The sequence below is a fragment of the Rhipicephalus microplus genome, chromosome 3 (genome assembly GCF_043290135.1).
Source record: "Rhipicephalus microplus isolate Deutch F79 chromosome 3, USDA_Rmic, whole genome shotgun sequence".
NCBI lineage: Eukaryota > Metazoa > Arthropoda > Arachnida > Ixodida > Ixodidae > Rhipicephalus > Rhipicephalus microplus.
Genome location: NC_134702.1, coordinates 106,023,529 through 106,167,707, shown reverse-complemented (window position 1 = coordinate 106,167,707; position 144,179 = coordinate 106,023,529). Strand labels below are relative to the sequence as shown.

The 144,179-nt window shown below is 46.1% G+C and overlaps 3 protein-coding genes across 3 annotated transcripts; 1 reads left to right on the top strand and 2 right to left on the bottom strand.

Moving 5' to 3' along the window:
• Positions 1-50,973: 50,973 nt before the first annotated feature.
• On the bottom strand, positions 50,974-70,752 carry LOC142802893 (E3 ubiquitin-protein ligase MARCHF3-like). Its single transcript, XM_075887973.1, has 5 exons — positions 70,572-70,752; positions 67,071-67,180; positions 55,578-55,792; positions 53,290-53,377; positions 50,974-50,991 (listed from the first exon to the last, which is right to left on the bottom strand). The coding sequence occupies exons 1-5, from the start codon at positions 70,750-70,752 to the stop codon at positions 50,974-50,976; spliced, it is 612 nt and encodes a 203-aa protein (XP_075744088.1).
• A 9,740-nt stretch (positions 70,753-80,492) lies between these two features.
• Positions 80,493-87,278, bottom strand: LOC142803279 (E3 ubiquitin-protein ligase MARCHF2-like). The gene is made up of 4 exons (XM_075888406.1): positions 86,758-87,278; positions 85,348-85,457; positions 83,207-83,430; positions 80,493-80,702 (listed from the first exon to the last, which is right to left on the bottom strand). Exons 1-4 carry the CDS (start codon positions 87,176-87,178, stop codon positions 80,543-80,545), a joined length of 915 nt encoding a protein of 304 aa, XP_075744521.1. The 5' UTR covers positions 87,179-87,278; the 3' UTR covers positions 80,493-80,542.
• An 11,372-nt stretch (positions 87,279-98,650) lies between these two features.
• On the top strand, positions 98,651-109,986 carry LOC142802892 (BPTI/Kunitz domain-containing protein-like). Its single transcript, XM_075887972.1, has 4 exons — positions 98,651-98,849; positions 104,678-104,845; positions 107,929-108,114; positions 109,865-109,986. Exons 1-4 carry the CDS (start codon positions 98,651-98,653, stop codon positions 109,939-109,941), a joined length of 630 nt encoding a protein of 209 aa, XP_075744087.1. The 3' UTR covers positions 109,942-109,986.
• Positions 109,987-144,179: the final 34,193 nt, after the last annotated feature.

Sequence of the window (144,179 nt, the reverse complement as noted above, 5' to 3'; positions counted from 1 at the left end):
CAGACGCGAGCGCAGCGCGCGCTGTGTTAAGAGGAGGAAGGGATGCACAGATGGCTGGCGGAGGAGGAGGAGTGACTGCGGACGGCGACGGCGCATGACCAGCACCTAGTATAACATGCTCCGCATCTAAAAGGAACGCTACAGTTGCTTTTGCCACGTGATATTTCATTCCCGGTTGTCCAGTGTTGTGGGTTGATGAGCTCTCCTCCTCTTGACCATCATGTGCTTTCTTTTTGCCTGCTAGTGTAATAAAGATATGTTAAGTGACTAGAAGTATTAGTAAGTGCACAAGGCAAAACAAAAGTTAGTTACGTAATAGAGAATAAAGTGTCAAAAATAATCAACACTGAATTAAATATTAAAAAATAAGGGTGAATGACAGTTGAAAGAAACGTAAGCTAAACTAAGTAGAGTTTTCAACGCGGAAGCTTATTTTACAGACGATAATTATGTCCCTGCGTGTAAAAAGAATACTAACTTCCTGGGAGCAGGAAGAGATGAATGAACTGAGTAAATTGAATTGTGATTTACCGAGTATATTGAAGTAGCATGATGGGGTCCTCAAGCACCTCTCCGAATAAACATAGAATGACGTCAGCATCTAAGTCTATTGCTCTACGAAGTGACTGGCGCATAAATTTTCTTGAATCCTTCAAAAACGAAGAGAGATTCAGGGCCATGCAGCACTTAGCTGCTTTACCTTTTTTTTTTCATACTGACGAGCGCGCTGGATAATCTGGACCCACAGAGAAATGGCACAGGGGAAAATTAATTACGTCAGCAAGCATGGTGACGGCTTTTTGTCGACTCTCCTGGGGTAACGTTTACAAGTACAGTCGCAAGGTACCCAATACGTTCTGAAGAGAAGGATAAATATAAGGGCTCGTTTTGTTCGTTAGACACAATATAATTGAGAGCTGAATGACAATTATTCCAAGAAAATATGGGGGGCGTAATCAGAAGTAATAGTTATGTAATTGTGAAGAAACAAGAGTGGATGAAAAGGTAACTTGTCGCGGGCAGGGACTGAACCTACAACATTCGAATGTACGTGACAGCTATTTTTGGATGTCGCAAGGTACCACTACGCCATTATTTGTCATTATACGGGGAAACAAGCTACCTTTCACCGCGTTTCTGAGATATTACATGCCGCTTCTCGTTGTGGCTGACGATCAGTAGTTATAGCTTTATTCTTGGGTAATTGGTGGAAACCTGTTCCCCAGATATGTTGCATTGCATGACGTCTGGTGGTCATTTTGCTCTGCTATCCCGCCCTAATACAAGTGGGACTGGGAGAGCTCATTGTGACTTGCCCTAGAAAAACAAACAGCTTCAATCTGCTGAGCGCGTTCTTCGTTTTGACGAGTGCCACCTGATTGATTTTCTGGGGTATTGCAGCAGAATCGTAGTTTATATCGGCTGCAGAGCGGCGTTTTGTCGATGGACTGAATCCATCACAGAAAGCATATGGTCATGTATTTTTTCCTTTGAGAAACCTCAATGTGAGCATGCCATTGTTTGTTGGGGGAGACCGCATCTGGGGCGTAGCCAGAAATGTTTTTAAGGAGGGGTTCACACCCACCCGACTTCTGGAGGGGGTGGAGACATCAGCGTCTCATTGTGACGAGACTATCAGCGGTAGTTTCAGCAAATTGTGTACATGCACTCGTATAATAAAGTCATGACTCATGTGACCCCCCCTCCCCATCTCCCCATGGGTATGATTGTGAAGAGAGTAAGTATATATAAAAGTAAAGTAATCGCGGTAAAGTAAACGACAGGTAATTGATTCATTGATATGTGAGGTTTAACGTCCCATAACTACTATATGAATGTCAGGGACGCCGTAGTGGAGGGCTCCGGAAATTTCGACTACCTGGGCTTTTTTAACGCGCTACCAAATCTGAGAACATGAGCCTATAGCATTTTTGCCTTCATCGAAATTGCAGCCGCTGCAGCCAGGATTCGATCCCGCGACATGCGGGTCAGCAGCCGAGTATTTCACTGCTGTACCACTGCGGCAGGTGTAAACGACAGGTGGAGTGACCGTTTGGAGCAATGGCCTCTCGTCGCACCACTGAATAGACCAGTCTTTGAAAACGCATTATTGCGATGACAAGCCCGATCTGAAAGATATCGTTAATCTTATGGCGAATTCCATCGATAGAACAGGAGCGGAGGGGCAGGGCAGTGATGAGTTGGGGGCATAGCACTAAGAGCAGGGCCACTCAACCTACCACTGGAATGCGGCATGGTTCCAGAGGGCAGGTGGAGGGGGTGATAAGGGGGGAGACGTGATAGAAACGTCATTCCAAGCCCCAGCCTATTTTCTAAGGGGAACCAGCAAAATACGTGTGCAATCGGTCAGCCACATGTTCTTCATTATCCTAAGACCTAGTTATGTTTGTGCAACGACACATTCGGCAGACTTCCAGATCTCAACGAAGTTATCTGTACAAAATAGGGGTGTCAAACAACGTTGTTGTCAAACTACACATGGTTGCTAGCAATGCCGCCGCACTCGCCGGCTGAAGAAAAGTTCAGAGGCTGTGATTTTCACGGGCCACGTGACTCGTCGTACCGCGCCCAGTCCGCTTTTTAGGCGAGAGCACTAGTAACTGCTCCTGACTTCTCTTGGCGCAGCAAAAGCACTGTCGCTTTACCAATTGATGACAGTGCACCTGCACCTGTTCGACCACTTAAACACGCCGGCTCTGAAGAGAGCACTTTCAGCGTGCTTTTGAGTGCTCCTGATGTCCCAATGAAATTCGCCATTAATCACTGTTGAGCGTAGATGGCGTAGTCCTCGTCGTGGCGAAGTGCGTTTCATATGTCGAGGACGGCCCCGCATAGAACGAGGAATGAGAGGTATTCGGTGATTCCAGCGACGCAGGCGGCACCATGTAGCCGGAATCCGAAGCTGTCACACGGTGATAAAACAGCGACGCAGTTCGGTCTCTCATATTCATAAACCGATGAGCACGTCTTCACGCTCTACGACGCTGACGTAAACGCTCGCGACATCACCGTCTCGTCCGCCATTTCGACCTTCCGCTGCGCCGCCTATATTCGCCGGAAGGATCGAATACGCAGCATGTTTTTGTACATTCATACTTACATTACGGGTTTGCTTACTTTGTTGAGCGAATCATTTGTTACTGTCGATGTTTGTGACTGCATGCCCATGCGAATGAATTTTATCTCAAGCAGCCCTGACGCAGTGATAGTTTTTAGTTAACATTTTTTTTATTTTACTGCACACATCCAAGCATGCTTGCGATTCTCAATAAGTAATTTTTTGTAAGTGACGCTGAGCGTTGGCAACACAATTTCACACACGTTATATTTCGGGCAGTCTTTCTCGCAACCTTGGTTAGCATTAAAGTTACACTGTGAATTTTGATAGCAATGAAGTACTCCAATCGCAGAGGTTTTATTGTGAAATCTGCAAGGACAAGGTATTCATTGTTGAAAAATGTTCTGTTGGTCTCAATCAAAAATGTACCTGGTACGAGACTATACCTACTCACACAGAAATAGCTTGTTCACTGCGTATAAGCGCTATGAAACTCAAGTAAACCGCCTAATGTTCTCGTTTTTATTTTTTCGTAGATTTCGTCCGTTGGCTCTCTGAAACAATAGCGTCGAGGCAAGGTGTCTTTCGTGGTTTGCAAGCTTGCAGCTGACATTTTCTTTCACGTGAACAGATTCAGAGCTGTACGCAATATTTCACCGCGCAGCATAGATATGTCATCATTCCAACTAGTACGTGCATTCATGTTTGCAGCACTTACGCCAGCGCGAACAAGAGCAGCCTCGTATCGCACGAAATCCCGAGTGATTAATTCGCTAGTGATAAAGGAATCAACTCTGGTCATCTTCAGGGCATAGTGCAACATAATCATTTTCTCAGGCTCCACCGCTGAGGTCTAAGGTTCTCGGCTGCTGACCCGCAGGTCGCGGGATCGAATCGCAGCTGCGGCGGCTGCATTTCCGATGGATGCGGAAAAGTTGTAGGCCCATGTGCTCAGATTTGGGTGCACGTTAAAGAACCACTGGTGGTCGAAATTTCCGGAGCCCCCCACTACGGCGTCTCGCATAATCATATGGTGGTTTTGGGACGTTAAACCCCACGAATCAATCAATCAATCAATCAATCAATCAATCAATCAATCAATCAATCAATCAATCAATCAATCAATCAATCAATCAATCAGTTTCTCAGAATGTGTGAGCTCCAACGAGATTGGCCAGCGCATGCAACACGAATTTACTTACGCTGTACTGTGCACCATCCGTGCCTGTAGGTTGTCTGTTTCAGACACTCTGATGCGAGTCGGTAAAACTTCACTGATGGCATCAACACCTTCGCATTTTTTCACGTTTGTGGTATGGCATTACAACGCAACAGAACCTACTGCAGCCTTCTGTAGGGGCGCAATCACAAACGCGATACGTTTCACGCACAGAGTAAGAAATTATAGAAGATCGTGACCTTACCGCCACCTGAACGGAAGCAAAGGAATTGTATGCTGGCGAACCTTTCCGTCAGGGGAGAAACGAGCGCTAGTGTTTAAGGTGGAACATTACCAGACGACATGTATCCTCGCTAAATTTCTTCGTTCTCGCATTCAGTAGCACTGCCTGAACTTGCGAAACAATGCGAAATCACCCCTTTCACATACGCTGCATATTAGTGGGTTGTTCGTGTTCTGTGTCAATCAGCCCCCTTATATGAGACTCGATGGCCGCGCCAAAACACCGTAAGGTAACGCTTGGTGATTATTTCTCGAAAGGTAACGCTTGACTCGGTGCACACTTGACAACTGGCGAAAAGGCTACAGCAGCCGAAGAAGCGGTTCCCAGCTGTAGTCTGCACTGCCTGAATACGACTAGCGGGCCGAATGAACTCCTTAAAACCGATCATAGTATGATTCATGCACGGAAAGCGCGATTCCCGACAACCACATTGGTCTTTACGTGCTACAGGCCTAAACGCCAGGAGTTGCAGGACGACGAGACTACGTTTGCTAATGACGCCGTAAAAACCAGGCGCTACATCTTTCCCTCAGTTAGTAAGCGCTAACTGAAGTTCCCACCTCTCTGGCTGGAAATGTTTGCCTGGATGGTGTATTCCAAATATCAAGAGGGACCAATCTGCTCTTTTTGGAAAAGAAATTTCAGGCAAGGGGACTCACCAACTTTTCGGTGCCTTGGTCCTCTTTCCGTTTACCCGTTGGAAGAACGCGCTCGAAAGTTCCACAACGAGTGTGACTACCACAAGACTACTGCTCTATACGTGTGTCTGTCTTCGTGTTAATTGAAAAAGATAATCAACACTATTCCAGTTTGTTATAAGGCTCTTTGCTCTGTGAAATGCTGTTTGCACGAAGTCTATTTCATTTCTTGCGAAAATATTATGGTCACTTTGTATGTTGTTCTTAATTTTACGTGGCGACATGTTCAGCCATGCTCTTTTTCATTCCGTGCATTCCTTACTGTGCGTTATGTCGTTAGTTGCACAAATTGCTCAGTGTGCCTTTCTAGTCTTGTCGATGTGAATGGACAAACAAATGATATATATATATATATATATATATATATATATATATATATATATATATATTGTACATGTTATCAGCATTATGTTCCTTATTCTAGGGCTGTAGGCCCGTGTGCTCAGATATTAACGCACGTAAAAAACCCAAGTGGTCGAAATTTCTGGACCCCTTCACTATGCTGTCTCTCATGATGATATGGTGGTTTTGGGACTTTAAACCATACATGTCAATAAATCAATCAGGTTTATGGTTACCGTACTTGTATTTATCAGCTTAAGTTTCATGATGAGTATGTCAGCAGGCCACGTATGAAGAGTGACACTGTAATATGCTTGAACGTGGCCTATCAGACGTTGGAACTGTGTCTGACTTTTACCAATAGAAGAAATCTCTGCCTAGTGCAACCTATTGAAGTGATGAACCACGGTGAAATCTGTTCCGGCGGGTATACGTGTGGCCACCGCTGAGTACACTCTAACCACTGCAGCATTAATCCAGTCACTCGCTGCTGAGTTTCCAGCCCGAAAACCCCCACAGAGTGCCAAATCCTTGATGAACACCGCGACACATTTTTCCGCATGCAGGCATTATCCACGGTAAAAGCGCCCAGGAATGATATAGTTATAGTACCACCACTTACTTTGTAAATGATGTCAGCGCGTAGTGACGAAAAAAAAAGGTGGGTAAGTGGCGAGGGGCACACTCAAAAAATTTCGGGGGGAGGATTTGAACCCCCAACCTGGCTACGCCGTTGAACCACATAATATATATGTCAATCATGATGCAAAGCTTGAGACATAGATGCAACACCGCATATTTTGCCGCGAGATTAACCGTGGCTGCGACGGAAGAAGGAAAAAGGTAAGGAGAGGGCATGCCCAGCCGGCGCAGGGCGTAAAAAATGTGGCGGAAATGACATTATGGCGGCCGTATTCACTAGGCACAATGGCGGCGTTGCTATGGTTACGTGTTGCGCAGTGAAGCTGGTCTAGCAGTGAGCAGCCGCGGCTGGCGGCGGAATGTGTGCCTCCCCAGGTCTCGTGCTGAGCCGTGGCGGACAATATCTGTGCTCTGCGCCGCGTTATTAGTTACGCAGTGTTCGTCTGGCTGTTACATTACTCTTAGCAACGTTTACAAATCTCTTTGTCCATTACGGGGTTTCGACAGTGCGTAGAACAAGTGCATATCCATGTGTCGTGCGGCGGATGACGCGGATGAAGCAGTTAGTGTTCAGCGAAATGGCGTTGGGCACCATGACGAAGCTGAATGACGACGAACGCCTTGCAGGTCAGTGACGGTTGAGCAGTGCTCCTGCTTGTGACAACGGACGACGCTGTTGAGCCCAGCAAGACGCTGTGAGGACCATGTGCACATACGTAGTTTCGTGTTGTGTGTGTACAGTAACAACTTGCATGTGCGTATTAAAACACCTTTTCTGTTCTGCTTGGTACACTCTCCACCAGCATTGCATGTAATCTCAACGTAACAGCAACCACGTTCAACTGTCACTAGCACCGTGCTCAAAGTCACCATGGTCGCAGAATGCTGACGCAGGTGAGTTTCACGCGGAACACGGACACAGTGGCAGGACGCTGCGCCAGTCGCGTGGCGGAATGCAACCGTATAAGGCGCACGATCGATCGTGTTGTCTGTACAGTCGCTGAATTAATGACGTGAAGCACTCGCCGTTGTCAGTGCATCTAGCGCGCGTTCTCTCGTAGTTGCTTCGTTGTCGGCGAGCTGTTACTCTTTGTTATTACTCGGACGAAGCGATTTCGCTGAAGGTGTCCCGCTGGCTCTGAGTGATGAGCCCAGTTCCATTAGTTTCGGATCGTCACGACACACGCGCTGCACAGCCCACGTGCTTTCCGAGCCGGAGAGGGAGTCGCGCCTTCTGCTTCGCATTCATATGTAAACAAGAGAGGAGAATTTGCCTACTCAATATGGCCGACTTCCGGCTTCATCGCGGCTTCACAACAAGTGACGTCAGGGCCTCTCCTTACCTTTTCCTTCCTTCGTGGTGGCTGCAGAGCTACTATTCGCAATGTTTATAGACTGTCGTGCCACGTAGCGGAATTCAGGGGCGTCCTCTCAAAGATGATCAGTAGGCAGACGCTCCCAATGATCCCTTGTTCGGCGGTGCTAGCTGCAGTGTTAACGCGTTAGCAAGACGCGAACACAAGCCACTTTGTATATTTCGTGAATCAGTGAATATACCGCACCATCCACGAAACGATAAATCTGATCCGTTCTTGCGAGACGCGAAGCTTTCGTGAAGATACGTGGCTACCCCCGACTTTGATTACAGCCCGCAGAGTACACATATCAGCTTCGCGAGATTACTGCAGCCGCTTTTGAACATTGAATATTATCGTCTGACCATTCCAGTTAAAACTCGCCTTCTTTTAGGTGCGTATAGCATTCGTCAGTGCTTTTATAGTGCACGAATGCCATAATAATCCTTCTGCGTGGAATGTAGCGCAGGCTCGCGATATGTGCTAAACCTTGGGCTACGACGTGCCACTTGTTTTTTACGTTTGTCGACAGATGGCAGCACACTGCAAGTTATTATTCTTTTGCCGGGAATTGGAGTGAAATGATCTCCGAACCCTCACATAAACGTGATGAGTGACGCCGTGTGAATGTTGTGTGTGGTGAATGATGCGTTGTCAAGTAGAGACGAAGAAGAAACAGAGAGGAGATCAGCACGTTGCCTGGAATGATGTTCCGCAGGTATCTTCGACTTCGGGGTGCGCGGTGGCCGCCGCGTCGCTACAAGTAGTTTGGCGGAGAGAATTTCTCAGATTGTTTTCAGCAGTGATGTTCAATGAAACCGTCCTGACGGCAAAGATTTTTCCCTGGGCATCGATGGGTGTCAACGTGTTGAGAGTGACAGCACCGATGAACGATCAGCTGCAAGCTCACGAGCCGAGAGTTGCACTTCACGTCCCGTCGTGCGTTATTGTTTTTTCACGCTCGTATATCTCTTTGCTTGTATTTATTGCATAATATCCTTCAGCAAGCTCAAAATAAAAGCCTGCTTTTTCCTTTGCATTGAATGTACCGCAACTACAGTGGATATTACAAAGCGTCGCATATGCCGCCAACACGCTCGAGCTTGACCAGTGAAGTGAAATAGTTGGAGCAATGAAATATGCAGTTACGACTACAGTCCACGCTAACTTCTCCTGCACTTCACCGGTGCTGTCCAAACGACGTTGTTGTTCGAGTTTCGCAATTTAGACGTTGCAAAGTGCGTACACGTGTATTCGTTTCGATATCCTTGTCTCTATCACGCTGATGGAACCTGCAACATCCGAGGGCAGGGAATTGCGCACTGTTAGTCTGATCATGGCTGTGACAAAAGCGCTACTAATGGGAAATTAAACACTTGCGTTCCGTTGGAGAAGTAGCTGCATGATGCTAACAACGCAAGGAATGACGACAGCGTTATGTGTTTGCAAACCATCGCTACGTTCAACATTCGGTCCTGTGCAGCCGCGATGGTGTGGTATTCGCTACTGGATCACTACTGCGGCAAATTCATCAGGCAGGCTCGGCACCAATTATCTTGCAGTGCCATTCAGTTTATACGTGAATTCTAGTTCACGCGGTTTTTGCACCACGCACAGGATTACGCAAAGCATCGTTGGTACGCGGTCGATCAGCTGACACCACCACCCTTTGCGCTGCGGCAAGAGGTAGCGAACATTCAGCAGCTCCTATCGGTTGGTAAAGTACTTTGGTTAGATATACATTCATTTGGCGTTAAAGAGGTCTTACGGTAAAGCAGCACGGGGAGTGCGTCCGTGCGTCCTATCTTTTCCTATGAAAGTTGACTGGTTGATCATCTTTCCGCAGCCATCTTGGATTGCACGGCACGCCACCTATGGGCCGGGGGCATTGCAAATTTTCACCCGATCAATGTACTGTTTTTCGACACGCGGCGTGTTTTCAGTAGCGGTGCTCTGCATTCCGCATTCAATGAATAATCAATGATGTGCCTCCGTGAGTCACGCTGGAAATATTTGAACGTAGACGAAGATTTCGTGAGCATGCGTGGAAACGCGGCTGGTCGAAGAGTGGGCTCTCCGTTCGGCATAAATAAATCAGGAAAACTGTAACACTTGGCACGATCCATGTGAGCATAATGCGCACCCAAGTTTTTATGTTCTTGCACGTAACACAAAATTGTCACATTTTGGGCAGCCTTGTCGCCTTGCTGCCAAAAAAGTGCTATAGTTATTCTGCGGTGGTGACCAAGTCGGGTAGAATGCCAGTCCGCCGGCTACTTCCTAACACGTGGCAAGATACACTTCGCAAAGAAAAAATCTGGCAGATTCCACGCTTTGCGGAAGTCGATGTGGTGCGGATCTTTTCCACATTCACGTAAAAAAGCAGCAATTTGTCGATTGATGTGTGGCCGTGGGAATATAAAACTGTCACAAGGCTGAGATAAAAAATCAGCTTGATCTGCATCGCCAATACCAAGAAAAAAATAGCAGAGCTTGTCGCATGCCCTTCGTCAAGATAATGCATTTATATGTTTTTTGTATCACTGCTCTATAAAAAATACACTTTGTTATGCTTTGAAGTGGTAGCGTAGTTTTATTCCATCTTGACACGTATACCAGCCATGAAACGATAAACCAAAAACAGATTCGCTGTTAACATTAACCGTTTATTTGGGAACGCAGTGTCGTAAGTTACAGTTTGTACCACACACCATTGTAAAGTATGCTTTGTTCACATGTATAGAAATGAACGAAACAGCGATTTCACTTTTAAATAGTAAAATTTTTATCTGCGCAAACAACAAGGCAGGGCGAACATTGTTCACTTCTGAGCACGTAGTTACAGGATTTCAGTGGGCTCACCTCTTCTCAACAATTCCTTCAGCTCACACAACTGCTAGAAGAGCTGGCGTTGGGGCTAGTTGGTTCAAGAGGCCTGGTACTGGCGATGTGCTGAATTGCACAGGAAAAAAAAAGACGCATGTAAGGCACAGGTAGGACACACACACGAGTGAGAACTAATGACAGTTTATTCGAAAGAAGCATAACAAATATGTATAGGGTGAGAGGGAAAAGAAAAAAAAGCGTGAACCTGCGCACTGCCCCCGACAAGACAGCAACCATCCGCATTACATGCACTGTCAATTCTGGCCATGTCAACTATCTAAAATTTTCATGTAAAAAAGAAAATTCATCGTCGAGCGAATGTATAGACGACGCACTAACACACCTGTCTTCACTAAGCATGCGCATCGCGAAAGCGTAAGTAATTTTTATTTCCTTCGTATCTTTATATTTCAATACGATAATGGTGTTTTCGAAATCTGGTTGATAGTGGCACCTCCTGCAACGGTCCACTAACTTACACGGGTGACTAATGCGCTTATAGTTGTCGCGTAAAGGGAAATAAATACACCTACCAGTTTGTCTAATGTACCAATTCCCGCATGACAAAGGAATACCATATAGATCTTTTTCGCATGGTAAGTGCTTGTTAACATGCTTAACAGAACATGTATAGGTTTTTTCTGAATGTGGCCGTTTACTTGGTGACCCTGTGAAATTAGTTTGTGAGGCACCGTAAAGGTCACGGGAGGTCTAAAGATACGAAGAAAAGAGAAATTATTGAAGCTTTCATAATGTGCATGCTTGGCGAAGACAGGTGTGTTAGTGCGCCGTCTATACATTTGACCGACGATGAATTCTTTTTTACATGGACTTTTTAAACGTCACGTGCCATGTTGGCCGGAAGAGGGCGCACGTGCAGGGCATATCTCCAGCCTTTTGGATTCTTCCGTCTTTGTTGGGTGGTGGATGTGTGGTCGTTATAATAGGCGGCAACCCAACGTATCCTTTGAAATCCTCGTGAATTGTTTGGTCAAGTGTGCTTCCCTGAGCTTTAAAAAAGTGTTTACCACGCCTGGGTCCATTAGGCGCTGGTTGGATGTGGTTATTAGTAGCTCGAGGACACACTTGTGCATCTTGTGCACCAGACTTGTGCACCACGCCCTGTGGGGTACTTCACGCCTACTTGGTTGGGTCCAAGTTCTTCATCTTGTATCCGGATATATGACTGTCCATGAGAAAGGAATCGCCTAACGAATCGACATGTGTTGTGTCCACAGTTGGTTTGGCAAAAGTGCGTCTGTATTATGCCATGTGTGACGTTGTCGATAGCCCTCTTAAATCAAGGGCGAGTACAGCGTTGCCACTAAGGAGGTATTCGATGGATTTATAATTTCACTGTCTAATTGAAGCAGGACATCCTGTGCGGACCAGTACTGGCTGAACGCGCACATTGTGTCGGCAAATACGTGTTGGTTTTGCAAAAACTAGGACAGCCGATCTCCCACAACAGCCTCCACCAGCTTTTGCTTGTGACAAATGTGAGGGAAGATAGGGAACGCAGCTTCCTGTGATCAGTGGTTAGTGTTGTGTTTAGAACAAAGTATTATCACACGCATCAATAAAGTGTGAACGATGATTTTTTTGTTAGGCATACGTTAACGATGATGGCAAAACAGACTTCGTTTACGTAAATATGAATGTGAAATGCTACGGAAAAAACATCTACTACTACTGCAAAGTGAAGCTTCAATAAATATTGAATTTTCAGAATAAAGCATTACGTTATATACCTTCTTAAAAACTCTGCTGCAACAGTGCAAACTCACACTAAAGCTAGCACATTATTGTGGTTTACATTACGCTTCACTAGCCACGTGCAACCAACACAGAGACATGTAAACAGAACTAGCACTTACTTTTCTGGAGTTACAACAGTGCAATTGCGACATAAATACTTTGAAATTATGTTATACGTCGGATCTGCAGAGGAACAACAACGCGCCGACTGTGTCCAGCTAACTACGACGAAGAGCAAGTACATACGTTCTCCCAGCACGTGTGAAAGTTTTCGTGGCTGTGCGAAATTACGCCAATGAAGCTAAACGTGTATTTAGCTAATCTATTCGCAACTTTCAAGGCCTATTGGTGGCGCGACAATACATTCAACATGGCGTTTGTTGAGGAGATCGTCCTGAAATAGACGATACCGGAAAGTACATTTTTGGCGAAGACTGCCATTGTTTGCGCTTTTGGTGGCCTTTGGATTAATATTTTTGAAAAAAATAGCGGGAGGACTAACATATTATATTAGGTATATAAATGCTGGGTAGCATGTTGAAAAGATAAATATGCGCAAAATTGTGTTGTATCGAGCAGAGAAACTAAGAGTGAAAACTGCAAACCTGGAAGTCGCCGTACTCGTGCAGAAAATGGGCGCTGCATACATTCACGGGCCTTAGTTACTTGCCTGCTAAATGTAACGCTCTTTATCCTTAATGGCTTTCTGGTGCGCTAATTTGAACGAGACGCTGAATTTTCCTCCCGGTGTATATAGGCTGTTATCATTGAGGCTTGAGGTGAAATCAATCGGCTTTTTCTTTCTACTTTCCATTTGACTTGAGGAACTCAAAGGGTTACGACGATATCGAAACCGCTTTCAAAGTTGAAAAAAAAAATGGCAGTATATCCACGGAGTGAATGATGGAGAGTGGGGCGAAGCATTCGTTCTTGCTTTCGTCTGTCCATGCGTCCGTCTGTGTGACCGTTCATCCGCCCGTCCGTGCGTGCGTTCGTCCATGCATCCGCCCCCGCGTCTGTTCATGCGTCCATCCATGCATCTGCCTGTGTGTCTGTTCGTACATCTATTCAACACCCAAAGTACCGCCATCTCGCATCTTCTCATCATATATTCCTCACATAGAAGCACCGCCATCCAGCGGACATTCCAAGGACTACAGGAGAGGTGGCACACGCACACTTTCTTACGGCTTGCGCTTCGGGTCTACTTCCCATCTTAAAGGCAAATTTTATAACAGTGACGCCTGTACACTGTAACACACAAGAATACGTAGCATTTTCTACCCTGTAATAAAGAAAACAATGCAGACAAGGAGATGACCTTTTGAATTGACATCACGTCGTTTTCTGCCTTACCGTTCACATAACCATACAGTGTGATTGTCATATTAGGTTTGTTTATGACTATGCGGTATATATGGGGTATATATGTAGTTACATATACATGAAATTCGCCAAAAGGTGGTTTGTGGGATGCGAGCTGACGTAGCCCAGTTAGTATAGCATCGTACGCAGTATCGGAAGGTTGCAGGTTTGTACTGAAATAGCTCCTAATAACATTACGTATACAATTTCCTCGGTTTCATTGTCTGTAAGTTCTCTTTATATTGTGAAAATGTTAAAACAACTCGTAACACGGAGCAGTAAGCATTAAAAAAACATGCATTTGGCGCATGGGGAAGTTCTAGGTTCAGCTCCTTTTCTTGGATGGTTATTCACAGCAAAACACGAAAAAAAGAAAGAAATAAAAAGAAAGAAAGAACGAAGGAAAGAAAGAAAAAAAGAAAGATTGACTGCAGCTTATATCGTGAAAACGTTGAAAGTACTCGTAACACAGAGCGGTAAGTATTGAATAATTTTCGAAACACATCAACACGAAACATGAGCGCTGAAATTACCAAGTGTGTCAAAGTAGACGCGACAATATCTCGCATATTATTGAAGTCAAAAAGTGCCTTAATTTCGAATAGTTCAGCACAAAGAATGGATAGAAATGGTGGTTACACAAGTCATTCATATCGCCTCTGTTTATGTCCCTATTTTTTTTATCCTTGCGGCTGCACCTCAGAAAACGTTGTTTCGCTTTTTCGGCTTCCTTAATCAAGCACTGCATGCAAGGTGAGGATGCATCTCATTCGACACCCTTCGCCTTCTTTGCTCTGCGACCAGGGTGCCCCGAACTAGCGCGGCTCTTGGACACCGTCGATTTTTGAGATGCGACAGACGACTTGCGCGAGTCCATAGTCCGCTCCCGTTGCTCGGTGACCACGCCGAATACTTTGTTTGGTGCCTTTGATTGGGCCTGAGAGTCATCTGACCGAGGCTTCTCCTTTGTCAAGGCTTCTGTCGGAGCGTGGCTCAGAGATGATTGTGGCTTCTTGGCGTCTAAATCCTGCGATTGGGTGAGATCTGACGAGCGTCTGTCTGGCATCGAGTTTTTTGTCGAGGACCTCTGCGGCTGAGCGACGGCCATTGAGATGGTGGGCCACACTGAACCCGGTGGCGCAAAGACCTTTCCTTTGTGCGTTGATTTTATCTTCGTTCTGCGAGCCTGTAAACAAAATTACTAATAAACAGTTGCACAGTACCTGTGCAGAAGTTAGGCGAGTTCGTTTTGGCTTATCACGGCATATTTCACAGAGCTCGAACATATAAAAAAAAGTGCAGGGTAGAAAAAGAGTGGCGCGCACTGTGCCTCTCTTTTCCTGTGTTCGCGAATATTCACATACGCCTTAACGCGCAGTAGGTCTGGGTAACATAGGCATAGCAAGCGATTGCATAGGTGCGCTCATGCCACCCGCTTTTTTTTATCATATTCAACCATATCAAAAGCCCTGAAGATATGAAGCCCACGGATGCACATCGAATGAACACAGAAGGGGTTATTGGCTGTAATTTTTAACAACGGAGCTATTTAAGCTAGCCTTATTCGGTGCAGCATAAAAAAAAAATTCCGCGCCGCGATCATGCCGGAGCGCATTGCTAGCTACCGGTTGCAAAGATGTGCCCCTGCTTTGTTAGACGCTGATCCGCCTCCAGCCTGCCTGTCTGTACATCGCGCGGAACGTCGCGCCAGACGTAGTATGTAGTGCCACGGCGAACTGCGCATGCGCTGATTCATTCGGTATAAAGCCGGCATGTGGCCACGGCGCGAGACGCAGACATGGGAGAACCAAACACGGTGCGCACTGCCGGCGAGGAAGTTGCTTAGCGGGAATCGAGGTGCAGCTGGACGGCTGCACTCCAAGTACGGCCCAAAACGGCGAGGGGCGACGATGCTGGACTCGGCTGGAACTTGGCATGATTTGGTACTACTTCGTATATCTTACCATGATCAGTTTCCTTTGTTTCGTATCTTTGTTTGTTTATCTTTCCTTTGTTTCGTATCTGTTTCGTAGCTTGACATCACTTTGTATGCCCGGTACCTGCTAGAAATCAATTAGCTCCGCCTTGCGCCGCTAGTGCAAGCTACACAAGAAATTCTCCAACATAAACGTTTTTGGTACCGTGGTTCACGAAGACTTCAGTGATGGATTTGCGCCAAGAAAATAACTCCGAAAAAAAATTCACACGATCAGATGGCAAAGAAACGTGGCTGACCCCAATAGCTGGCAATCGGTAAACATGAAGGTGAAGCATGTCTTCATAGAGGTAGCTGAGCGTTAATTGGGCATTGGTTCACCTCAAGGGCGAATCGATGAATCCTACGGGAACCAATTCTTATGCAACGCGAAGAACGGCAAGCAGATTTAGCACCATTTAAAGTGGATGCAGTCACGTTGTCGTTTCGGGGGACATCGCGATTCCGACAACTGATGTCCGTGATCAATATTCCTTGATTCGACTCATCTGCCTTCTTGTGCTCTGTGCAATGCGCCAGGGGCAAACCTAATCCAAGCTCTACTTGTCTGTCCACCTTCACCTCCTATCAGTGAGCCGGTGCCGCTACAATGCTCAGAGGCTGAAAGATGTCGCTACGCTGCACGGAGACGGCAAAGCAGATGGTCGCCGCCAGCCGGGCTGCCAGTTTTTGGGCTTATTACGAAATAACGTTTTAGTGTGAAAGGGTCAAGCGTGCACCCACGATGCCTAGAAGTCCCCAAATTTTTTTGCAGTAAAGTTTTTTTTTCTGGAGGGGAGGGGGGGGGGGGCTTGACTAAATTTGAAGGTCACTTCACGGCTTTTAACTTAAAGCAGGTTTGAAGCGATCAAGATACGAAGGTGGTGAGTATGAATAACCAGCGCTAATGGTTGGAATCTGTTAGTGTATTTGCGCCAATACTTATAAATAGGCTTCACCATGAACTTGAGTGCATACGGTCTGATGCCCACGAAGCTCTGTACCTTTGGTGTGTGTACAACATTTCGCTTTCGTTTACAAGCCACTAATCCGTTATATTGAACCGTAAACAAGAGTGGGTGTCTACACATGGAAGCTAACACCATAACAAAAGAGGAGAAACGGGCTGACACAATGGAAACACAATTGCTACATTTACCACACCACCCACCCATTACCTTAAAAACTATCCAAACTTAAGTAAATGGAGCGTTTGCTCCGTACCTTTATGCTTACTATTTCTGTGGCGGCCGATATCTTATGGTCGTTGGTGACAAGAAATATGACAGTAATCAGAGAAACTTAATGAACTGAATTTTACACTAATGAAGAGGAGGTTGGAGTTGTACGGGCGAATCGGAGCCATCCTGCAAACAGCCTTTAGTTTTCGTGGTGTGATTGAATGTGGCGAATTATGGTGGTGAAATCAATAACAAAACGTAACACACGTCTAAAATGAGCGACCGTAGTTATATCAGCCATTGATCAACATTGCTTCATGGGTGTGGAGGCTTGGCTGGTGTCATGGAATGCATGGAGAAAGTGTATTAACGAGTGCAGAAAAACTAACACTGCTGCAGTCAATGTCATTACCAGTCACACTATTGTGGCCATTGCTAGACTTGTGCTAACCTGAGCTTCAGTTCAGGTTTTGCCAGTAAGATCAGAGAAATAGGATTACTTAGCAGTAATTGCCAGAGCCCATATTGAATATCAAATTCTCAAAGTGGCCATGGACTCTTCGTGAAAAGGACCTCAATTCTCCCATTTGACACGGCCGCCTGTTGCTAACTTTTTAAAACATAACTAATCTTGTTTGTTTATTGTCAGCTGTTATCGATGTCACTATTACTTACAAGGTATATCTTCCACTAACTGCATTAAATCAGCAATTGAAAAGTAACTGGGATTGCAGCAAGTAAATAATTCGTTTCCGTAATCTTTAAGTATTTTCAGATATATCTCATGAAACACCTTGCATATATCGTTACAGGCACGTAACGACATAAAGTTCATTTACAATTTCACTTGTATGATGTCTTCATACGCTCGTCTTCATGGAGCGAATGTCATCAGAACTAAAAGTAGGTGAGACCTATAGTCTCATTAGTCACGTAGCTTAACTCTTCAGCAGCGTATGACATAGCATATCCCAAGGAGGATCTCTTACTCTCTCGTCAGGGTGGATAAGGAGTATGTCTTCGATGGACATACAATCCGTGTCCGGTAATAGGGCGAAGCTGATCAGCCCTCCGGTGATAGCAATGAAGCCGTACAACAAGAGGGACACGGCGATCATCCGGGAAGTGGTAGCAGTGGTGACAAAGTTGGCCGTAACGAAAGAACCAGCCCAGTTGGCTGCACACACGCTTCCAAACTCAAGCCCTGTGCCTCGTAGAGGAACGAGCTCCGCAGCAAGGACCCACGGAACGGGTCCGAGACCGACAGAGAAGCCGACGACAAACAGCACCTGTACAGCGCAAAAAAAAAAAAAGAAGGCGTGGTGCATTGGGATGTAAACCTTCTAGTCATGGGTGCCAGCAGAATTTCGTCTTCGGAAAGAGTGGGTCGGGGCTGGGGTGCAGGGCTGTGCTTCATGGCGATGCGGTTAGCGAGGAAGAACTCTGGTGCAGCTCAGGAGAAAGGGGGACTAGATTTATTTTCGTACCTCCACTCCGAAGGCCAAGCCTCTGGCATTTCCAATATTTGTGCATGTGCGCCGTTGTTTATATAAATATGATGTATGGTACAAATTCCCTGTGAGACCCCCTCCCTCCACAGTAATGTCAAAATGACACTGTGGGTATCAGAGTAAATAAAGCTGATTTACCTGTGGCTGTGGCGTATTTTGTCCCTTCATCGAACGACTGGGTACGTTCTTACGTCCCTGTATTTGTCTATTAGTGTATTCACTGGGCTAAACTACAACCGAAAACGGCGAATGTCTGATCTCGTGAGATGGGTACTTACAACTGTCAACGCTAAGCGTTGAAGCCGTACCAAAAACCAAAAATATGGCGTTCCTCTGTCCATTTGCCTAAGACAACTGACTCTATTCAAAAGCAATATTTCTTCTCAGTACATCGTATGATCTTCATTTCGCCCCGGATCTTTCTGCACTCATTATGGCTTGTCACTACTTCCAGGATAGACCCACCTATGACGACGTGGTGATGTCATGTGATGATGCCATCACGTGAAATCAGGCTACCGGCTTCATGGTCACGTGATTATTTCACTCTTCACGTTAGATGGGGCACATAAAGCTTTCGTCGTAATATACGTACACACAGCCAAACAAGAACCCATGCAGCAATGCATTACTTTTTCTAACGTATCAATATGTGCCGCGAATTAAATTTGCAATGATCACAAAGTGAAGGATTATGATGGCACTTCAAACCATTTAAAAGGTGACATGGTCAACATTTCATCAAATAATAATTCGAGCCCGAGTGGAACGAAGCAGCGCAATTTTTTTACTATACGTAGCTAAACAAGGAACCAACATACATTCTAAGTCAGTATAGGTCTACTTCAAGGAAATTTTGTATGCACAGGAACAGCAGTATTTCAGAAGCTATGAGTACATGTCTTGATGAATCTATGTACTTCAAAGCCAGCGTAATCTGATGCACGCCGGTACCGAAGCCTTATTTTAGCACTGCAGTAGAGTGCTACATACAGTGTAATGGTGACCTTCGCTTGGGACCTTGATCGTTGTGGCTGCATGCGGTAGGAATAACACGACCGATCATGCTTACAGCTTCTGCAACTGACTAAAGTTCACTGATGAAACAAAGCTCCCTAATGAAAGATCAGAGTGATGTTACGATTCAGTTCTCCGTGCCATATCAGGTGCGTTCATTGCGTGGTTGAGCAACACTACCACCACATTGTCGAAACTAATATTCCGAGGCTAATTGTAATCACCATGATTACATCAGTGAAATATTCATAGAAACCATTGCAAATAAACGCTATCACTAGAACGCATTAAAAAGCTGCAAAAAGTAAGGGCAGCTGCTTGGGGTAATAACTAGTATTTGGGAACTAAAGAGCGGCTGTCTCTAGCATAATTAAGTAAAAATGCAAAGGCATGAAATGCCACAGGCAAAACAGATTAGTTGCGTAGTATACTACCCACAATCTTGAGTATGTTCGCTAAGGCAACCACACCAAACCATACCACACTACGCTGAGAAGACGTACATATGGAAAACTCTGTTTCCTGTCATTGAAATACAAGTTATGGGATTTGCGTAGCGTATTCAGGTGACGTGGCTTTGACGCGACAGGCGGATGATGTGCCCCAGGCACAGTGGTGCCATGTCTCGTAGAGGGCTGCAACCCATGCCGCAAATTCATTGCCTCCATGATTACCTTTGGTAGCACCTCGTTTACTAGTCCTCAAAAACCCTGGCGTATAAATGCCCACTGGCTTTTAAAATGCTCACTGGCATTTAAAAGAAGTGTATGACGCGTTGTCTCCTCTTGGAACGTAGCTGTTGTAAATAGTTAAGCATACAATAAGTTAGAGGTTTAGTGACAGCGTGAACGAGTGGTCAGGATTCTGAAGCCTTATATTTTGTAATTTCTTCTGACCATAGCTAGAGTAGGTACGTGGCCCTGCATAATAATAATAATAATAATAATAATAATAATAATAATAATAATAATAATAATAATAATAATAATAATAATAATAATAATAATAATAATAATAATAATAATAATAATAATAATAATAATAATAATAATAATAATAATAATAATAATAATAATAATAATAATAATAATCACCCAACTTTCTGCTTCCTCTTCGTGCGTTTGCGTTTTCTGAGAATCCAGTTAGTTACCCTTAATGACGAGCGGTTGTCCTGCCTACGTGCTATGTGGGCCGGGCTGATGTCCTTTTCTTCTTCTTGATTTCAACTATGATGTTTTTTTGCTCCATAGGCAAGTACCGGCAAGATGCAGCTGTTATATACTTTCCACTTGACGGTTAGAGGCAGATTACCGTTCATGACTTGAGAATGCTTGCCGAGTGTGATCCACCCCATCCTTATTCTTCTTGTTATTTCACTCTCATGGTTAGGCTCATCGATTACTACCTGTCCTAAGGAATCATCATCATCATCATATTCATCATCATCATCCTGACTACGCCTACTGCAGGGCAAAGGCCTCTCACATGACCCGCCAATCAACCCGGTCTTGTGGTTTCTGCCGCCACGTGCGAAACCAGCGAACTTTTCAATCTCATAGACCCACACAACTTTCTGTCTCCCCTTCGTGCGTTGGTGTTTTCTGGGAATCCAGTCAGTTACCCTTTAATGACGAGCGATTATCCTGCGCACGTGCTACGTGCCGGGCTCATGTCCTTTCCTTCTTAATTTCAACTATGATAAAATTTAAGCCCCGGTTTAATCCCTGACCCACTCTGCTATCTTATTGCCTCGTAAGGTTACACATCATTTTTATTTCCATTGCTCACTGCATCACCCTGAATTTAATAGGCCTCTATGTTTTTTTTTGCTCCGTAGATAAGTACCGGCAAGATGCAGCTGTTATATACCTTCCTCTTGAGGGTTAGTGGCAGATTACCATTCGTGATTTGAGAATGCTTGCCGAGTGTGATCCACCCCATCGTTATTCTTCTGGTTATTTCACTCTTATGGTTTGGCTCTACCTGTCATAAGGAGAGTTAATTTTTTACAAGTTCTATTGTCTCTATCGCAAAGTGACGTTTTCTGCCGAGACTGCTGCGCATTACTTTAGTTTGGTGTATATTATTTTCAGACGTACTGTTCTGCTTTCCATGTCCAGTTCAGTAATCATGAGTTGCAAATAATCCCCAGAGTTACTCATAAAGGCAATGTCATAAGCGAATTGCAGGTTGCTAAGATACTACTCATTAACTCTTATCCCTAACTGTTCCCAATCTAGGACCCAGAAAACCTCCTGTAAACACGTGGTGAAAAGCATCGGATATATCTTGTCTCCCTGCCTTACACTCTTCTTTATTAGGATTCTGTCGCTTTCTTTATGGAAAAGTACGGTGGCTGTGGACCCACTGTAGATTTGTTCCAGTATGTTTATGTAGGGTTCGTCGATACCCTAATTCCATAGTGCCGGCCCTACTGCTGATGTTTCAACTATGCGGCCGTGCAAAAGTCGGTAATTGCCCAAGTCCAAACTTTTTAAAGCTTTTGAGCTGATTGCCCGTTTGCATAGTTTTTTTTTGGCTTTTTTTTAGGCGCGATGCACAGATGCTGTCCTATGCGTTCGCCGATAGTAGCGGTAGTATTCAGCTAAAATTATGAGTGGAAGGCCGCCAAACAAACATTGCGTACAAATAAAGAGTGAAATCACGCATGCTCCGAGATTGTCATTTTCGTATTCTAAGGTTCGCGCACTCTTAATAACGGATCTGTTGATTGATTGATATGTGAGATTTAACGTCCCAAAACCACTATATGATTATGAGAGACGCCGTAGTGGAGGGCTCTGGAAATTTAGACCACCTGGGGTTCTTTAACGTGCACCCAAATCTGAGCACGCGGGCCTACAACATTTCCGCCTGCATCGGAAATGCAGCCGCCGCAGTCTGGATCCGAACCCGCGCCCTGTGGGTCAGCAGCCGAGTACCTTAGCCACTAGACCACCGCGGCGGGGTAATAACGGATCTGTTGCTCAGTCATTTCGGCCGTACAAAGAGAGGCATGCACCAACAGACGGTCATTTTATTTTCTTGAGCTCACAAGCGGTAGAGGGTTGCTAATCGATGCATTTTCGCTAGCCCCATTCAGGGTATGAACTATGTATCACTATCTGACCACAGTAATTTCAAGCTCTAGCCCTAGTTCCAGCGCACTGCTGACAAGCAATCGGGCATGGGCGCATGTGTTGTAGTTCAAGCGACACGTATTTAATAAGCGTTATTTTGCAATAACATGCCTTTGTCTCGCGTTGCAGTGTCGTCTCTCGTATTCTGCTTTCTTATGACCATGATTCTACGTAACCCTGTCAAATTTACACGTTCAATCTGAAGAATTACCATTCCCATAATAAACGACGCGTTGAGGTAGTGTTTCTTTGCGATAGCCAGACGTGCCGTTCTTGGCTGCTCTGCGCCAAAGTGAATACTTTTCGATCTGTTTGGCGACAAAAATTTCCAGTTGGTGCCAAGGGCACATTCACTGACCACTTTCTAATTTCTCATTTTACTTCTTCAATATGCTTTCGTTTGATCATAAACAGTAAATACTCTGTTAATAATATTACTCCGGCTCTTTATAACTGCAAGTTTTGCGATAATCTTAAAAAAACATAACTACTTTGCTAACATTTGGCTTGAGTTCTGGCCCCTTTTGCATTTCCACATAACGGCAACACCGACGATGTCCACGAACACCGCGACTATTTAAAAAAAAATGACTCGAGACAGTTACCAGTCACGTGGGTGAAAGGCAGGTTTCTGGAGATGAAGCCTGTGCATCGTTCGCGCCTTATCTTATACCTTTAAGGCGAACTTGAGTGTTCCGTATGTGTCGGTGGTGGCGTCCGGAGTAGCCAGCTCTTCATACGCATAGTCAGGAGGCGTCTTTGTCCTTTCGTGAATCACCACTGGTCTATTAGGCCCGTAGGTATAGTAAATAATACCCAAGTACGTCATGCTACCCCAGCATACAGCCACGGAAACCACGAGCAACTTTCGGCGTCCTAGTGTGTCCACGAAAGGCAGGACCACCAGTACCGTCGCAGCCTGAAATGCAGTGATGATAGTACACAATACGTTATGTTACACCATATCTTTTCACCAGCTCCAACAAACATAAGATAAAGTGTGCGAGGCAGTGTGTTCAGTACAGTTACCTATGCGAACTAATAATTGAATGCTAACTTTAAGAAATAAAATATTTTAAAGCACTTTAAAAATGTTTATGTTGTTCGTGTATAGAGGCATTCATGCACAACTCTATATTTTTAGTACAAGCGGAGGCACCAGCGATACCGTCCGGTATCGGTAGTTTCTTTACACGAAAGCTTCAAAAACGCACGGCAATTACCACTCGTATAAAGCAACACATAATGAAAGTCTGGACATGTACGCGTGACTTTTCAATGTGACCTTTGATAAGGAGACCTCGGATGCCCCGAAAGTACCAGGTAGAGGTACATTGTACCTTGACGACGCTATTTAGTTACGATTGAAAACACTATGAAATTTGAAAAGAATCAAGTTTCGCCTGAAGGGCAATACAGTGAATGGTACAGCAGCTGGAATGCTACAAGAAATAAAGTATGCACGGACTGCTTGACCAAGTAAGGTGGCAACCTCGATAATGCGCAGGCGTAAGAAAACGCAGCCACCGCTGCTGCGAAACAAGTGACCTTCGTGCTGCGTGTCGCTTCAAAGTAATGTAAGAGGTAAGAACATAGCATGTCCAGTCAACCTCAAAAGTTTACGGACACCGGCAGCGAAAAGCCTCTTCACGGCACTTGCACTGCGTAAGCGGTGATCAACAGCAGCGCTACGTCCAATAGGCATTGTCCCCATAATCAATGGCACGTCTATTTTTCCACCGCGTACGAGTATTTACCAATTCATACGTTTTAACGAGACGCGCTATTCAGAAGCCGTGGCGTGTTTCTGTCTCGGCAGCAGTCTATCAGGACAACTGCTTTTATTCGCACTCTTACTCTCAAGGTCATGTCTACCCAACGGCACATCATTGAAAGCGTACCACAGTAGTTTGATTCTGCTACCAAAGTAGAAGTGTCAAGCTCGCACCGAAGCTCAGCGGTTCTAAACAGTGAACAAGCAGTGTTCTGCGTTGAAGTAGAAAACCGATATACCAGTGAATAATAAGGATCCCCTGTTCCAACCCGGCACTGCACCAATCAGTCAAGGGCTGTGCTCCTTCTAAGCGGCCGCAATGTTACGAGCACGCACCTGCTTGCTGATGCATTACCTTTATAAACTTGAATGCAGAGGTACGATTCTTGTTGCAACAGGTTATAAATAATCAGCAGAAATTTTTTTCTGGTGTTAGATGACATCACCCACTGGTGGGTCATGGCGCATATGGAAGATATGTCGAGTGGCCCATCAGTGGGTCAGTTCACACATCAAGCAGGACTTCAAGACAGCTTGCTGCAGCGAACGGGTTAATCTACACTTGAACCTACAGCCAAACTAAAGTGAAAGCAGTACCTATACAATGTTATTAGTACTGCATCTATATACACGCCAACGGTGCATACTATAAATTATGCATCATCACTATCCTGATGCTGCTAATTACGAAATGTGTGAGCTCTGAAAATTTTATATACATCTTCCTGCTTAATATTACCTAAATATTACCTCCACAACACACTATGCATGTAATAAACATAACTATGAAGTTTATACGATTTACAAAATATTCCGAACCGTGAGAACTTAATTTACGAGGTGCATGCTGCCAATAATTTTAACTGTTTTCCTCTGTTCAGCTTATTTACAGGTGTGTAATGTCTAAGAAACCTCCACATGCTGGGTCCACCTTGCAATTTCAATATTGCATTGCAGAGCAATGAGATAGTGCATCACCTTTCTTAAGACAATGTTTTGAATAAGCCAGATTGCCAAAAACATACCCCAACATAAATTAGAACGCACACCTAAGTTTTCTAGTTCAGAGCTCAAGTACAATTTTAAGCAGTCGTGGCAGGACAAACGTGCCTTTCAAAAGTTTCGGAACATTTTGCAAGCACCAAACACGAAAATTAGGTTAAAATTCACACTCTAAAAAGGTATTATGCTCATATCTCGCATATCAAGAGTAGAAGCTGCGAGGCAACCTAGTTTAATAATGACCAACTTGCACATATTTCCACAGAACATGCCTTTTTAAGTGAGAGGGTTGTTTCATAACTCCTGTTGTCACGATTCGATGTTCAATATCTAAAACCTTCCTGATGGCGTTATGTAGAGCCTGCAAGAACACCCATCTGGGTGGTCAACTTTTAGGTCTGGTACGTGTGGGAGTTATTCAGCGCACAAAACTTCTATGCAGGTAACGCACCTGCAGCAGAGCAAGAAGGATGGCGCTATCATTAGATGGGACGCTCACGTCTAGCTCAGGGTCCGGGCTGACTGTGGTGATGATGACGCTGTTGATGCCACTCAGCTGCTGTGTCACCATCAGCAGTATGGCGAGCAAGTAGTGCGCCACGGGCGTCCTGTACTTTGGCAACACTGCCTGGATGGCATCGAGCTCGATGTCGGCCTGAAGTGCAATGTAACATAGTAATTGCTGCGACAAACCGATACCGTCCCATTCCCAGAAAACAGCGTGGACCCAAACATTTCAGCAACGTAAGATACTACAAAGACTACAACTCTTTTCATGCATACTCTTTAGCGCCATAGACGCCAGCACAACAATTGTATGTATACGTCCTCAAAAATAAACGTGGCTGATGCCCCTATATAAGAATCAGAATGACTTGAAAGGGAAACATGTTCTTACAGAGGTAGTTGAGCATTTATCATGCATTGTTTTAGCAACCGCTAGAAATTGCAAAGTAACCTTAGGAAGGGCAAGCAGCTCGTAACTTGCAGCGCATACCTCAAGCAGACGACACGCACAAGATTAGCATACACAGGACGAGCGTGAACTAACAACTGTCACAGCTCGACACTTAAAACGCGTTGTTCGAACAGAACGAAAGACGCATGAACCTAGCGCACGAGTATACACAGGACAAGCGCAAACAACTGTCACAAATCTTCCTGCGTCATGCGTCAGCAGCGCGCTCATTTCGTAAGCGCGGCCATGGCAGCGTCCGAAGTGACCTTCGTTCCCTCCCGGAATATGAGTCTCATAAGCGCGCGTGCATCAGAGACCACTCTCCGGGCAGGTGGCGCTTCGGGGAGGCGACGACTTTTAGAGCGCACCCAACGCGAGCCCGTCGCGTCATCTCGTCGTTGACAACGAAAACGCGTAAAAATTTTGAAACTTTGGGGACTGCTAAATGGGTATTCTTGTATATATATGGCTTGCAGTTAGCATTGAAGGCAACGTACGCTTTGTGGCGTAGTGGTTAGCACCGTGCGCTGAGAATCGAGAGGTTCCATGTTCGATTCCGGGGGACAGATTCTTGCCTTTTGTTTTTATTGTGGAGCAATTATATGGACACTTTCGGCTGGTTTTTGTGGCCGGCATCGATGTCGGCGTCGCTGTCATTAACCGTGTATATATATATATATATATATATATATATATATATATATATATATATATATATATATATATATATATAAGAGAACGCAAAAAACATTTCTGGAAAAGACTCCGGCGCGCGGAATCGAGCGTGTGACTTCTCGTTTGTGAGCGTGAAGTATGAACCACGAGACAACACGTCCTTCGACGTTGAAACGGCACGCTATTTTTTTCTGCCACTTACCACTCACGCGGCCGATCTCGGAGGAAATGGCGTGTGTTCAGCCTTACCAGTGGCATGGCGCTATAAGCACGCTCAGCGTAAATTCCCCGAATATTTTTAGGAAAGTACGGCCTGTCCTTTAACCGAACCGCTGCGCCCCACAGCCTCCTCTCTTGCCTCTCATCTCTCGGCTGCTACTCGAGAAAGGTCACAAAATGCGCGTGTATTATGAGCGTAACATAGCATCCTTGAAAGGAAAGTGGCACGAGCCGAGTTATAGAGCAGACGCCTGCAGTCTGGCCGCTTGGGAGAGGATATAGATAAGATTTCGACACTTAGGAGAGGAGAGTTACACAGTTTGAAGTGGATTTGGAGGAGAGCATCCCTTCTTTCTCTGTAATTAGCGATTTTAGCTCGGCGTAGCTTAGCGCCCACATCGTCGCGATGCGCCGATGCGTGTTTATCCCCCACGCGCACTTTGCTACGTAGAGGGGGCGGAGAGTATAGATAAGTGTGCTCAAGCGCTTATCCATCGGCGGGGAAAAATCGTGCGTTTTAGGTCACTGCACTCGCTGCACAGGCCCCGTTTGCGAAAACAGCGCGTTTTTCATACACAGGGAAGTAAAAACTGGAACATTTGTCAGTTTGCACTCACCTGTACCTGTAATTACGTTTCGTGCGTCGTTTTCGTTTGAACAAGTCGTTAAGTGTCGAGCTGTAAGCGTTCTTATTGCACTTTAATCCTGTTTGTGTTGTTTTTATGCGTCATTTGTGCGTGAGTAGCGTGCTGCACGTTTTGATCTGCTTTCCATTCTCAGCGCTACATCCAAAGTTGTTGCTATCTCAATAATTGCTTCACCCCTGCGGCGAAACTGTGCCTTTTTTCCTTTGCAATTTCTTAGTACATATTTTAACGTCACGTCCGTGTCAGACATACGTCAGCGGAGCTGTGGTTGTCGCCTGCATAAAGCACTTTCATGTTAAGAAATGTTGTTTATGGCAGTTATGACCTTAAGTTTTTTTATGAAGTGCTCAGCGGCTGTATTGGCATTCACCTTCTCTATTGCACGCATGTTAAACGCGTGGCTACCTTGATGTTTACGCTGCCGCCATCGATGGTGACGCTACGAGTGAGTCTGTAATACTGATGCCCGGTGCGTGTTGTTGCGTGAATTATACAAAGATCCGCAACAAAACGAAGCTGGACTGGTCATCACCAGACTGACGTGCTTGAAACTAGAAAGTTTTCGTCCACGAATATAAGCTCAACGAACCACACTTGCGCTTCTACAATTAATGTTTATAATGACCAGTATGCTGGAATGTTCCGATGTTGCTCTGCCTCTTACTCTATTTACATTTACTATAAGCAGATTCACGGAACATATAATTTCTTCAGTGATTTTTAACTTTCTTATAACATGACCACCAAGCAAAAAGAGAAAATGGATGCTCTTATTGCTAATTCATTGCTATACTCCTTGTTTATAAATGTATACGCTCGATAACATCACTTTTATGGCATTTGGCTACAAATAGGACACAAAAAATAAAGGGCTTGGTTGCTTTGGCAGCCTTTAGATTGAGTTCTGGCTCCTTTTCGAATCTACCCAAGGGTATCCCTGTGGCTAATGTAAATAATTAGGTTTAGGTTCATTGTTACTACAAAAGACTTTGCGCTTAACTAAGCAGTGACGTCAAGATTTCTGGCGAAGTGTGTCAATATGTTCAAGTTTATGACCGAAACCCAGTAACGAAAATGTATCCTTGTATGGCAAAATCAACTATCTGAAATACCAGAGACGTGTTGGATGTCACGAAAATGAGCAAACATAATTAAAACGATCATATTTTTTCATTTATGCCGGACGGTCGTTGTGTGGCGAAAGCTTGATGCTCGCCCTGGTAGCGAGGGTATAGTGCTTTAAAGAGTACACGTTTTATTCTAAAACCCACAACCACCATTTAGGCAAATTTTTCATGGGGAGGGTAAGTGATATCTACAGACAGAGCTGCCATTTTTTTTTTGTTACGTTGTAACCGAGTATAGTGTTTGGTGGATTTCGGCAAGAATGTAACGAGTAATGACGAAAAAGGACGGTAGCAAGTCCCACCTGAGACCTCGAACCTCGCACAGCAGTGAGCGCGTTCAACGCAGCCAGGCTGTCGCCCATCTGCAGAAACCAGCGGGGAGATTCGATCACGAAAGCTCGGGTGAGGAGAAACAACGCAGCGGCAGGTGGCGCGCACAGCACAGCCAGCCAATCCCAGTCCAGGAATCGACCAACGCAGTACGCGTAAAGGATGCCCAATGCAACGGCCAGCTGGTGCACGGCGCCCTGTGGTTAGGGTTTGCATGTCTCACTCGTCACGCACTGTGTGTAAAAAGCCCACTACGAAATATAGGGACAGCAACAAGATCAGTGTAGAAAACCACCCAGTTTCACTGTTGCAAGGCTTCCACGGCTCTGCACAAGCTTCGCCTATTTTGGTTTATATATCGCCTTGTAACTTCGCGGGTTAATGAGGCTTGCGGCCAGCACACCTATAATGTGGTTGCCACAATGAATGCGTTATGTAGGCGTGTCCTTTAGCGCGTAAAATTTGAAGAAAAACAAAAAAGCACAAGACAGATGAAAGGTAGAGAAATGAGAGAAAAGAAAAGTAATGAGAAAGAGAAACAGAGAAGTACTAAGCGAGGAAACTTTGCTGAGAACATGGTAGAGGGTATCATGCCATTTATGGTCACGCTACCTAATACAACGTTAATTACAATTTTTCAGATATGGTCCATTTGTACCATCTAATTAATGCTGCGCTAAATAACATTATGCTAATTCAGACCTTTATTGTGTGGCCCCAATCTCCGCTTATCCCAGCTTCGCTCCACTAAATCAAGCTGCCGCCATCGGTTTGAATTTATTTCTTGCGATTCAGTGGGAGTTCGTACCACTACTTCATTCGGTTACATGTCATAAACGCCAGACTCACAAGCATTCCTCGGTGCGTTACCGGGGCAATCTCTGCCACGTGTGCAGGCACGACGATTGAGACTACTCCGGTCAAGAAGCCGCAGAAGAAGCGTGCGCCGCAGTAATAGTACATACTCCGCGACAAGCCAATCACGATCCAGGATGCCAGCAGGCCTACTGCTGCGATATGGAGGCTCCAGCGGCGACCGCTCAGCTGCGTCATCAGCGCCCCAGCTAGAGAGCCGAACACAGCACCCAGGCTAAGCATTGAGCCGAACCTGTGTGGAGTGCAATGAAACACGTTGGCATTCTACGCCTCATTATAAGGCTGAGAATGACTGAAGAAGATGTTGGCACTGTTACAGCTGATATTTATACTAATAGGACAAATATTTGGTGTTATCCATTGTTTACCAGTATGAGTTAGCACTTAGCAACATTACTGAAAGTAAACCACCATTACGTCATTTGTAGCCAATACTGTATCAACACACACACAGCTTGAACAGCCAATTAGTTCGGTAAACGAGTATTAGGCGCTGCTATTGTGTGGAAGAAAATACGTAGGTCGAAGTGACCCTGATTTTATGCTTGGCCTGTGTTTTACGTCAGCCATCGGACACAATGACACCCTAGACTGACCATTCGGTGAGATGTAACTTGTTGCGTTTCTCGATGTGTACCAGCCTAAGAGTCGGCTGAATTCGCCTGAGCGATAGTGAAGTCACCGCAAATATATTTTCTCGTTCGACCATATTGGTCCTCCTGTCGTCAGGATGTTTAGTCGTTCCACGAAACGAAGCAGTTACATAAATCAACAGGATGCTTTTTGGTGATCAGGTAGAAAAAGGCCTCAATAATGAACAGCATATTGCCATAATACCTCCTATTCACAAACTCACAGTGACTTTGCGTAACCGTTGCGCGGTGATTTTCTCGCACCTGTCAAACATTTAACGGTCAGTCACAAATAAAAATGCCCTTGATTGCTTTGGCGTGAAGAGACCGTGAACTGCTTTGCGAGATGCCACAGAGTCCGCAGGCTCATATTTAGCCCAGAGACAGCTTCACACTTTAAGTAAAGTAAACTATTTTGGTACGGATAATTAAGCAATGGTCACAGAATTAAGGGAAGTGACCTAGCTTTTTACAGGAATGCGGGAGAACCGAGAATCCTGAAACAGGGCTACTTCGTTCAAGGTAAAGGGGGGGGAGGCATGGTATGCTAATTAAATGACTGCAAAGGCACCAAACACAGTCAATGTCATTTTACGGAATATGTCAAGGATGTGCGCATTTGTTTCACATTAGTTTTCATTCTATTTTTTGTACGTTTTGCACATATAAACGTTTTTTTTACTTTTTACTTGACTGACACATGCATCATGCATGAGCCTAAGCTGGTGCTTTTTCGTACCATACTATCTGCCTGTGAGGAACTTCGAGAATGCCTCGGTGTGCGGCGGCGTCCAGAGTGCGGCCAGCGGGCAGAGCGTAGCCAAGGGCTGTGCCCACACACAGTGATCCTGCCCAGCAAGGAACCAGTGACCTGTACCGCTTGAGACCTTTCCTGCCGTGTCCTTCCGTCAGGCCCAAGATTGCAGTGACGTCACGTGCAGCCGCCGATGCAGCGAGCTGGTTTTCTAGCGCGCGGACATTATCCACCTTGCTGCCCCGGGGTAACTTCTCGGCGTACTCGGACAGCCTGGACTTGGTTCCCTGGAGGCTCGTGACGGTGGTTTCGCCGCTCAAGTGTGATCGCTGCATCTCGATCGCTCTCAAGCGTCTTCCAGGAGCGAAGGACACTTGCTTTCTTGGCCGAGCAGGCAATGGGAAGTGGCGTTACAACAGTTTTCTTCGGGGGTTGGCCCAGGAGACGTAGTAGCACCAGTCGCTCTTCTTCTTCTTTCTCTTCTTCTACATAGTTGTTCTTATTGATGGTGACGCAGGCGCAGTGCTGGAATCAAGCATAAGCCCGTGGCATTATCACCACCACCACCATCAACAGCATGAGTTGTGATAGTATAGTGAAAGTTATATGCACTTTTAATAAAACAAAAGTTGTGACTAGCCCGTTATTTAGTTCACGATGTGTCAGCCGCTCATGCTGTGCCAGGCATCCAAAGAGTAATCTGTACTAACATTTTAACCCCACAGCTGTTTAAGCTGCTGTAGTGTGCATGCCAGATCACTATCCATAGAAGAGTCATCATCATCATCAGCCTGACTACGTTCACTGCAGGACAAAGGCCTCTCTCATGTTCTGCCAGTCAATTCGGTCTTGTGCTTGCTGCTGTTAATTTATACCCGCAAACTTCTTAATCTCATCTGCCCACCTAACCTTGTGTCTCCCCCTAACTCACTTCCCTTCTATGGGAATAGAAGAGTATGTGCCACTGAAATTTTGTAAATATTGCTACTAAGTAAGCATCCAAAGAGCATCATCATCAAAATCATGATCATTATAGATTGATATGGGGGGTTTAACGTTCCAAAGCCGGCATATGATCATGAGAGACGCCGTAGTGGAGCCGCTCCCGAAATTTTGACCACCTGGGGTTGTTTAACGTGCACCCAAATCTGAGCACATGGGCCTACAACATTTCCGCCTTCACCAGAAATGCAGCCGCTGCTGCCGGGATTCCATCATCATTATTACTCATCAGAAAGGAAGAAAGCGATAGTTCTGGAAGAAGGCAATTCTCCAACTCTTGGCCAATCCCCCAGACACTCTATAACCCAGCATGGATGAATGCCACAGATTGAATAATCTACTCCAAAAATCTACAAGAGTTCCTAGCAGCACACTGCGAAGGTTGTGGGTGCTTCCCTGATGTGTACAGTTTCATCGTTATTGGTGGGTCTCGCAAATCAGCTGATACGTGAAAAAAAGAAGCCGAAGCTATATCAGACATGGGTAACTTGTGTGTGGGATTGCCATCAATTGTACTGATGTATAAAAAATGAGGTATCTTAGAATGAACATGCGAGATGAATAAGATGCATGTGAAGGGCATGAAATAAATCACTGGAAGTTTGATTGATTGATATCTGAGGTTTAACGTCCCAAAACCACTATATGATTATGAGAGACGCCGTAGTGGGGGGCTCCGGAAATTTAGACCACCTGGGGTTCTTTAACGTGCACCCAAATCTGAGCACACGGGCCTACAACATTTCCGCCTCCATCGGAAATGCAGCCGCCGCAGCCGGGATTCGAACCCGCACCCTGCGGGTCAGCAGCCGAGTACCTTAGCCACTAGACCACCGCGGCGGGGCAAAAAAAAAATCACTGGAAGTTTGACGCCTATCTTTTTTTTTTCGACGTCTGTGTCGGCCTTTTCTGGTTTCCTTTTATATGTGCAGCTAATTTTCTGTATGAGCAACTCGCCTGAACCACAACAAGTTTGGATAGAACACATTGATTTCACACTAGATGTTATTGTGCTATCGTGCGAGCACATCGTAACCAATCAAGAGAGGAGCACACCGATCACTCCAGGGTTTGAGAGGTACTACTGCAAATGTTCATAAAATACTTGAGGCTGAACGCCCCGAAACCACTATATGATTATGAAACACACTGCAATGAAGAGCTCCACAAATTTCGACCCTCTTAAGTCCTTGAACATTTATCTTTTGTGAAGTACTAGGCCGCTTCAAATGGCACTCGGCCGCATTTTACAGCTTGGCCCTCTTTTAAGATAAAGGGGGCACCTCTTCTCACTCTTACCGAAAAGAAAATTTCTGCGTACGATCTTGCTCCGAACTCGTGTTTTACAGCCTGACTGCAGCGCCAGAACAAAATTCTAGCGGATAAAAAACGGAATAATCAGATGGGGTCGGTCGAAAAACGTGATGCACACGTCTCTTTCCCTACATTCGTAGATGAGCGGAGAGGTCGGGCTAGAGCGGGACGCGTGCGCTCGTGTTTTCTGCCTACCATTAACGGATATTGTCAGTGAACTCGGGAAGGGCCAGTGTGTGAATTCCTTCTTATTTATTTATTTATTTATTTATTCACGTTACCTACAGGTTCCCGTAGGGACATTGAGTAAGGGGGGCGAGAAAAGAAAAGAAAATATAACAGAAGCAACAGGGTACAAAACATTACAATGTGGTAATATAACATAACTTACAGAGAAAGGGCATGCAAAAACATTGTAGTTACAATAGTGGTGTCTAATACAAAGTTGAATAAATGGCAGGTACTCAAAATAAATGTTGCCAAAACACGAGCACGAGGAAAAAGTCAGAATACATATGCAGATATGTACAGTCATACAGAGCTACATTTTATGTATCTCCCCGAGCCGAATATTTTGTAGGGCGGAATAAACTTTTCAATGTTACTTTTTAGTTGATAGGCCATTGAAAAGTCAGCAAAAAATAAGAAGGGTGCAAGTAAAACAGTTTTCATAGGAGAACCATGACTAGTATACCCGACACTGGGATTCAGTTGTTGCACATATGCTTGCACACACTTTGCTTTCTTCCTCAAGTGCACGCTGCTTTTGGACCTGTAAGAAGGTATATCGTCCTATAAAACCTAAGCATGGTTCGTTTTGACGCGAGAAATAGTTTCTCATGGTTAGCTGTTTCAACTGGGCTGTTTCATATAGCTATATGCACAACAATAAATGCATTCATGAATAAACTTTATTTAAATTCTGGCAGATTTCACCGGCCGAGGTGGGGGAAAAAATTAACCCTTGTCATTTCCCACCCTCCGTCGATTATGATGGCGATGCCTCAGGTGACCACTCGAAGTCCTTGCACCCGGGCAGCATCTCCAGCTTGCCGAATGGCCCAAAGCTAGTCGGCCATCTCGTCGCTGGTGAGTGCCGCCTCCGCTGACGCCGCCGACCGGCAACAGTGACCGCGGCCATGGCGGAGGCCAGCCCTTACCCTCGCGCGGCGGTAGCAGCTGCAATTGGCCTCAAAGTTCGTCTCTGCCTGACATGCGTTGTGAAGGGAGCGGCGGCAGTTACGTTAACTTTTCTGGTACACTCCCAAAGCATGTGCCGCGGTGTGGCCCTTTCCCCGCACAATTTACACTCGTCCATCGGGTACAGGTGTGGATAACACAAGCGTAGGATCGCCGCGCTGGGGTACGTATTTGTCTGTAATTACCTCATAGTTACGGCCTGTCTTTGAATCCATTTGTAGTGTGGTGGTGGGTATCTGCGTCTGTTTAGTCTGTAATGTTGTGTAATGGCATTGAATGGGGTAAGGCGATCACTCCACGACCATTGCACAAGTCAACTTCATACGACGCCGCTCCCTCCTCGTGCTTCATGCTCTTGATTGATTCCCAGCCTGTCCCAGAACCAGAATAATTTTTTTATGGCTGGGTTTCAGCTTGACGATTGTCACCTGACGCCGCCTCTTGTTTTCTTTTTCATTTCCTTGTTTAGCATGACGTGGGCCAATCGCATGCTGGTGTCAAGTGCACTGGGCATAAATACATTGTCGCATTGCCGGCAAACTTCTGATTACAAAAGATATCTTTTCGCAACAACGTTTTAAAAAAAAATCAGACAGCTCACCCGATTGAACTCATTTGAATGCGGCAAAGATAACTCCTAAAATAATTTTGGATACTTGACCATATCATGCGCATACGTTTCCGCGTGGATGACGGGCGCCGTTACTCTGAGGCACCCTGATAAGAAAATAAGGTGGAAAGAGGAAATATATATTGTTCCACTTTTACAGAAGCTGTCAATAAAGGTGAATAGCTAAGAATTATACTTTTTCTCACTTTTCTGCATCACTTTTTTTGTCATGTCCAGTACACTGGTCGCGAGGTGGTAATGAATGTAGCCCCTCCTATAGAGACCTTACCAGTGCGCGAAGAGCAGCTCACTGTGGTCAGTGGATGGCGCTACATTGTTACAGCATTTACTTGCCGGTGCTTCTGGATAGATGGATCCGCCCGTGCCCTTTAGATCGGGCGATGGCTCCCGCCACCTAGCCGTAAAGGTAAGTACTATCACTATCTGCTTAAAGATTGAATTTCACTCGCGTTTTGATTGTAGTAACCAATCAGTTAACCTCCTCCTGGTTATTTCTACCGACTTGAAGTCTATTTTGCCTTCACCGTCTCTGAACCCCAATGCCTTGAAAAATTCCGCACCATTATCTTGCACTACAGGGTGGAACCCAAATGTTCAGCCGTTGCCTCCTCCTCTCCACATGCACTACATAACGTGTCGGTGCCTTCATATTTGGTTCAGTACGTCTTGGTTCGCAATACTACCATTCTGGCCTCAAAAAGCAGAGAACTACCCCAAGAATAATTGCAGTTCTTTTCTTTTGTATTTTCATGCTTGAAAGTTCTGTAGCTCTCCAGTGATTATTTCGTAAGATTTCCAATCTTCCACATGCCCCTCTCTGTTTCCTTTACCTTCGATGTTGTGAAAATTACGCCATCTAGTGGAGGATGAATGAAACCAATAAGTTGTAAAAAATTGCAATCGCTCGTCTGAATCGCAGCACACAGTAATATCGCTACTTTTTTATGTAAACAAAAGTAAATAAAAATATAAACCACGCACCAAAAACACAAAATATATGTTAAATAAAATAAAATATATTAGCCTTGCGAATATTCGAAATGGGAAGCTGCGTCACTCCAATCAACCGATACGAATGAAACTAGCAAAATTATCGCTTTCTAAAGGGGAGAAAGTGACGTCAACGCGCGTGCCCTGCGAGGGAATGCGTGACCTAGTTAGCACCACCCCAAAACCTGCGGCCAGGGGAGCGCAGTGCGGAGAGAAGGTCAGCGTTACACAGGCTAGTCAAAGAGCGGCTTCACATCTAAAAAGAAAAGCTTCTCTGCAGTGCTCGTCGACAGCGGTTACAGTAATCAGCTTCGCTACCATCCGCACTTCTAGCAACAGCTGTCAGAGCACGGTGTCATTGCTCTTGCACTGATGGACGGTGTACATGAAAAAAAATTATTTAGGCTCCAAGGCCTTTCTTAAGACATTTCAGATGTAGGCATAGGGTCCACGGAGTCTCCAAGTCCCACAGAACGTTAAAGAAGCCTAAGATCTCTTAGGTGACTGATTGGACAGATTTCCTGCTCACCTTCGAACCAGCGAGGGTGCCTCACTCAATCCGAATGAGCAGGAGCACTCGGCTGCACGAGATTCGACTTACCGATCACCGGGTAACACGACATCTCTTGGCCGACCTCAGCAACTGTTCAAGTACAATGAGGTATGCCACAACTATTATCTCTCAAGAAGAGTGCTACCCCTGCACACTCCTCGCTGTGCGGACCCTAAGCTGTCACTCTCAGTCTGCTCCCAACAAGCACCTACCCGAGCGCTGTGGCCCTGCACACAATATACCCTGAACGATTCCCCAGCTGGGAGCGCCCTCTATGTAGTGGCCATGTGGACTTCGAATATATCCTCTAGAGGTGCTCCTGCGTGGTCCCCTTTTCCAAGAAGAGGAACTGAAAAAGCCCATTAAGACCTAGGACTTGACCTCTGTATATAGGGCCCGCTCGAAGGCGCTCAGGTTTATTCGGACCATTCCTAAGTGGACATGGTCGCGTAGTCTTGAGTTCAATTTCATCTATTATGGACCAAATAAAGCTATTTCATTCACTAAGATTTGGAAATGTAATTCCTAATGTCGAAGCACAGCACGTCGTCGACATTATTTCTGACATATTTATTGATTGCTGTTTATAGATTGATTGATTGATTTGTGGGGTTTAACGTCCCAAAACCACTATTTGATTATGAGAGACGCCATAGTGGAGGGCTCCGGAAATTTTGACCACCTGGGGTTCTTTAACGTGCACGCAAATCTGAGTACACGGGCCTCCAACATTTCCGCCTCCATCGGAAATGCAGCCGCCGCAGCCGGGAATCGAACCCGCGACCTGCGGGCCAGCAGCCGAGTACCTTAGCCACTAGACCACCGCGGCGGGGCTTGATTGCTTTTTAAAGACGCGAAAATGGTTGCACAGCTGTATGGCCATCTTTGTAGGCGGTAATTTAATATAGAACAGTTTATGACCTGTCATATTCAGTAAACAAGTGTTTACTTTTAAAATGACTGCCAGCTGGGCGTTTTGGTAAACGTTCATGATGAAACAAGCGCAAAAATACACACACTAAGAGAGGACACAGACAAGCGCTTACTAGCAACTGAAAATTTTATTTCGAAGCGAACACTAATAAATACATCACACGCATGTACGTCATTCGCGACTTCCACTGTCATCATCAACGTGATATAACAAAATATGCACGCGCCCACAACCGGAAACAAACACGTGTCAAGAACTAAGAAAAGAAAATGTAAAAAAAAACAAAAAACAGAAAAAACCAAAAAACAAAAAAAAAACAAAAAACGTAACACAGAGAAAAACACTGGGTTATGTGACGTCCAAAAAAGCAAATTCCGCATCTGTTTGTAGAATTGACGCTTGGCTGACGCAACTGTCCCCTCCTTTCCTTATTCTATACGCTTCCATTATTTCTCTCGTCGTCCGCTTGTTGTGCCTGTCAATTATTCGTGTGTCAGAAAATTTCGGTTGGCAGGTGCACTCCTTGCAGAGCATCGCTAAGTGTGAGTACGGGGCCACCTTTAGTGACCTCTCATGTTCACGAAGGCGCACATTTATGCACCGACCCGTCTAACCAACGTATCCTTTTCCACATGTGAAAGGAGTTCCGTATACAACATATCAAAGCTGTAACCCTCCGCTTACACGCCTTTGGGTAAAGCAGGGTAGTTCTGAATAAATAAATAAATAAATAAATAAATAAATAAATAAATAAATAAATAAATAAATAAATAAATAAATAAATAAGTGTTTACTATAGATCTTGTGACGTGGTAGTTTCGAACATTTTGCACTGTTGCGGAACGTACTTGGACACACAGCTGCGAAAGATTTATCGCTGACGTTACTAGATTCCGTATCTGCTGATATCAGTAATCTCATTCAAGGCATTCAGCGCTATTTTACTAATGACAAGTGTTCCAGCGGTCCACGTTAGAGTGTGCACAGAATAATGATGCAGCTATTATGTGAACAGTACACACATATTCACATGACTGTTCTTTTTATTTTTTCACCAGTACGAACGCACCTATCATTGCGCACCTCGTGAAGATTGTTCATGAGGGCTCCATTATCACTTCGGAAGTTTCTGGCTTCTTCTTTTTCTTGAAATACATCCTGAAATTTAGAGTAGAGAAATATGAAATGTCCTAGAAAGTGGACGCTTATTATGACTGTTACATGATTACAATCAGTCGCCGCATTGCACTGCGATAATATAGAATCCGTCCGGACGAATGATTTTTCGTGTGTACTCAAGGCATTGTTCAAGAGGAGCTTCAACCAAAACAGCTCACTATACCTCAAGAAAATCTAGGCAGATCGGAATGCTGTTAGTACTGTGATGCCTTCTGCATTGTAATTACAGAAGTTGCGCTTCAAAGAGTGTTCAGTTCAAAATAAACCAGCCCATATTGTGTATTTATGAGCGTATTGTGGTTAAGGTGATATCCAAACGACAGACGTCGGTAATCGGTGAAGTGAAAAGTGTTAATGTTTCGTGTTGTAGAATATCTCAGCTTGGTTTCATTCCTGCTAATCCCTTGAAGTAATTCGACCATGTTACTTTCTGCAAAGGAGAACAAAAGAAAAGAACACGTCCCTGCATCTTTCGTTGATGCAGTTGTAGTTCTCTTCGGTAGATACCCCATATTTCAAAAGGCCTTTGAAATGCCCTAAGCATTGAGCGTATTAATCTAGCTTATAAAAAATGGACATGTGCATGGATAGTTTTGTTCCCCTCTCAACAAAAATAAATGAAGTAATTTGAAAATAAGGTGGGGTAGCCCACAGCTCTATCATGTAAATGACCATGTATTAAACAAGTAATCAAACAATTAGCGAATACAAATAGGGCATAAAACTGCCAACGTTTTCATCCAGTAATAAAAAGTAAAGGGTGCCATAACATCAGTTTCTTTCTCCAATGAAAAATTGTGACAGTCCTGCAGTTTCAATGGCTGGGTAATGTCGTGTAGTGCCATTGAAAATCACCAAGTAGCCCGCATGAAGGAGAGTAGGTGAGACGTGTCGCGACTTGAAGCCAAAATTTACTCAGAATTACGGACGTAACATATGCTGTACTTTCACGCTTATGATAAGGTCGCCATGAAAAAGTTATTTGTTCTTAATCTGCGCTTCCAATTTTATTTGTTTTAAAAAGTATGCTTATATTTACTGTACAAACATCACATCACTTCCACCGTAGTTACCCTTCAACATTACTGCCTTCTTATAATATCATCGATAGAGTGGTCAGCATTTCTTGCTCAGAAGATCAGCCAAATAATTTCAAGCTTACTTTTACAAAAAACCTCGGGTTCAAAGATATGCCCTGCTGCATTTTCTGTGGGTTTTGTGTTTGGGGGTGTTGGGAAGTAAGGCTGGTGACCGCACCACACTGTAATCAGGAGCTGCATTCGCAAGACCACCTTCGCGGGAATGTGTCCTTGCCATAAGTCGGCCGGTTTCGACGGCATCACAGTACCTCCGACATCAGTGCCAGAGTTTCAAAATGTTCTGTGAGAATGTCTATCATAATAAATCAGAGTGAAAACGAGCCTATATAGCTCTGCATTTCTTACACGAAACAGGCGATCGGCATGGATATCCATACAATGGACACCAGACACAGGAAGGCAGATGAGTAGTACGTCAGCACTGCTGGCACCGCCTTGCGCATCCCCATGGCACCCAACCAAGCCAAAGGCAGCGTCACAGCCACGTTCAACGAGAACATCGCACCGAAGACCAGCAGACGTCGGGACGTGGGTGGCTCGGCGGCCTCCTGCTTAAGAGGCAAAGCACGTAAATGGTCCAAGAGGTACAGTGACACCATCCACAAAGCTCTTCTTTGTCACTGCTTTCCATATTAGCAAAAAGAAAATACTGCAGCTGGTTGATTGATAACAAACGCCTCATAAGGCACTTCGTCGTTCCCTCTTTACTTTTCGTTGTGCGAATAAAAACCGTTGTTTTAAGCTTTTCTCTCCTATGCGCATAGAACAAGGTCGGCTACCCTGCTGCTTTTAAATGCGAAGCATTTCTTAGCCAACTTCAGTGACTTTGAGCGCATCTATCTATCTATCTATCTATCTATCTATCTATCTATCTATCTATCTATCTATCTATCTATCTATCTATCTATCTATCTATCTATCTATCTATCTATCTATCTATCTATCTATCTATCTATCTATCTATCTATCTATCTATCTATCTATCTATCTATCTATCTATCTATCTATCTATCTATCTATCTATCTATCTATCTATCTATCTATCTATCTATCTATCTATCTATCTATCTATCTATCTATCTATCTATCTATCTATCTATCTATCTATCTATCTATCTATCTATCTATCTATCTATCTATCTATCTATCTATCTATCTATCTATCTATCTATCTATCTATCTATCTATCTATCTATCTATCTATCTATCTATCTATCTATCTATCTATCTATCCGCCTACGAGTTTTAGCTCAACTAGCCGTTTCGATAATGGTATCGATACCAAACTTGATATGGCATAACATGAGTGTATGAACAACGTATTTGACTTGTCATAAGATGAAAATTATGATATGTATATCATGAATGTCATGATTTACAGTTCAGGGTCCTGCAGTTCTTGCGGCGGTTTCGTTCATGAGGCATGTTGCAAAACTGGTATGGTATGACATGATTGCATGCCGAACACAAGCGACCGATCCTAGCATGAAAATCATGACATGCATGTCATGCGACAACATGATTACATGCCACGCTCACGATGCGCTCGCGGCCGTTTCGCTAGCGTTACATATACATACCAAATTTGGTATTACGGTACGGGAAAGGATGACGAAGGTATGTGACTGGTGCAAACATGAGAATCATGAGATGTGTGTCATTGAAAAGCGTGACTACATGCCATGCTCATGATGTGCTCGCGGCCGATTCGCTAGCTTCACAAGTACCAAACTCGGTAAAACGCGATGCGAACGGATGACATAGGTAAATGACACATCCAAACATGATAATCATGACATGTGGGTCATGTAACAACATGATTATATGCCACACGCATGATGCGCTCGTGACCGTTCCGTTAGTTTTATATGTACTAAACTTTGTAATACATGACGTCAATTAATGACGAAGGTATGTGAAAGGTGCAAACATGATAATCATGAAATGTGTGTCGTGTGAGAACATGACTGTATACCACAGTCAACGCGCCAATACATTTCGACGTGATGTGGTGCGTGTGCTCATCATCATCATGCGTCTGACATCGTCCACTGCAGGACAAAGACCTCTCCTATGTTCCGCCAGTTAACCCGGTCGTGTGCTTGCTGCTGCCAATTTATACCTGCAAACTTCTCAATATCATATGCCCACCTAACCTTCTGTCTCCCCCTAACCCGCTTGCCTTTTCTGGGAATTCAGTCAGTTACCTTTAATGGCGAGTGGTTATCCTGTGTACGCGCTACATGCCTAGCCCATGTCCATTTCCACTTTTTGATTTGAGCTATGATATCCTTAACCCCCGTTTGTTCCTTAATCCACTCTGCTCTCTTCTTGTCTCTTAAGGTGACACCTACTATTTTTCTTTCCTTTGCTCGCTGCGTCGTCCTCAACTTAAGCTGAACCCTCTTTATAAGTCTCCAGGTTTCTACTCCGTAGCTAAGTACCGGCAAGATACAGCTGTTATATACCTTCCTCTTGAGGGATAGTGGCAATCTACCTATAATAACTTGAGAGTGCTTGCCAAATGTGCTTCACCCCATTCTTAATCTTCTAGTTACTTCAATCTCGTGGTTTGGCTCCGCGGTTATTACCTGCCCTAAGTAGACATAGTCTTTTACAAGTTGAAGTGCCCTATTACCTATCTCGAAGAGCTGCTCTTTTCCGAGGTTGTACATTTCTTTTGTTTTCTGCAGAATAATTTGAGGACCCACCTTTCTGCTCTCCTTGTCTAACTCCCTAATCATGAGTTGAAATTCGTCCCCTGAGTTACTCAGCAATGCAATGTCATCGGTAAAGCGCAGGTTACTAAAGTACTCACCGATAACTCTTATCCCTAACTGTTCCCATTCTAGGCTTCTGAAAACCTCCTGCAAGCACGTGGTAAATAGAATTGGGGAGATTGTGTCTCCCTGCCTTACACCCTTCTTGATTGTTATTCTGTTGCGTTCTTAATGAAGCACTATAGTAGCAGTTGATCCCCTGTAGATTTCTTTCAGGATGTTTATGTATACTTCATCGACGCCCTGATTCCGCAGTGTCTGCATGAGGGCTGATATTTCTAGTGAATCGAACGCCTTCTCGTAATCTATGAAGGCTATGTATAGTGATTGGTTATATTCTGAGCATTTCTCTATTACCTGATTGATAATATGAATGTGGTCGATTGTTGAGTAGCCTGTTCAAAATCGTGCTTGTTCCTTTGGTTGATTGAACTCTAATGTTTTCTCTATTCTGTTAGCAATTACCTTTGTAAATAGCTTGTATACTACAGAGAGCAAGCTGATCGGCCTGTAATTCTTCAAGTCCTTGTCATCTCCTTTCTTATGTATTGAGATGATATTAGCGTTCTTCCAAGACTCGGGTACTCTTCCTGTCAGGAGACATCTCGTAAACAGGGTGGCTAGTTTTTCTAACACAATCTCTCCTTCATCTTTCAGCACATTTGATGTTACTTGATCCTCTCCAGCAGCTTTGTTTTTTTGCATGCTCTCCAAAGCTTTTCTGGCTTCTATAATTACTGGTGGGGTGTCGTCTGGGTTACTGCTAGTTCTTATGGTATTAAAGTCGTGGTTATCCCGGCTACTGTACAGATCTCTGCAAAACTCCTCCGCTATTTTAACTATCCTATCGATATTGGTAGTTATTTTGCCTTCTTTGTCCCTTAGTGCATACATCCGATTTTTGCCTATCCCAACTTCCTCTTCACTGCTTTGACGCTTCCTCCGTTTTTCAGAGCGTGTTCTATTCTCTCCATGATATGCCTTGTCACATCGCATACCTTACGCCTATTAATCAACTTTGAAAGCTCTGCCGGTTCTATTTGTCTGTTGTACTTGAGACTTTCGAAATGAACACTGGCGCGTGCTCGCCAGCGTTCATTTCGTTGCGTCACGCCGGCGTTTCCATGCCATGCGCCGGTCTTGCCCTATACTCGCTGGCGCGCACCGCGCTGCGTTGCTTTGACGCATGCGCGTTTAAGCGCATCCGGCGTCCCTTCGTCACGAAAAGAAGGAGACGCAGTGTTGTCACCGGCACGAAATTCAGCATGTCGCATTTCGCGCCGGTTGCCGTCGGGCCGCGCCGACGGACGCGGTGGTGGTGGTGGTAAAAAACATTTATTTCAGAAAAAGTTTACTAGAGAGTGCCGACGTGGCCCATCGGCGTGCTAGAGTGGCAAGACCCTATTCCGGGACGCTAGTGGAGCTGGAAGCTGCCCGTGCGCGCTCCACCAAGGAGCGTTGTGCAGCCAAGGTAGAGCAGCCGAGCAGGTGCTCCTCCCAAGCCTCTCTAGTTGGGATAGGAAAAGGGGATGAGAAAGGGACGGTATTAACTGGGCACGATGCTACGACGTGATATGTGTCGGCGAGCACATGACAGGTCGAGCAGGTGCCATTGATTTCCGGCAAAAAGTGCCTGGCGACCGCCGGACTGATGAAGGTGTTCGTCTGCAGGCGGCGTAGCAGTCGTTCGTCCGCTTTCTCCAAACCGCGTGCGGGGTCCGGGTAGAGGCGGCGCGAAGCCCGGTAATAAGCCAAAATTTCGCGAAAGCGCGTCAGGTTGCCAGATTCCGTCTCGGGACATGGAGGGGCAACGGCCCGGACAGGAGAAGCGCGGGCAGCGGCATTTGCCGCCTCGTTGCCGGGCAGGCCCGAGTGGCCTGGGGTCCACACTATACGAATGGGATGAGGGTTAAAGCGCCAAGAGGCTGCCTGTAGTAGGCTAGCCGCCAGCGGAGCAATGGAACCCTGAAGGTACTGAGAACAGGCCGAGCGCGAGTCCGTCAGGATGGTGCGTGAGGCAGGGTGAGAGGCGGCCAAAGCTATGGCAACCTCTTCAGCGTGCGTTACTGTGTCTGCTCGAAAGGAGAGGCCATCTACGTGTTTGCCCTCTGTAATCACGGCAGCCGTGAAGTGACCCGAGGGGGAGGGACCCGAGACGTCCACGTAGAAAACACCAAGACGATCGGAGTGTCGCGTATGAAGGGCCGCGGCGCGTGCTAGTCTACGGCCAGGATGGAGGTCAGGGTTCATATTACGGGGTAGAGGTTCCACCCATAGCTTTTGACGCCAGAGCTCTGGTACCGGCTGCAGAGGGTCTTGGTCAGATATCGGGTTAAGGCCAAGTCTGTGTAGAAGAGGGCGCCCTGAAGGCGTCTGTGACAGTCGATTGATTTGGTTAATGCGATGAGCTTCGCGCATCTCTGCAAAGGTGTTGTGTACCCCCAGAGCCGTGAATCGGCTGTTGGAAGTTGCAATAGGTAGGTCCAGAGCGCGTTTGTATACTGAACGAAGAAGGACGTCCAGCTGGTGCTCGTGTCGACGACGCAGGCGAAGGTAAGGCAAGGCGTAGAGGACGCGACTGGTCACAAACGCGTGGGCCAAGCGGAGGGACTGAGACCCGCGGAGGCCGCCGCGCTTGGTAGAAACTCGCCATATCATGCGGCTCACCTGTTCGCTGGTGCGTCTGAGGCCTGCTATTGTGCCCTTTGGATCCAAGGACGATGTGAGGTGAAGGCCAAGAACCCGAATATTTTGCACTGACGGGATGGGCCCGGACGGAAGAAAAATTTGAGGCGGCGGTAGCGGAGAGACTGAAAGAAGAGCCGATTTAGCTGGAGAGCACTCCAGGCCGCATGAACCTGCGTAGGTGTCCACCAGAAGGGCAGCCTTTTGCAGGCGTTCTTCGATTTGCGCTAAGGAGCCGGTGTTGGTCCAGATTGTGATATCGTCCGCATATAGTGCGTGTTGTATTCCCTCGACCTCGCTTAGAAGAGAGGGGAGGTTCATCATCGCCAGGTTAAAAAGCAGAGGAGACAGGACTGCCCCTTGAGGTGTACCCCGCGTGCCTAATAAGTACGGGCCGTGTTCGGTAGAATTAAGGCGAATGAAGGCGGTGCGATGTGATAGAAAGGCGCGAATGTAGTTGAAAGTCTTCTGCCCACAGTTTGTGGTAGACAGGTTAGTGTGTATAGTGCTGTGTTTGACGTTGTCGAACGCCCCGCGGAGATCGAGAGCGAGCACGGCTTTATCGTTATGGCACATAGTAGTCGGCTCTATGATATCGTGTTGAAGCTGGAGCAGGACGTCCTGCGCCGACAGATGCGGGCGAAAGCCAAACATCGTGTCGGCAAAGGTGCTCCTGGCCTCCAAGTAGGCGGAAAGGCGTTCGCGAACCATGGTTTCCATGAGTTTGCCTGCGCAAGACGTAAGTGAGATAGGTCTCAGTGCCTCAATACTAACGGACTTTGCCGATTTGGGAATGAATGTCATGACTGATGTGGTCCATTCTGTTGGAAGCGGAGAACCGTCCCATATCGAATTTATAAGCTGGAGTAGCGAGAGGTGTGCTTGGTCGGGAAGATTTGCCAGGAGCGATACTGTGATTCCGTCGCGTCCAGGGGCCGTGCCCCGTCGCATTTTCGTGAGTGCAAATCGTAAATCAGAAAGCGTGTATGGGGCGTCGAGGTCGGTGTTAGGGGCGCCGGAATACGTATATGCTGGGCCTGCGGGATCAATTGTGCGGCAGATGTAGCGGTCACAAAGTTCTCGCGCGAGTTCATCCGTAGTGCCCTGAAATGCATGCAGAACACGGTGGAGCTGGCGTTGCGTTTCTCCCCTGGTGGTGGAGGGATCGAGAAGGCTTCTAAAGAGTCGCCACGCACTCTTAGAGCTCATCTGTTTTGCAGCCTTCGAACAGGTGTCTGCCCAGTTAGCATCGGAAAGTTGTGCGGAGTATGCGGCCGCCTCTGCAGTGAGCGCCTCAATGTGAGCGCGAAGTTTCCGATTAAGTTTGTTGCGTTTCCAGCGCCTTATGAGCCCGCGGCAAGCGTGCCAAAGATGTAGGAGGTGTGGATCGATTGCAGGAGTCAAATTGGAGGTTGCAAGGGTGCGAGTGTTCGCTTGTTTCATATGAAGAACGTATGATGCCCACGCTGCATATTCGGTCGAGTAGAGGCCGGCGGGGAATGGTTGCATTCTGAACTGAGTCCAATCGGTGAGACGGGCTTGGCCCCAGTGTTGGCGCATTTTCTGCCGCGGTGTGAACGAAATGCGGAGTAAAAAGTGATCGCTGCCTAGGTTTTCGCCTAAATTTTCCCATGTAGCATCGCGGATGTGACGGGTGAGGGAGAGGTCGGGGCATGTGTCTCGCGTGACCGAGTTGCCGGAACGTGTGGGTTGTGCCGGATCGGTAAGAAGCGTCAGGCTCAGCGAGGAAATGAGCTCCTTGAGCTCTCTGCCCCGGGCCTTCTCGTAGTGGTAACCCCAGTGAGGGCAGGGGGCATTAAAGTCCCCGACAATCACCAGTGGTTGTCGGGCCGCTATACGCAGTGCCCGATGGAAGAGATGCGCAAACGAAGCCCTCGAAAGGCGAGGGGGACAGTACACGTTTAAGATATGTATTGATGGTTGGCCCCTCCGCTGAGACAGCACTGATATCATGCAGTAGTCGTAAGGACGATCCAAATCGAGGTCGATCTGTATCGCCGTGTAAGCTTTATGCACGAGGAGGCATGTGGTGGTGCCGCCTACATAGGAGCAGTATCCAGAAAGGGATGGAGCAGGGCCAGATTCTTGGAGCGCCAAGACGGCCGGCTGAGAGCCAAGTGAGCTGAGGAAAAGGGAAAGATGTGAACGCTTTCGCCTGTTCCCGAAGCCTCCAGGGTTCCACTGTATGATCTCGAATTTAGACGCAATGTTTGAACGGGACGTACGATTGGTAGCCATCTTGACTGTCCTAGGTTTTATATTTGGTCCTCCATGTCCCGCTCGGAATCCTCAGAGGCAGGGAGGGGCACGGAGGCCGGATTGTCCGACGGCGGGGTGGTGGTAGCCACCTTACGACGACGCCGTGGAGCTGTACCCTCACTGCTCACCGAGCAGGAGCGGGAACGCGATGCCTTGGGTTGAAACTGGGTGATTGCCCAGGCTTGAATAGCCTGGGTAACCTCTACTACTATGCGTTGAACCGAGAAGCTGGTGAGGAGGTGATTAATCGAAGCTTCGACGCGCGTGAGGCGTTCCTCTACGCGCGGGGTGTGCTCTTCGCTAGGGAGAGTTTGGTTAGCGGGCAAGAGAACCTGAGGTGCCCCAGGAGCCTCAAGAGCTTCTGGAGTAGATGTGGCACCGATTCCGAGTGCTGCTGGAGTACACATGGCTGCTTGATCCGGCGGTTTAATGGGAGTGGACTTAGCGCGAGGACTAAGCTTGGACGTAGCTGGCGTAGCCGCCTGGACAGAGGAGGCAATACCGGATGGCCTTGCAGTACACTGTTGTTGGGGTTGAAGTCGCTTATTTAAGAGTTCGAGTTGTTTAGTTAAAAGAGAATTTTGCTTTTGAAGTGCCGCAACTTGCTGGCGAAGGGCCGCAAGTTCGGGAGAAGGAGGATCGACAGAAGGGGGTGAGAGAGGCTTAGAAACAGCTTTCCCTGCCCAACTGCTCACCTGAGGTACCGCCGCTGGTGCTTCGAGCGGTGGGAATGCTTGAGAGTCGGCGTGGAGTGGTGGAGCCGAATGATGCAGGTTTGTGCTGCTGTCTGGCTGTGACGAACATGAGGTGGTCCCTCGAGGAGATGTTGAGGGCTGCTTGCGTTTCCGATGTTTTCGGTATTTTGCCGTGCAGCCACTGGTCCCAGTCTCATGGGCGCCGTGGCAGAGGAGGCACTTGGGGTGGCAGTCGTGGGCATTGAGACCTGCAGGTGCGGGGGTTCCACATTTGGCACACTGGGTTGGTGCGGCGTGAGGGCACTGAGGTGGTCGATGACCGATGGCACCGCACTTGGTGCATACAGGGACCGTTTTCTTGTAGGCGCGGATATACGTCGCCACGCAGTGGTAGAAGAGGAAGCGGGGTAACTTCGTGCCCTCGAAAGTCACCACCGCCGCCGCGGAATCTCCGAGTTTGTGGACCGCAAAGATAGTACCTTGAGGCCAATACAGTTCAGACTTTATCTTTTCCGGGCTTTCAGCAGGGTTTACATTGATGACGCCCTTGCATGTATCCCCTGGTGCCTTGGCGTGGCCTCGAACGGGCAGCTGCTGATCCCCCACTTGCAGCTGGAAGTCCCCGAGGAGTCGCTGTGCCATAGGCAAAATGTTGGTGCTACAGACCAAGATGTTCTGTTCCCAGATTGGCCACACTTGAATTTGCGTGGTAGTCCGGTCGCCGAGGTAGCTGCGGATGGCGTCGCCCGCGCGATCGGCCGGGACAAATGTGCGTAGCTCGCAGGGAACGCGAGGTTTCAGTACTACGATGTAGTCGTCGCGAGAGAGGCGAGGAGTTTGACGCGGACGCCACTTGCGTTGCTTCGCTGGCTGCGAGGACGGAGCAGAGGTAGGCACACCGCCGGAGGGATGGCGCGCCGGCGTTCCTTGCAAGGCCGGGGATTGGTGGCCCGCCGTGGCGTCTCGTTGTTGTTGAGACGCAAACTTCGATTTCGCTTGCTTGCGTTGCCACAGTTTCACCATGTCGTCGAGGTATTCATCTTCTGATGGCATAGTGTTTTCGGAGGATGAAATCTCCATGGACAGCATTTGGCTTGAGGTAGGATCATAGCCCGTAACCACGTTAGCGGCCGCCATCGCCGGGCTGAGAGCCCTTAGAGAGGCGGCGTTGTAGCCGGGAGTGAAGGACGTCCCTCAAGTTGTCAAAACTGGACCCACCTGGACGAAGGTGTTGTCTAGGCGAAGCGGAAGTTTCAGGGGTACCAAGGTGGATGTCCGCAGAAATAGCAGAAAATCTACGGAGGCGATGTGGAGTGCGTCCGCCACCATCGAGCGCTCGCCACGCCAGCGTCCCGACGGACGCGGGTCGCGCTGTTTGCGCCTGCATGGCGTCAGACTATAGAGTGCTCGCGTTTTGCTAACATCGTCACTGTGTCTAGCGTGCGTGCGCGTCAACGCTAGATTGGAGTATATCGAGCCTTCATATTGCGCTCGTGGCCGTTTTTCTAGCTCCACATATACGAAATTTGCTGTTACGTGACGTCAATGGATGATGAAAGATATGACTGGTGCAAACATGGTAATGCTGACAAGGGTGTCGTTTAAAAAAAATGACAACATACCATGCTCATAGCGTGCTCACGGCCGTTTCGCTTGCTCCACATATACTAAATTTGGTATCATGTTACGAGAATAGATGACTGAGGTAGACGTAACATCCAAACATGATAATCATTACGCGTAAGTCATGTACGGCATCATTTACCTCCTACTCGTCACATTATGCTGATTTTAAAGTGCCATATCAACCTTCCTCATACGTGCTTCGAATATTATCGATTCCCACTGTTCGTGGGATCTGTCATTTTTTTTTGTTGGAGACGTGCAATATACCTTGTGACGTTTTTCGTATGTGATAGCCCCACACGTTTATCACGATCACTATTATAAATTAAAGGGCTAGTCAACAGGCACTGACTTTTTTTATGCCCCCCAAAGAAGCTCGGCAACACGTAGAGTACACCGCGGTGATTACGTTTTCCGAGTGTTGTAGCGCTGCTCCCCATGCAGAGCACCCCCCCCCCCCCCCTTAAAAACGATTCCCGCTCTTTTTTTTTACTCCTAAACCATCCTCCTTTCCCGCGCAGTGACACGAAGTCACCGATCCACAACTTGACGTAGTATCTCAGCTCGTCGATTGGTTCAAACGAGTTTCGATGATTGGCTACGCCTTCTTCTCTTCCTAGTGAAGGAGAAGGGTGCCAAGGCTGCACGAAAACTTGAAATAGCTGAAACCGATGTTCTCATCCCTGTAACTCATTCAATATATCACGCATTCGGAAAACCCTTGCAGCTGCGTGTTCAGAAAAAAAGTGCGCGTATTTTTCTTCATAACTTTTTTCGACGTCAGGATTGCTTACTGGTCCTTTCAGAGCTCTGGAGTTGCCAGTACATGAGAGCAGGGTAGCGAAATATTATACCATAGCTCGCACTAATATACACAAAAATTAGCACTTCTTTGGAACCGAAAAAGAGGAAGAAAATCGGCGCATGCAATGCGCTTCTGCATGTGTTTACAAAACGTTTGTTGCACGTATTTAAGAAGCATAATGTATAAAAAGGCATGGTTATGTTACACATTTTATACAAGTGAATAAAATGAGATCATATAATTTTAAAGGCACACTTTTCTGCAAATGTTATCACGGTACAGGCCAATATACTAAATTTAACTAAGGAACGAGAGAGTATTGTTACATTTAAGCTTTATATTTTGGTCAGTACGAGATATCTGCTTTGATCTGCTTCATTTTTTGAATGAGGTGACAAACTCTGAACTTCAATATATTGCCTTTATGAGCAATTTATTCGGGAAGACAATGGCCTTCCTTTGTAACCAAGGGTGAAAAAAGAAAGACCTTTTGAATGCGCTTGTACAGCCAGCTATTCGTTGCACGCTCATGAAATGAAAACGCCGATGTTGTTCACACGGTTTGTATTAAAATGGAGGTTAGAATTCCAGGGTGGTTGTCTATAAGATCGTGAAACAATGCCAGCCTGAGCATCTTTCTTCATTTAGCCGGGGCCTATGAATAATTTTATGGCACCAATGCTGACCCAACTATCCAAGTCAGAGCCGACAAATTGCGCTCCGTTTCTGGGTGCTTAGTAGTATTACGTTAAATAATTTTTGATGTGGACTTTATATTGCGCTGGCATATTCGTGTTTATATCTGACCTCATGGGTGAGTTTAGGAATGTAACTCGGAGTACATAGAGAACGTTTAATGAAGCCAAGTGTGTTGGATGTGCCTTCTACTAATGTAATGACGTTTTGGGACCAACTGAGCTTGTCTCTGACAACGACGCTGAGACAACGATACAAATCAATGCATGGAAGGGTCGAAACATATAAGCTCATGAAAAACTTCGAGTGCAATAATTTCGTGACGCTTGCATTTTGTTAAATTTCTACGCATTTTATCAGTAAGAGGGTGCAACGCGTTTGTTTCTGCTACGTAAGCATATTTCTGCAGAAGTCTTTGGTGAATGGTAGGAGTTCTATGGCGATAGAGTACGTAATCGCCCGCAAATAGGCGAATTCTGGACGAAATACTACTGGCGAAATTGTTGATGAAGAGTTAAAAATAAGAGTGGTCAGAGGACAGAGCCTTTAGGTATGCCTGAAGTAACTTTGGAGGTACTGGAGTAGCGTTTGCCAACTGCAGCGTGGTCTGAAATTTCATTGGGGAGGCGGGGGCGGGAAATAGGAAAGATGGTTTATCTATGCCTTTTTTATGTTCATGCGCGCGTTTGTATCTGCGCCGGTATATATGCGGATACAAAATTGAAAAGTATCGGGGTAGGAGGGGGGTTACAAACTTTCTCAACCACCTCTTCTTTCTATGCCAGTGGCTACCAATAACAGTCAGCTGAGTAGGTAGGAATGTTTAGCTGTCAGACGATGACGTGGGATCAGTTGAAAGTATTTTAAAAAAATTATAGGGGTTAATACCCGTCTGAAATCGAAAATTACCCTCTGTGATATGGTTGGTGTCGAAGTCGTTAAGCTGAGTATCCCAAAAATGTCCAGAGCGGAGTCCGTGTTGCTTGAAAAAAAAAAAGATTTTTGCAAAAATGAGTTGCAACTCGTAAGTGATTAGTACATTATGCATTGTGATGGCGTGCGATCTTCCCATATAGAGAACAGCTGTAGACGCCAAATAAAAAGTAAACTAACGAGTCAACGTTGATTAAGGATTCTGTGCCACTTAGCTGCAGCCATGCATTATCACCTCAACGAAGACATCATGTGTCAAGATGAGAAAAGCCTGACTGTCGCAGTATATACACATATATGAGACAGTGTCGTCGACGCAACGACAAACGAAAGGACGTGCACCGAAAGGTTTTTATGATTCATGTTGGCTGCGAGGAGTGCTCAATGCGCTGCAAAACACTAATGCCTAAGCTACTTAGGCGTGCATTTGTCTCATGCTCAACGTTTACATGTACGAACGTATCAACAGACCTCACTTACCGGCGCGCTGGGCACACACGGAGCGGGCAGCACAAGCTTCAAGTAGGCCGAGTTGCGCTTCCACTCGACCGTAGTTTTCAGAAACTCACTGCATTGAAAGAAAGAAAATGGGAACATCCCAGAATAATCTCCAACGTTTGTAGACTCGACCGCGCGGCATAATTTTTCCAACTTGCCTAATCAGCCTCACCAACATAACACGCACCTGCATGCGATGGGTTAATGGCCAAGGCCATTTGCCGTGATATGTGCTTGGATTAGTTCTCGCGACGTTTTATGGCGTGCTATATAGACACAAATATCCAAATGACCGCGCAGACTAATGTATTGGGGATCTGTATGGTTGCGTTTTGCTTTATGGGGATCTAGCTGAGAGCCTGAGGAGACATATAAGAAGAAAATATTTACAAACAGAAGAGATGGAAAGTTTCTGAAGCAACCAAACTACGACGCGTGCGCGCGCACACACACACACGCGCGCACCCCCTCCCCCCCCCCCCCCCCACACACAGAAGAAGACAAAACACGACAAGACAACCACGATGCAGCATTATTTAGTCCTAAAGAGAATCCTGTATACTGTAACATTTGTTTGCTACTGTCACTTCATCAAGTGTTGCAGCAAACAACACGGAAGATCACTTGAGCACTTCAAGAAAATAAACTCGGCAGTTTAGGTAACCTTACTACAGTGAAATCACGTTAAGTGAATACGTCTAAGTAAGTTTTTGGCAGAATATTTTTAAAGACGATAGTGTTTCTTGGGGTACTTCAACGCACATACTTGGATCTGTCTGTATGTACATTAGTATGTTTGTCATTTGTAACGTCACATAAAATAACGGCCCCAAACAATACCCCGAACGACCAACCCCATTCACAGTGCCCACAGATATTGCTGAAGTTTCAGCGTTCGTACTTGTGCGATTGTCAATTAAGAAACAATTATTGCGCATACCTGAGGCACCATAACAACACGTCAATATTCTGTATGTGTGTCTTTATTCTAGAGAAAGCATACATAAGTAATTCTAGGGACCGTAGCGTTTATCCCGCTGCGCTGACAATGCGACGTTATGCCCAAACAGGCAAGTGGTTCCAACGCTTTGCAAAGACGACACGGTGGTGGCACCTGCCCGTCGTTTTGCGTTCTACACCTTATCGTCTCTGAGACAGGCGCACACGCCTTCCTTCGTTTTCGAAGATAACTGCCAGACAGCGATCGTGTCCTATGTGCCTTAGAGTAACTGGGTCCCTAGGAACCACATACAGTTACTATAAGGTGCCTCGACGCGCTCGTTCGCCTTCGCTGCACAGATCGAGACACTTTAACGCAGTGCCTCCAGAATACAATTCACCGATCTTCTCGCGCAGAACCATCAAATAAACATTTCATTCACTCTCTTCATACGCAAGATTCAACCACATTTGCAGTGAGACATGCAGATACGGGGCCCGTTTTTTTCTGTTCCTGGTAGACGCCACATAAGGGTAATGCACTTTTGTAGGGCTAATGTGTTCGTCATTTGCATGCGCTTGAATAATACGATCACGAAATTGTCTGAAAGCTTTACGTGCTGTAAATATTTCCGCGAAGAGATATTACATTAGTGACTTTGTGTGTGTGAGTGTGGGCGTCGGTGCAAGCATGCGTGCATGTGTGTGAGAGTTCGGGCACCCCTCCATGCGGGTGCGCGCTCGAGCGTGTGTGTGCGAGAGACATGAGGGGGGGGGGGGGGGGGGGGGGAGTGGTGCGAAAAATGCGGCGTCAAATTTAAATCCCGAGCTGGGGCGACCTCCACGTCGACGATATTCTGGAAGAGTTTGTACCGGCTGACAACCAACTGGTGACATGCGAATCACGCGCTGCGAAAGACATCATAGCAGATGTTTTCGCTAAAGATGTCTCAGTCATGACCACAATGAATAGTTGATGGTTCACAATGACTATCATCGACCAATAACAACTTACTAAGCACTGAAAGTTTTAGGCGCATTCCGTATCTCAAGTGAAGAGTTCAGTGATTAAGGCAGAACTTGGTTCGGCGAGTTTAGAGAAGCTCCCCAAGCGTCAGCGAAATACAAACAAAAAAATAGTTCAAGGCAAAGTGATGGCCTATCCTAAAGTTGTTTTTTAAAAACAAGTCCTCGGCCAAGTATGAACTGCTGTATGAAAATTTGCACCTTGTTTCGAATAAAACAATTTTTCAATTATATGTTTTTATTTTTCAGTGCACGCGAGAGCATGCAGTATCAAATAGATTCCACTGTAATCTGTACACACTCACATGAAGAAGAGCACGGGTCTGCGGAACCAGAACATGCTGTGGCCCACGCTGAAGACGTACAGCGAGACCGAGAGCAGCGAGTAATGCAGGCCGGCGATGAAGGCGCAGCTCATGGGCAGCAGGAAGAGCACGCACAGGAGCAGGCCCACAGCGCGCAAGAAGTAGCCCATAGGACGACTGCGGGCCTCACGGTCACACAACAGCTCGAAGTACGTCTGCAGGCGACAGGTGGGTGAAGGTGTTTTTACAACTATTCTGCTTTGGAGGCCTGTATACATACCATCATCAGCCTGCAGTGGACGTAGTCAGGCTGATGATGATGATGATTATGATGATGATGATGATGATGATGATGATACATGTGTGACCAGCGACTGAGGCAGTGGTCTTATATGACGGAGAAAGTGATTCACTTTAACAAATCACCTTTCATAAAGGGTGTCCCTAAAACGGTTTTTTCACAATGAGTTTTTGATTAGAGCACTACTGGAGCAAATCGTTGGCACCAGAGTTCATTATTAACACCCATTATTAACGGAGTTACGAGTACTACAAGAAGCACCCTCCTCCTACGCTCCGCCTTCACGGTGCCTGCGTCACGATGTGCCGTGAGTCCGTATACGCGTAAATCCCGCCGCCGATCCGATACCGGCAGTCTGTCCTAAGCGTTCCACAGCCAATCAGATCAGCTGGAAACAATGACGCCATTGTGGCAGAGCTTGTCGGTTGTGTATGGGTGGCGGAAACACGTTTGGCCGAGTCGCTGCAATCTGCAGTGGTCTGGAGTGATTCGCAGCTTTGAAGCGTTGCAAGAAATTACACTTTACGCAGAGAGGTCAAATGGGTCTCTAAGTTATCCTTGGGGCTTGGTCTATCGGCCCAATGTGTTTGTAGAAAATTGTCAGAGCCATTTCAGGCTCCCTTCAAGCAATCACGCTTCCAAGACGAAATTATTTGACAAGATATCAATACACTTGAAAATAGACTACTTTTGTAATAAAAATTATCTTGCTGTACATGCTATTAATTTCTGCATGTTATACATACATTGTTCCTGATTGATTGATTGATTGATTGATATGTGGGGTTTAACTTCCCAAAACCCCCTTTGAACCTAATTGTGTGTCCTGCAGCCTATGACTTTGTTTTTGATGTCATTGTAAGTTGTTCTTACTTTGTATCGACCCATTTTACACGATGCCTACGCGAGGCCTGTAAGTTATTTGTCAATAAATAAATAAATAAATAAATAAATAAATAAATAAATAATTAAATAAATAAATAAAACACCTACGTTACCCGCGAGAAGGCGTTCTTTCGCTCAGGAATAGATGGCGGTCCAGAGTGGGCGCCATCTCTATGATGGCGGTCCAGAGTGGGCTCATGGAGAAAATCGCAGCGCTGGAGAATGCATTGGCGAAGGAGCGAGAGAAAACGTCAGCCATGGAAGAAAGGCTCCGGGCAGCCGAGAAGGGCCTATCGAAGGTCGTGAAAGGGAACGAAGACGCAGGTGACGGCGGAAGCATTATGGCGACGACCCCCCGTGCGGGAGAGATGAAGGAAACAGGCATGACAAAGGCAGATACATTGGCCACAGCGCCCAGCTACCGGGAAGTAGTTTTGAGAGAGGGAGGGAGCAAACCAGCAGCCGTGACTCACGCTAGTCACCTAGTCAGCAGCCAGGTGCAGGTTTCAGAAGGAATGTCTGAACAGGTCATCATCGCCGGTGACTCAAATTTGGTCCGATGCGCAGCGGCAATCAAAGAAAGGGTGAAAGGCGACAAGAGAGTTGCGATAGGGACGTTCCCAGGACAAACGCTGGGGACAGTAATGAGTCAAGCGGGTGAACAACTCGCAGTTAAGGCTGGCAATCGTAACCTCGTTGTAATTGCGGGAGGGTTAAATGACGTCCTGAAAAAAGAATCGTCAGGACTAGCGACGGCCTTGGCGAGAGGGGTGGATGACATGCGCACCGTGTCCCCCCAGGTGCAAATTGTAGTATGCACAGTACCGGAAGTACCGGTGCGCAACGTCAACCTGCGAAGAGCGGTTGTCGACGCAAACAAGGAGATATGGCGGATTAGTCGAGAGAAGGGTTTCGAGGTAGTGGATTTAAACAGGGAAGTGCACAGGTGGGGTGGATTCCAAAGAGACAGGATTCATTTCGATAAGAGGCTTGGACACGAGGTGGGCTGGCCACTGGCAGGACGCGCAGTAGCTTTTTTGGGGGGCTCACGGGCCCTTCGGAGTCCGGGGTAGCTCGTAACAGGGAAAGCAACCAGGAGGACGCTTTGACAGGTAGAATTGCGAAAAACCAGAAAAAAGGTAAAAGAAAAAGGAAAAAGGCGCGTGTTGCAATTAGTTACATAAACATGCAGGGTGGCAGAAAGAAGGCAAAATGGTTAGAGATTGAGGAGCAGTTAAACAAAGAACAGATAGGCGTGTATGCGGTTACAGAAACACACCTTAGAGACTTGGAAGAGCCACCACATATTAAAAATTATGTTTGGGAAGGGTGTAACAGGACCATATCGGAAAGGAAAGGTTGGGGTGTAGGAATGCTAATTCACCGCGGAGCCAAAGGGGTTAGAGTGAAACAGACGTGTTCAGAGCACCTCTGGGTTCGGGGCACAGTAGGTGGAAAGGAAACGTGGCTAGGGGTAGCCTACTTGTGGACGGGGAATAACTGCAGAGAAAAGAATCAGGAGATAGTGGATTGCATGAGTGCGGATATTAAGGAATTTGGTAATGGGGCCGAAATCATCCTTCTAGGGGACATGAATGCCCACATACATGACCTTGACGGATATTCAGACACCAATGGGAAGTTATTACTAGATCTTTGCGAGCAACATAGTCTGGAGATAGTTAACACGGGGCCTAAATGTGACGGCCAGATCACATGGGAAGTCGGAAACAAGCAATCAAGTATTGATTATTGTCTCATGACTGAAGGAATTTACCACAAACTGACAGAAATGAGGATAGACGAGGAAGGCATTAACAGCTTGGGTAGTGATCATAAACGAATAACATTACAAATGGGATACGAAACTGAAAATATGAGCATAGAATCAAAGTCTGGCAGCTCGTATTTAAATGACAAACAAATAATAAATATAGCTGCAAGAGTCGAGGAAGAAGTAGGCGAAATACCAGGCAAGGACTGGGAGTATAGTGAGCTGTTACATCTAATGATGAAGGAGATAGGGAAAGAGAAGAAAACTGTTTGCTGGAAAGGAAAAAGGAAGCCAAAAAGTTGGTGGAACAAGGAAATCCGGGAGGCGATCGAGAAGTGACGCGAAGCCTCACGGGAGCATAGAAAGGCAAAAAAGGAGAAGCGGCCGCAGGACGAAGTCAAAAAAATATGGGAAATATATTTAGAGAAAAAATCCCTTGTACAGAAATTCGTAGAGGCAAAAATTAAAGGTGAAAGTGAACGCTGGATGACAGAGATACACGAAAAAAAGGAGGCCGCGCCTAGGATTTTTTGGAGCCACATAAAGGCGCTAGGTAGGAAGTCTGTCACAACGCAACAACATATTCTAGATGAAGGAGGAAATCAATTGGAAGGGTACGAAGCGCTAGGTTACATCCAAAAGGTAACAGCCGATTCGTTTCAAAAGAGCGTCCAGGGGATCTCCCCGGTGAGTAAAAGTGTGGCGGAGAAAGCAACAGAGGAAGAGCTAGTACTTGATAATTTCAACTGGAAAAAGGCCGAAGGAAAAATTCCAAAGCGCACTGCCGCGGGTTTAGATGGGATTCCCGTTAGCCTCATTAACGAACTAGGACATAACACTAAAGAAGCATTGTTAAAAGCAGTAGAAAAAAGCTTAAAGGACGGACAAATACCGGACAGTTGGCGACAAAGTAGAATGAACTTAATCTATAAAGGCAAGGGAGAAAAGGACAAGATTCGCTCGTATAGACCACTAACCATTACATCGGTACTATACAGGATGGCGATGCAAGCAGTAAAAATGAAAATAGAAACATGGGCCGAACATAACGATATTTTGGGAGAACTTCAGAACGGATTTCGAGTCGACAGGCGGTTGGACGATAACCTGTTTGTTCTCACTCAGTGTATAGAAATATCCAAAATAGAGAATAGGCCCTTGTACGTGGCTTTTCTAGACATCACTGGGGCATAAGACAACGTTAATCAGGAAATTTTGTGGGATATATTGAAAGGAATGGGCATGGGCGACGACTGTATACAGATTTTGAGGGAGATATACCGAGAAAATACAGTTTGCATAGAGTGGGAAGGAATGCGTAGCAAAGAGAACGTTGAGGTTAGCAGGGGTCTGAGACAGGGATGTCCTTTGTCCCCGCTGTTATTCATGCTGTACATGGTGAGTATGGAAAAAGCGCTAGAAGGTAGCAACATTGGTTTTAATCTGTCACACAAACAGGGCGGCATGATGATTGAGCAGAAGCTTCCAGGTTTATTTTATGCGGACGATATCGTCTTATTTGCGGACAGTCGAGATGATATACAGCAGCTGGCGAATATATGCGGAAGGGAAGGTGAAGCTCTTGGACTAGGATTCAGTGTAACGAAGTGTGGATTGATGGTATTCAATGATCCCTGTGATCAGACGGTGTCCATACAAGGCCAAGAAATACCGAGGGTAAGTGAATACAAGTACCTTGGAGTATGGGTAAATGAGAGTGATAGATACATGGAGGTACAGGAAAAAGCCTCGGCAGCAAAAGGAAAGAGGAATGCGGCAATAATGAAGCACAGAGCGTTGTGGGGATACAATAGGTATGAGGTGCTTCGAGGTCTGTGGAAGGGTGTAATGGTTCCAGGGCTTACTTTTGGGAACTCAGTGGTGTGCATGAGGGCAGAGGTGCAAGCGGGAATGGATGTAAATCAAAGGACTGTGGGACGCCTCGCGTTGGGTGCTCACGGGAAGACGACAAACGGGGCTGTAAAGGGCGATATGGGGTGGGCAGGTTTTGAGGCGAGGGAAGCGCAGAGCAAAATAAGGTTCGAAGAAAGGCTAAGAAATATGAAGGAGAGTAGATGGGCAGAGAAGGTGTTCCGTTATTTGTATAGGAAGATCGTGGACACACAGTGGAGAAAAAGAACTAGAAGACTCACTAGTAAGTATACGGCTGGTATTGTAAGCCCTATGTCAACAAAGAGCGTTAAGGGAAAAGTCAGGGAGGCGGAGAGGATTTACTGGATGGCAGCTATGGAGAAAAAACCGGCTTTGAGTAACTACCGAAAGGGCAAAAATGAAATAAGGAGGGAGGCATTTTACGATAATTCAAGGGGAAGCGCTTTACTGTTTGAAGCGAGATCGGGTTGCCTTAGAACGCGTAGTTATAAAGCAAGATTCAGTAAAGAAGAAGAACAATGCACATGCTGCGGGAAAGATAAGGAAACGGCGGAGCATGTTCTGATTGAATGTGGAGATATCCACCCAGGTGTACGTTTGGGCACGAGCCTACAGGAAGCCTTGGGTTTTAGGGACAACAATGGAAAGCTGAACACACCCGCGATTGAAATAAGTAAGAGACGGTTAGAGTATTGGTGGCAGAAAATTAGAGAGAAAGGACAAAAATAAATATTGGAAAAATAAAATATGGACAGTGTGCCGTAAATGGCAGAGAACTTAAGCTGAAAATTTACCTTTTTTTCCATTAAGATAGAATTTATCGAAGTAGAGGCATTAGGCCAACATAACAAAAAAAAAAAGGTTTTTTTTTTTTTGTCGAGCCTGGTGGCATACTTGTCACCACCCCGTTAGGGTGGCTAGAATGGGGAGGTGTGATGAGCGGGGCGCCTTTCGCTTGGCGGAGAGGGTCCTTCGGCGCGCCGATGCCGCTAGGGGCGCTGATGGCAGCGGCGCGGGTAGTGAGCGGCGCACTTCGCTGGGTTTGCTTCAGTCGCGCCATAATTTTTTTCGTTAGCAGTCGCACTGTCTTACAAGTATGTCGTCGATCGGTGATTGCGTTGAGTCTCTCTGAAATGTCCGAAGATGTCAACGACAAAAAAGAAGACGCAACGTTGGTGCTTTGTGCCTGGCTGCAACACTGGATATTATAATTCTTCAGGAGAGAAAGTTTCCCTTTTCCGAGCTCCCACGTGTAGTGTGCTGTTCGACAAATGGATTCGTGCTATTCCAAGAGCGGACAAACAGCTTGACGAGAACTCCGCAGTGTGCGAGAAGCACTTCGACCCAAGGTATGTACAAAAAATAGAAGGCACGGTGTTCGCACACCCGAGCAAGAGACCAATTTTGCTTACTTGCGTTCCACGTGTCACATGCTGCATTGCAACATAACCAATTGGCTGTCCTTTTCTCTTTTCTTTTTCACAGATTTGTCGTGCGTACGTTCAAACATAGGATTAATGGTGAAGATGTATACATGCCGCGCGCTGTGCCGACCTTAACAAATGACGCCGTGCCGACGATTTTTCCTAATTTGCCTAAATACTTGACGAAAGCTCTGCCCAAGGAGAGAAAGAGACGGAAAAGCGTGGCTGAAAGTGCTGTTTCGAGTAAAAGAATTAGTGTGAACCACGACAATGTCGAAGAAGGCTCAGCGATTGACCATGACGTGATCGTTTCAGAACAGAACGTCATGTTGACCGAACAGCTGCATTCCTTAAGTGCTATGCTTCACCGTCCTAGCGAGTTGTGGTCGATGCAGAAGTTCGAGCAAACGAATGCATTATGCTACCAGACCGCTAAATTGGACAGAGATTTAACACCTCCTGTTATTCACAACAAGATAGTGTTGTTTGAAGCTGAGGAAGGAGCAGCTGCTCAGTGCAGCATCTTTCTGAACGGGTTCCTATTCAAAAAAAGTGGCTGTCAGACAGTGAGCCAAGCACAGGATCTTCTCAAGTATGCAGACACATTGACACCCTGCGTAGGAATTGGGACAATGGAAGAGTTCCAACCACTGAATTTGGAAAGCAAGGCGAAGCTATCTCAAAATCGTGTCTTCTCCCTTTCTTGCGATGGTTCCTCATCGATTTCGCTACAAGGTATTATGAGATATCGCAGTTGCGCAAACCCTGCCTAAAATATTTTATTTGAGCCTGTAGATACCTGTCCCTGCTTTGGTTAGACTTATCCACCGATTATGGTACACTTTACAGATGGCTCATCTGGACGTTGTACTGCCTGCAGAAAATGCAGAAACCTTCTGAAGGCTCGTCTGCTCCGTCTAAAAAAAAAAAAGACTAAGCGGCCACTTGCAAGAACAGCTGCACAACGACTGAAATGGGCTGTTCGTACGTTGAAGAAAAAGAAAATGAAGCTGCTTACCTTGCAGGATGCCCTGAAGAAGATGCGAGAAAAGACTTCACAAATCATTGCATCTGTGTTAGAGGAAAAGGTACACTGTCCCATTAAGTTGTTATAGATTCATTACTAATAGCTTCTTAATTATTTCAGCTGAAACTTCTTCCAAAAAAGCAACGGGCTGCGGTGCAGGCTTGTTTTGACGCTGCCAAACGAAGGTCCTTGCGCGGATATAACTACAATAAAGAATGGCTCCTTGAGTGCATCATCCTCAGAATGAAAAGTGCACGACTGTATGAGCATCTTAGAGCACACAGAATTCTTGTCCTGCCAAGCCGTGCTTGCCTTCAAAAATACATCAAGGTATGTGATTGCATATGGTGTGCAGTATAGAGATGGTTCCTAATGTTTTTATCTACAGGGATTCGCTGCTGCTTATGGGTTTAATACCAAACTCCTGAGCTGTCTGAAGAAAAAAGTTAAAGACATGGATGAAATGGAGAGGCATGGGGGCATAGTAGTGGATGAAATGAAACTCTCTGCTCATCTGGACTTGCAGTCGTCCAGCAATATTGAAGGCTTTGTCGACCTCGGCAAGTTTACCGATGCCAATGAAAGACACCGCAAAGCTGACCATGGGCTTGTCATAATGTTCCAACCATTTGTGGGGAAATGGACACAAATCATTGGTAATATATTTTTTGCACTGTTAAGGCACATATGCCGAAGCGTTTTGTAATGCTCTATTTCTCTTCAGGTGTGTTTTCATCCAGCGGGAACGTAAAAGCCAGGCTGTTGACAAAACTTTTGGTAGAAGCTACAATTTTGTGTGAGCAAGCCGGCCTCTACGTGGATTACATTTGCTGTGATGGTGCGCCCTGGAACAGATCTATGTGGAACATCCTGGGGATACGCGCCACCCTCAATGACATTCAGTGCAGAGTTGTTCATCCGTGCAACAAACACCGATTTTTGTACTTTATATCGGACTTCCCTCACCTCATGAAGTGCGTGAGAAACACAATGATGAAGCAGGGCTTCAACACCCACAACGGAAGGGCAAGTTGGCTCTAATATTTCTGTGGAATTTTTATGCATAATGCGTACTTCTCAATGCTAATTTGAATCCTTAACAGTTCCTGATGCAATGTGGAAATTTTACAGGCCCACTGGGATCATGTGTCAACCATGTGGAAACTTGACAGCAGTGCCATCACCTTGAAAGTGGCACCAAAGCTGACTCGATCACATATCTTTCCAAATGGATTCGAGAAAATGCGTGTGGACTTAACATTTCATGTTTTCAGTGCCCAAGTGACTCGGTGCTTAGATTTTTACAAAGATCAGATCGAGGAGCAATACACAAATGTTGAGCCAACAAGACTCGTTATTGGTCTCATGGCGGAACTAATCGAGGTGATGACATCCAGGTTTCCAGCAGAAGCTTTACGGTAAGAGTGAAATATTTACCCTGTCGATAATTAGTCCAGACAAAGTTTCTACGCTTCATACATAAACATTATTTCAGGCTTCACAGCCGAAAGGAAGCTGTGCTTGACCAGGCACTAAAGTTCCTCGATTTGTGGGAAGCTCACGCAAGAGGACTTGGCTTTCTAAGCAAAAGTACCGCAGTGGGTTTGCGTGTGACGTTGAAAAGTACGAAGCACCTCCTGGAGTACCTGTGTGAGGAAGTACATTTCAAGTATCTCATGACGGCTCGCCTAAGCCAAGACTGCCTTGAGCGCTGTTTCGGAATCGTGCGGCAGGCAGGTGGTGGCAATGATCACCCAACCCCTGCACAGTTTGTTGTTATCACGAGGTATTTTATTATCAAATTTTACGCCTTATGTTGCATGTCGTATAAACTTGTTACGCATCTGATTATGTTTGACTGCTGTTGTGAGTAAAATATGCATTGTTTATTTATAGATGCCTCAGCTTCTATAGCCTGGCAAAGAGTCCGAAGGGTGGCAATGTAGCTGACGGAGTGGTGGAATCTCTTCTCTCTCTGGAAGAAATGCTGCACGAGGTGGAAGATCACAACGAAGACAACGAAAGACTTTCATCTGACGTGCTAGAAGTGTCTGTAGATCATGCGTCATACACTGTTGAGCGAAGTGACGCCCGCCTTGTGTATTATGTCGCAGGTTATGTCGCAAGAAAGCGTGTACTTCGTAGTAATTGTGATGATTGCAAGAACGCCTGCCTTGCTTCTAAAGAAAATGTGCCAGGAAATCTCCCAGCCCAGGCAAGCAAGCTGTGGGATCTCGGAGGACTTTTGTATCCGTCGAATTCCTTCTATAACCTGATATTATCCCTTGAGAACAAAATCACTCGCTTCTTGAGCACATCACGTCTTCATGCCAAATCGGCCGTTGAGATGATGAAGGGGATAGGCGAGACGCAACAAATTGGTTGCGCAAAGCATGCTGCTTTTTTGACGAAAAGTGTGGTGCGATTTTATTGCCTCACTCGTGTCCACTTTTTTTTGAAAGGGATGAACCAAAAGGAAGACGAAAAGAAAGGGCGGAGAGTAAAGCCATGCGTACTCTAGTGGCAGTGCATGAATGGCATGCGTGGAAATAAAGTTGTGTTTTTGTGAAAAAGTGTCTGCTAAATTTATGCTGCTGGGAACAATTCTCAAGTCACACGCTTAGCGGTATAGGTAAATTTTGGCGCTCTTAATGCGTGACTCATCTGAGTTAATGTATACATTAACTCAGATGAGTTTTAGCTGCCTATAGGCAGCTAAAACTGCTTCGTTTTTCTGCGGCGAGCAGCGCGCTGCGGCGAGCAGCGCGCGCTCATTCGTACATCGCCTGCGAAAGGCTACCCGCGCCGGTGCGTGCAGCGCCCCAAGCGGCATCGGCGCGCCTTGGGGACCGGTTTCTGCGGCCGCTTTTCACACCTCATATTCTAGCCACCCTAACCCCGTTATAAAGGGGACGCTCATAGCATCCATCCATCCATCCATAGCACAAGAACGAAAACGAAGGAAGGGACGCCACAATGGCCCTGGTGCAGTGATAAACATCACGTCACTAAGCTTAAAGCCAATCATTGAAGGTAACACAGCAGGTTATCAACATAAACATTTGATTACTTGTGTTCAGGCCCGGGCAGGTCAGTGGAGTGTATTCAGCCAATGTGACCAAAATAAAAAAAAACATATATATGTATGTAGAATATTTGTGACCTGTAGCGCATTGAAATTTTAGGAATTGGGTGGCAAGTACGAAAATGAACTATTTTTATGTGCTCTCCGGACCGACCGAGTTATTGGTATTGTAATGAATCAAGTTTTCAACCGCTCTTCATTAAGGCGGAAGCCTTACTTACGTGCATCATCGAAAGTGAGAATTGACCGTCGGCGTTGGCGCAGTAATCCACAGCACCAGTTACGCAACAAATTCAATATTTCAATATTACGAGTGTCGGTCGTTTGCACGGATGGTAGAATTTGGCTGGTATTTTACGCACATCGTACAGTTCTTGTGTATTGGTCATGGTGCATTTGTGAATCCGGCGCTTAATACAGTTACACTATCGGGAAACCTCTGAGAGCACGGGCAAGCAGATGATTTCCTCGGCCCTTCTCGTGCAGCGCAAGAAAGTGTATCAGCACCTCGACAATTGTGTGCTTGCCGTAGCTGAATCGCCTCCTGGTGGACGGCGCTGACATCAGCATGATGTTAGATAAACGTTTCTCGTGAGTTTATTGAAGTTATTGTGAATACTTGGTAATATCTGTACTTAACATGATTTTAGACCATAGTAATTGTTGCAACAGTTTGCAGTATTGTCTACGTTATTTTAGCCCTGTATTATTAACTTCGTGACCATGCAGCATGAAACAGTGGATTTACCATAAGCCGAAGTTGTAAAATGTTACGAGCGTAAATATTCGTCTCTAGAAGACGTCATTATGATGTAACAGATTGACGTAATCCTGGAACACTGTCGGTGTGCCGATAACTTGTGGCGAAAGCACGTTAGGTGCAGAAAGATTTCACAAGGGGGCGCGGGAGATTCAATACATCGACCGAGAATAAACAGATGACGTATTTCTCCTTGTGATGCGTAAGAGACCCTTTGAGGTATTTTCTAATCACAAACGCTTTACCCAGGGAAGATATACACCTATGTGTGCCCAAACCACATATTGAGAATGCTAGGATAGTGGCCGTAGTTCGCATAGCCTTTGTATAACATATTGCAATACCTTTGAGCGTTCCTCCACCTCGTAGGCGAAGGCGCAAATGTCGCATCGAGCATTTCTGCGCTGCGACACCCACTTCTCGAGGCACGAAGCGTGCACCAAGCCAATGCTCCCTGCGCACGTAATAACAAAAGGCTCTTCAGTGCTCGCTGCTGAACCGGGACTCCAGTGCGACATGCAATGTGCCAATAAATTGAGGTTATTGGTGTGATACACGTATGCATGAACGCATCAAGTGCATAGTACACCAGTTATTGCCAGAATTCTCGACCTAAAAAAAAATGAACGCAAAAGCGCCTTGTCTATGTTTTACTGAATTGTAATATATTGGAAATATTTTTGGTATATACTCTGAATAGTGTAATATATTACACTGGAGCCCTTAGCTATCATGCAGGAAGGGGTGTTCAGTCACTTGCTAGGGCTTGACACTAAAAAGGCAACTGGACCAGACAAAATTCCCAGTGAATTCTTACGACGGTATGCCGAATGGTCGTCCTTTTATTTAACAATCATTTTCAGAAAATCTCTTGAAACATCCTCATTACCGCAAGACTGGAGCACTGCAATTGTAAAGCCTATATACAAAGCTGGCAATCGACTTCATGTGAACAATTATCGCCCCGTTTCACTGACCTCTGTGTGTTGCAAAATCATAGAACACTTCATGGCAAGGCACATTATTATTTTTCTTGAGTCAAAAGAGTTTTTTTATTCCCATCAACACGGATTCAGGAAGGCGTTGTCAACTGTTACTCAACTGGTAGAAACAGTTCATGATTTTTATTTATCTCTCCAAGGTCGACAACAAATAGACGTCATTTGTGTAGATTTCAACAAAGCATTTGATAAAGTTCCTCATAGCAAATTAAATTTTAAGCTTCAGCAACTGGGACTTAGCTCAGATATACTAAATTGGATAGCCGCGTATTTGGAGAACCGTCAACAAAAAATACGTGTAGATGATTGCACATCTAGTTCATTGAAAGTACTGTCTGGTGTCCCACAGGGGTCTGTGCTGGGTCCTTTGTTGTTTTTAATTTTTATAAATAATATTTCCGTAGTTGTCGAAAGCCCGGTGAAAATCAAACTTTTTGCAGACGATTGTTTAATTTACGCTCCTGTAACTAACGCAAACGACCAAATCAAAATTAATCGCTGTCTGCAAGCCTTGCATAATTGGTGCACCCAGTGGGGGATGGAAATTAACTTTTCAAAGACTACGTTCACCCATATAAATAAGAAAAAATCCGTACTCGCATATGATTATAAAATCGAAAATAGCCTTCTGACCAGGACACACAGCTTTAAATACCTGGGGGTGACTATTACCAGCGATTTGGGGTGGCACACACATGTTGAGGACGTGTGTTCAAAGGCCTAAAGGAAGTCGTTTTACTTGAGGAAAAAACTCGAAGATGCCCCTAGAGAGGTCAAATTACTTTCATATAAGACATTTGTTCGCCCGATTTAGAAGTATGCGTCTTCTGCATGGAGTCCTCATCAGCAGTCACTGAGAGATAAAATAGAAAAAATTCAAAGGCTAGCAGTGCGCTTCATTTGCTCGCGGTACCGGAGGACAGAATCCGTCACAAATTTGTTAAAATCTTGTGCGCTAGAACCCCTGCAAGTGCGCCGCGAAAAGCAAAGGTTAAAACTGCTGTTTCAAATTATAAGAGGCGAAATCAAAATAAATAAAGACACATACATACAACCTGCACCCAAACGAGGAGCTTGGTTGAACCATAGTCACCCAATAAGGCCTTTTTGGGCGCGTCTGGATGGCTTTAAAAATTCTTTTTTTCCGTATAGTATAGAAGTGTGGAATAGACTTCCAGAGTACGCTGTTACTAGCGCAAATGTCAAAGAGTTTGAGTGTTCGCTAGAATTGTACTACCAGAAATGAAACGTAATGTCTGTTTTGTCATCGTGTATTGTTTTTGTTTTGTGTTTATATTCCTCCCTGTAATGACCCTCAAGTGAGGGTTACAGAATTAATAAATAAATATTTTTTCCTACTTCTCTAGTAGCGATATTGATTACTGTAGTATGTACAAAATAAACATATAAACACATTGAGAGCACCACTTCTATTTCTTCTCGTGCAATGCCATTAAGATGATACGATACGGTGTAAGGTAGCTCTTGACAAGCCATTCACTTTGTAGCTCGATTGTGGCCGTGAAAGTATTTTGATATATCGGAAGAGCTGCTTTAAGACAACGGCAGCGAGGTAGAGCAAGACTTCACAATCAAGGCGGGAACCTGCTTTATCGTCCTCGCCAAGGAGCACTTCATTCTCGATTGATCAGGGTTTTCTCACTGTATGTTCATTAGATCTATTAAGCACAGTTTTTGCACTTTTAACGATATGGCCACGTTCCACGTGTACAATGCATACAAAGCTACACAATGGCAGAGACCAACAATCCGGAAGGGGGGAGTACGTCAACAAACGCGACTTCTCCCCCCCCCCCCCCCGGTCAGCCTTTTCGCGTTACATCTCACCTAACTCACTCTTATGCTTCTCATTCTCGTCATTCACCTCGGCATATATCTTCTCTGAACATATACATAGCGTTATCTATGAGCGACGGCTCTACTCCTGCCGTTTCAAAGCTAGAAAACGATATTGCGGGTACTTTAACCTTGAAACTAGTCTAATCTCAATTAGTTTCTCTACCTCCTCGTAGGCTTTGTCGGTTTGTTCTCCTCAACGATGCACCACTCTTTGCAGGTCAGAGAGAACCGCGATCAGGTGTAAACGCGCACCTCGAGGTAAGGTCAATACTTGTCACTTGCTTCTCACGATGACTGTGGCCTGCGTGCTGCCGCGTGCTTCACGAGGGCGACACTGCCCCGGCATTCTTCTCGCAATAGTTGCTTTCACCTTGAGACAAGCTTGGTTTATTCGCGTTCACCCATGGCATTGTTCACATTTGGTTTCTTTATTATGTCTGCTTAACTACACGGTATGACTACAACAGGTTCCACTTGATGTAGGTATCACAACCGTCTTCATGCTCGGATACAGGAGTGATTTCCAAGTGTCACGACCTATGACCCGCTCTTTCTTATGATTTATTTCGCACTGTGCAAGAGTACATCACAGGGCAAGCTCACAAAGTTTTTCCAGATGGCTATTGTTTCTTCGCTCCAAACAAATAAATACACGTTAGCGATAACATGAGAAAACCTTCACTGAAGTTACGTAGATTTTGGCAGCTGCGTCTCCTGAAGCCCAGTGATTCTTTTTAAATAACAACCTTCTCATTGTCCTGCCTTATGATCTCCAGTCAATGGCGGAGTTTTTCAGTACTAACATATTTTTGGCAATGCTGACGTAGTCAAACTGGTCGTTGAACCAACGTTTCGATCGGAACATACATGTTGTACGATTTTCACTGGCATAGTATAAGTATAGCGACGTTCGCACCTTAAATGGTGTGGTGAAATGCACTCTGCAGGTCCAACGTGAAGGAACATTGGAGCGTTTTTTCTTACCTCGACAGTTGCAGGGCTGGCGCAGCGCTTCCTCCAAGCATCCTCGAAAGCAGATTCGGCACGTGGGTCCCACAGACATTGCACTGCCACTTTCACGTACACCCCCGTCTCCTGCTTCCGGATCTTCTAGAGGTGTCACCGCTGTCGCCGATGTGCACGCTAAGGCGTCCCCTGTACTCATGTTGGCAGTTTGTACTCGTACAATTCCACGGCCACTTATCTGCACAAAGTCCATCATCCAGTGGTTCCTTTTTACAAATACAGGTTTCACACATCACTTTCAATGAAGAGTGGTGCAGCGTTCTATTTTATCTATGACACTGACCACGAAAAAAAGTCCAAATATGCGCTACGGCAATCACAACAAGTATAAAGAATGCGGGGGAGATATCTAGAGCGGTAACCATAGCACAAACAGAAGTGGACTTAGTAGTCAGCGGCAATCAGGCGGCCATAAAAAACAATCACAGCATAGCCACGGAGCGATTGATGATGAGTGGGGCGAAGCGTTGGAGGGTTTCATTGCTAAACCGTGAACCAACCGCGAATAGCGCCCACTATATCATCAAAGACGTGACAAACATTGCATATACTTATGCAAGACATTTTATTATTCGTGAGTAGCAGCTTTACGTCGCTTCCGTTTCCCCTTCATTATAACGACTTTATGGTCGGTGACGTGGTAAATCGGTTACGGGTCGTAGTGGGATGTTTGCAAGGATGAAGTAGGGGGCAGTTTGCATACGTGAATTTATAGGCGCTCACGTACAAGCAAGGGAGGGATACAATGGAAAAGTCTATGGTTCTCTAAAGGGCCACTCACCACCCCACGTTTAAAGACGAGGTGATTTTCTCCTCTCCTTCATACACACGATGCATCCACTTCGCCCCTTAGAACCTGAATGCACTTAAACAATATCAGGACTTAGCGCGAGAGCCTATCAAGATTTCTAGCTTCTCGGCTGCACGCTGTTATTGCCGCTTGCGCAGTTGTAAACACAAAAATTGAAGTTCGATCGATTGATCGTGCACGATAATCATACGGGACAAAGAAGAAGGAATGAGTGGCTGCGTGGCGAAGCCGTGCCGGAGACAAATCGCATGTGACATCACGCGTATATCAACGAATCGAGAGCATGCATGCTATATAGACATCACGGGAACTACTGTCTATGTCACAGTAGTGCGCCAAGAACAATGCCACCTAGATATCAGGCATGCTCACCGTGTCGACCACGGGCTCTGACGTCACTTCTTTTTGACCAGTGTGTTTTGTTGCACAGACGGGCTTGCGCTTGCTCTCATCGCTCGACACACAAAGATTGCCAAGCCCGACGAAACTTTGTTTTCGTGGCGTGCTAGAGTTCTTGTCGGCGACTTGAAATGGCCATATTTTTGTGTGTTCGTGAACTGCAGCGTGGATATGGGATGCGCTTTGTGCACTGGATATTCGCAATGTGTACGGCTGGAAATCCAAACGGTTGGGCGATGCTGCGTGGCGAATTGTCGTGGCAAAGGAACCGATGCTCTGAGCGTTCTCGTTGCCTAAAGACAACCGAAAAGACAATATGGGAGCGTGTCGTTCGTCAAGCTGACGGTGACATCCATTTCCTTTGTGACCCGAAGGTACGTGTGTCCGTACTACATATTTTTAAGTCGTTCCAACGGCCCCATCGCTACCATGTTCCGTTCTTCCTCTAAAATAAAGGTGTCATGTGTGCTTCTTACTTGTTGGCGTAGGCCCTGGCATTAAATCAATAAACGTGCGTAGCGGAACATTGTTAGAACAGACGTTTTTCCTTCAAGGGTCAGTTAACACTTTGCAACTGGTGATTAGCGCCACAGCCTTGTATTGCCTCTGTTCACTTGGTTGATAAAAATGGAAGGAACGCTGTTGCATTACTTAGTGCATCGGTTTTGTGAATAGTATTTTCTTGCCGGTGTTCATATCTCGTTATTGTAGTATTATTGCGGTCAGCACCTTACTTTAATATCTTTCCTTGAAATTTATATGCGTGTAGGCACTTACGGTAAAGCACTTTCTTAATTGGTTTTGAGGCGTGTAATATCTACTTCAAGCTGAATAGTTAAGAATCACTACCAAAAATATACCGATTCAAGAACCGGCAGTTCAGTAGAATTTCCCATGGTGGCTAAATGGTTTATTATAGACCAAGTACTACCAGTTTTTTCAGGCCCTATAGGTTATATGACCGACTACACACCACTGCGAAAGAGGCCGGATGATTGATTGATTGATTGATTGATTGATATGTGGGGTTTAACGTCCCAAAACCACTATATGATTATGAGAGACGCCGTAGTGGAGGGCTCAGGAAAGTTCGACCTCTTGGGGTTCTTTAATGTATGCCCAAATCTGTGCACACGGGCTTACAACACTTCCGCCTCCGTCGGAAATGCAGCCGCCGCAGGCGGGACTTGATCCCGCGACCTGCGAGTCAGCAGCCGAGTACCTTAGCCACTAAATCACCGCGGCGGGGCAAAAAAAAAAGGGGGGGGGCAGAGCAAAACAGAAAAAGCCACTCTTTGGGTTGGTGACAAGACCATTTTTGTTTTTGGAAACGAAAAATGTTGTTTTCTCTCGCATTGGTTTTCACCCTGATATTTTGCTGAACAAAGTACTTGTGGCAGCAGCCCACACTTTCTTCAATACCTACTTGTCTAGCCGAAGACATGAGTTGAAAAAAGTACAAATCTGTTTACGTTTCTTTAAAAGTTTTACGTTTCAAAAACACAATGCGATTATGAGGTGAGCAACAGTGAAGGGCCCTGAAAATTGCGACCACCTATAAGGTTCCTCAACGTGCACCTAAATTGAGGTACACGGGCCTATAGCGTTTTGCCTACTTCGACATGTGGCCGCCGCGCAGGAATTCAGTCCCGGGTCCTTAGTGTCAACAGTTGACCATCATAACCTCTGAACTACCACGTCAGTTCCTTGTTGCATGCTTCCTCTACGGTATTAGCTTTCAGCGCGATGGCAAAACAGACCACTGCTGTTTCCTCGTGTATTCGAATAAGTTCCGCGGAAGAATCGTTGACGTTCCCAGAAATGCCACTGAATTCAGCTATGCAATCAATACTTAAAGAGAACGTAGAATACGTACCAGTGTAAAAGCGGGGAGATCCAACCAGTGTGCAAGCGGGTTCGCTACAAGTAACAGGGCAAGACCCACTACCAATTATATGCCCCAAATGCGGCAGTGACGGAAGCGACAATAAGTTATAAAAATATAACATGTTTTCAAAAATGTTTAACGATTTTGAGTACTTCGTACTCAACCACGGGAGAGCACTGAGCCGTCCCGCTAAAAGTATAACATGTGTGTTTACAAAAAGTGGTGAACGATTTAGACTACTTGGTACCCTACTATGGGAGAGCTGAAAGCTGTCCCGTGAACCAGACGAACCGGCCTTGAAGAACTTCAAACGACAGTGATAACTTCACACGAATGAGTGCATGTGGGAACACTTGTGTCAACAAACAAACATCACATTCATTCTCAAGTGGCACATAATGTTATAAATAGCCCACATTCCTTCTCACAGCACTAACTGCTGGCAACAGCTTCAGAAACGCGAACACTTCAAAAGACGTGTGCTTTTTCTAATTAAGATAATTGTACATATAAATACTTGAGACATTCAATTTCATAATCAAGTTTCTTTAAGAAGACCGAACCCGGGTAAGGAGGCCTTGAGTTGGTGAACCCCCAGTTATGTGCTGGATCCCATTCACTACTATTTTGCCAGTGTTTGTTTGAACACGTAAGAATAAACTCCTATAGCGCAGATTTTGATCAATAATTGGGTTGTGTGGAGTGATCGAACAACGCCTCGAGAAAGAGAGAGGATTATTTTAATGGGAAGCTGGAGAGGTTTGCCTGGTTTTTCACCTGACAGGCTACTCTAGTTTCCGGGTGATGACAGTGATATATACAATGATGAACACACAACACATACACCTCGAGCGATAATAGATAAACAGGAGGTGCATGTGCACATGAATCTACAGTGAGAATTGTGTGGTAATCACGGGCTATTGAAAACCACACAGATTACACAACGGTGGTCTAGTGGCTAAAGTACTCGGCTGCTGACCCATAGGTCACGGGATCGAATCACGGCTGCGGCGGCTGCTTTTTCATTGGAGGCGAAATTGTTGTAGGCCCGTGTGCTCAGATTTAGGTGCACGTTAAAGAACCCCAGGTGTTTGAAATTTCCGGAGCCCTCCACTACGGCGTCTCTCATAATCATATGGTAGTTTAGGGATGTAAACCCCACATATCAATCGATCATCACTAAAAACCACAAAGTGTGAGACGCCAACTAGCAACTGACCTAAACACGTTTCGAGCATGGACAGACTTAAGTACTAGCTCGAAAAAAAAAAGAAGAATGAACATAAAGAAGTAAAGGAAAATTAGGCAGGCCTTGTAGTCAGACAGTGCAATCTCGAGATCTCACGCTATATCGTGAATACTCAGAATATGGTCCATTCGCGAACGACGACGCGCCCCGGGTTTTGGCATGACAATATAGTTTTGCGATAACACCAATCCATCCTTCACAGTACCATAATCCCTTTTGCTTGTAACATTCTCAGGGATACTTCAGTAAACTTCATAAGTCTTCGTAAAGTGTCTTCAGGAGGCCCTAAAAGAGATGTGGCCTGTCGAATGACTCAGTTTTTAACGGTGGAACGCGTGACATGCAGAATAGCGAGACGCTACCGCAGTGGCGCTGCACATCGGTAAAAAATGGCAGCATATCCACGGAGTGAATGATGGATAGTGGGGTGAAGCATCCGTCCGTCCATTCGTTCTTGCTTCCGTCCGTCCATGCGTGCGTGTGCGTGGTCGCCCGTGCGTGCGTTTGTTCGGGCGTCCACACGTCCATCTGTGCGTCCGTCCCGGCGTTCAGCAATGCATCCACTCCTGCGTCCGTCCACGCGTCCGTCCGTCCGTGCAGCCATACGTGCGTCCATGCATGCATCTGCCTGTGTGTCTGTTCGTCCACCTATTCAACACTCCAAGTACCACCATCTCGCATCTTTTCATCATATATTCCTCATATAGAAGCACCACCATCCAGCGGACATTCCAACGACTGAACGAGAGGAGGCACATGCACACTTTCTTATGGGTTGCGCTTCGTGTCTACTTCCCACCTTTAACCACCTCGAGTTCATGGTATATACTTGTACACTGTATTCATGGCACTGCGGGCCAACGCTTGCTAAACCTTTTTAAAACCCAGGAGGTTACGCCCAGCGAGTATAACGTAGCAACCCTTTCTTGTCAGATAGTGCTCAATGTACATGCCAATGGCAGCTAATGGGGAATGAGAGACAGGAGAATTCGGGTTTTAGCTGACGCACGCTGCGAATTTTTTATTGTTCAACAACACACAGGAGAAATCTCCCACCGGCACCACCTTGCAGGTCAAGACATAAGACTGGTTACCCACTACGACTACGACTACTACGAGGGACGATCAGGTGCTGCTTTAAGAGCTTCGCCGCTAAAAATCCTGGTCAGTAAAACAATGTCGAATGCTAAACTTTCAGAGCCGGACAACGTTCTAAACAGCCCTGACATAAAATAACCGTTAAAACACTATAGAGAAACCCAATAAACCGGTTCGGTTGGCACAGGAAGTGTGTCTTCCCGCCATTTCTTTCGTTCATCTTTAGTAATGTTGAAACCTGTGTTCGTGTCATTAACTCTGTTTTAGATGTTTCCCGAACGGTGATGGATGCCTGGCAGCTAAGCCTCAGACACAACCGCTGGTTAATTATAATTCAGTCAACTAAACCCAACAAGACGCTAGTGTGCGCCGGGACGCACAACATGAAATTTAAGAACAATGCGTAGGCGAAACGTTTCCAATTATTTGATTCTTGAATAGGTAATTTAAAACTTAAGTTTCGTTCTCGCGTCATTTAACCACAACCCTTATGAACACAATACAAGGCCGCAATACACCAGGTTTAGCAATTCTATTCGTGGAAGACATTCCATATTGCTCTATTTTTTTCTGAAGAACAGAAAGTAATCACGCATCTCTCAAGAGCGCCTGAAATGAGGAAGTCATCTTCGCAGATAAGAAAAGTTTTATACTTCAAACGACTGTGAACATCAACAAACAGCAGTGGATCATTTTCGTTTTCACATAAGAACGAAAAAAAAATGCCGCCATATCCACGAAGTGAATGATGATGAGTGGGCGAAGCTCCGGAGGTAAACCTGGTAAACCATGAATCCTCCGTACATTTTGTCCACTCGATTTTATTGCAACGCTCCCCCTAGCGTACGTCGCCGCACTATATCGAACGATGACACGCGCCATATGTGGCATCATCCCTATTTTCTAACACCTCGCATCTTTCATAATCAACTACACGTACCGCCGCCTAGTTTATAACATCTTGCATCTTTTGGACGGACGGACGGATGAACGGACGGACGGACGGACGGACGGACGGACGGATGGACGGACGGATGAACGGATGGACGGAAGGAGCCCACGCCTTAAGGAGCTTCGCTCCTAAAAAAAATTCGGCAGATCCCACGTACCTGCGAATCGATGTTATGTGAAGCATGCGAGGGGGAAGGTGACAATGTTGCATCTTTTATTGAGCAACACATCTTGAAATGACGCTAAATTTTGTACAGGTGCTGCATTTCACACCAACGCGTTACCCAGACAACACCACGTCTCCCTCTTTTCGTGACGGAGGGACGCCAGACGCACTGAAACGTGCATGCGTCAAAGCAACGCAGCACGGCGCGCGCCTGCGACTATATGGTGGGACCGGCGCCTGGCGTGGCAACGCCGGCGTGACGCGACGAAATGAACGCCGCCGAGCATGCGCAGCGCGTCACGTCAAAATGCATTGGCTTCTTGACTCTGGCATGTAGTCATGTTCTCAAGTGACGTGCATCTCATGATTATCATGTTTGCACCAGTCACGTACCTTCGTCATCCATTTGCGCCACACAATACCGAGTTTGGTACACGTGAAGCTAGCGAAGCGGCCGAGAGCGCATCATGAGCGTGGCACGTAGTCATGTTGTTGCATAACACGCATCTCATGATTATCGTTTTTGCAACAGTCACATATCTTCGTCATTCATTCAGGTACCGTAATACGAAATTTGGTATATGCGACGCGAGCGAAACGTGCACAAGCGCATCATGAGCGTCGAACGTAGTCATGTTGCTACATGACTCGCATGTCATGATTTTCATGTTAGGGTCGGTCGCTTGTGTTCGCCATGCAATCATCTTATACCATACCAGTTTGCTACCCTTTGAACTAAACCACCGCAAGATTTACAGGACCCTCAAATGTAAAAGATGGCATTCATGGCATAAATGTCACGATTTTCATGTTATAACTAGTCAAATATGTTCTTCATACAATCAAGTTATGCCATACCAAGTTTGGTATCAATACCGTTACCGAAACGGCCAGGAGAGCTAAAAGTCGTATGTGGCTAGATACATAGATAGATTGATAGATACGCTCAAAGTTGCCGAAGTTCTAATCCGGAGTCTGTACTTACCATAATTCCCTTAGGGGTGCAAAGTTCCATGCATAGGGGTACAAAATCGCAGCGCCAGATTCCTCTATTCGTATTATTGTATGAAGCTCCATGATTCTGACATTCTAGAAAATTTTTGAATCACCATTACGGCCACCAGCAACAGCCTTTATTTCCACCCCGGAATTGTTTTTCGGTGATAGACGGCCTTGATTTCACACCCCAGAAATTATATTTGTACAAAGTTTACTGGAGCCTCTAAACGTGCCTATATTCGATATTATCTCGACTCGTGGTAATTCATACCCTGTGAAAATTCTACACGATGATATTTGTTTAATTACGCAAAATTATTTCCCTGTAATAATTTAGATAGTATAATACAATATCATCTGTGCAGTATTATAACAAACGGTATTATTGCTACATATGCGTCACAATGTGATGAAAAGTCAGGTGCGGGTAAATTTACCCCGAATTCAGATTGGTCTTATTCTCTTCTACCCAATTTCATACCCGTTTTTGTGGCTGAACTACTGGCAGAATTGGTCGCCTTACGCAAATTGGACACGAATATCTCACAAGCTGTTATGATAACTGATTTTCTATACTTCCTTGTCCGGCAATTTCTGTTGGTACTGACTCCCACGTAATAAAGGCGTTCCGTGCCGTAGTACCTCTGCATTTTCAAAAAGTCTGATTAGTTTGGGTGCCTGGACTTAAAAGGTTGTTTCTCAATAAAATGGCATATTCTATAGCCAAATCGTCAATAAATGGACTAATTTTATCGTACTTTTCATCATCCGCTTATGGATCTGATGCTAGATTTCAGAGGCGTGAAATTATGGAAGTCTTTGGAAACACAGTCCTGTCATACTCCATCGAATATCCGCATTTATTATATCCCTCATGCAGAGTCTTTGGTCAAACTTGTAAACTAAGGGCAGTTATCATCAAGCTCCACTGTCGGGTACCGAACCTAAATTTCTACGAACACAGGTCTGCTCAGGCACCTTCACCCCTGTGCGCATTTCGTGGTGAACTGGAAACAATAGATCATTTCTTTTTGACCTAGAAGCTATTTACTTCAGTACGAAAAAAATCTTTTAAAAATACCTTTACGTGGTATTGGAATAGAATAATTTGTGCCGGTAGTTTTGTCTTTTAGAGCTTTCATTTCTGGGTTCTCTAATGCGAAGGTATGTGGCGCTATCAGGGGCTATATACATATAATAATAAAACTAATTGGTTGACTAATCATACAGTATTGTTATTCCAACTGGTCTACAGCAATATGTACGCATAAAAGTTAAGGGTTTCGCTTTGTTTTAATTTTTATAATAAAAACAAAGCTTTTTTGTTTGAATGGATATATACATTAGAAAAAGCTCCATATTTTTTCGGTAATCTGTAATCTTTCTGTTATATAAACTACACTATTCTAGAGCTTCGCAATATTTTATAAAACCACTACATTCTTTACCATTGCCACGCAGCGGGTAGGTGCAACTGATAATCGGTGAACAAGAACATCTTGCCGCCGACAGAGACTAAGAGACTAAAATTGCTGCAAATTATCAAATACGCGCCCATTGTTCTTACCAGTTGTTTTAAAGCTACAGTCTATACTTATGTGCATATAATTACGTGCATTTGTGAGCGGTTTTGTTGCTCTGTAGTATTAGGTGTTCATTTGCATACACGTAAATACCCCGCAAAGTTGACAAAGGAACAACCGCCGAAATAGCCGAGTTGGGGAGAGTATCGGATGTGTGATCCAGAGTTTGCAGTTTCGGTCTCTGCGGCGGCAGGTCGTCTTTTCTTCAAGTCTACTTTTTCCCCATTCATATAGCGAATTCTACCATAAAGGAGCACAATTTACATGCCAGATTTCATTATGTGAAAAAGAAAGACCTCAAATTCTACATAGCATACATATCTATAGAGGGTGATTTCTAATGAAAGATTTTCTCCAAAATTATCTTTCGTCGGTCTGGTTAGTAACACTGCATACATACCTATATAAGCTGATGTCTACTGCAATAATTCATGGGAGACGCCACTTCAGTTTCCGCTTCGCCCGCACCGTGGTACAGTGCATGCGGGACTCGACTGCCGACCAACAGGTAGCGGGTTCGATACGGGTCGCTGAGGGAGTAAGTTGATGAAGACGTAATGTAGAGGTTCGCATGTTGCGCAATGTCGGTGGGCGTTAATGAACACCAGTTGTTCTTAATTCCTATGGAGCCCTTTATCCAAGCCGTGTTTCAATCGTAAAAGTCGTAAATCAAAGTTTTGATGTGTTAATCATAAATCATAAAGCTTTGGTGCATCAAGCACTACGCAATATTACTAGGCGTTTTGTGCACGCACACCAGCACAACCCAGGAGCTTTCTTTATTAAACACAAGCGTGAGAGATCTCAGGCTCCTGGCTTCCCTTGAAGGTACGACACAAACGGAAGTGCGACCAGAACTTGTGCTTCTTCTCTCGCTCACTGCGGACCAGCTTCAATGCGACACTTCCTCGGTGCCACTCTTTGAACGCTCGGATGGAGCACCTGCAAAGGGCAACGACAGGTGTTAAAAACCACTGGTAAGCAGCGCTAAGCAATGACTATATCGTCATTATTTTCAACATCTAACGCACAATAATATTTGAAGAGAAAAAGAACATAAAGCTTCTGCTGGTTTTTAGAAACACTTTTTTCTGTATCCACACTAATATTTCCAAGTCTAGAAGCATTAAATACGGCAATAAATAAAGTAAATCTCTTAGAGAGGAGGCGGGTGGTCGGGTGAAACGGGAAAATTTAAGCTCTTTCGGCGGGACGCCCATTGTGGCCTTGTGATTTACAAAACAAATTATGGGCTGGACCCTTAGGCGTCGCCTTTAAGAGTTGAACTCAATATCAATGACCTGTCCCTGTCTGAAGTTCAACCATTTAGTACATACATACATTTTATTGTATAATGTTACTCACTTCAACCACGAAGTATATACTTTTTTCATTTTATGATGCTACTCGAGACTTTTAATTGTAGATTACAACAATCTAATCGATATAGGTAGTTGAAGTGGCTTGTGCCAGTAAAGATTTCACATGTGTCTGCACTGTGTGTAATAGGCAGCCTGCTTTAAACTACGAGCAGTTATGCCCGTGCAATGTTTTTTTAAGTAACAAGCGTGTCCTTTCTAATGGGTGGCCGGCTTATACCAATGAAGCCATTGTGATAGTCACATGTTTAGATGCCCAATGGCAATGTACTCTTGTACCACGCAGTATTGCTGCAACATTACATGTATTTAGAAGATTGTACACAAGGCGCGTGTGTTTGCAAAGATTGATCATTATTTTGACTGCATTTCCAAGCAGACGCATGGCTGCTTGAAAGAACACCTCTTGCCACGCCGATGGCCTCGGTTCGAGCCTCCCTGGTATCCGGAAATTTTTATTATTTATTTCAGTTGCACATTCCCGGATTTTTCTGTCACGTGCAAAATAATTTTTCGTTCACTACCAACGAAGCATCCGCAGACTCTTGTGCCGGAATTTCTGCGAAAGCAGCTCTTCTAAGCTCTGGTGCTTTTTGCGCAGTAAGGAAATTCGACCATATTTTTCATTAAAACCATAGGCTATATAAGTCAAAGTGCCAGACTACCATCGATTCATCGTTTCTTCTTCGGTGAAACTACCAGACTACCTTCGTTTCTCCCTGATCGATGAATACAGATCATTTAACGGACACGCACTCATGCTCTCTCACAAGCTTCGATGTGAACTTGCTCCAACTGAGTGACGCCATAATTGTTTATTGGGCCAGAGAAAAGGTGAAATGGCACCAGGAAACCAGATTACTAGAAGCAACAACAAAAAACTTACTCAGGTAATGATTCGTAATATTAATGCGAACAGTCTTGAACACAATATTTACATTTTTTCTTTTTTCTATTTTTCATCATGATACGAAGTATACAAAAGTTAGCGTCCTTGGACTACATGCAGAAACATAGTAAAAAAAAGGGGCATGCTTGGGCGTCGTAACCTTGGCTGTGCTGACACAGAAAGTTATCGCCTAGCAAAGACACGAAGCGCAGGCCGTGAGAGGGTACATGCGTGCCGCTCCTGTAGTCCGGCCATGCCATCTCTCGTTTAGCTCTTAGAATTACGGCTGGATGGCGGTACTTCTATGTAAAAAATATATGATGAAAACATGCGAGATGGTGGTACTTGGAGTGTTCACTAGATGAACGGACGCATCGACAGACAGACGGACAGACAAACATACGCATGGACCGATGGACGCAGGGATGGATGGACGGTTGCACAGATGGACGGAAGCAAGAACGAACGTACGGTCAGAGGCGAGGATGGACTGACACCCCACTCGTCATCATGCACTTTGTGGATATGCTGTGATTTTTTATTATTTTTTAGGTTCTTCGTGCACATTTTATGAATAATCTGGTATGATGAATTAGCGTTCCGAGATGTTATTTAGCGGAGCTCGCGCTTAGAAAGTTTTTTTTTTCTTTTCGCATCAGTATAATATGCATCCCCCTGATTTCTCTGACGTTAACTTTACAGTTCTTCAAGGTAGAGGACATTCTGCATTTACGCAAGCTGATAGGTTTTTCCACGTTTAACATTACACGCGACAGGTTGGTTTCGAAATCTTACTGCCCATCTAAAAGTGACATAATTTGTTGTCAAAAACTATGAACCTTTTCGCATGCTCCATTGAAGAACAGAAGAAAAGAAAGTTGCTCAGTACTAAAGATAGGCATCTTCCCAATTAGCAATCAACCACAAGGAGCTTTCTACTGAGTGAAGCTGCATCACCCATGATAAAGCAAATATATCCCGACTTAGAGAGCAAGACAGCAGGGTAAAAAAAAAAGTCAGGCCCAGTAGGTAATAAATCACTGAAGAAAAGTATGTATGCTAACAAATCGATAAATTACCTGAATGCTTACTCCTCAATGAAACAAGAAACGAATGAAGCACTCCCTACTGTCTTCTCTCATATTCTGCATGCAAACTCGTCGGAGATAGCGACTCACACGAAGCTGGTGAAGGGAAAGTAGAGCCAGAGAAAGTGCTGCACGGCGAGAAACACTACCACCACGGCGGCCATGTTTTCTCCGATGCGGTCAGGCAGACGCAGCACGTAGAGCCAGGCCAGCGAGAAGATGAAGGCGATGCTGATCACGAAGAGGACTCCCAGCGACAGGTAGCCGAGCACGGGGAGGCGGGCCTCCGCGTCGCACAGCAAGCGCCACGCCGGCTGTGCACGGAAGAATTGTGTTAAACGCAACGAACCTGTTTTCACGAATGCATGTCGGTGCCGTCGTTCTGGGCAATTATTACTACTGTCTTAAATTTGCAGGAACTAAATGACCGTAAATTTTGTACATTATTACGTGCGAATGCGAGTTGAAAGATTCATTCAGCGTTTGCCTAATTGGATAATGTTGTATCAAATCTTATGAAATCAGAGAATGATTTCGCTAAATGTAGAATATATCAGAGTCAAATAATCAAACATAGCATTGTGTATATCACATGCGAGCAATTCATGGGGGTAAAAGGGCCTGCAATACTGATGTTCATACTCGAGTGCCAAGAGTATACAGTTGGCAGGCAAAAGAACGTCGACAAGCTGCGCTTGCCTCGTCAATGTTCTCTTGTGCGTCGTGTGCTTTTCGCGCTTCAGTTTTACCTTGTTGGAATACCAACTTTCGCACTCCCACCCCCTGCTTGCAACACTGAGATTACTAAACACAGGTGTGCGTCGTAAGATGATATATAAAATGGAAGAGACAACACTGCGCAGAGAAAATTGCTTGTATATTGAGCTGTAAATATTGGTGTAAGAACTATTCTAGTGACCCTTCACACGGTCCCTCTCTAGCATTCTATAGCATTCGCTTATGAACAACAACACTGCACACGAACAATACGAAGCAGGGCACATGAATGTACACTTTCTTCTTACTGGGTTTATTCGCGAAAAGCTTTAATTAATTATACCTGTGCTCGGAATATTACCTAGCACAGTATATTTTGACCCTCTTGTCTGAACTTTTTGCCGTTGCTGTAGTAACGAAGCAGACAACCACCATTACCAACGTCTTTCACCCCCCCCCCCCCCCCCAAAAAAAAAAACGAGCATGCTTCAACAAACTTATTTTCGACGGTTGTGCAGTTTATTTGTGCAGTCATACTAAACTATACTTAAAACGAAATTATGTTAAACAATTTCGTCGCAGTATGAAGCCGCTAACGTGTGCATCGTGCTATAAAAACAAGTTTGCCCACTTGTATGTAAACAGGAATGTAGGGTCAGCCCCCCCCCCCCCCCACAGCAGGGCCAAGCTCTTCCTTCCCCTAAGTTATTTGAGAAAAAAAAACATGCGAATATATTTTCAAAATAGTATTTATGCGGTCACTAGACCAACGACAGATTGACTGGCTCCACAGTTGAAGCCAGTGCCTGTTCTATTACGTCCAACTTTCTCCTCTACTAAAGTAGCGCTAAAATATTTTATGTAGCACCGTACAATCCACTTGCTTTGCAACGTGTTTTCGAAAGTAAAAATAGTCCATTTCACCACAAGGGGGAAGCAATGAATGCAATAGCAAAAACTTGGACTGTACCGCTGAGAACGGCTAGCTGATCGAACGTGCAGCGTGCTGCCCCCGCACAAGTGACGCACGAAAACAACCCACACTGGACGAGAGCAAATTAACAACGTTTACCGCTCGATGCTTAACGCGACGCTAACGAGTGCCCTAGTTGTTACTTCACTGTGTTTGAAAAGCGCGCTATTTTTGCAACTGCGGCCTGCCCAGCGAGCGAAGCGAACTTTGTGGCCCAAGCAACTAACCCAATCGTTCCGGTGAAAGGCCGAGGCACACGATTCTCCCCACCGAAAGATAAGAGCGCACACAAAAACTTTTATCAATTTCATCTGAGAAGAGACAGACAAGGGTATCGTCAAGGCCACAGTTTACCTGCTATAAGCGTTTATCTCTGTGTAAACCCTCCGTTATATCTCGGCGCAAGCGTGTAGACACGACCTCTCAATTGTGAACCAGCTAAAGCTGTCCTCGCATGCGACATGCGAGACAAGTCTCAAGAGGGTTTGGCGAACGTCGTCTTTGGTGTTTAGCGAGCCAGTGCTTCATTGGGTAAGCTTACCTTCGCTTGCTTTCTGACAGTGAACTGAAAGTGGCAGATCTGGCACCGAGTGTCCAGGGTGCGCTGAATCCACAGCTCCAAGCATTCCTTGTGAACGGATCCAATTGTGCCTGCAAGCGAACCGCGCACGACACACCTGCTGAGCCCGGAAGACTGTGCTGCGATAGCTTGGGACTTTTCATTTTATAGAGAAAGCAGTTAGACGCCTCTGCACATGCAGATCTGCCACCATGGCTTCACTTATACACACTTGCTTTTATCTCGATTTTTACTTTTTATTTTGTGGTATGGACAAGCACAACGTAGCTCTCACTTTACATGTGAAAAGTAGATGACTGACTTAAAGTCAGTAAATGCTATCGACCAATCGATACACAAAACAACGTAATGAGGAATTCAGGTGTACTAGCATTGATGCTGCGCACAGTTATGCAGAGCGCCATTTTCGTACGCGGCCTGGACAGACTGTTTTCTTACATCTACGTGCTCAGTAAAGTACGTTACTTTAGTACCGTAGGATGCTCAATCGCAATTCGTCAAGCAACATGCGTATGCTAAAATAAATATTGGTTCAATGTTGGTGGCTGGTAGCCACCAAGCTCAATTACCATAACTTGTGTAGTTAATCTCTAGAAATCCGGGCGGAAACGCTGGCGAGTTAAACTTGATGACTGTAGGGATACTCGATGGCATGCACTAGGTTGTGCAGCTAAAAAATAGGGGACGCGAAATTTCTCCTTTAGGAGTTTAACGCGATACCGACATCTTGTTCCTAGTGCGTACTTCAGACACTTAGTCCATGAAACCTTTTCGAATTTGCTATGCACCCACTATACGTGGCCTAAAGAAAATAGGCGCAGTAGCGTGTGTGCCTTTCGTAGCTTTCCACCTCGGAGACATTATGATAATCCCATATTCTGACGCCCATTCGCAAGAGACATTTGTACCAGGCTTTATTACTGCAAGATTTTATGTTACATTTTGAAGCGTGTATATATGGCACGTGTGCTTGTGAAGCGTGAAAGCTACTGTCCCTGCCTTTCCAAGCAGAGGGAGTTTTCATTATTTTCACGAGCAGAGGCATGCCTGTGTGGTTGAACATTCGCTTTCCAACGACCCGCACTTGGACCCAAACAACCCTGGTTTGGTCCCCACTGTTTTCCAGGATTCTTTATTATTTGTTTTATTTGGATTGTTCTTGAATTTGCGGTCACGCGTAAGATGACGATTTTGCGCTCACAACCAACGACACAGACGCCGACGCCGGAATTTCTGCGATATGAGCTTTTTATCCCTATCGCGCTAACATGCGTGTAACTGCTCTCACCCACAACCCCCTTGCCTCTCCTTCCTGTATCTTTCGCTTGCCCATAGTGCCATTGTACTTAATAAAACACAAGACGCACTGACCACGGCAGTGGCACGGCTCGATCAGCGGCTCCTTCCCGCCTTCGAAGAAGCAGATGCGGCAGGCTGGTGCCCCATCGCTGCTCAGGCTCATGGAGTCGAGCAATGAGGGAGACTCTCCAAGTGCGGACGACGATCGGGACCCATCGCCAAGGAGCTCGTCGTCGTCTTGGAGGCACAATGTCAGCCCGAAGACCTCCGGCAGGGCCGACTCGACATGGACGAGGTCGTCAATAGGAGGCACCTCCGCTGCCGCAGAAGCGGCCACGAAAGGTGTCTGGGTTGCACCGACTGCATCAAAGACGGCACTGCCGGCGTAATCCTCGACGTTGGAGTAGAAATGTGAGGCTCGAGGCGGTATGAACGCACCCGGAGTCGGGTAGCTGCTTCCGAGACGCACGCCGTCGGAGCCCTCGTTCTCCATCGCAACGCAGCAACTGGCACACCAGCAATGTAAAAGCTAGACTGACTTTACGAGAACTAGACAACGCGTGCAGGTCTCCTCGACTATCAGGCGGTTCTGCCTGCAGCACGCGCAATCTCGAATGTCGAAGAAAAAGCTCGCAGCAGAGCGTGCGGCGCGCACGCGGCGTATTGCTTCTTCACCTTCCTCGTCTTGAAATGGAATATCAGCAAGCAGCTACGATTACACGTGCATTATTATTATTCATTACGGCCGAATGTACCGCTAATATTGAAAAAACCGGAGGCAGCCTTCATCCTTGACGTATCGCACTCACACTAACACGTCGACCTTCATGTGGCTGGGCGTATTCTTTGTGGTAACAGTGTTCCGTGGGCTTCCGAGAAGTGCATCTCTGAGCTCATGTAGAAAAAGAGAAGGCCCATGGTTTAGACTTGGTTCGCTAGGTGGTGCAACGGCCTTAACTGCTCACAGTCATGCACATAATCGTATTTTTAATTTTCAATAATTACATTGAAAGTTAAAATGGAGTTTGCAAAAATTTTACTGCACAACAATAAGAATGGTGGCCATAAAACTTAGATGAAATTTAGAAAAAAGTAGGTAGGTGACATCTGAATTCAAAACTGTACAAATTTTCAATCGGTATATCTTAGTGTTGTAATGTTGGTTTTTTATAAGTGCACTGTATACTAAAGAGCCCCTGAGCAGCCTCCCTCCCCCCCCCCCCCCACCAAAAACAAACAAACAATAGAACAAGGGAATTATTCTCCCCGCCGCGGTGGTCTAGTGGCTAACGTAGTCTACTGGTGACCCTCAGCGGCGGCTGCATTTTCCATGGAGGCGAAATTCTCAAAGCCCGTGTGCTCAGAATTGGGTGCACTGTAAAGGATCCCAGGTGGTCGAACTTTCAGGAGCCCTCCACTGCGGCGTCTCTCATAATCATATGGTGGTTTTTGAGGCGTTAAACTCCACATATAAACCAATCCTTCCACTTTTCTTGTGCATGCGCACTTTGTGACGCAGACGGGGCTTCCCGTGCCATTTATAGCGCTCTCGACTGGACTATATACGTAAAATATCACACGTGATTTGTCTCCTGCGCTGCTTTGCCATGTAGCCACCCCTCCATTTTTCCATTTCTAGCACGACTATATAAAGCGCGATCGACTGATTTCACTTTATTTTGTGTTTACGACTGCGCAAGTAACAATAACAGCTTGTAGCCAAGAATCGCAAAATGCTACATACTCGCGTGCTTAGTGCTGACATTGTTCACGTGCGTTTGAATAAGTGGCGATAAGGATACATCGTCTGCGCGAACAGTAGCGAAGGAGATGATTAAGAATAAGAGTGTTACCACATATCCTTTTTCTGCCATGAAGGCACTGCACATGCAATGTACCCACTATTATCGCATGACGCTGACGACCATGATGATCATGGACAGAACTGAACACAATTAACACACCAAGTATGATTGCTTGCTGGGATAGTTGGTTCATTGTCACCATTTGTAACAGCGCATAAAACTACAGCACGGACAGGATTTAGGGCAGCATTGCCGCAGGACCATTTATCAAACGACCGGGGGGGGGGGGGGCGGAGGGGTCGTAGGCATATTCTGCTACCACGGCTTCGGGTGCGCTCCGACCCGTCAAGGGAAAGATGAGGCATTGCGTTTGAATTGCGACAGACATCCTTTTGCACCATCCAGTTCAGACCAAAGTGCACTGTTGAATCCAGAAAGAATGCGTCGGAGCTTGAAGCAATGGTGCGACAAGTGGCAAGATTCGCACCTGACACGGCGCTTTCACCCTCTGTCCACGCTGTATTTTCTAGTTTGATGGGCTCTTACATATGTTGACAACATACCCGTTATGACCATTAAACAATTTATACAACTATACACTGCTTGGCACTCATTTAGGTGCGTGAGTGATATATGTCATGGGTGATTTACAGTAACACTGATAGATCCCACTGCTTCGCCTACTCATCATAACGTACTTCGTGTTCCCGCAGTCATTTTTTTTCTTAGTAAACGTTGTTCCATTCAGCCGTCCACCTGATGCAATTATTCGTGCGGGGCCAGAGTCAGAAACATTTTTCGGGCGAGAAGCTCGCACCTTAAGAAGCTCTCATTTAGGGCGCGAAGCTCCTTAAAGTCCAATTCCTCCAATTCGTGCAAAGACCAATTCATCCCTCGTCGTAGTACGTAACATGTTTTACGCTTTGACCTGCAAGGTGGTGCCGGTGGGAGATTACTCCTGTGCGTTGTGGAGCAATAAAAAAATTCGCAGCATGTGCTTTCATTAAAAGCCAATTTCTCCTGTCTCTCATTACCCATTAGCAGCCATTGGCATGTACATTAAGCACTATCTTAAGCAAATTATACGCGGCGGAGCTTCTCTCTCTCTCGTTCCAACCGTTCAAACTTGACACTCTCTCAAAGAGGTTCAGCGAATCTTCTACGTCTTCATACGAGTCACCATGAAATACTGGTGGCCGGTGAGGTCGATCGATCACCACGTGTGCCGGTGTTACCTGGCTTGTCATGGTGGTGGCGTCCATTGACTGAGTTCCCCTCGGCGTGAAGTGGAGAGGACTGAATTCTTGTTAGTAACCTCGAAGACGGCGGCTGATCCTCTGATGCACAGGTGTCAACTTCACAAGATCAACTCGCTGGTGGTCGGGGCTATGCTGTCTTGCATTCGCAGGGCTTTGACTCATTACCCCGCACCTCCACCAAAAATTTAGCGATGTTGAAGGACTCCGGGGTGTAATGAAACGTATTTATTAAAAGAACGAACCTGTGCCCACAACTTGAAGTGACTATCGGCGTAGAACTGTCGCACATCAAAGATGTCATTCAGCTGCCTTTTTCCTTTTTCACAGAAGTCCCGAGCGCGTGGCGCACATTGGCCGGGTCCAGCTGGGTGCTCGTGCCATCATCGTCTCTGCACTACACAAGACGGCGCGCATGTGTGCCCCTGTGCGCGCAGTACATATATATATATATATATATATATATATATATATATATATATATATATATATATATATATATATATATATATATATATATATATATATATATATATATATTATGACGACTCGGTTGTAACGAGGTTTATTCGTCGTGAACTCGGGAATGAACAAGCGCAACGGACCCGACAAAGAAGCGCTCGTGCCAAGAAGATGATGATTGTCAGCCAGAACATATGATGATGATAGACTGCTGTTCAGATGAGGATGAAGCGCATAATAAATGCCTACACTGATCCCCCCCCCCCCCCCCCCCCCGTGGAAGCGGCCAGCCTGGCCGCTGCGGGCGGGTAGTCAAGGTGACGAGGGAATCCCGCATGCTGGAACCCAATAAAGTTTATTCTCTCTCTCTCAAGGTGACGAGGAACGTCGTGTGGAAAGCTTCATGCGGGAAACGTGTACAATTTCGGTGCTGCGGTAACGGCGGTCAGTTGGCACGACAAGAGGCGTCACACGATAGTTGACAGGTGAAGTCTGCTCTAAAACAACATATGGGCCCATGAATCGAGGCTGAAACTTGTCGCAGAGACCAGGTGTGCGAATTGGTGTCAATAGCAGCACCTCGTCACCCGGTCGGAATGATACCACACGATGAGAGGTGTCGTAGACGGCCTTCCTTGCTTGTTGCGTAGCTTCCATGTTCATACGAGCGCGCTGGCGGCACTGGGCAAGGCGAGAAATATATTGTTCGCAAGAAGATGGTGATGTAGGGCCATTGCTGGTGAAGAAGGAAACATCGATAAAGAAAGTAGGTGAACGTCCGTAAACGAGATAAAACGGTGAGTAGCCGGTTGTGCGCTGAACAGCGGTGTTGTAGGCGAAAGTGAGGAACGATAGAAGTTTATCACAGTTTCTGTGATCCGGTTGAATGTATACGGCGATCATGTCGGCAAGGGTTCGATGAAATGTCTCGGTCAGACCATTTGTTTGAGGATGGTAGCTAGACGCCATCTTGTGTGTGGTACCAGAAACGCGAAGAACATCACCTAAAAGCTGTGATAAGAACACCTTTCCACGGTCACTCAGAAGTACACGAGGAGCACCATGACGTAGTATTATGGCCTGAAGGACGAAGTCAGCAACTTCTGATGCTGAACCAGTAGCTACTGAAGTTGTCTCGGCGTAGCGTGTCATATGGTCTACGGCGGTGACTATCCATCTATTTCCAGCACCAGTAACAGAAAGGGGCCCATAAAGATCGACACCGACGACCTCGAAAGGTGTTGTAGGGCACGTCATTGGCTGTAACTGACCAGCCGGGGGAGATGTCGGAAGTTTGCGAAGTTGGCATGGAGAGCAGGAACCCACGTACTTTGCTACGCTGGTAGAAATCCCAGGCCAATAAAAGCGGCTTCGAATGCGGTCGTAGGTTTTGTGAAAGCCTAGGTGGCCAGCAGTCAAATCGTCATGAAAGGCGTTAAGTACATGATGTTGAAGAGCGCGTGGCAGAACAGGTACCCAGCGTTGGCCGTCAGGATGATATATGTGACGATACAGCACACCGTCCTGAAACTTGAAGTGCTCGAATTGTCGACGAAGGCGTGCATTGGGTGGACGCGTAGCTCCTGAAAGGTGGTCTATAATGCGCCGACAATACGGGTCAGCCTGCTGGCGAGAGCTGAAGGGTTGTTCATCGTCGATTGGCGGTAGGTACAGCGAGGCGAGCAAGGCAACAGAAGTGGGAGTCACGTCCGCACTGGTGTCGTTGGAGGTGGCAGCTGTAGTGTCGAACGACGCCGTAGGTAGTGGGCAACGAGAAAGAGCGTCGGCGTCTTGATGTTATTTGCCCGATTTATAAATAATCTCAAACTGATACTCCTGTAGGCGTAAAATCCAACGACCCAAGCGTCCGGACAAGTTCTTCATTGTAGAAAGCCAGAATAAGGCGTGGTGGTCCGTTACGATGGTGAATTGACGGCCGTACAGATAAGGGCGGAACTTTTGTATGGACCAAACCACAGCGAGGCACTCCTGCTCAGTGATGGTATAGTTTTTTTCGGTAGAAGTTAGCACTCGGCTATCATATGCGATGACCCTTTCCCGTCCAGAGTTATCGCGTTGGAGGAAAACAGCACCTATACCGCAGCCGCCGGCGTCGGTATGCAGGAGTGTTGGGGCGGTGTCATCAAAATGGCAGAGTACAGGCTCTGACGTCAAAGCTTTCTTCAATAGGTAAAACGCCGACTGACATTCCCCGGACCACACAAAGGGTGCATTAGATGCAAGTAGTTTGTGAAGTGGCGCAGCTATTGAAGCGAAATTTCGTATGAAGCGACGAAAATATGATGCGCGGCCAAGAAAACTTGGCCTCGCAATCCTTAAGTCTTGTGGGGCATCGAAATCGAAGGACGGCAGCGATCTTTTCGGGGTCAGGGCGAATACCGTCCTTGCTGACGAGATGACCGAGAACCTTGATGGATTTGGTGGCGAAACGGCACTTCTTAGTGTTGAGCTGCAGACCCGCACCGGCGAGGCATGTTAGGACGTCATCCAAGCGGCTAAGGTGCTGAGAAAACGTTGATGAAAAGATGATAATGCCATCAAGGTAGCAGAGACACGCCGTCCATTTCAGTCCACGCAGGACGGTGTCGATCATGCGTTCAAACGTCGCGGGCGCATTGCAGAGCCCGAAAGGCATCACGTTAAATTCGTATAGGCCATCGGGGGTTGCAAATGCTGTTTTTTTCTTTGTCGTCATCGTGCATGGGAATTTGCCAATATCCCGAACGCAAATCAAGGCTTGAGAAGTATTCGGCGCCTTGCAGTGAATCAAGGGCGTCGTCGATGCGTGGCATGGGGTACACGTCCTTGCGTGTGATGTTGTTAAGTGCCCGGTAATCAACGCAAAAGTGCACGGAGCCATCTTTTTTTCGTACCAAAACAACAGGGGATGACCAAGGGCTAGTAGATGGACGAATTATTTCTCGTTGTAGCATGTCAGCGACGTTTTCCTCGATGATTTTTCGCTCAGCGAGAGACACGCGGTACGGGCGGCGATGTACAATAGATGTTCCCTCTGTCTGAATGCGATGCGCTGCAGTGGTAGTTCGGCCCAACGTCGAGGAGCAGGTGTCGAAAGAATCGGCGTGTTTCGTTAATAACGCAAGCAACTGCTGCGCCTGCATAGGTGTTAAGTCATCACTGATAAGAGCTGTGAAGGGAGAGGATGAGGCAGGCTTACTCATAGAACGGCCGTTGGTAGAGGCTGGGTTAACTGGCGTGACGCTGACAGGCTCCGCATCCACAACACAGGCTACTGCAGTGCCCTCTGGCAGGATAACTTTCTCTGGCATTTCATTCGTAGCAATGACGAGTGCGGAGCCATGGTGAAAGCGTACGACACCTGATGCAAGGGCTATGCCTTTTGCGACGCAAGTCGACGAAGGGGACACCAAGACGTCACCGTGGTCGATGTCCTTAGAGATTAGGGTCACAATTCGTTCTTGATGTGGCGGTAGTTCGAGATCTTCGCGAGCGAACAGGCGTAGAGGCTTGTAGACGTCTTCGTCAAACATGGAGTCCATATTAGTTAGGTGCAGAATCCGTTCACCACAACATATAGCGGCTGAAGAAGAAGATAGGAAGTCCCACCCTAGAATTAGCTGGTGAGAGCACCGGGTAAGCACAGTGAACTCGATGTAATGCAAAATGTCATCAATAAACACACGAGCAGTACAAAGAGCAAAAGGGCGGATAGCGTTCCCCTGGGCTTCGACTAGATTGGGTCCATTATAAGGTGTCATTACTTTTTTCAGTCGTTTGCACAAATCATACCTAATCACAGAAACTGTAAAACCGGTGTCCACCAAAGCGTCCACGAGAACTCCTTCCACCGTAACAGAAACCATGTTGAACGGGCGTGCTGGAGGAATATGAGTCCTACTGTTACATGCAGTTTCTCCTCCGAAAACTGCATCATTTAGTTTTCCGACCTGTTGTGAGTAGTAAACGAGACTGGCCGAAGAGGAGAGGAGGAGCGACGGAAGGGCGAAGGTGATCGGCGTCGGCTTGAACGGTAAGTGTTCCGCGTCTCAGTCGACGCGGGCAGAGATGGAGACCGCTGCTGTCCAGATGAATAACGCCGAGCGTAAGAATCCCCTCTGGAAAAGTCCCGTTCGCGCATGTCGTACCCGCGACGCTCATCCTGCTGGCGCTTGCGGCAGAAGCGCGATATATGGCCACGATATCCACAGTAAAAGCATGTTGGGCGAGACGGGCGCCAAGGCGGGTAGTAGAGGGCGTTCGGCGCACCGGGAGATAGCGCACTCAAGTGGACAGACGGAGGGTCGGGTGGGATTTGCCGGAAGTGGACCGGTGGTGCAGCAGCAACCGGCGTGAATGATGGCAGCGGTGAAGTAGAGTTTACGTTGCGAGGAGGTGCGGCCGCAACTTGCGCGTACGTTGGAGGGCTAGACGGAGGTGGCTGGACGTAGGCTGGACCGGTGAATGATGTTAGTTCCTCCCTTACGATGTCACGGAGGGCCATGCTTGAAGGCTGTGTGACAGATGGAGAAGGTTGTGAGATGCCCATTGATTGAAGTTCTTCTCGTATAATCCCCGTGTCATGTCACGCAGGTCCCGGTCTGCTGTACGGTGTTCACTATTGCCCGACTGAAGGCGAACAGAATCAAGTTCGTCGAGACGCTGACACGCAGAGACGACGTCAGTGACAGTAGAAGGATTCTGGGCAACAAGGGCATTGCAGGCAATGCTTCCGATGCCCTTCAGTATGTGGCGCCGTTTGTCCGACTCGGACATCAAAGAACTGACGCGCCGGCAAAGCGCAAGGACATCCTCGATATAAGATGTGTATGACTCGCCGGGATGTTGTTGGCGAGTATCTAGGGCCCTCCTCGCTAGAGCGGATCGAACGGCTGGCGTGCCGAATACTTGGCGAAGCTGCTGCTTGAAGGCAGGCCAGTCGGTGAGGTCGATCTCATGGTTCAAGAACCATGTCTTGGCAACGCCCGTGAGATAAAGCGATACTCGGCGGAGCTTGTTAGAGTCGTCCCAGTGATTAGTTGCGCTTACTCGCTCGTAGTTATCGAGCCAGTACTCCACATCTTCGCCGCGGAGACCAGCGAAGATCGGAGGGTCACGCTGGTGGTTTACGATGTAAAGAGGGGGGCTTGCGGCGCAGTGACGGCTTGCGGCGCAGAGACGGGAGCAGAAATGGCATCCACCCACTCACTCTGAGACATGTTGGCGGACTGAGGGTCCAAGCGGCGGCCTGAACGGAGCTCCAGCGAGTAGGCATTGTAAGTAGAGGTACTGGAAACGTCAATCCATCTCCACCACGTATGACGACTCGGTTGTAACGAGGTTTATTCGTCGTGAACTCGGGAACGAACAAGCGCAACGGACCCGACAAAGAAGCGCTCGTGCCAAGAAGATGATGATTGTCAGCCAGAACATATGATGATGATTGACTGCTGTTCAGATGAGGATGAAGCGCATAATAGATGCCTACAATATATATATATATATATATATATATATATATATATATATATATAGTGTCTAAGAACTTCCCCTATACTTTTTTTGCTTGGCAGTATTGTCTGTTAGAGCTCATGCATATTGTGTCAGCACACGGACAACGCCCCTAAGTATACACTTCTGTCCTCATATATATATATATATATATATATATATATATATATATATATATATATATATATATATATATATATATATATATATATATATATATATATATATATATATTATAATGTAAATGCAAGGTCACAAGCGGTATCAGCGTCGGTACAAAAGCAGCAAGAGCTAGCCGGATGTACGGGCAGTAGTGGGCATTCCTCTTCACAACAATATATATATATATATATATGTATATATATATATATATATATATATATATATATATATATATATATATATATATATATATATATTTATATATATATATTTATATATATATATACAGATGTGTGTGTGTGTGTGTAAGTGTGTGTGTCGCGTTAGCGTAGCACTCCTCCCCCACAGACGAAGCCCGCCGGGCGAGTATAACGGCTAGGTGATCGCGAGTCGCGCAGTTGACAGCGCTTTCGGCACACGACATGAACAAGTTGCGTCTGCCGAGAACGGTAGCCGTGATTGAGGAGAGAAGCCACCAAGTATGTCAGGTCACTGAGGCGATTGACGGTGACGAAGGGGCCGGTATAACGAGCCGGAAACTTTTGACAAAGGCCACGCTTGCGAAACGGCGTCCAGAGCCAAACTATGTCGCGTTTCTCGTAAGACACGTCTTTATGCCGTGAGTCGCAGGTGATCTTGGAATGGCCCTGGGATGCCAACGTACGAAGTCGAGCCACACGCCGGACTTCCTCTGCGCGGCAGATAGTCTGAGCAATATAAAGATCCGCATAAGCATGAAATGGCAGAATGGTGTCAAGAAAGAATTGGGGCGGTCGAACGTAAAAGAGTTGGAAGGGGCTGTAGCCAGTGGATTATGCCTCGCCGAGTTGTAGGCGTACGTAATAAAGGGTAGGATGCCATCCCAGTTCATGCATGGGCTTTGAATTTACATACATAGATAGATATGTGGGGTTTAACGTCCCAAAACCACTATATGATTATGAGAGACGCCGTAGTGGAGGGCTCCGGAAATTTAGACCACCTGGGGTTCTTTAACGTGCACCCAAATCTGAGCACACGGGCCTACAACATTTCCGCCTCCATCGGAAATGCAGCCGCCGCAGCCGGGATTCGAACCCGCGCCCTGCGGGTCAGCAGCCGAGTACCTTAGCCACTAGACCACCGCGGCGGGGCAATTGACATACATAGAAATCATATGGAGGAGCGTTCGGTTCGTGCGCTCCACGAGACCATTTGTCTGCAGATGATAAGGGGTCACGTGGTGAAATTGACAATAACAGAGAAGCAAGAGCTCTTCAACCACGTTGGCATCAAACTGGGGTCCACTATTACTCACAATAATGCGAGGTGGTCCATGGCGAAGTATGACTGTCGACAGAAGGAAGCTCGAAACATCGTTTGCCATGGCTATTGGCATTGTGGCGGTCTCCACATAACGCGTCAGGTGACACACAAACGATGTCCCAACGGTAGTTGTTTGATGAGTGCGGGAAAGGGCCGACAAAATCCACTCCCACCACTTCAAAAGGCGTCGAGGGTGGTGTCAAAGGGCGAAGGAGTCTGATCAGGGCAGTGTTCGGGTGCTTGAATTGTTGGAATTTGTCACAAGTGGCCACATACTTTTCTATAGGCCTTCTCATTCCAGAACAGTAGGATCTACCTTGAATTTGGTGATACGTTTTGGCAAAACCTATGTGTCTGGCGGTCCCGTCATCGTGCATAGCACGAATCACGTCTCGTCGCAACTTTGTGGGGACCACTAATAGTAAGCGTGCGCCATCAGCCGCGTAATTCTTTATAAGACGGCGATCTTTCTTGGGGACCTTCGACGCAACAAATTTTGTCTGCTCATTTGTCTGTTTGTCCACCCTTTACGTTACACCGTACCCTAAACGGCACCAGCCAATATCACAAACGGCCGACCCCATCCGCAGCGCCCATCAATGTTGCTCAAGATTCAGCGTTGAAACTTGTGCGATTGTCAATGAAAAGGTAATTATTGCGCATATCTGAGCCACTATAACAACACGTATATATTCTGCATGTGCGTCATGAACTAGTAAAGGCATACATAAGTAATTTGAAGGACGGTGGCGTTTATCACGCTGCGCTGACCATGCAACGCTTGCACAAAAAGGCAAGTGTTTCGAACGCTTTGCTAAGACTACACGGTGGCACCTACTCGTCGCCTCGCGTTCTACATTTTATCACCTCTGAAATGGGCGCACACGTTCGCCTCATAGCCGCACGCTTCGTTTTTCAAGGTAACTTAGCACTCATGTCTCACGTGTGACGTGACTTGATGCGCTCGTTCACCTCCGCTGCATGCTCGAGGCACTCTAACGCAGCAGCTCCAGAATACCATTCATCAATTTTCTTGTGCAGTGCATCAAATAAACGTTTTTTTCTTTCTCTCCAGCCGCAAGACTATCGTCTTTTGACGACATTTGCAGATTAAAATGCACATACGGGGCCAATTTTTTATAGAGCAGGTCATCTTGGATAACAAGGCCATTGTTGTTTTTCGGCTGAGCAGCTGAGTTGAAAAGGGCGTCTAGGGCGCGGTCGTCGCGCTGTTCTTTCCTGAAGGTGGTGAGGTCGCGAAAACGTGTATTGTTAATGGAGGCTAGGAATTCATCAAAATTGTCGGCGTCACGTAGCAGGAGCCGCGAAAAACAGTAGGTGTCGGCATGCTGGCGGCCACCCTTGTAATGGACCGCAATGTGAATCTTCTGCAAGCGTATATATCGGCCATGGAGCAAGGCGACCAGATGGGTCACGGAGACCTATTAACCGACATAGCGAACGATGGTCGGTAACAAGCGTGAAGTGATGGCCGGAGAGGTACGGGTGGAACTTCTGCACAGCAAAAACTACAGCGAGACACTCTTGCTCTGTTACGGTGTTATTCTGTTCGGCCTTGCTCAACAAATGTCTGGCGTACGCAATGACATGCTGGGCATCACCACAACGCTGGATGAGGACTGCACCGAGGCCACTTGCATAGGTATGCACTTCAGTTGTGGCAGAAGGGTCAAAATGGTGGAGTATAGGTCTGGAAGATAGAATGAACTGTAGCTGCCGAAATGAAGATTCACAATCCGTTGTCCAGGTGAAAGGCGTGTCCTTACGTAGCAACGAGGTCAAAGGGTACGCAGTGCCGGCGAAATTGGGTACAAAACGTCGGAAGTACGAGCAACGACCTAAGAAGCTTCAAGCTCGCGTAGCGACTGTGGCTGCTCGAACTTGCTCTCTGCTAGAACCTTTTGTGTGTCTGGCCGTACGCCGTTCTTGTCCACTAGATGGCAGAGTACTAGCGCCTGTAGTTGCCCAAACTGGCATTTTTTTAGTTCAGGGTAAGGTCAGCCTGTTAGAGGCACGTCAAAACAACGTCATGTCGCTAATTGTGTTTTTGCAAAAGTGCGACTGAAAATTACGACGTTATTAAGATAGCATAAAGAATTCTCCCATTCGAGGCCGCGCAGATTCGTGCCCACGAATTTTTCGAACGTTGCGGGTGCGTTTCACGAATCCAACGGCATAACGTTGAATTCAAGCAAGCCGTCTGGTGTCACAAAAACTGTTTTCTCTTTGTCAGTGGAATGCATTGGTATCTGCCAGTAGCCCGATCAGAGGTGCACAGATGAAGATTAGGACGCCGAGTGGAGACAGTCACTGCCATTGTCGATATGGGGAAGCGGATACACATCCTTTTTAGTTTTCATGGAATTAAGACGCCGGTAGTCGACTTGAAACCTCCAGGATCCGCCTTTCTTTTTCACAAAGATGACCAGCGCAGCCCAAGGATTAGAATAGTCTTGAATGACGCCCTTGGCCAGCACATCATCCACCTGGTTAGCGATAACCTTAGGCTCCGACGCGTATACGCTGTAAGGCTTCTGCCTTTTGGATGCGCTAACCAAGTGTCGATCCTGTAACGAGGCCGTGTGTTGGGAATACGCACTTCCTTGGCTTTCTGGCTATTGCCGTCACGACGCGACGTCGACGAAGGCAACAGTCACCATGCCAAGGGAGGAACTTTTTTTTATTTGGGCAACTTCTAGCCAAGAAACGCCCCGCCACGGTGGTCTAGTGGCTAAGGTACTCGGCTGCTGACCCGCAGGTCGCGGGTTCAAATCCCGGCTGTGGCGGCTGCATTTCCGATGGAGGCGGAAATGTTGTAGGCCCGTGTACTCAGATTTGGGTGCACGTTAAAGAACCCCAGGTGGTCGAAATTTCCGGAGCCCTCCACTACGGCGTCTCTCATAATCAAATGGTGGTTTTGAGACGTTAAACCCCACATATCAATCAATCAATTAGCCAAGAAACTGTAGCTCGAACTTGTGCGGATAGCGGCGAACAGAGCCTCAGACGTTGATCAACTGTTCCGTGGCAAGGTACGTCGGCACTTATACATGTGGCAGCGAACGCTCGAGCATTATCGGATGTGACCGCGTTTGTTCTAGGAACAACTGATCCGTACGCGTGTGTGTTCCGAAGCAAAAGAAATGATCACAAGATAATCTCTTATAGTCTCAGTCGTTCTGGCGATATTTGCGCAAGGCACTATCTACACATGTAAAGGGCCTGCAACATGAAGAAACACAGAAGGAAGAAGCATGCATGGCATTATCGTGTGCTGAAAAAGAGTTCCGTCTGTCCCAGTGGCCTACGCCCAACGCTTTTCTCGTTCCACTCTGAAGTTGAGTAAGGGGAGCGTGACGGTGCATACGTCATCGATTTGCAGCCAAGTTGAATCAATTTCTCTTAAGTTGAGCTCATCGAAATAAATGTGAACTTTATGCAATTTTTTTGCGCTAGCATGTGGTGTGGAGTGGTGCATGTATCGCGCTTTGCTAAAAATTTATTACAACATCTGTAAAGCCGCGACATCGCAGCAAGCAGGAACTTACCGGTCTTCAACTTCTTTGTGCAGTGCAGGGACATCTACGTCCCTGCAAATAGAGCGAATTTCAGCAAGATGGCGACTCCTGAAGCTCTACTGACTGCTCCTCTAAGCCGGATGAAGTGTTCTCGACGGAAAATCGATCACGCATTCAGAAGATGCATTTTTGTGGTCACAACCACCTGCAGCATTCTGTGATGTTGATATATTGAGCGCCCCTTACATTATTATTGGTTTTCTTTCCTATTCTATATCCACCTTTTCTAAGTACCTCAAGCTTCTGCTACTACAGGAAAGATTGATAGTCAAGGTCTGGGAGCAAACTAATTGCTTATTCAAAGAACACCTAATACGTTTTCAATACATAGCAACGTGCCACTTTCGTTTACCTGTTCAACAATTATCAAATGCCCCTATAGACACTCGCTCCGTATTATCTGTTCCTCTTCTCTCCGGTTTTACACTTGCGCTGTAAAACCGGAGAGAACCGGATGTTATAACCGGATGTTATTTTTTAGGTGTAAAGAGAGAGAAAGAGAGATAGAGTGAGTGTGAACACGACTGTAGAATAGATGTAGTCGCGAATTTTTTTCCCCTTTGTATTTAGGAGTGTTTAGGGGTGTTGCTTTGATGAGGGGTGTTGGTTTGATTTGAACGCGATTCGAAGAACAAGCCGGAGAAAAAGAAAAACGTAGTTTAATTCACCGACATTTATGTCACTGCGTCGCAACGGTCGAAAGCTTCGTATCACCATTCCTTTTACTTCGAGGGCTTCATATACACGTCGAATTTTCTGCCCCTAATATAACCGGCAAGGATCGTCAGAAATATTTGTGTCACTATTCTTGTCCCATTCCTATAAGTGTCCATGCGTTTTTAGTGCCAAAAAGCGCGTGGCCTCCAACACAGTCAAACCTCCATTTTAGTACCACTAAAGATGCCTCAAGGGATCTTTAGGCGTCTAAATTTGATTGCCTAATTTCTACCTCTTTTTTTAAATTATCGCCGCCTGAAATGTGTGTTTGGTCTCTGTCATTAAAGCCAGATTTTTATATCTCGCGCCACGTTTTTTTAGGCATTCTAGCTAAAACAATTATTCAGAATGGACATATTTTGATTTTAATAGCTTTAGCAGCTGTACCGCAATCACGATTCAACATAAAGCTCTTTTGTGCGAGTGGCCAATCACAGCATCATTTGAGACTTTATGTTGTCGGAGATGCCGTGCAAAAAGTCTCCGCACAGCCGTTCAGAGTGCAACAAAGGACTGTTTATAACGACGAATGCACTGTTGGTGTTAGCTCTAGCGGCCAATTCATCGGCTAGAAGACGTAAGTGAACCTTGCGTTTCTTTCCGCTGTACGGGAAAGGATGAGTGACAGCTCCATGCGAACTGCGTGTGAATGGTGTAGGCGATTGTCCTTTAAGTCTATAGTGTATTAATGGCTGTGCACTCCAGGTGACAATGCTTGCAAGAGAAGTCAGGTGCGAATATTTCGAGAGAGTGACCGGGGCCAGTCTTCTATGCACACGACGTGGCCATCTTCCAAAATAGATAGATAGATAGATAGATAGATAGATAGATAGATAGATAGATAGATAGATAGATAGATAGATAGATAGATAGATAGATAGATAGATAGGGGCAGAAGTGCTGGCAGTACGCAAAGGAATGTTTCGCATTTTAAGCGACCCTTTTAATTTACACATCTTTAGTTTATTTTCATATATGTATACAATCACTGCCACGGAGCTGTCATAAATATACCCACTTATAACAACACTCATGCCATGAACATTCTATTGTTATAACTAGTATTTGCTATAAACGGGCTGCACGAAAAAAAGGCATCATAGAAGAGTGGCAGGCTGTTTTGAGAAAATAGATATCGACTGGATATGCCGACAGACATATGAGATGAGAATAAATTTGCGAAACATGTTTGGATACTCACTGGTTCAGACGCTTCATGGGGCCCCTACAAGCCTTATGCCGCTAATTTTTAACAGCCTCTGATGCTTTGTGCGCTGTAACCCTTCCAAATGTCAACTTTTTACTCTTATTTTATGTCCAAAAGTGCGTGAACGGAAGCCACTGCCGCTCTCCCACCAAAGCACACTTTGAAAGTCACCTTTACTGCAATGCTGCACAGCTATGCACTTAGGCATACCGAAAATTGGAAAGGGCGCTGGAGGACATTGGAGTGCGGGGTGGGGGTTGTGTAGTTTCCAATTTTCGTTTTAACGTCATATCATTTGAACTCGTTTCGCATAAATTCCGGTGTCTGCGTCAGTGTCGGTGACAGCGTAGTTGGATTTGAGCGGGAATTCGTCGTGCTGTGGGTGACCAAAAAATCAGAAAAAGAGGCAAATAAAAAGAATACCAAGAAATTCTGGCTTTATGAGAGGAGCGAACCCGGGTTGTTTGTGCGAAAAGCTGGTGTTCAACCACACAGCCACGCGTCTGCTTGTGGATGGAGGGAAAATACCAGCAGGAAGGAAAATAGGAGGAAAACAATGGCAGGGAGGTTAACCAACCTATAGGCAGCTGGTTTGCTATCCTGCGCATCGGAGGGGCATGGGGGAGATGAAAGATAGAAATCAGAGAGGGAAGAGAGAAACAGCACATTCGGCAGCACACGCGCTCACACTCAGTCATAGTCCAGTCTTGTCTTTCGCGGTGTGTGACATTGCTGTTACAGTCGCTTGTAACTTCCTCTGCTTGAAAATGCATTGAAAGTAACTTTCAAGCTTTACAAACACACGCGTCTTGTATACATGCTTCGCGGTACAACGTGAAATATTGCAGTAATAATGCGTGATACAAGCGTTTGCTGCCATCGGTAGTCGGAACAAAAGATTATGATATTGACTATATCGTTTCAAACCAGTCACGAATTACAAAAGGCACACGCAGTACTGCACTTATCTCTTTAAGACCACCCAGCGGGGGCACAGCAACTTCGAAAAGATTTTAAGCACTAAATGCTTGAAGTGTGCACTAGGAACAACATATCACTATCGCGTCCAAATTTTGAGGCGCAGCCTAGGGATACCCTAAGTTTTTTCTTGATTGATTGATTGATTGATATGTGGGGTTTGACGTCCCAAAACCACCATACGATTACGAGAGACGCCGTAATGGAGGGCTCCGAAAATTTCGACCACTTGGGGTTTTTCAACGTGCGCCCAAATCTGAGCACACGGGCCTACAACATTTTCACCTCCACCGAAAATGCAGCCACCGCAGCTGGGATTCAATCCCGTGACCTGCGGGTCAGCAGCCGAGTACTTTAGCCACTAGCCCACGCGGTGGGGCCATTTTTTTCTTTTTTTTCTTTTCAAGAGCGTCATGTTACCGCACCTTTCAAAATGCACACACAACAGCCAGAATTCATTTTTATAGCCGACAATGTGACATGCTGGCCTTACTGTAAGCGGGTTATTTTCCTATCGAAAAGACGCAATTAAATAGTGACGCAGCTTCTTTTTGCTACAACCGATGTATTGTTAAAACCACCATTATTACAAGTGCATTCGGATGTATTGCAATATAATGCGGAAAAAAAAATCTTCTAAAAATTGCTAAAGCTATCAAAATTATGTCATAATATTATACGGCATCAACGAAGCATCTTACAACGTAGGTATCTTCGTAGTTACCTCCAAATAATGACACCAATCAAGGCTCCCTGGCTAGTAGCGGAAAAGTTGATTAGCTTTACTATAGCTGCTGACTAGTAAAGGTATGCTTTGAAGGCGGTAAAATAAGCCGGCAACATGTTAATACAGACCTGGACAAAGTGTTTAGTAACTTAAAGTGTGGCCATGCGAATAAGCAGATGACGTCAAAGAAAATAAAGTTTTGCGCTATTCCTTGTGAAGCCAAGATCTTTCTTTTTTTTTTTTTTGTTTTGCACCTTTCACAGAGGAAGGCAAGAAGCACGGTTGCCTGTACGTGCCGGTAGGTGGCGTCTGCAACCAAACCTCGGTCGTCTACTACTACTCTCCATTCGAAGGGGACTGCAAGAAGTGGCACGGCTGTCTGGGCCCAGGATTCTACTTCTCCAGGCCACGCTGCGAGAAAGCATGCAGAGGTTATGCGCAAAATACTCGCGGACAGGATCCCATACAGTTAAAGGAACGCGCATTTCCTGCTCGCGATGGGTCGTTAAAACTTCGGAAACGCTTTCCACTTCGGTTTGTAGAAATATAAGCATACAAAGAAAACGCAGTGTGCACTTATATCTGAAAAGGCTGAAGGGAATCGCATCGTGCATAGAAAAGAAAAAAAAACAGATAGTTTTAAAGAGCAAAAATAAACTACATCCAGTCGTAAGACACTTTGCAATACAAATCCCGGAAGCCCGGGAAGCTTGGTACTTGCAGCACCTTTAAATACTCTGTAATCTCGAGTTGCCGGCCAGTATTATGGAGGTATACTTCATTCGAAAGTTTTCTCGCAGGTTGAGTATTACTTGTTTACTAGAGCCACAGACGAGAGATGGCCACATGGTGGGCCTCAACTCAACGAGACGAATTGACGTAAACAGCAAATTTACTCCGTGCAAAGATGTATTAAGTGCGTAATAATTAGATTCACATTGAATATTATTGTTGTTTTTAATTGCGTAGCATTTCTTGGCGAACTTCGGCGACTCGGAGCGTATCTATCTATCTATCTATCTATCTATCTATCTATCTATCTATCTATCTATCTATCTATCTATCTATCTATCTATCTATCTATCTATCTATCTATCTATCTATCTATCTATCTATCTATCTATCTATCTATCTATCTATCTATCTATCTATCTATCTATCTATCTATCTATCTATCTATCTATCTATCTATCTATCTATCTATCTATCTATCTATCTATCTATCTATCTATCTATCTATCTATCTATCTATCTATCTATCTATCTATCTATCTATCTATCTATCTATCTATCTATCTAGCCGCCTACGACTTTTAGCTCTCCAGGCCGTTTGGATGATGGTATCGATGCCAAACATGGTATGGCATAAATGACTGTGTGACGAGCATATTTGACTAGTCATAACATGAGAATCATGACATCTCTGTCATGAATGTCATGATTTGCATTTCATGGTCCTGCAGCTCTTGGATGGTTTCGTTCGCATGGCATGCTGCGAAACCGGTATGGTATGACATGACTGCATGGCGAACAAAAGCGAAAGACCCTAACATGAAAATTATGACATGCGTGCCATGTAACATGTTCACATGCCACGCTAATGATGCGCTTGCCATTTCGCTAGCTTTACTTACACCAAATTTGGTATTACGGGACGTGAATGAATGATGAAGGTATGATATTGATGCAAACTTGATAAACATGAGATGCGTGTCGTGTAACAACATGACTACATGCTACGCTCATGATAAGTTCACGGCCACTTTCCTAGCTTCACACGTACCAAACTCGGTATTACGTGACGCGAACGGACGACATAGGTAAATGACACAGACAAACGTAATAATCACAACATGCGTGTCATGTAACAACATGACTACATGCCACACTCTTGATGCGCACGTGGCCGTCTCGCTAGCTTCACACGTGTCGAATTTGGTATTACGCGACGTCAATGGATGACGATGGTACGTGACTGGTACAAACATGATTATCATGAGATGTATGTCATGTGAGAACTAAAGTGCATGCCACAATCAAGGCGCCAATACATTTCAACGTGACGCGGTGCTCGTCATGCTGGCGTTGCGACGGCAGGCGCCCGTCCTGCCATATACTCGCTGGCACGTGCGGTGCTGCGTTGCTTTAACGCATGTGCGTTTCAACGCGTCCCATGTGCTTCCGTCGCAAAAAAAAAGGGGGGGGGGGAGACGCAGTGTTGTCTGGGGAATGCATCGGCACGAAACGCAGCATGTCGCATTTCGCACCGGTTGCCGCCAGGCCGCGTCGATGGACGCTGGTCGCGCCTGGCGTCATACTATAGAGTGCTCGCGTTTTGCTAACGTAGCGTCGCTGTGCCCAGTGTGCGCGCGTGTCAACGCAGCATTGGAGTATATTGGGCCCTTCATAATGTGCTCGTGGCCGTTTTGCTAGCTCGACATATACCAAATTTGCCGTTAAGGGACGCCAATGGATGACGAAAGTATACGACTGGTGCAAACATGATAATTTCGACGCGCGTGCCATGTAAGAACATGACAACATACCACGCTTATAGCGTGCTCGCGGTCGTTTCGCTAGCTCTCTATATAATAAATTTATTATCACGGGACGTGAATAGATGACGAAGGTAAACGACACATTCATACATAATAATCATGACACGGAAGTCATGTACGGCATCATTTACATCCACCTCGTAACATTGTGTTGATTTTAAAATGACATATCAACCTTTCTCATTCGTGCTTCGCATATCATCGATTCCCACTGTGCGTGGGATCTGCCAATTTTTTATTCATAGATAGATATGTGAAATTTACCGTCCGAAAACCACCATATGATTATGAGAGACACCGTAATGGAGGGCTTCGAAAATTTCGACCACCTGGGGTTCTTTAACGTGCACCCAAATCTGAGCAGCCCCACCATGGTGGTTTAGTGGCTAAGGTACTCGGCTGCTGACCCGCTAGTCGCGGCATGGAATCCCGGCTGCGGCGGCTGCATTTCCGATGGAGGCGTGAATGTTGTAGGCCTGTGTGCTCAGATTTGGGTGCCCGTTATTTAAACCTAGGTGGTCAGAATTTCCGGAGCCTTCCACTACGGCACCTCTCATAATCCTATGGTGGTTTTGGCACATCAAATCCCACATATCAATCAATCAATCAATCAATCAATCAAACCAAATATGAGCACACAGGACTACAGCGTTTTCGCCTCCATCGAAAATGCAGCCGCCATAGCCGGGATTTGATCCCGTCTCCTGCGGGTCAGCAGCCCAGTAGCTTAGGGACTAGACCACCGCGGCGGGGTTGTTTTTATGGAAATGAATAAAGTGCGTCTGTAAAAACACGGCCATAAGGCACTATTCTTAGACGAGGCACTTCAGGACGTCCCCAAATGCGTTCATAGCCTATTTGCACGCAAGCATAGTTGCACCATACTGGCGCGACCTCACCACGTTGTACTCGTGTTGAACAACCGTTAACCTCGGCGCACTCATTTTCTCTCACAGATGCTCCACACGGCATTTGCGCCTTGGATAAAGACGAAGGAACCTTCGGCATCCCGCCCTTCGTGAAGAGGTACTTCTACAATCAGATCACCCAGCAGTGCGAGGCCTTCGAGTACCAAGGAAATGGCGAGATTAAGAATAAGGCGAACCGGTTCAACAACGAGCGCGAGTGCAAGGATAAGTGCGGTGAGTTCAAAACTTTCGAACTATTCCTCCTGTCGATTTTGGTAACTTGGAGCATCGCGCATTTTGTGACGGTCAATGGATGCCTAAACAGCACAATTTGGGTTGTTTCACGTTCCGAAACCACGATATGGTTATGTCATAAGGCCCACTGCAGTGGGAGGCTCCGGAGAGTAAGATCATCCGGTGTTTTTTTAGGCTGCAGACAAATTTATACAGCATTCGGAAATCTAGCATTTCGCATCTTTAAAAGTGAAACAATTGCTGCCTGGATCAAATAAGAGCCTTTTGGGCCATGTCGAACCACCATGCCAGTCACACCGATAACTTGTTGAACGCTAGATAGAATAGGTGAACCTCGTAATAAAACACGCACACTGCCGATATCATATGACCTAATTGACAGTGCCCACCCCTATTAAACGTTCCTGGCAATATCAGATAGGGCTAATTTATTTTGAAACCATACTCTGTGTGTACTTATTTGCGATGCGCAGCAAGCCGCAGCTGTCACACCGATGCTGCACCTTTTGCACAGTGCTGTAAGCGCTCATAATTGTCAAGTAGCTGTTCATTTACCCTGTATTTAACTGCAAAAAACATTAACAGTTACATATTACTGCATCGCCAAAGACAATCGACTGCCAAATCCTCCTCAACTTTCTCTCTCTTCAACAGCATTGTATTGATTCTTTACCACTTTCCTCTCTCCCCCCTAATAAAGCTCTTGCCCCCTCCCCCCGGTTTTCGTTTCACTGCTACCGGTGTCGGTCTACCTCCGCCCAAGGGGCGTGGGTACCTTTCCGGTAACGAGTCTAGCTCTAGCGACGTCCTAGACATGACACCGTAGATACGTCATTATGACTTCCTCTTGTTTAAGGATTTATGACGTCATAATGAGGACACTGTTGGCACATCACAGCGTCATGTACGATCACGTGACTTTTTTGCTACGCTTTTGTTTACTCCAGCGATAATCACTTTTCTTGGTCGCGGAAGGGCCTACTGAAAGCTTCAGCCTGCTAATTTGTAAAAGATAAACGAAACCTATATTATTAGGTAGCCTACTATGAAATCAAGATAGGAAAGAAACACCGAATAAATGGCGCTGCGAGGTTAACGCATGTCACGGCGGCCTGGGGCATGTTCCGGGTATATAAGAGAGGGTCTAGGGAAATAGAATTACGCTGCAGTAACACGTTATTGCAGCTTTTTCCTGTATCTATTTATGTTTCATTCTTTCGTGCTCGCGGCGTACGCTACCCGTTTGATATGAACCAACTAGCCTGCATTAAGGTCTTAATTCTACATAGGTAATCACAATACTGGTAGTTTTATGTCCCTCAACCACCATGTATTTGTTGAGGGCCACCATAATGGAAATGTTGAATTTCTAGTGTTGTCTCGCGTGCACTGACATGTCGCACAAAACGCGGGATTCTGCCATTCCACCTACGCTAAAATTCGACTGCCGCCGCCATGGTAGAACCCATGACCTTCACGACAGCAGCAGAGTACCGTCGACACTGATTCGTCATGGCGGACTTCTAAATAGGTGGCTTGCGGGGTTTAATGACATAATTTACTGGTGATGGTTTCTTCAGTTAGGATAATGTAACACGTGTCGCATTAGCAATGCCATATGGCCACTTGGCTTGCTATCAGTTTGTCAACCTCTAACGTTTCACTCTTTCAATCCCGTGGCCACCGAGATAAAATAAAGAACATAAATACGTTTTTCTTTCTTTTGCAGAAGGTTCTTACAGAGCGAAGAATGCCATTAAACAACGTCATGAGCAGGGTCTCACGTGGCCCCCAGATTACTGGTGATGCATCCGAAGCCGCGCAAGGGAGTTAAATAAAATAAGACAATTGATATCATCAACTGAGAAACTGAGTTCTTTAAAAAACAGCAACACAGCAACTGAGTTCTTTACACGCGTAGCTCATATATATATATATATATATATATGTATATATATATATATATATATATATATATATATATATATATATATATATATATAAGTCAAGTAGATCCTCCAAGAGAACGGTAACAACGGAAGTGTTTAATTCGACAGTTTCGGCCAGAGTCTGGCCTTCATCAGGAGTCATGGTACATTCTGTTTGCGCTCACATTTATAGTATTTTGGGTAAAAAATGAGAGGGAAGGAACGAAAAAAAAAAAAGAAAAAAAAAAAAAAAACAGAAAGAAAGAAAGAGTTTGAAAAACGAGAGAGGAAAGGATATCCAGAAAGTTCCAGGTTCCACTGTGCTTCGCGAGTGGCGTCGTCAGTGTGTATTTTCTTAGTATTGCGTTCAGTGCAGTTTGGTGGCGGTCCCTTTATTGTAGACGGGGCCTGGCTAAGGTAAGGGCTTGCGTGTCGCGAAAACTGCTTTTTTTATTATTATTTTTTATTTTTTATTTTTTAAAGACCGTCACTAATTCGGCGTCGGGGACAGCGTTCCGAGGCTCCAGGAAGTCGGCGCGGGAGAAAATGTTTCTTAAGGCGCTGTCTGTCGTTTTGAATGCTATTTTGCTCTGCGAATCCGCGTTTGGGGGTTTTAATTGTGTATGGGGTGGCCCTTCTATATGTCGGGCTTTGTTGTCGAAATGCGGGAAGGGTTTCCAAACTGCGAGAAAGGACGTTTGAAGTGATTGCTATTTTGTACTGGGAAACCGCGTTCGGGGCGTTTAGTTGTGTATGTGGATGTCGGGCTTTGTTGCCAAAATCGGGGAAGGGTTGCCAAAAGGCGAGAAGGGGCGTTTGAAGTGATTGCATTTTGTTCTGGGAATCCACGTTCGGGGCTTTTAGTTGTGCATGCGGTGACCCTTCGACAAGTCGGGCTTACAACTATTGTTCGGTTATTCAGAGAAATAGAAATAGACGACAGTGGTTCACTGAAACACGCAAAGATATTTGTAGTTGTCCAGTCCTCGTCGCCGCCACAGTGCCGCGAAATCTTGAACTGTTATGATTACAATTATAAACTTACATATACACACATACACCCCCATACATATGCGCATATGCATAAGTACATATACACATATAAATGTATATGTATATATTATAGTGCTTTGATTGCTGCAAGTGTACCCGGACTTTCATTTATGCCTTTTTCGAGGGTGTTAAATCGGTGTATGAGGTATGATTCACGTTGTTCACGTTCCCGGTTTGATTTAAATCCTGTTTCTAAAAGTGTGACTGACAATTTGTCGAAGGAGTGGCCGGGAAGGTTAAGGTGTTTTGATAGAGGTAGATTCGGCGCTGATTTCGCGTGGGCTCTGTGATTATTGAAACGAATCCTAAAGGGTGTTTCCGTTTGTCCGATGTATTGCATGCCGCACACGTTGCATTCAAGTAGATATACCACATTAGGGGAATCGCATGTTAGATTTCCTCGTATGTTAATTGAAAAGTTGGATTGTGTGCTGCTTGCCTTGCTTGTATCTCGCATCGCTTTGCATACAAAACATCGAGGCTTCAGACAAGGTCGGCATGAACTGTCGGAAGTTGAAGTATTGATTTGGGAGTTTACAAGTGTGTCTTTGAGGTTGCGTGTTCGTCGGTAAACGACGCCAGGAGCCGATGGGAATGCACGTTTTAGACGTTCACTTTGTTCCAGTATGTTGTAATGTCGTTTAAGGATTTTGTTAACGTTGGGGAAATTCGTGCTGTATGTTAAACATAGGTGTGTCTGTTGCAGGTTGTGTTGTGGTGGCCGCTTCATCAGAAGGTCATCACGCTGAAGTTTTCTAGCTTTTTGAATAGCGTCATCAATTACATGTGGAGGATATTTCTGTTTTTCGAGCACGAGTTTAAGCTTTTGTGAGCTCGCGTGGAAGTCAGTGTCTTTTGAGCAAATTCGCTTAAAACGGTGGGCCTGGCCGTATGGAATGCTGTTTTTACAATGGCGTGGATGATCACTTTGGTAATGGAGGTACTGTTGTCGATCTGTTGGTTTGCGGTAGAGGGTTGTGGAAAGTTTATCATCTTCTATTATTATGGTAACGTCAAGGAAATTTACGGTTACTTGTGAGTAGGTGTGTGTGAAGTGTATGTTTGGATGCACAGTATTGTAAGTATCGATAAAGTTTAGCAGTTCATCCTCGCTGTGAGTCCAAATAAGAAAAATATCGTCAATGTACCGCCTGTATAGGAGTGGTTTCAAGGGAGTTTGGGACAAAAATTCGGTTTCTAGTTCTCCCATAAAAATGTTAGCATAGTTTGGTGCGAGTTTGGTACCCATGGCGGTGCCGCTGATTTGTCGAAAGTACTCTTGGTTGAACTCGAATGAGTTCAGTTCTAATACAAGTCTTGTGAGGCTTGCGATGGCAGAGAAATCTGGGGTGTCAGGTTGTCTATGGTTTGTGTATGTGTTTTTTAATGCCGCTATGCCATCATCGTGGGGAATATTTGTATAAAGTGAAGACACATCAAGGGTAACTAAGTATGAGTGTTTCGGAATGCGCAGGTCTGCAATATCTCGAAGAAAATGTGAGGTGTCTTTTACGTACGACCCGAGAGTGCACGGAATGTGGCCTATTAATTTGTCTACGTACCCTGATATGGGCTCGGTTACTGTGCCTATACCTGAAATGATTGGTCGGCCTGGATTACCGGGTTTATGAATTTTTGGGAGTATGTAGAAGCGCCCTGGACGAGGGTGTACTGGCCGCATTAATTTGTGCTCACTGCGTGTTATTCTTCCCTCGTCCAACAGCTTCTTCAGTTCTGTTGCTACAATACGCGTGTATTTCTCTGTCGGGTCCCCTGGGAGGCGTTCGTAGAATTTTAAGTCGTTTAGTTGACGGTATGCTTCTTGTAGGTAGTCGGTTGTATTTAGGACTACAATTGCCCCTCCTTTGTCAGCGGGCTTTATTATTATATCAGTCCTAGATGTTAGGTTTTGCATACTCTTTTTCTCGGATTTTGTCATGTTTTCCCGCTTTCCCTTCTGTCTGTGATACTCCTGTAATATATCTTTCTGGACCGCGTTAATATATAAGTCCAGACACTTGTCTCGATGACTATTTGGTGTCCAATCGCTTGTTTGGTGGCGGGGAGTCTTTGGAATGTTAGACGGCTTGTCCAAGAAATATTCGTGCAGCCTCAATTTTCTAGCGAAGTTGTCGAGGTCTCGGAGTAAGTGAAACTCATCGAAAGATTTTCTAGTTGGGCAGAAGTTTAGTCCTTTAGATAATAGTTTTACTTCATCAGTTGACAAACTCGTGTCTGATAGGTTTATAATCGCAGCGTCGTAGTGAGTGTTGATAGGTGTTTTCTTGTTTGTGCCGTGAGTTTCCTCGTGGGTGAATGTGTTGTAGTCATACAGTGTAGCGTCTGGTAGTGTGGGGTTGGAAACATTGTCTCTTTTAAGTTTCTGTATTTTAGTTTTCTTGACCTCTTGGTATTTATTCTGTTCGAACTCTGTTAGTAGGGTGATTTCCTCGTTTGATAAGTGGTTGTTGTCGCGCAGAATGGCGTTGGTCATGTTGGTCAGTTTCTTTACTTGTTTTTCACTGTGGTTGATTGCAATTTCTGTTAGCTTGAGTGATGCTTCTAGAAGGACGTTTTGCCATGCGGCCTGGTTGTTTTCGTCGAGATTTGTGGCGGCAGGGGTGATGGAGAGTGTCATTCCTTTGGGGGCTATTCTAGCATTTAGGTATACTTGCAGCGTCGATCTATGCATTGCATGTCTGATTCGTTTATCCGTGAGTTTTCTTACTTTAAGAAAAGTGGCACTGTAACCGGAGAGCAGAGAGCTGGACTTACAGATTGGAAGTCAGTCTTCTTTTGGGCGCGGGGACGGCACTGCAGAAGTCCGCAGGTTGTAGGTGTGTTGTGTAGGCCTTCGTCGTTGAAAGGATGATCCGGGCGTCGAGCTGCTGGCAGGCGTTGAGCTCCGAGCGAGCGTTGAGGGCAGGATGTCCGTGTTGCTCGATGTTTCTTTGGGTGGGGTCGGCAATAGAGCAACACGCCTCTGTTGGTCGGCAGGTTTCACCTCTTGGGAAGGTGCGGTACTGCTGTCGATGACGGTGGGCTGTATCGGGCGTCGAGGTGTTATACTTTCAACGATCGTTGGGAACTCTGTCGTGGTGTCAGAGGTCTGCAGTGCTCCGGGAACGTGTTGGTGACTTCTGGTTCCCTGGTGATATTCTTCTGTTCGCATTTGGATGGGAGTGGTAGGTTGGGATGACCACCCCGCGGCAGGCTCGAGGTTCCCGCGATATATTGCCCCTTTCAGTGTTTGAGCAATGAGTGCTACCCCCATGAAGCTCGGATGTAGTCCGTCCGCAGCAAGGAAACGTCTGGCTGGCAGTTGGTCGAATTCATAGTCGATGTATGACACCTTGCCCGGTTTCCGGCAGTACGTCTTGATTGTCTCATTAAAGTGACGAGCTTCCCTGTTGAAGCGGTGGACGAATTTCTCGTTGGAACGTTGTAGGCGCCTGTTGGTGGATCGTGGTGGCACACATGAGACAATTAGTCTGTCAAGTTCCGGGCGTCTTTGAAGAGTGTTATTTACCAGGCGGCGAAGGCGGCGAAGGGACTCATCCGGCCCGTACAGTTCCAATTCGCTCGTCCCCACGTGGAAAACGAGCGTGGTTACTGAGCGTGGCACATTTGCCAGCTCATCTTCAATATCGAAAGTGGATGCTCCGCGGATCGTTATGAATGCCGGTGTTGACTTGTCGTAGGGGTTGAAGTGTCGATGAAGGTATCTCGTTTGTGAATTTCCAATGATAGCTGTACTTGGTACATGTTTAGGAAATTTCCGTGATACTTTTTCCGCTGGAGGTGCGCCGGTGGCCGGTCTGGAGTAGGCAGGCATGGTGGCGAAAATGGCCGTAGCGTTGCAATAAGTCAAGTAGATCCTCCAAGAGAACGGTAACAACGGAAGTGTTTAATTCGACAGTTTCGGCCAGAGTCTGGCCTTCATCAGGAGTCATGGTACATTCTGTTTGCGCTCACATTTATAGTATTTTGGGTAAAAAATGAGAGGGAAGGAACGAAAAAAAAAAGAAAAAAAAAAAAACAGAATGAAAGAAAGAGTTTGAAAAACGAGAGAGGAAAGGATATCCAGAAAGTTCCAGGTTCCACTGTGCTTCGCGAGTGGCGTCGTCAGTGTGTATTTTCTTAGTATTGCGTTCAGTGCAGTTTGGTGGCGGTCCCTTTATTGTAGACGGGGCCTGGCTAAGGTAAGGGCTTGCGTGTCGCGAAAACTGCTTTTTTTATTATTATTTTTTATTTTTTATTTTTTAAAGACCGTCACTAATTCGGCGTCGGGGACAGCGTTCCGAGGCTCCAGGAAGTCGGCGCGGGAGAAAATGTTTCTTAAGGCGCTGTCTGTCGTTTTGAATGCTATTTTGCTCTGCGAATCCGCGTTTGGGGGTTTTAATTGTGTATGGGGTGGCCCTTCTATATGTCGGGCTTTGTTGTCGAAATGCGGGAAGGGTTTCCAAACTGCGAGAAAGGACGTTTGAAGTGATTGCTATTTTGTACTGGGAAACCGCGTTCGGGGCGTTTAGTTGTGTATGTGGATGTCGGGCTTTGTTGCCAAAATCGGGGAAGGGTTGCCAAAAGGCGAGAAGGGGCGTTTGAAGTGATTGCATTTTGTTCTGGGAATCCACGTTCGGGGCTTTTAGTTGTGCATGCGGTGACCCTTCGACAAGTCGGGCTTACAACTATTGTTCGGTTATTCAGAGAAATAGAAATAGACGACAGTGGTTCACTGAAACACGCAAAGATATTTGTAGTTGTCCAGTCCTCGTCGCCGCCACAGTGCCGCGAAATCTTGAACTGTTATGATTACAATTATAAACTTACATATACACACATACACCCCCATACATATGCGCATATGCATAAGTACATATACACATATAAATGTATATGTATATACTAAGAAAATACACACTGACGACGCCACTCGCGAAGCACAGTGGAACCTGGAACTTTCTGGATATCCTTTCCTCTCTCGTTTTTCAAACTCTTTCTTTCTTTCTGTTTTTTTTTTTTTTCTTTTTTTTTTCGTTCCTTCCCTCTCATTTTTTACCCAAAATACTATAAATGTGAGCGCAAACAGAATGTACCATGACTCCTGATGAAGGCCAGACTCTGGCCGAAACTGTCGAATTAAACACTTCCGTTGTTACCGTTCTCTTGGAGGATCTACTTGACTTATTGCAACGCTACGGCCATTTTCGCCACCATGCCTGCCTACTCCAGACCGGCCACCGGCGCACCTCCAGCGGAAAAAGTATCACGGAAATTTCCTAAACATGTACCAAGTACAGCTATCATTGGAAATTCACAAACGAGATACCTTCATCGACACTTCAACCCCTACGACAAGTCAACACCGGCATTCATAACGATCCGCGGAGCATCCACTTTCGATATTGAAGATGAGCTGGCAAATGTGCCACGCTCAGTAACCACGCTCGTTTTCCACGTGGGGACGAGCGAATTGGAACTGTACGGGCCGGATGAGTCCCTTCGCCGCCTTCGCCGCCTGGTAAATAACACTCTTCAAAGACGCCCGGAACTTGACAGACTAATTGTCTCATGTGTGCCACCACGATCCACCAACAGGCGCCTACAACGTTCCAACGAGAAATTCGTCCACCGCTTCAACAGGGAAGCTCGTCACTTTAATGAGACAATCAAGACGTACTGCCGGAAACCGGGCAAGGTGTCATACATCGACTATGAATTCGACCAACTGCCAGCCAGACGTTTCCTTGCTGCGGACGGACTACATCCGAGCTTCATGGGGGTAGCACTCATTGCTCAAACACTGAAAGGGGCAATATATCGCGGGAACCTCGAGCCTGCCGCGGGGTGGTCATCCCAACCTACCACTCCCATCCAAATGCGAACAGAAGAATATCACCAGGGAACCAGAAGTCACCAACACGTTCCCGGAGCACTGCAGACCTCTGACACCACGACAGAGTTCCCAACGATCGTTGAAAGTATAACACCTCGACGCCCGATACAGCCCACCGTCATCGACAGCAGTACCGCACCTTCCCAAGAGGTGAAACCTGCCGACCAACAGAGGCGTGTTGCTCTATTGCCGACCCCACCCAAAGAAACATCGAGCAACACGGACATCCTGCCCTCAACGCTCGCTCGGAGCTCAACGCCTGCCAGCAGCTCGACGCCCGGATCATCCTTTCAACGACGAAGGCCTACACAACACACCTACAACCTGCGGACTTCTGCAGTGCCGTCCCCGCGCCCAAAAGAAGACTGACTTCCAATCTGTAAGTCCAGCTCTCTGCTCTCCGGTTACAGTGCCACTTTTCTTAAAGTAAGAAAACTCACGGATAAACGAATCAGACATGCAATGCATAGATCGACGCTGCAAGTATACCTAAATGCTAGAATAGCCCCCAAAGGAATGACACTCTCCATCACCCCTGCCGCCACAAATCTCGACGAAAACAACCAGGCCGCATGGCAAAACGTCCTTCTAGAAGCATCACTCAAGCTAACAGAAATTGCAATCAACCACAGTGAAAAACAAGTAAAGAAACTGACCAACATGACCAACGCCATTCTGCGCGACAACAACCACTTATCAAACGAGGAAATCACCCTACTAACAGAGTTCGAACAGAATAAATACCAAGAGGTCAAGAAAACTAAAATACAGAAACTTAAAAGAGACAATGTTTCCAACCCCACACTACCAGACGCTACACTGTATGACTACAACACATTCACCCACGAGGAAACTCACGGCACAAACAAGAAAACACCTATCAACACTCACTACGACGCTGCGATTATAAACCTATCAGACACGAGTTTGTCAACTGATGAAGTAAAACTATTATCTAAAGGACTAAACTTCTGCCCAACTAGAAAATCTTTCGATGAGTTTCACTTACTCCGAGACCTCGACAACTTCGCTAGAAAATTGAGGCTGCACGAATATTTCTTGGACAAGCCGTCTAACATTCCAAAGACTCCCCGCCACCAAACAAGCGATTGGACACCAAATAGTCATCGAGACAAGTGTCTGGACTTATATATTAACGCGGTCCAGAAAGATATATTACAGGAGTATCACAGACAGAAGGGAAAGCGGGAAAACATGACAAAATCCGAGAAAAAGAGTATGCAAAACCTAACATCTAGGACTGATATAATAATAAAGCCCGCTGACAAAGGAGGGGCAATTGTAGTCCTAAATACAACCGACTACCTACAAGAAGCATACCGTCAACTAAACGACTTAAAATTCTACGAACGCCTCCCAGGGGACCCGACAGAGAAATACACGCGTATTGTAGCAACAGAACTGAAGAAGCTGTTGGACGAGGGAAGAATAACACGCAGTGAGCACAAATTAATGCGGCCAGTACACCCTCGTCCAGGGCGCTTCTACATACTCCCAAAAATTCATAAACCCGGTAATCCAGGCCGACCAATCATTTCAGGTATAGGCACAGTAACCGAGCCCATATCAGGGTACGTAGACAAATTAATAGGCCACATTCCGTGCACTCTCGGGTCGTACGTAAAAGACACCTCACATTTTCTTCGAGATATTGCAGACCTGCGCATTCCGAAACACTCATACTTAGTTACCCTTGATGTGTCTTCACTTTATACAAATATTCCCCACGATGATGGCATAGCGGCATTAAAAAACACATACACAAACCATAGACAACCTGACACCCCAGATTTCTCTGCCATCGCAAGCCTCACAAGACTTGTATTAGAACTGAACTCATTCGAGTTCAACCAAGAGTACTTTCGACAAATCAGCGGCACCGCCATGGGTACCAAACTCGCACCAAACTATGCTAACATTTTTATGGGAGAACTAGAAACCGAATTTTTGTCCCAAACTCCCTTGAAACCACTCCTATACAGGCGGTACATTGACGATATTTTTCTTATTTGGACTCACAGCGAGGATGAACTGCTAAACTTTATCGATACTTACAATACTGTGCATCCAAACATACACTTCACACACACCTACTCACAAGTAACCGTAAATTTCCTTGACGTTACCATAATAATAGAAGATGATAAACTTTCCACAACCCTCTACCGCAAACCAACAGATCGACAACAGTACCTCCATTACCAAAGTGATCATCCACGCCATTGTAAAAACAGCATTCCATACGGCCAGGCCCACCGTTTTAAGCGAATTTGCTCAAAAGACACTGACTTCCACGCGAGCTCACAAAAGCTTAAACTCGTGCTCGAAAAACAGAAATATCCTCCACATGTAATTGATGACGCTATTCAAAAAGCTAGAAAACTTCAGCGTGATGACCTTCTGATGAAGCGGCCACCACAACACAACCTGCAACAGACACACCTATGTTTAACATACAGCACGAATTTCCCCAACGTTAACAAAATCCTTAAACGACATTACAACATACTGGAACAAAGTGAACGTCTAAAACGTGCATTCCCATCGGCTCCTGGCGTCGTTTACCGACGAACACGCAACCTCAAAGACACACTTGTAAACTCCCAAATCAATACTTCAACTTCCGACAGTTCATGCCGACCTTGTCTGAAGCCTCGATGTTTTGTATGCAAAGCGATGCGAGATACAAGCAAGGCAAGCAGCACACAATCCAACTTTTCAATTAACATACGAGGAAATCTAACATGCGATTCCCCTAATGTGGTATATCTACTTGAATGCAACGTGTGCGGCATGCAATACATCGGACAAACGGAAACACCCTTTAGGATTCGTTTCAATAATCACAGAGCCCACGCGAAATCAGCGCCGAATCTACCTCTATCAAAACACCTTAACCTTCCCGGCCACTCCTTCGACAAATTGTCAGTCACACTTTTAGAAACAGGATTTAAATCAAACCGGGAACGTGAACAACGTGAATCATACCTCATACACCGATTTAACACCCTCGAAAAAGGCATAAATGAAAGTCCGGGTACACTTGCAGCAATCAAAGCACTATAATATATACATATACATTTATATGTGTATATGTACTTATGCATATGCGCATATGTATGGGGGTGTATGTGTGTATATGTAAGTTTATAATTGTAATCATAACAGTTCAAGATTTCGCGGCACTGTGGCGGCGACGAGGACTGGACAACTACAAATATCTTTGCGTGTTTCAGTGAACCACTGTCGTCTATTTCTATTTCTCTGAATAACCGAACAATAGTTGTAAGCCCGACTTGTCGAAGGGTCACCGCATGCACAACTAAAAGCCCCGAACGTGGATTCCCAGAACAAAATGCAATCACTTCAAACGCCCCTTCTCGCCTTTTGGCAACCCTTCCCCGATTTTGGCAACAAAGCCCGACATCCACATACACAACTAAACGCCCCGAACGCGGTTTCCCAGTACAAAATAGCAATCACTTCAAACGTCCTTTCTCGCAGTTTGGAAACCCTTCCCGCATTTCGACAACAAAGCCCGACATATAGAAGGGCCACCCCATACACAATTAAAACCCCCAAACGCGGATTCGCAGAGCAAAATAGCATTCAAAACGACAGACAGCGCCTTAAGAAACATTTTCTCCCGCGCCGACTTCCTGGAGCCTCGGAACGCTGTCCCCGACGCCGAATTAGTGACGGTCTTTAAAAAATAAAAAATAAAAAATAATAATAAAAAAAGCAGTTTTCGCGACACGCAAGCCCTTACCTTAGCCAGGCCCCGTCTACAATAAAGGGACCGCCACCAAACTGCACTGAACGCAATACTAAGAAAATACACACTGACGACGCCACTCGCGAAGCACAGTGGAACCTGGAACTTTCTGGATATCCTTTCCTCTCTCGTTTTTCAAACTCTTTCTTTCTTTCTGTTTTTTTTTTTTTTTCTTTTTTTTTTTCGTTCCTTCCCTCTCATTTTTTACCCAAAATACTATAAATGTGAGCGCAAACAGAATGTACCATGACTCCTGATGAAGGCCAGACTCTGGCCGAAACTGTCGAATTAAACACTTCCGTTGTTACCGTTCTCTTGGAGGATCTACTTGACTTATTGCAACGCTACGGCCATTTTCGCCACCATGCCTGCCTATATATATATATATATATATATATATATATATATATATATATATATATATATATATATATATATATATATATATATATTAAAATAGAGGTGTTGTACGTCGAGAAAGGTTCAGACGTAGCTTGGCAAAATGTCCTTTATCAGGCAGGTCTGGCTAATGGCGAGCGGCGTGCGCGAGCTACTACTGCAGCCACCGATCATCATCGTCTTCTTCGTTGCCAGCAGAGCGTCCGTTTCTCAGATTCATTAATTCATTACAATTACTCCCCGCGAAATAAGGAGCCCTCCTGGCGACCTATGGACAAGTAAACACGGGAAGGTCGTAGCAGGGCTTAAGTCTCGAGACGTGGACAATTTCCTGGCCACGACGACGCTGGTCAGAAGATGGTTCCAGTGGCTTGATGAGGTAATTCACCGGTGACGTTTTTTGTAGCACACGATATGGGCCGTGATACTTGGGGACCAACTTGGTAGAAAGGCCAGGTGTAGCAGAGGGAACATGCAGCCAGACGAGTGAACCTGGATCGTAGGAAGTGGTGTTATTTGATGCGTCATGGTGGTGCTTTTGGCGTCCTTGGTCTTGGGATGTGAATGCTCTTGCCAGTTGGCGGCATTCCTCAGCGTATGTAGCGGCTTGAGACAAAGTCGTGGACTCTGAGGAGTCAGGTTTGTACGAAAGAATGGTGTCCATAGTGCAAGAAGGTTCGCGTCCGTAAAGGAGGAAAAAAGGAGAGAACCCAGTAGTGCTTTGAATGGCGGTATTATAAGCGAACGTGATAAACGGGAGCACTCGGTCCCAATTGGAGTGGTCTGACGAGATATACATAGACAGCATGTCACCAAGGGTGCGGTTGAAGCGCCCTGTCATTCCATTGGTCTGGGGATGATAGGCGCTTGTAGTGCGGTGAACGACGTGGCACTCACGCAGCAATGCTGTGATGACGTCTGACAAGAATACGCGACCACGATCGCTCAGTAACTCCCGAGGTGCTCCATGACGTAATACGATGTTGTGAAGAACGAAAGTCGCAACGTCTTTTGCTGTAGACGAGGGAAGGGATGAAGTTTCGGCATACCGCGTGAGATGGTCGACGGCAACTATGATCCAGCGGTTACCATCAGCAGTGTTGGGAAGGGGACCATAGATATCGATGCCGACGTGGTCGAATGGTCGGGATGGGCATGGTAAGGGTAGCAAGGTACCGCTGCCGTGACAAGGGGGAGTTTTTTGTCTCTGGCACGTCGAGCAGGCCCGAACGTATTGTCGTATAAAACGGTACATGCCACGCCAGTAATATCGGAGACGTATGCGAGAATAAGTCTTCAGGAAACCTGCGTGGCCACATGGGGGGTCGTCATGAAACGTGGAACAAATTTCGGATCGCAGATGACGTGGAATCACGAGTAGCCACTGACGTCCACCGGGTGCGTAGTTGCGTCGGTACAGCACGTCGTCGCGAGTGGCGAAGTGCTCCACTTGCCGACGCAACGTGCGAGAAGGGGGGAAGCTGTCCGCCCAGCCAGGATGTCTAGAATCGAAGCAACCCAAGGGTCCTTGCGTTGCTCAGATGGCATGTCGGCGATGGTGACGGCAGTGGCATCACAGGTTAGACTTTCGCAGCAGTCCGGGTCAGGGGGTAGAGGCGAACGGGATAGGGCGTCTGCGTCCGAATGTTTCCGGCCGGAGCGATAGACCACGCGAATATTATATTCTTGGAGGCGTAATGCCCATCGGGCGAGGCGACCGCTTGGATCCTTCAATGACGACAACCAGCAGAGGGCGTGGTGGTCAGTCACGACGTCAAAAGGGCGCCCGTACACGTAAGGTCGAAACTTTTCTATCGCCCAAATAATGACGAGGCATTCCTTTTCAGTGACAGAATAGTTGCTTTCGGCTTTGCTAAGAGTTCGGCTTGCGTACTCTTAGAAGCCGTCTTTCTTCTGTGCAAGAATAGCGCCTAGCCCGACACCACTAGCGTCGGTGTGGATCTCTGTGGGTGCCGATGGGTCGTAGTGTCGCAGAATAGGCGGCGACGTGAGGAGGCGGCGCAGTTCATTGAAAGAGTCGTCACAGGTGGCAGACCAGGCTGAAAGGTCTCTGGAGCCGGCGAGAAGCTTGGTCAAAGGAGCGATGATCGTCGCGAAATTGCGGACGAAGCGCCGGAAGTAAGAGCAAAGGCCTATGAAGCTTCGGAGCTCTTTCATGGTGGTCGGTTTGGGAAACGCTGAAACGGCTGTAAGTTTGGCAGGGTCAGGAAGAATGCCGTCTTTTGAAACCACGTGGCCAAGGATCGTAAGCTTTCGAGCGGCGAAATTGCACTTCTTCATATTCAGTTGCAGCCTCGCGGCAGAAATACACGCGAGGACTTTCTCGAGGCGGGTTAAATGGGTTTCAAACTCAGTTGAAAAGACGACAATATCATCTAAATAACAAAGGCAAACGTTTCATTTGAGGCCTCGAAGGATAGAGTCCATCATCCGCTCGAAAGTAGCTGGCGCGTTGCAGAGGCCGAAGGGCATCACTGTGAATTCGTAAAGCCCGTCGGACGTGATGAAAGCAGTTTTTCACGATCGGCCTCTGCCATGGGTACTTGCCAGTATCCAGAGCGAAGATCTAAAGAAGAGAAAAATTCGGCTCCCTGTAGGCAGTCCAAGGCATCGTCAATGCGTGGCAGCGGATAGACATCCTTGCGCGTGATTCGGTTTAGACGCCGGTAGTCCACGCAAAACCTGATGGATCCGTCCTTCTTCTTCACCAACACAACTGGAGAGGCCCAGGGACTGCTTGACGGTTCGAATATGCCACGTGTCAGCATGTCGTCAACCTGTTCATTGATGGCACGGCGTTCGGTAGTTGACACACTATATGGACGCTGCCGTAATGGCGTCTCTTGACCGGTATCTATACGGTGTACAACAGATGACGCTCGAGCTAGGGAAGGCTGATTGTGGTCAAACGAGGCTCGAAAACGCTGTAGGAGCTTGATCAGCTGTTTCTGCTGCCCAGGCGTGAGGTTACAATCGATGGGCTTGCGGAATACATCCATAGGTTCATTAGCGTCAGTTGCGGGTGTAATGACACAAGTCGGTAGAAATGGCTTGTCTGGATAGATCGGGTCTTCGAAAATACAATTTAAGGTCTCGAGGCTTCCCAGACACTCACCGCGTAGCAGGATGTACGGGCAAGCAGAAACGTTGCACGCATAAAGTACAGCCGAACCATTGGAAAAGTTGATGACGGCAAACGGGAGGACGATGGTTCAGTGTTGCACACTAGCTATAGTTGGTCGGAACAGGAGCGTCGAGTTAGTGGCAGCAGGGGAAAACACAGGCACGAGGACGGCGGACAACGGTGCGATGCGGACGTCAGCTGCGGCAAACACTTTCGAGGGACTGTGGTGGTTGATATCAAGGCACGGGTTCGTCAACGTGAGTTCAGCACGAGCGCAGTCGACGAGGGCCTGATGGGTAGAAAGGAAATCCCATCCTAGTATCACGTCGTAAGATGAACGTGGGAGAACAACAAAGTTGACGGCGTACCAAACATCTTGAATAAGAACGCGTGCTGTGCACTGAGCTGTCGGCGCGATGAAATGGGAGGTGGCTGTACGCAGAGCAAGATTCGTAAACGCCGTTGTAACTTTTCTCAAATCGCGACATAGTTTTTCACTAATTACAGAAACGACGGCGCCTGTGTCGACAAGTGCACGTACAGCAATACCTTCTACTAGCACATCAATTTTGTTGGACGGACAAAGAGGAGGTCTTAGAAAGTTCGACGACGACGCAGTTCTTGCCTCCGGAACTGCGGCTGTCAGTTTTCCTCTCGAGCGGGGCTCGTGCGCCGAAGCATTAGGGAGACAGATCGGCGACGGGGTGGTAATGACCGGCGAGAATCGACGGGGCGTCGTGGGGACAATGAGTCGGTGATAGGAGAAGATGGTCGCTGGGGATTCTGGGCAGCCTGGTAATTTGCAGAATTCCCATGGTCTGAAGGCTGGAAGTTGCGACGGCGACAGTAGCGTGCTATATGTCCCACGAAACCACATGCGAAACAGATGGGTCGATTATCCAAGGTGCGCCATGGGTTAACGACAGAAGGTGCAGGGGGCGAAACGGGATGGGGTGCCGTGTATGTAGGCAGCGTCGTAGGGTAGGAGGACCCGGTGCCCCGGTATGCGCCAGAGACAGGTGGGGCTGGGGGTCTAGCAACGACGGCAGCGTAGGTCAGCGGCGTAGGGACAGGTGGCGATGGAGGCAGTGCTTGCGTGACCTGTGTCTCAATGACCTGGCGTAGACGTGGGTCTAACGAGGTCACTGGCGCGGATGCTTCGGCCACAAGAGAAAGCTGACGCGCAACTTCCTCACGAATGAATTGTTTGATTTGGGGGAGTAAGACGGTGTGATCAGCAGCGACGTCGTGTACGAGGGCGGAAACTTCAGCCGTATCTTCTGCGGCCCTGCGCGTCGAGACACGCTGCTTACGCAACTCGTCGTACTCCTGACAGAGGTGGACAACATCGGTGACGGTCTGTGGATTCCTAGCGACGAGCTTCTGGAAGGTGTCGTCGTCAACTCCTTTGATGATGTGCTTGATTTTGTCACGTTCGGTTAGAGATTCATCGACGCGCTTGCAAAGGGACAAGACATCTTCAATGTAACTCGTAAAGGTCTCGTCCCTGCGCTGGACTCGACTACGGAGACGCTGTTCCGCGCGAAGCCGGCGCACGGCGGGACGGCCGAAGACCGCGGAGATGGTGGTCTTGAAGGCGGACCAGTTGGTAATTTCGCCTTGGTGGTTCTTGAACCAGAGGCTGGCCACATCAGCCAGGTAAAAGCGCACGTTTGTGAGCTGGTCGCAGGCGTTCTACTTGTTGGAAGCGCTTACGATTTCGTACTCGACGAGCCAGTCCTCGACGTCTTGTTCATCGTTGCCGCGAAAAATTTGTGGGTCGCGTTGCCGAGGCGCGCCAGTACAGTAAACTGTCGTTGGTGAGGCAGCTTGAGAAGGGCCAGGAGCAGTCATGGTGAACGGTCAGGGTAGCGTCCGATTGCGAAGTTCCAGGTTGATGGGAACCCCGGCTCCTCCACCACTTAAAATAGAGGTGTTGTACGTCGAGAAAGGTTCAGACGTAGCTTGGCAAAATGTCCTTTATCAGGCAGGTCTGGCTAATGGCGAGCGGCGTGCGCGAGCTACTACTGCAGCCACCGATCATCATCGTCTTCTTCGTTGCCAGCAGAGCGTCCGTTACTCAGATTCATTAATTCATTACAATATATATATATATATATATATATATATATATATATATATATATATATATATATATATATATATATATATATATATATATATATATATGATACGTTTCAATGCTAAAACCACTAAGATTACGCTCACACGCGCTTAATAGTGAGCTACGAATATTATTCAATTCTTTCAAATTAAGTACAACCAAGGACACGTCAGAAAAGTGTGAATTACTTAACATAGTGGTGAACTGAATTTCCTGAGTGTTTTGTTTTTCACACTGGAAAATAATTTTCTTTGCGCCTTTATCATATGCACGCTATTTGCTTTTAGCTGGCGTCTCTTGCGAACCAGGCAAGCGCTTCGTCAGGAAATATATATGCATACGCTATCAAGCAACCTTCAAAAGCGACGAAATCAGATAATCGCGCTGCATTGCAGTGGATTTCCGGTCGCTCCGAAGTGTACGTTCTCACGTTAGACACCATCGACCTGCAACGTGACACTTACACTTGATTCTCTTATCATTGAAAAAGTGGCAAGGCTTGACCACTGTTTTTCGGTGCCCGCAGGTAACGGGCGAATTCGCACTTACTTTTCATCAGACGGATGGAATAGACGCGTAGACTATTGCTTTTGGTTGCCTTGTGAACCTCGTTTTTAGATTCGCTCCCGTAGCTACATTGCAGTTTTGTACGGTGCTTCAGAAGCTCTGATACCAGGAAGGCATCGATTCTTCCTCGTTCCTCGCCGATGACAAGTAGGTTAGTTTTGTCAACGCGTGCATTATTTATTTTTTGTCAACGGTTGCGTACTCATGAGCTGCTGCCCCTGCAAGCGTTGTGTATTTACGTTCACCAGTGAGCAAAAGTATGCGGGCGATTGCAGTACACACACACCTGGCATCTTCATCATCTAGTGGCAAGACGTGTGCTCTCAAGAGAATTTCTGTGGGCAATTCCACCTGAGCGACGGTCTTGAAAGCAATTCCGCCAAATCAATGCCCTCGACAGCAGACTTTTCTTGACCAGATGTCGTAGAAAACAATTTCGGTATGTTCTCCCATGGTCCGCTTACTTTTTGCTCACGGGTGTGCGTACGCTGGCACCAATTGTACACGCGTGCGAATGTGTGCGCTTCTCTCGACTGCCCTCACAACGCGATTTTTTTGCGACCATTCCCCCTCCCCGTTCTGCTTGGTGCCCCGTGTCTTCAGTTTGACTACAATACGTCGTAATACATAAAGACCTGGAGGTGTTAAGCTGTGTCCGTCCAAAGTAAGTGCAGGAATTCTAAGTTGTCCATGTACTGTAGCTGCTAAGGCTGAATATTTTATTACAAATGTTTCGCAGTACCAATTAGCTATTGTAAAATCTAACTGGCAGTCCAAACAAGCGAAAAACGCGTTGATGCTACTGAAATTGAAGGCAAGCGATCGTCAAGCTCTCAACAATTTTACGGCTTGCATTGAAAAAGCATTGAAAAGCACACAAAAATATGCCGGAACACGTAATTGCGACGCGAGCAAATGCATGTTGCTCACTGTTGCCCGTAGTTAGTCAAACTATTTGTGTTTTCTAATAGTGTTTAATTAAATTTGTTTCATTGCCTAATTTTTCAAGAAACAAAGATAGATAAGAAATTTCAATGAGAAAGTTGTAGATCGCTTTACACAACGTCCGATTAGAAAGTTTTGAAATTTAAATTGGTTAGGTATTGGTGATTTTCTGCTAATTATAAATGCCCGCGAAATACACAAAATACCACGGGACAAAGCCGCTCGTGCGCCAGGGCACGCAATGATTCTAGTGCTCCATCACGTTCCGTGTATGACCGACCATAGCATTTGCCCTATTGTGCTGTCTCGGAAGGGCCGCAACGATGATGGTCGCTTTACGATGAACACGTTTTGCTATCGGCCACCAAAACGATAACCTCTGTGACTGTTTCTCGCTGTCACGCTGTCATAAATCTGTATCGTGTGTCAGTGCGCACGATGATTATAGTGCTTTCTCACTTTCCGCATACGAACGACACGCTTCCCTCACACCGATTTATGACAGCATTTTGTTTGTTTGTATTGATGTATGCACATGTCGTTCGGTTTTGTGTAGGCCTCACAACAGCACATTGTTTCAAAGGGACATGAAGTACGATGCTGGGCGAGTAAATTTGCTTAAAACAAGTGGGTGAAGGAGTGCAAAGCACATCTTGCCCTTACGTGAGCCCCACTCTGTTTAGCAGAGTCGGCGCATGTGCACAGAATACATCGAAAAGAATAAAAAAGGGCTCATCAATGGCAGCGTTTCTTAGTCACCTATAAAAAAAAAGGTATACATAGCAGTTTTTTGGGGCTCCCTATTTGCACAGCGTCATTTCTTGTGTGCCATGGCTGGTTTCACGCGCTGACACTGCTTATTTATCGCGTCGTTGTTGAAGCTACAGATTCCGTTCGCTAAAACTGGTTCTTTAATCTATGCTAGCACCCAATCTGCCGTTTCCTGTCAGTCGCAGGTGCTTCATGCTAATAACTGTAAGTGAATTGTCGTCCAGCAACTCCCTCAGTTTATTCCTATTATTGGTAATCCACGCGAGACGCCGACTCAACAATCCGGGTGAAGTGTGTTGACTCGTCATGTGCTGAGATTTTGAGAGATGAAATTTTGAAAATTAAAGTAAAACTGATTATAATGTGTGGATAGCTTTGATAGGTCATATCGTGGAAACTAAAAGTTTGCCTTTTGAGTTTGCCTGAAGATCGTGTTAGGACTCCTTTAAACGAACCTTTCTTATCTGGCAAACTTTGCCCTCGATTTAGAAAAAAAAGTCCCCTGAATAGAGCTGTGCATTGCAATCATTTACTGTTTAGAAGTTATGCTGGTCATCCTTTGTGCACCCATTTATAAGTTCGCATATTATGCGTCTGTTTTGCAAGCACTCATTGAAAGCCGATAGGCATCCGTATAATATCCGAAGTCTATTGCGTCTAACCAACCTCCTGCGTTTTGGCGCTGTTGTGGTCATTTAGCAACATATCTGTAAAAATTAAAACATTATATTACAAAAAAGCAACGTGTCAACGCCTGCCGAACAAAAAACATGCTTTGAGAACATCGAACTGCGAAGTCGAGTTGGATTTGACTACGTTTTTTGGAGGACCATTGCATGGCAACACCGCCTTCACGCAAGTGGTGCTGCGCATGCCATCGCCTGTGAGGCGAAGTGTTCCCGCGGCTGATACACCGCTTTCTGTCCTGATACTTTCCTTTCTAGACCTCTAACTTACATTTCACTCTGCCTTTTTTATAAAGACTTCAAGACGTGATCAATCTTTAAAAGCTTTAGCACCCCCTACCCCGGGAGCATTGTTGCAGGAGGCAAGGGGGCTGAAGACGCGGGCGGGTATATTTTTAGGGGCATCAACATCATCAGGCTGACTACATACGCTGCAGGACAAAGGCCTCTCCCATGTTCCGCCAGTTAACCCAGTCCTGTGCTTGCTGCTGCAAATTTACACCCGTAAACTTCTTAATCTCATCTGCCCACCTAATCTTCTGTCTCCCCCTAACCCGCTTGCCTTCTCTGCCAATCCAGTTAGGTACCCTTAATGACCAGTGGTTATCTCGTCTACGCGCTACATGCCAGGCCCATGTCCATTTCCACTTCTTGATTTCAACTATGATATCCTTAACCCCCGTTTGTCCCCTAATCCACTCTGCTCTCTTCTTGTCTCTTAAGGTTACACCTACCATTTTTCTTTCCATTGCTCGCTGTGTCGTCCTCAATTTAAGCTGAACCCTCTTTGTAAGACTCCAGGTTTCTACTCCATAGCCAAGTACCGGTAAGATACAGCTGTTATATACCTTCCTCTTGAGGGATAGTGGCAATCTACCTGTCATAATTTGAGAATGCTTGCCGAATTTGCTTCACCCCATTCTTATTTTTCTAGTCACTTCAATCTCGCGGTTCGGCTCCGAGGTTATTGCCTGCCCTAAGTAGACTTAGTCTTTTACAACTTGAAGTGCACTATTACCTATCTCACAGCGCTGCTCTTTTCCGAGGTTGTACATTACTTCCGATTTCTGCAGAATAATTTTAAGACCCACCTTTCTGCTCTCTTTGTCCAACTCCGTAATCATGAGTTACTCAGCAATGCAATGTCATCGGCGAGGCGCAGGTTACTAAGGTACTCTCTATTAACTCGTATGTATCCCTAACTGTTTTCATTCTATGCTTCTGAAAACCTCCTGTAAGCACGCGGCAAGTAGCATTGGGGAGATTGTGTCCCCCTGCCTTCCACCATTCTTGATTGGTATTCTGTTGCTTTCTTTATGAAGCACTATGGTAGCAGTTGACCCTTTGTAGATTTCTTCAAGGATAATTATATATACTTCACCGACGCCCTCATTCCGCAGTATATGCATGACGGCTGATCTTTCTACTGAATCAAACGGCTTCTCGTAATCTGTGAAGGCTATGTATGGTGGTTAGTTATATTCTAAGCATTTCTCTATTACCTGATTGATAGTATGAATGTGGTCGATTGTTGAGTAGCCTGTTCTAAATCCTGCTTGTTCCTTTGGTTGATTGAATTCTAATGTTTCCTTTACTCTGTTGGCAATTACCTTTGTAAATAGCTTGTATACTACAGAGAGCAAGCTGATCGACCTGTAATTCTTCAAGTCCTTGTCATCTCCTTTCTTATGTATTAAGATGATGTTAGCGTTCTTCCAAGACTCTGGTACTCTTCCCGTCAGGAGATACCTCGTAAACAGGGTGGTTAGTTTTTCTAACACAATCTGTCCTCCATCTTTTAGCAGATCTGATGTTACCTGATCCTCACCAGCAGCTTTGCCTCTTTGCATGCTCTCCAAAGCTTTTCTGACTTCTTCTATCATTACTGGTGGGGTGTCATCTGGGTTACGGCTAGTTCTTATAGTATTAATGTCGTGGTTGTCCCCGCTTCTGTACATATCTCTGTCAAACGCCTCTGCTATTTTAACTATCCTATTCATATCGGTAGTTATTTTGCCTTCTTTGTCCCTTAGTGCATACATCCGACTTTTGCCTATCCCAAGTTTCTTCTTCACTGCTTTGACGCTTCCTCCGTTTTTCAGAGCGTGTTCTTCTCCATGTTATACCTTCTTACATCGCATACCTTACGCCTATTAATACACTTCGAAAGCTCTGCGAGTTATATTTTGTCTATTGTAATTGAAAGCTTTCATGATTTGAGGCTTCTTAATGAGATTCTTTGTTTCCTGGGAAAGCTTGCCGGTGTCCTGTCTAACTACCTTGCCTCCAACTTCCACGGCACACTCCGTAATGATACTTTTCAGATTATTATTCTTTGTATCTACGCTAAGGTTGGTTTCCTCACTAAGATCCGAGTACCTGTACCGAAGCGAGACTCTGAATTCCTGTACTTTCCCTCTCAGTGCTAGCTTAGTGATTGGCTTCTTGCGTATCAGTTTCGGTCGTTCCTTCTTCAAGTCTAGGCGAAATCGAGACAGTACCATTCTATGGTCACTGCATCGTACCTTGCCAACCACTTCCACATCCTGCACGATGCCTGGCTGTGCACTCATTATAAAGTCTATTTCGTTGTTATTTTCGCCATTAGGGCTCCTCCATGTCCACTTGCGGTTTCCTCGTTTTCGGTAGAAGGTATTCAAAATCCGTAAATTATTGCGTTCTGCGAATTCTACTTGCAGCTCTCCTCTGGCGTTTCTAGTACCGTTGCCATAATCTCCTACTGCCTGGTCTCCAGCCTGCTTCTTCCCTGCCTTTGCATTAAAGTCTCCCATCAGTATAGTATACTGTGTTTTTACCTTACTCATCGCCGATTTCACGCCTTCATAAAAGCTTTCTGAAGCGTCATGATGGCTGGGTGTAGGCGCGTAAGCCTGTATCACCTTCATCTTGTATCCTTTATTGAGTTTAATTACGAGACCTACCACCCTTTCAATAATGCTATAGTATTCCTCTATGTTGCCAGTTATGTTTCTGTGAATTAGGAACCCCACTCCCAGTTCTCTTCTGTCAGCCAAGCCCCGATAGCAAAGGACATGTCCATTTTGTAGCACCGTATAGGCCTCATCTGTCCTCCTAACCTCACTGGGGCCTATTATATCCCATTTTACATCCTCTAGCTCCTCGAATAGTGCAGCTAGACTTCCCTCACTAAATAAGGTTCTAGCGTTAAACGTTGCCAAGTTCAGGTTCCAATGGCGGCCTGCCCGGATCCAGAGATTCTTAGCACCCTCTCTGGGTTGCAGATCTGACCGCCGCAGTGGTCAGTTGCTTCGCAACTGCTGGGGACTGAGGGCCGTGAGTTATTTGACGTATGCATGTGGTAAATATTGGCCAGATACTGCACCAGGGTGGCCAATCCTTCTTTGTTGAGGGAGTGCGTTCCCGGCGGTGGTTACTGGTGAGGCCGCACCCCAGGCCTCTTAATGCAGTTCCATCACCACGCAGATATTTTTTTTATATGTGGCGATGGCGTAGTGGTTAGAGCATCCGCCTTGCATGCAAAAGGTCCGTGGTTCAAATCCCGGTGACGCGCAGTTCCCAACCGAAATTTTAAGGGGCGAAGCTCCTGAAAGCGGCACCCGTTCGTTCCTCGTAGTTGTAGTCGTAGTCGTAGTGTGTAACCAGTGTTACATTTTCACCTGCAAGGTGGTGCCGGTGGGAGATTTCTTCTGTGCGTTGTTGAACAATAAAAAGTTCGCGGTGTGCGCGTTAACTAAAAGCCGAATGCTCCTGTCTCTCATTCCCCCTTAGCAGCCATTGGCATGTACATTGAGCACTATCGGACAAGAAAGGGTTGCTGCGTTATACTCGCTGGGAGTAACCTCCTTAGTTTTTAGAAGGTTTAGCGAGCGTTGAGTCGCAGTGCCATGATGACAATGAACTAGTATATACCATGAACTCGAGGTGGTTAAAGGTGGGAAGTAGATACGAAGCGCAAGCCGTAAGAAAGTAAAAGCCGGATTCTCGTGTCTCTCATTTCCCATGAGCAGCCATTGGCATGTACATTGAGCACTATCTGACAGGAAAAGGTTGCTACGTTATACTCGCTCGGCGTAATCTTCTTTGTTTTAGGTTCAGCAAGCGTTGGGCCGCCGTGCCATGAATAGAGTGAACTAGTTTATACCATAAACTCGAGGTGGTTAACGGTGGGAAGTAGACCCGAAGCGCAAATCATAAGAAAGTGTGCGTGTTCCACTTCTCGTTTAGTCCTTGGAATGTCCACTGGATGGCGGTGCTTCCATATGGCGAATATATGATGAAAAGATTCATGATGGTGGTACTTGGAGTGTTGAATAGATGGACGAACGAACACACAGACAGATGCATGGATGGACGCATGAACGGACGCAGGGGCAGATGCATGGACGAACGCAGGGACGGACTCACGAACAGACGCACGCACGGAAAGGCGGATGGACGCACCGATGGTCACACAGATGGACGCATGGACGGACGGACGAATGCTACGCCCCACTCTCCATCATTCACTCCATTGATATGCTGCCATTTTCTTATTAAACACAACAAATATATTATTTTCAACCACGTCTAGTGAAGATACCTATGTCTTCTGTTCCTCAAATATTGCGAATACGACCTAACCTCGCGAAGCGATGGCGCTAACATGATACATTCAGGCGACGATATCGTATCTTACTTTTATTTAGGACATGCACATTGATAAGTGTGTGCCACCCATTTTTGCACCCATAATGCAATGATTTTGGTAAATTGAGAGCTCGAAGAATACCCAGCAGCATTTCCACGTGCAGTCACTGATAGTACTACAGTGCATACTGAGCCTAGCCATGCGAATGCTTCGTGATAGGTCCGCGTAAACTTATTTATTAGCGCTCTAACACAACGGGGCAGATCCCACAACGGGATGAATTTCGGGGACATGCAGCACGTGCTCAGACATACAAAAATGTCATGGCGAACAGGCCAAGCAGGAAGACACCCGCTCTACACTTTCGTCATTCGAATGCCAATTGAGCGGCTTGGCCTTACAACAAATACTCAGTGGAATAGCACCCTCGCACCCCTTTGATGGCAATTTCCTGAGAGTTTCCGGAAAGACTAGTGCCCGCTTTTCATGCACCCCTTGGAAATGGACGTTTTTCAAGCCGACAAGCGTCACTAACGGGCATGCAGGCGCTCATGGCAGAAGTTGGTAGGCCGCAGCTGCCACCACGACGAGCACGTGGCCCTCATGTTTTAGCTTTCCATTTGTTGATATGTGGGATTTAAGGCCACAAAACCACCATATAATTACGAGAGACCACATTGTGGAGGGCTCCTGAAATTTCGACCACCTGGGGTTCAATACCGTGCACCTAAATCTGAGCACATTGGGCCTGAAGCATTTTCACCTCCTTCGAAAATGCAGCCTCTGCCGCCGGGATTTGATCGCGCGACCTGCGGGTCAGCAGCCAAGTACCTTAGCCACTAGAGCACCCTGGAGGGGGGGGGGGGGCTAACTTTTCGTTTCAGTCATGCCAGCGCTTACAAGACCGAATGAACTTGGCAAGGTGCGATATATTACTACGTTATTGACTCATTAGGTTCGGTATTTTGCTGCGAAGCGCTGTTTACTATTTCTGCCTGCCCGCTATTAAACCAGCGGACTGGCTCAAAGACCTCATTTTAATTTTATGCTTCAGCGTCGGTACGCTCTGAACACAAATAAATCTACTTGCATAAGAAGTTCAGGGGAAGTTCTTTATTCGAGGATACATTAGGAATCAATGGCCATCAGCACTGTTGAGTAATTTTAAGGTTTTGGTATTTAAGGAGTGCACTAGGAATACTTGGTATTTTGTAAAAAAAACCGTATGTACGAAAATATGGTGCGCTGCGCACGTCACAAACATGCACGAAAAAAAAAAACAGAGAGAGAGAGAAATAACGTTTATTGCACCCGTCTAGAATGACGGGGGAGGAGGCTTTGGCCTATGCCCCCAATCATCCCCCTAGCCATCGGCCGGAATCCCTTGGGACTCGGCGGTGGTCAGGGCGAGACCGATGACTTGACGCTGTTGTTCGGCGTCACGGCTGTGTAATAAGGCCTCCCAGGATTCTACGTTTCTACTTGGATCATTGTAGGATGGGCAGGTCCTTACCATGTGCACTAAACCCGCAGTGCTGTTGCAGTGCGCACATCTGGAGTTGAACACTTCCGGGTGCCATTTACTGTACAGGTGAGGATTTGGAAACACCCCGGTTTGCAATTTTCGCCACATAATTTCCTCCTTTTTGCTCAGCTGTTTAGCTGCCTCTGGATAAATCTTACGGTGGAATTTATAGTGTGCGGTCATTTCCTGAAACGTTCGTAGTCCGTCTCTTGTGGAGTGGGGCTGCTCGCGCGCAGGCGGCGGGTCAGCGTCGATCGACCGGAAAGTGAGCCCTCGGGTGATCGCGTGCGCCTTCTCATTCACTTTCAGACCTTGATGGGCCGGGGACCATACTAGTGAGATTAGCTCTGCGGGTACTGGTCTTTGTCTTAGAATTTTGGCGGCTGTAGCAGAGATACTGCCCATATCGTAGTTTTAATGGCTGACTTAGAGTCGCTAACAATCACTCGTGTGCCTTTTTGAGCTATCGCCAAAGCAATCGCAAGTTCTTCTGCCTCTGTGGTGGTATGTTCTTAGAGGTGCAGCACGAGACCAGGTCCCCGTTCTCGCGAACCACTACCGCTGTGTGTGCTCCCTTCCTTCGTATTCTGCAGCGTCCGTGTAAAGCACGCCAGATCGACCTTCAAGTTTCGCCTGCAGGGCTACAGCTCTAGCTTTGCGTCTGCCTTCATGAAACGCCGGATGCATGTTTTTCGGCAGCGGTATAATTTTCAGTCTTGCCCTAGTTGATTTAGGTATGCTAGCGGTCTGCCTGGAACACTCCGTTGGCTCGAACCCCAAGCGCTCCATGGTTTTCCTCCCTGTTCTACTTCTCAGAAGTCTTTGGTGCTGTGACATCATGGCGGCTTCTATTAGTTCATCTAAAGTGTTGAAGACACCCAGCCCAAGAAGTTTAACCGTAGAGGTGTTCGGGGGAAGCCCTAGCGCAGTCTTGATGCCTTTCCTTATAATGGCTTCAATTTTATCTTTTTCTGCTCTACCTAATTTAAGATAAGGGGCAACGTATAGTACATGGCTTATCACGAAAGCTTGAACTAATCTTAAAAGATTGGCTTCCTTCATCCCCGCATTCTTGTTAGAAATGCGCTTAAGCAGGCGGCACGTCTGGTTCGCACTAGCTTCGAGTCTCCGGATAGTTTCAGTGTTTTTTTCATTTGCTTGTATGCGCATACCTAGAATTTTAATACTGTTTACGATTGGAATAGCATTACCATTCACTCATAAAGCGATGTCACAACCCCTTCCGAGGGGATTGTGTGTTTTCTTTTTTTGCGATGGTAGAAAAAGAGCCTCTGATTTTTCTGCCGAGCATTTTAACCCTAGTGGTTCGAGATATTGTTCGATGGTATCTATAGCCGCCTGAAGTGCGCTTTCAATATGTCCGTCACTACCCCTGTTTATCCACAGCGTCACATCGTCTGCGTATATTATGTGATGCAGATTTTCGATTCCTTCCAACTTCTCAGGAAGTCCAATCATAGCTATATTAAAAAGAGTCGGAGAGAGTACAGACCCTTGTGGCGTCCCTTTGTTCCCCAATTTAATGTTTTCGAGCGACTGCCCTCCCATGCTGATAGTGGCTGGACGATTTGAGAGAAAGCCCCTCACGTAGTTGTATGTCTTGACGCCTACGTTTAGCGCACTAAGGTTCTTAAGTAAGGCTTCATGTTTGACATTGTCAAACGCCTTGGAGACGTCCAGACCCACAATTGCTTTGGTGTCAACAGTCTTTTTGCCTATTATCTCCTCCTTTAGCTGTAGCATAATATCGCACGTCGATAGGTGGGATCTGAAGCCTATCATAGTATCAAAGTACAGGTTTTCATCATCCAGGAACCTTGTCAGTCTTGTTTGGATGACGTGCTCCATCAATATTCCTACGCAAGATGTGATGGAAATGGGTATGAGATGTTCAAGACTGAGCTTTTTCCCTGGCTTAGGAATGAAGACTACATTGGTCGTTTTCCAAGCTTGCGGTATTTCTCCCTTGTCCCAGCATTCTTGCATATAAGCTGCAAGTTGACGAATGGAGCCGTCGTCGAGATTCCTGAGCATTCTGTTGTTGATTTTGTCCGGACCGGCAGCCGTTTTTGTTTTAAGTCGGTTAATTTCAGCCCTGACTTCTCCAACCGTGATGGGGCTGTCTAGGTCCGGTTGTTCTGAACCAGCGTAGTCAGGGAGCTGTTCAGATTCTGCGCAGCAGAGGTATCGATCCCTAACCTCCTTTAATGATTCCGTCGTCTTACCTTCATATTTATACACAAGCTTTTGAAGTTGCTGTCGGGCCTCCGACTTGGTTTTCTCTGAGTCTAATAGATGCCGTAGTAGCTGCCATGTTTTAGCACTGCCAATCTCTCTATTCATCTGATCACAGATACTACCCCACTTTTGCTTGGTAAGTTCCAATGCATAATCTTCGATCTCTTTATTCAGTGCAGCAACTTCCTTTCGGAGATTCCTGTCTCCTCTTTTCTGACTGATTTTTCGCTCTAGGTTTTTCTTTTTCTTCCACATACTTACAAAGTGTCTATCAACAACTTCCTCATCGCCAGCGTCAATCTCTTCGGTAGCATGCTGAACCGATTGGATCACCCCTTCACTCCAATTGTTAATACCATTTATGGGGACTTGTTCCGACCTAACATTTCTAAAGATCACCCAATCTGTAGTTTTAACTTTTCTCTTATTGATCACCAGCGGGCCATTGGCAATGATAATCTCTAAAATTCTATGATCACTACCTAGGTCTTCGCCGGTATTGCACCACGTGGCGGCAGTGGCACTGCTGACCAGGGTAAGATCTGGCGTCGTGTCTTGAGATACGCTATTTCCTTTCCTTGTTGGCGGCATTGGGTCTGTTATAAGTATGAGGTCATGTTGTTGAATTTCGTTCCACAAATTTCTGCCCTTAACCTGGGTGAATTTATAACCCCATGCCGTATGATGCGCATTAAAGTCGCCCAAAATTAATAGTAGATTGTTTGCTGAAATAACCTTTGTTTTCGTGAAAAGATCACCAAAGTTGATTTTGCGTTGCCTGGGGGAACTATACACATTCAGGATAAAAAGACTCTTGTCTTTGCGCTTGCGAGGCACAAGTTCGACTAAAACATGATCGATCTGCAAGTTCCCCGTCTCGTGCTGCAATGTCGTAATGTTTCTCTTTACGAAGGTCGTAACTTGGGTATCATTACCCGACCCGGCAAAAGATTTGTAACCTGTTAATTTTGCATTTTTCCCACACTCCTGGATCGCAATAATTTCCGGTCGATCGGCGTTGGTAAGAAAAGATTGTAAAACCGCACGTTTGCACGAGAAACCCCTACAGTTTCACTGCCAAATTGTATTACTGTAAGGGTGCAGAGCCATCATGGTTTAGCTTGAGCGCTTGGCATAGCCATTCTATCTGTCGGTCCCTGCTAGCAAATTCAGCCTTAATTTGCTCAATAGCATTGCCTACTTGTTTCATCTGTTCTAGTACAGCTTGGAGCATACCTTGTAATGACTTTGTTTCCACCTCAAGCGCTTCAATTCTCGCTCCGTTATTTTCTTCAATTTCAATTTCTTTAGCCCTCTTCTTCTTTAAAGGCGGTTGGTTTGCAACCTGGGGTGTTTCCAACGCCTTCCCTGGTTTACTGGTTAGATGAGCATTAATCTCATCAAGCTGTTTGCGTAATTCCGTATTTTGCTCCTGTAATATCCTGTTTTGCTCTTTAAGAGCATTAATCATCTCTGTATTAGCATCCTGGGAGACCTTAGTTACCCAACCCACCTGTGGTCCTGTGGACTTCGACTTCTCCTGGGCACAATCACCACCATCATGGGATGCCTTGTGAGAAACTCTCGGCTTCTCCTGCGGTGGCAATCGGGGGAAGGATTCCGAGCGCCCTCTCGATCTACTTCGATGCTTGGATTTGCGCCTCGAACGTTCTTGAACCCCGTCTGTCCTGCTGTGCCGCTGCGTGCCCTCTTCGGCCTTGCGTCGTTCTTCTTGCTCCCGCGCTTCTTCGAGCTTCATTTCCTACTGTCGCTTCTTCACTATATAAGGAGTCCGAAAAAGTTCTTTGCACCTTTTATCTCCGGTCACGTGCTCCTTGCCACACAGACGGCACCTCGGCGTACATTCATGGTCCTTGGGTGGGGAGGCCACCCCACAACCTCTGCATTTTTCGTTCGGGCTGTCACATACGTCGGATCGATGTCCCAGCTCACCACACTTCATATCTCTTCTTGTAGAGAAAACATCTCATCGGCGTCCCAAAGCAGATCATCCATCTCGGCACGTAGTCGTCAACAAAGGTGATGATTACCGAAGTGGAGTTGCCCATCCTTCGCACACCAAGAATAGGACGATTCTCTTTGTGTGAGAGTGCCCCGCCGTGGTGGTCTAGTGGCTAAGGTACTCGGCTGCTGACCCGCAGGGCGCGGGTTCAAATCCCGGCTGCGGCGGCTGCATTTCCGATGGAGGCGGAAATGTTGTAGGCCCGTGTACTCAGATTTGGGTGCACGTTAAAGAACCCCAGGTGGTCTAAATTTCCGGAGCCCTCCACTACGGCGTCTCTCATAATCATATAGTGGTTTTGGGACGTTAAACCCTACATATCAATCAATATCTTTGTGTGAGAAAGCCAGTTCCAATTCTCTCTCAGAGAGTCTGACATCAAGTCCACGTACCACACCTTTGCCACAGCTTTCAGGCGCAGCCATGTATGTCTTCACCTCGTACTCCTTGCCGTCGAGCTTTATGACTTTCAGGTCCAACATTTTCTTGGCATCATCCTCCCTGGGCGTGCTGTATATCAATGTTCCTTGCTTGTCGTTGACAACGATCCTGTCCTCCTCCCGACCTTTCTGCCAGGGAATGCCTGCTGCCATCCTTACTGCTCCACCAATCACAGGTGCCGAGTGTCTGGTGAGCGTCAGTCCTTCTTTGGGCCTGATAATAACCTTGTGATCCGCGTTCGGAAGACGCGCTAGATGCGACGCTACTGACCGCTCCGCGAGCTTTTTTCCCGCCGCTTTATATGAAGGTCTCCCGCTTACACCATGCTTGTCGCCATTGAAGCCGGCCGGCATCGTCCTGCCTTCTTTTCCGCATCCACTGCTGGTAGACGCCGCCCTGGTGGCGCCATGGCGTTCCCGTTGTTGACTCTCCTGGAGCTCCGCCACACGTTTCGACACTTTCGTCACCCTGTCCGAGCTTTCCAATTCTTCGTGATCGGCATCTTTACCATTAACAGTCACTTTCATCGTCATAGTGCCTCCGCAGGCGCTCTATGAGCCGACGCCTGGAGCCTCGAACGCCGATCCGACCACCTCGGCGCTAGGCCGAACGGTGGAGTTGGCGAGACGCGCAACGTAGCCGAACACCGAAGGAGCAATAAAATCTTTTAGAATCTACTCACAGTTCTCAGAATGGTCGCCATAGGGTCCTGAGCACGTCCGCAACCACACACAGCACTTTATCAGCTGGCTGTTGTCCTTTCCGCGTGAAAAAGTGGTCATTTCACGGAGCCAACGCGGAGCCGTGTCTCACGCCATTGCGAGCCCGCGCGACGAAAAGAAAACAACTATGGCGCGTGTTCACAGTCGATTAATAAAGTCAAGTTTGTTGTGTTGCAACAATGGAAGGTAGACTTAAACAAAGTGCGTTCTTTACGATATGCTGGCGAGATTAGTCACCTACTTGGGATAGGGTGACTGGGCAGAGCTACTGCGTTTTGAAGATTGAATTACATTTGCATGACTGACAAATTGAGGTGCCATGCTACGGCTGCATTCATTGAATTGAAATGCTCTCTGAAGCGTGTATTGACTCATCGACCAGTCTGGCCGATATACTTATGTGAACACCGAAAAGAACAACTCAGTTAAGAATTCCTTCACAGGAACTAGAACACTTGGTGTTTCTCTGATAGTATTTTTTTCTCTGCCCACTGCAGACACCAAGGCCTCTTTTGCACCATGAAATAAATCTAAGGAAGGTGCGGAAAACACGTGGTATTGTTTAACTATGTTCTATCAGACTGTACGACTTACGTTACGTATCCAAAAAAAAACCTGCAGTATTCTTATAGTTTATTCACGGGTGGAGGACGTCTTTATTCATGTTTATTTTGCAATGCCAATGACCTGTTTGCAAACGGATACAATATTAACACGCTTTTTTGAGGTGATCAATTTGAAGCTGGAAACTATATCGCACGGGTAATGTGCGCAACAGACAGAAAAAAGAGAGAACTTTATTAAGGTCCTCAATAGTCAGCTGTAGTCCTACAGAGGACTGCTGGCTTGCTGTCGGCTAATTCCTTGTTGGAGCAGGGAGGCCATGCCTCACTGCTCTCTTAAAAGCCCTATGGAGTGCCCTGGAATGGTCTTCCGGTTGCGAGTCCATGATGGCTATCTTCCAGTCCCCTCTGTTGTTGAAGTCCTTTAACACAAGGCACTTTCATAGTATGTTGGGTGATGTACAGAAATCTTGCTTACAGTCTTGGCAACGAGGATCTATCCCTGTGTGGAGCTTACTAAGGAAACCACTGGATGGGTGCGAACACGTCTGTAGCATTCTGAGCGTACACAGTTGTGCTCTACTCAGTTTTGCACGGGGAGATGGAAAACCTATGTGATGTCCTCTGAAATGAGCTGTTATTTCGTGAAACGTAAGAAGAGGCTCACTGCATGGGCCAATTTGTTGATTTTTTATTCATCAATAACGAGCGTAACATGACGTCATTATTTCTCGTTGAAAAGTATTCAAATGCGCTGACGTGAAATTCAATGCCGGTTTCGCTGAATGCAGAATACACCGCCAGCTAAAATGCTCCACATTGACGAAGATTTTATTAAGGAACCGCAAACTATCCAAACAAGGTATCTCGCAAGTGGATTCCACTTCGCTTCTTTCGTCTTTAAAAACAAATAGGATGTACTCAATCATTATTTATACCGCGTGAGTTGCCTATAAAAGCCGAATATTTATCTTACAATTCTGCACAGTTTGTCGTTAGCGACCCAATTACAGTAGAGCCTTGTTGATACGTTCCCGCTTAATACCATTTCCTTGCTCCACCGCTTGAAATCGCGATAACTATCGCGAAATCTCGAATACGTTCCCGGATAATACGATTATTCGGCAAAAACGTTTGGTACTGTGGCCAACTGTGGTCGTATGTTAAGCTCCGCAGAAGAAAATTCCCATTCCGGTGTGGAAAAAAAAAAAACAGTCCTCGCATGGTTGTGAAGAGCCAAGTGGCAAACTGCCGCCACATGAAGAGGATGATTTCTTTGGTGCGCTCAATTGTCACCCCCTCACCCCCCGCGTATTCCCTGAATTATACTCAATCGTCCTCGCTGCGCTTTTTCCACTCCTGCATTTCTATCGCATTTTCTATCACTCCTTTGCTGTCTGTAAATCACGCACAGACCCGCCTGAGCCGTCAGTCTTGAAACGGTTTTCCAAAATTGGCCCCGTGTTGGCATGTTCGACTTCAAATGTCGTCAAAAGATAGTAGTCTTCCATCAGGAAAGGGTGAAAAGAATAAAACATTTATATGATGTATGCGCGACAATATCGGTGAATGAAATTCTGGAGGCGCTGCGTGATCTCGGGAAACGAAAGGATTGCCTAATGGCCCCCGAGATTGCGGGCGTGCGGCGGGTTTGTTTCCGGCCTGCCCAATCGCACAGAGAGGGCGTATTCCCAAAGGTGGCGTGCCCGATCTTGTCTCCGCATCACGGCGCTCTTTACAGCCATTTCAATCCAACACTCCATAAAAAACGCTGCCGCCCTGCTGGTGAAGCTTCTTTGTGTGGCGAAAAAAAAAATGGTTTTGCGCCTTTATATAGCTTTGAATTCGTTTGGAATTGTCGGGTCAAGGAGTACAAGAGGCAAAGCCAATGCTGGAGTGTTTTGTTTTTGAATCGTGTTTTTACTTTGCTGTATATTGGCACCGCCCATCTTAGAGCAGTTAAAATTGCGATGCCTCTGCAAGATATCTGCATATGCTTAAACTGTACTTCGAAGTTCACGGGGTGTATAGGTAGGAAGGTGGGGGCACCAGCGAAGAAAGAAAAACGGCAGTCCGATCCGCAAGCGAGGTCAGATGACTGCAGGGTTGGATGTTCATGGATTACTTTTTACACTCGATTGAATGGGTTATTCTTGCTCTCAGTGAACTAGCGCTGCTTTTCATTTTGACGCTGTTTCGAGAATTCTCGCAGACGCCCCATTGTGATCACAACTGCGCCACGACGTGGTTTTATTGCTTTTTAGAAGCGTTATTCGCTTCTTAGGCTAACACGCCAGCCGTCCACCGTGCTCGCCAAAACTGGTCTTTTCTATATATGAGGAACGTTCAGTAGGACTTGTCAACGACAAGCAAAACGCTGTTTGGCGTGCGGGGAATAAATAAACAAAATTATATCATATGTACGCTGGGAATGATTAGTAGGGTGAAGCGTCCTGCCATCTAACTGTCCGTCCGCGCATTGATTCGTCCATGCGTACGTCGACCGCTGTCACACAACAGAACGCATCGGACGGACAAATGCTTCGCCCCTCTCGTCATATAGTTCACGC

Bases quoted from the DNA above. Each gene is read 5' to 3' on its own strand.
- LOC142802893 (XM_075887973.1), bottom strand. From the start codon at position 70,752: ATGAGTACAGGGGACGCCTTAGCGTGCACATCGGCGACAGCGGTGACA. The intron at 55,793-67,070 runs GTATTGCAATAT...TGTCGCCTGCAG, and splicing joins AGGTGGAGGAACGCTCAAAG to ACGTACTTCGAGCTGTTGTG. The intron at 53,378-55,577 runs GTGAGTGTGTAC...CTTTCAATGCAG, and splicing joins AGACCCGTGCTCTTCTTCAT to TGAGTTTCTGAAAACTACGG.
- LOC142803279 (XM_075888406.1), bottom strand. From the start codon at position 87,178: ATGGAGAACGAGGGCTCCGACGGCGTGCGTCTCGGAAGCAGCTACCCG. The intron at 85,458-86,757 runs GTCAGTGCGTCT...GTTCGCTTGCAG, and splicing joins CGAGCCGTGCCACTGCCGTG to GCACAATTGGATCCGTTCAC. The intron at 80,703-83,206 runs GTGAGTCGCTAT...TGCCCTTTGCAG, and splicing joins TTTCCCTTCACCAGCTTCGT to GTGCTCCATCCGAGCGTTCA.
- LOC142802892 (XM_075887972.1), top strand. From the start codon at position 98,651: ATGGTCGGTAACAAGCGTGAAGTGATGGCCGGAGAGGTACGGGTGGAA. The intron at 98,850-104,677 runs GTATGCACTTCA...CACCTTTCACAG, and splicing joins CACCGAGGCCACTTGCATAG to AGGAAGGCAAGAAGCACGGT. The intron at 108,115-109,864 runs GTGAGTTCAAAA...TTTCTTTTGCAG, and splicing joins CGAGTGCAAGGATAAGTGCG to AAGGTTCTTACAGAGCGAAG.